Source organism: Puma concolor, chromosome D2 (genome assembly GCF_028749965.1).
Source record: "Puma concolor isolate L17-30 chromosome D2, mPumCon1.1.hap2, whole genome shotgun sequence".
Classification (NCBI taxonomy): domain Eukaryota; kingdom Metazoa; phylum Chordata; class Mammalia; order Carnivora; family Felidae; genus Puma; species Puma concolor.
Genome location: NC_141677.1, coordinates 58,142,879 through 58,280,789, shown reverse-complemented (window position 1 = coordinate 58,280,789; position 137,911 = coordinate 58,142,879). Strand labels below are relative to the sequence as shown.

The 137,911-nt window shown below is 42.2% G+C and overlaps 2 protein-coding genes across 14 annotated transcripts; one reads left to right on the top strand and one right to left on the bottom strand.

The window, feature by feature from the left end:
• The first annotated feature begins 18,850 nt into the window (after positions 1-18,850).
• Positions 18,851-39,205, top strand: LOXL4 (lysyl oxidase like 4). 3 transcript variants are annotated; one of them, XM_086680586.1, is made up of 15 exons: positions 18,851-19,007; positions 23,497-23,811; positions 24,354-24,532; positions 25,411-25,616; positions 26,993-27,031; positions 27,176-27,395; positions 28,236-28,422; positions 28,592-28,746; positions 29,459-29,626; positions 30,681-30,843; positions 33,093-33,336; positions 34,423-34,538; positions 35,227-35,363; positions 35,731-35,842; positions 38,139-39,205. In XM_086680586.1, exons 2-15 carry the CDS (start codon positions 23,532-23,534, stop codon positions 38,207-38,209), a joined length of 2,277 nt encoding a protein of 758 aa, XP_086536712.1. In that variant the 5' UTR covers positions 18,851-19,007; positions 23,497-23,531; the 3' UTR covers positions 38,210-39,205. The 3 variants fall into 3 exon arrangements, with proteins under 3 accessions (XP_086536712.1, XP_086536714.1, XP_086536713.1); XM_086680588.1 differs by having other exon boundaries at positions 18,852-19,007; positions 28,239-28,422; XM_086680587.1 differs by lacking the exon at positions 18,851-19,007 and adding an exon at positions 22,610-22,739.
• Positions 39,206-42,413: 3,208 nt separating this feature from the next.
• Positions 42,414-137,669, bottom strand: R3HCC1L (R3H domain and coiled-coil containing 1 like). Of its 11 annotated transcripts, XM_086680581.1 has the most exons (10): positions 137,572-137,591; positions 136,229-136,287; positions 133,822-133,981; positions 112,880-112,988; positions 74,321-76,143; positions 58,438-58,613; positions 53,192-53,262; positions 52,177-52,272; positions 51,543-51,683; positions 42,414-43,195 (listed from the first exon to the last, which is right to left on the bottom strand). In XM_086680581.1, the coding sequence occupies exons 5-10, from the start codon at positions 76,127-76,129 to the stop codon at positions 43,128-43,130; spliced, it is 2,361 nt and encodes a 786-aa protein (XP_086536707.1). In that variant the 5' UTR covers positions 76,130-76,143; positions 112,880-112,988; positions 133,822-133,981; positions 136,229-136,287; positions 137,572-137,591; the 3' UTR covers positions 42,414-43,127. The 11 variants fall into 11 exon arrangements, with proteins under 11 accessions (XP_086536707.1, XP_086536708.1, XP_086536703.1 ...); XM_086680582.1 differs by lacking the exon at positions 136,229-136,287 and having other exon boundaries at positions 137,572-137,666; XM_086680577.1 differs by lacking the exon at positions 136,229-136,287 and having other exon boundaries at positions 136,721-137,622.
• Positions 137,670-137,911: the final 242 nt, after the last annotated feature.

The window sequence follows — 137,911 nt, the reverse complement described above, 5'->3', positions numbered from 1 at the left end:
AGGTCAAGAGCACCTCAGGCGGGGGCTTCAGGTGGACGCAGAGGAACAAGAGCATCAGCAAGGAAAGACTGGCCTTCATCACAGGAGAACTGAGTCTTAGCCTGGACTTAGCTGTGTGTCTGTCGGCAGGCTTCTTAACTTCTCTGAACCTCAATTTACTGGGATTGATGCTTGCAGGTTTGACAAGGGTGTTTCAATTGTGAGGTGGTCAGGTCTAAATCAAGGCTTAGGCCCCGAGTGTGCCCACCCCCCAGCCATGCTGGAAGAGAGAACCTCTCTTGAAATATGGTAGAAAAGTTACTTTGTAGCCGTGCAAAATCTGTGCTGCCCAGCTAAGCAGGGTCTGGTGGCGGGTGATGGCGGGAGAACAGTTCTTGGACATAAGGGCCAGGGAACAGATCTGATCCACAGGAGAGAACTCCCCTCTGGCGAAAGTGGTGAGTAAATTTGAACTTTCTCTCTGGACCGCCCCTGTACCTCTGTTCTTCCTCACTTCCCTAAATTTGGACCTCCAGAATCTAACCCTCTACCCCCCAGCTCAATGGCAGGGAGATCTCCAGAGCAGATGGTCGGGAGATTAGGCTTTGAACCAGGAGGCCAACTTCAAGGCTGAGCCACTTTTTGGCTGGCTGGCCACGGACAAGCCCCTCGACTTTGCTGGCCTCACTTTCCTCATCTGTAAGTGGGGGTGATAACAGCGCCTCCGTTGTGGGACTGTCCTGAGTGTCCAATGAGGCGACACCTGTACAACCCTTAGTGAGGGCCTGGCATGTTTTCGGGAAAGTCAGTTTGTTTGTTGCTCGGTTGTTGTTATCGTTTTTTTAAACTTCAAGGAAGGATGCTGGACCCCAGTTCCCTAAACTCTCTCCCAGCTCTGGTGTTGATTAAAACAGAGTGAGCCCTGCTTCATCTTTCTGGAAATCTGAAGTTATGCAGAACTGATTTCTGGGATATGAGGGCTACCCTGGAAGAAGGGCCAGGTCTAGCCTAGTTTTCACCACTGAATCCAGACTGATTTCAACATCCGTATTATTGATTGTGGACTGGAAATTCTCGAACTCCTCATCGCTGGTGGAAGGAGTCATGTCAAGGGCTCTTGGAGGCTGACCAACGAGCCAGAGGAAGCCTGGGGTCCCGATCTCACCTGCAGACATCTGTCACTCACGCCCCCTTGGGCTCACAATCTCCAAACTCGTGTTTTAAGTCATGGAGGTTTTTTTCTGGACTTGGCCACACGCAGGGAGGGGACATTCAACCCTCCCTCAACTCGTAAATGTACAAACAGACTCCATTTTGCCTCACAGGTACCTGAAAACTGCATAATAAAATGTATCGTTGTAAAGCAGCCCACATTTTCCCAGAGGCCCAGGGTTGTAATTGGTGGCTACTGGTCTGATCAGTGGTGACTTAACAGCAAATTTATACCCCCAACAATGTCATAAAAGCAAATACTGTATGTCTCCATAATCACTTACGATATTCCAGCTATGCTCCAAGTCCTATAAAATGGGCATAAATGTACTGAACACTTTATTACATGAAGGGAACCAATGGCCTATATGCAATATATGTGCAGCTATAAAAAATACAACCATGTCATAAATTTGAACTAAAACCAATATTCCAGACTTAATGGACATCAATTACATATTTAATTAATGCCAGTTTTCCCCACTTGCTTTGAATTCCAAATGAATTTGAGAAGGATGATTTGGGCAGCTCAGATCACTTTTGAAAACTGCCCAGGGAAGTCTGAGTCCCTCGACATGTGAAGGTCCTAGAGGAAGAAGCGGCATTAAGTGTGAGTGAGTGCGTGAGACAGAGAGGTGGTTGTTAAGAAGGGCGTTGGGGGGCGCCTGGGTGGCGCAGTTGGTTAAGCGTCCGACTTCAGCCAGGTCACGATCTCGCGGTCCGGGAGTTCGAGCCCCGCGTCGGGCTCTGGGCTGATGGCTCAGAGCCTGGAGCCTGTTTCCGATTCTGTGTCTCCCTCTCTCTCTGCCCCTCCCCCGTTCATGCTCTGTCTCTCTCTGTCCCAAAAAAAATAAATAAAAACGTTGAAAAAAAGAAGGGCGTTGGGGCACCTGGGTGGCTCAGTTGGTTAAGTGTCCCACTCTTGATTTCGGCTCAGGTCATGATCTCATGGTTCACGAGATCAAGCCCTGCATAGGGCTCTGTGCTGATAGCTCTGAGCCTGCTTGGGATTCTCTCTCCCTCTCTCTCTGTCCCTCCCTGCCCCCCTGCAACATAAATAAATAAGTTAATTAATTAATTAAAATAAATAAGTAAATAAATAAATAAATAAAGTAAAAGAATGGTGTTAATCCCACAGAAGAGCCAAAGGGCTACCCCACACTACATGCCTGCAGCCTCACCCTGCCCCCCGAAAGAGAAGCTGCCCTGCCCGGTCACCCTGCAAGGCTGGTGGCCAAGCTGCTTGAACCAGCTGGGAGTCTCCGCTAAGTGCCACGCAGGAGGCTGTTGGAGACGCCTTCCCGCCCAGTTTGTATCCCTCTGGATAACTACCTGCTCCTCAAACCCCACCACAGCTTGCTCCTCCGTGAGACCCCCTCAGATGACACCTGCTGCAAGTCTCCCCTCTGGCCTTCATGATCCCCAAACACTCGTACATCCCCCTCCTGTCGGGTCCCTTGCTCCAGGTAGTGCTACAGCCAGCAGCCTGCACATGTCCTAATCCGGGGCCACTTCGGTACCGCTACTGTGACCAGCAAGAGGATTCTGAAGGACTCGGGTGCCTTCTCCCCTCTTTTCTTCACAAGCTCCCTGCGTGATGTAAAGCTTGCTGCGTCTTCTCCATAAGTCAAGAGGACACCTCGTAGCTGATGGCTAGAACTAGCTGTGCAGAGGCCTCCGAATGTCTGAAACAGGACATAAAACCTGTCCCGGTCCCAGCCTCCATGTTCTCTAATTCAGCAAATGACAGCCTAGCCCTTCCTCTGACCCAGCTACAGGCCCCTGAAGCCTTCCACCTTTCAGCAGCTGCTGAGGGTGCTCAGCTGTGGGTTCTGACGGCTTTCACCCTGCTGGGTCAGCTTCACCCAGGCACTGGGCTAACCCACAACACAACCATCATCAAATGACGAGGCGTTCACTCCCTGATGGCAGTATTCTCGCCTTCAGGTGCATGGGAGTCATTCAGCAGGGCGTTTGTTGAGACTGAATGGTGGGCCAGCCGGAATTCCTGATTCAGAAGGTCTGGGGTGGAGCCTGATAACTGACACTTCTAGTAAGTTCCCAGGTGATGTTGAAGCTGCTGGTCTGGGGAACACACTTTGAGAACCGCTGCCTCACAGGGTTTGGAACTGGTTCCTGCTGCCCTAGTTTTGGGTGAGATGAGCCTGAGGGAAGTCCCTAGTTACTTCACGTCCACTGCCAAGTCTTACTCCTTTCTTTTTGCAGCTGGTTTTATGCAGCTGACAGGGAAGGTTCCCAGCAGGGCTGGTGGCTGGTCACCTGGCTGCTGAGCTAAGGGTGGGAGGGAAGCTTTGCAGAGTTGTGACTGGATTTGCTTCAAGGGGCCACCGGCATCGGAGTCACCATAGCTTGAATCCCCTCTCGTCCCTGGCACAGGCTACCTATCCCCTTTATTTCAGTGCTTTGTGTCCTTTGGAGGGTCACCGTCCACTTTGCAAATCTGATGAAAGCAATGGGTTCCTGTCCCTAGAAAAACATATATACAGACAATTTTGCATGCAAGTTGGGGGAACATCACAGATGCCCCCAAAGCCCACCAAGGATCTCAGATTGAGGGCCCTGCTCTAACTCAGTGATCCTCAACCTTCACCGTGCAAGGTCACCTGGGAATCTAAAAATACAGATGCCCAGAAATACCCATAACCACCACCACCTCAGAGATTTTGATGCAATAGGTCTGGGGTAGTATGGAGGCTTGAGTCTTTTTTAACATGCGGCCAAATTGAAACCACTGCAACCTGCCTCCTTCCTTTTGACCAGCCCCTCTTCCCTTTTACACACTGCCTAGACCCTTCTCAAGGCCCTTCTGCTTAGTGAGGTCCCAGGCCAGTCCTTAGCCCCTATTGCTTGCCTTGATGAATATGGGTGGATGGGATGGCTTGGTGTCTGTCCAGGGTCATCTCTCTTCAATTATCATCCTCACAAGGGTTCATGGTCAATCTCTAGGCTGTAGCTGTGTCTTCTCTGAGAGGGCATCTGGCGCAGTCAACCTCATCCTTCCCACCTGGGAATAGCTGTATGCCCCATTAACTGGGCATCTCCTTCCCACTTAGATTCAGATCAGCGATAGAAGGAGCTGCTATTCTGTCCTGTCTTCAGAAACAATTAAGATGAAAAAGTGTCTCAAGCAACCACATGGAAAGGTCGACTTGAGCACAGGGTGTTCACACGCCTATGAGAATCACAATGTCAGGGGTAACATCCCAGGAGGGTACTTTAAGACTTCCAAGACGCAGCACTCCATAATCAATACCTGGAGACAGCATAGGCGATTGTAAATTGATTAAATGAAGTGCTTAAAAAGAACAATCACAGTCTAATTATCACTCATGGCTGACTCGAGGTATACTCTAAAGTTGTAAAGCACCATCTGTGGTTTCTCCCTACTCCTTCTGAGGAACTAAGCAGGAAGAGGTAGAGGTTGGGGGTGGGGAATCGGGGGAGAGGAGGAACAGTGAACCAGCTCTTGTCCCTTGCCTAGGCAGCTGGGGTTTCTGTTTACCCAGCGTCATTTCCCCTTTGTGGTACCAGCACCTCATGTTCCCTTAGAGGACCTAGGCCCCCACATTCCTTGATATCTTGGTTGCACTGCCAAACTTCCCCCTTTCCACCTCCACCCTTTTGCCCCTTAGCATTATCTGCTCCAGTCAGACCTTCTCTGTTGGAATTTCTACTGGAGCGACATGAGCTGAGACCATTTCACTGGCAGCAATTGTAATCAACTGCCCTTTAGTTCTGGCTAATAACCAGGTCCCCTGCACTGTTAGCCTGTTACCAGCCTGGATTGTTCAGCTTTTCCTGTATCCTTGCAATAAATTCCGTTATTTTTTTTAAATTAGCCAAAGTTTGTGTCTATTGTTTCTAAGCGACACAAGCTAACCATGTGACCCAAAAGGGTCCTACTAGGAAAGGTCCAAGGGGTGAGAGATAAGAGGCTGTATCCTGTGTCTTCTACCAGAGCAGGGTGGGGGCAAGCAAGCCACCCCAGAGCTAGCCTGAGTGTAGGCACCATGCAGGTCAAGGCCACAGTGAGTGGGTACAAATCCTGTAGGTATGGCCAAGTTCAGCCATTGACTCAGCAATGGGGCAGCTGCTCCATCTTTGCAGTGTTTGGTCCTCTTACAGCAAAAGTTTCCACCTGTGGCTGGTGTTATGGTTTCCTGAAGTTGCCATAACAAATTGCTACAAACTATGTGACTTAAAACAACAGAAATACATTCTCTCAAAAGAGGTCTGACATCAAGGTGTTGGTAAGGCCATGATCCCTCTGAAGGCTCCAGGGGAGAGTCTTTCCTTGCTTCTTCCAGATTCTGTTAGTTCCAGAAGTTTCCTGACTTGTAGCCATATAATTTCAGTCTCCAATTTCATTTTTACCTGGACTTCTTTCCTGTATTCATGTGTCTCAAATCTCCCTCTCCTTTCTCTTATAAAGATATTAGTCATTGGATTCAGGGCTACCCTAAATCTAAGATGCTCTCATTTCTATGTCCTTAATTGCATCTGCAAAGACCCTTTTTCCAAATAAGTTCACCCTCATAGATTCTGGGAGTTAGGACTTGGACATATTGCATTTGGGGCCACTATTCAACCTGCCACAGCTGGTATCTGGGAATGGAATCCAGTCCATGCCTACCCCCACCTTGCATCAAAAAGCAGGTTGTATACCATGGGAGAGTCAACACTAGAAGAAGTCTGGTTGACTAAGAGGCCAGTAAAGTTAGAATCAGGTTAGGAGCAACTTTGGCACAATAGTCAGGGGTATGTCACAGAGTAAAATATACTATAGATCAAAGATTCCATACTCACTGCAAGAGAATATAGCAGATGCGTTTTCTGCACCATTCCACAACCCCATAGGCAACCTCCACGATATAGAAATCAGAGAAAGAGGTGGTAAATAAATGCCCTACACATAAAAAGACTGTGAAAGGTGGAGAGAAGAAGGCAAACTAGCTAAGGACCTTGGGACCCAAGGAACAACATGATGGTGAGTTCCCTGAGGCTTGTTGTTGTTGTTGTTGTTGTTGTTATTGTTTTGTTTTATTTTGTTTTTTGCCTCAAACATCCCAGACTTGTTACTGAAGAAGCCAGCAACCTGGCAGCACCAACAGACACAGACCACAAAGGCCCCAGCAAAAGCCTACTCTCTCTAGCCAAAGGATCAGGAAGCCTATCTAGACAGAAAACTTTTAGACAATGACTGCTCTACTGCAGCAAGTACCATAGGAAAAAAAAGAACTGTGGCATCATTCCCCCACAACCTGAGAAACACACACACACTAGCAAAAGCCAAGTAGAGAGTCTAGATTTCCACCCTTACCTGGTTGTAACAAGACATCTAATCCCCACCCGCATGTAGGGTGGAATAATAGAAGGTTGAAAAAGGACCTGGGACTTGCATCTATACTGAGTATGTGTATGTTTAAAAAGTTTCAGAAAAAAGAAAAGAAGAAAGAAAGAAAATATAAAGAAAGCCAAAAGAAAATTTTAGAACATAAAAATACAATAAACAAAATTTAAAATCTCAATGGGTTAACTCAAGAACAAAATGGAGAGGACAGAGGAAAGAATCAGTGTATTCAAGGATAGAAAAATAGAAATGACCTAATCTGAAAAACAATAAAGAAAATAGAATTAAAGAAAGAAGAGGAGTGAACAAAGCCTCAGGGAACTGCAGGACTATAACATAAGATCTAATATACATCATTCATGTCACTGGAATCTTAGAAGAGGAGGAAAATGAGGGCAGGACTGAAAAAGTACTTGAAGAAGTAATGTTCCAAACTTAGCAGAATGTGTAAACCTATAAATTCAAGAAAATGAACAAACTCCAAATGGGATAAACCCAAACAAACTCATGCTGAGGCACATCATAGTCAAACTTCTGAAAACTAAAACAGAAAAATCTTGAAAGCAGTGAAAGAAAAATGACTTTACTTATAAGGGAAAAATAGTTTGAATGACAGTAGATTTATCATCAGAAACTAAGGAGGCCAGAAATAAATGGCGTATTTTCAAGAAAGAAAAGAAATGAAAGAAAAGAACTGTCAAGATAGAATTTTATATCCAGCAAGAAAAATTCTTCATGAATGAAGGGGTTAGTCAAGGCCTTCTCAGATGAAGAAAAACTAAGAATCTGTTGTCAGGAGGTCTATCCTAAAAGAACAGCTAACAATTTTCTAAACAGGGAAATGATAAAAAAGAAAGCATTTGAAACATCAGGAGGGAAGAAGGAAAAACAAAAATAAAAAGATGGGTAAATACCTATTTTCTTCTGTTCGTGAGTTTCCTAAATTATGTTTGACAGTTGAAGCAAAAGTTATAACACTGTCTGCTATGGTTGTAAATTTACATAAAGGAAATATTTAAGACAACTGTATTGTAAGTGGAAAAGGGGAAAGAGACGTAAAGGGAGATAAGGTTTCTACAGTTCACTCTAACTGGGAAAATGGCAATACCAGTAGACTTAAAAATTAGATATGTTTAATGTAATATCTCAAGCAACACTAAAAAATGCTACACAAAGAGATACTTTCAAAAACACTACAGATTAATCAAAATGGAGTTCTAAAAAAATGTTCAGGTAGCAACAGGAAAGCAGGGAACAGAAAAGGGAAAAACAAAGAAAAAACCCCAGACCAAACATAAAACAAAACAAAAACAAAAACAAAAACAAAACCCCCAAAAAACAGAACAGAACAACAGACTTATGCACTGATATATCAATAATTGCATTAAATGTAAATGGTATAAATACACCAATTAAAAGGCAGAGATTGACAGAATGGCTTTAAAAATATGACTCAACTTATTTTGTCTACAAGAAACTCATTTCAAATATAATGATATAGGTAGTTGGAAGGAAAGGGTAGGAAAAAAGATATCACTCAAGAATTAATCAAAAGAAAGCAGGGGTAGCTATATTAATAACAGATAAGGTACAGTGTAGAGCAAAGATAATGACCAGAAACAGAGAGGGACATTATATAATAATAAAAGGGCCAATTCACCAAAAAGACCAATCCTAAGTATGTATGTACAAACAACAGAGCTGCATATATGTTAAGGAAAACCTAAAAGAAAAAAAAACAGATAAATCTACAATTATAGTTGGTGACTTCCACATTCCTTTTTTGACAATTGATAGAACAACCAGACAGAAAATCAGTAGGATATAGAATCAACACCACCATCAGCCAACAGAATCTAATTGACATTTATAGAACACTCTACCTAATAACAGCAGGATACACATTCTTTTCAAGTGTCCTTGGAACACATACCAAGATATACCATATCCTGGGCCACAAAACAGACCTCAACAAATTTTTAAAAAATTAAATCATACAGAGTGTTATCTGACCATAATAGAAACAAATAGAAATCAATAACAGAAATATAACTGGAAAATCACCAAATACTTGGAAATTAAACAACACACTTCTAAAAAACTCATGGATTCATGGGTCACTTTCTCAAGTGAAAAAAATACCTTGAACTAAATAAAAATGAAAATATAACAAAATTCATGAGACAGAAATCAAGCAGTGCTAAGAGGAAAATTTATAGCACTAATGCTTACATTAGAAAAGAGGAAAAGTCTCAAATCAATAATATACCTCAAGAACCTAGGAAAAGAACAAAATAAACACAAATCAGAGGAAGGAAATAATATGGATAAGAGCAGAAAATGAAAACCGAAAAACTATAAAGAAAATCAATGAAACAAAAAGTTGATTCTTTCAAAAGATCAATAAAATTGACAATCTTCTGGCAAGAAAAAGACAAAGAAAAAGAGAGAGAATACACAAATTACCAATAGCAGGAATAAGGCAGGATTATAACACCCTGCACACATCAAAAGGATAAGAGAATACTGTGAACAACACTACACACGTAACTCTGACAACACAGATGAATTGGACCTACAGGTAACATCATATTTAATGGTTAAAGGGTAAAAAACTGAATGCTTTTCCCGTAAGATTGGAAATAAGACAAAAATATTCATACTTACCCTTCTCTTCATCTTTATACTGGAGTTCCAACAAAATGCAATGGGACCAGAAAAAGAAAGAAAAGGCATACAGATTGTAAAGGATGAAATAAAACTGTCTCTATTCACAGATGACGTATTTTTCTGTGTAGAAAATGCCAAGGAATATATAAGGTATTAGAATTGAGTTTAGCAATTTCACAGGATACAAGGTCAATGTGTTAAAAATGGTCTCATTTAGGGGCGCCTGGGTGGCGCAGTCGGTTAAGCGTCCGACTTCAGCCAGGTCACGATCTCGCGGTCCGTGAGTTCGAGCCCCGCGTCAGGCTCTTGGCTGATGGCTCAGAGCCTGGAGCCTGTTTCCGATTCTGTGTCTCCCTCTCTCTCTGCCCCTCCCCCGTTCATGCTCTGTCTCTGTCCCAAAAATAAATAAACGTTGGAAAAAAAAAATGGTCTCATTTAAAAATGATATTAATTTTTAGGGGCGCCTGGGTGGCGCAGTCGGTTAAGCGTCCGACTTCAGCCAGGTCACGATCTCGCGGTCCGTGAGTTCGAGCCCCGCGTCGGGCTCTGGGCTGATGGCTCAGAGCCTGGAGCCTGTTTCCGATTCTGTGTCTCCCTCTCTCTCTGCCCCTCCCCTGTTCATGCTCTGTCTCTCTCTGTCCCAAAAATAAATAAATGTTGAAAAAAATTAAAAAAAAATAAATAAAATAAAATAAAAATGATATTAATTTTTATATAGTAGTGATGATCAGTTGAAAATTTAAAATGTTTATGTGCCATTTGTAATATCATCAAAATGTGAAATACTTAGGCATAAATCCAACAACCATATGTCATATGCGAGATCTGTAGGCCAAAAACTACAAATTATTAATTAAAGAAATCAAAGAAAAGTAGAGAACTATATTGTGGTCATGTATTAGAAGGCAATCTTAAAATATCACTTCTCAAACTGATGTATAAATTCAGTGCAATTCCAATTAAAATTCTGGCAGGCTTTTTTGCAGAAATTGGCAAGCTGATTCTAAAATGTACATAGAAAGGCAAAGGAACTAGAATAAACCAAAGCGATTTTGAAAAAGAACAAAGTTGGAGGACTCATACTCTCTGATATAAGACTTACTATAAAGCTGTAATAATCAGCATAGTGTGTTACTGGTGAAAAGGTAGGCCATAGGCCAGTGAAACATACCAGAGTTCAGGTGACACAGCACAGAAACATGGGAGAGGGGTGGCGGGGAGTGGGGGGGGGGTGCGGGGGGTGGGAGGCATTCTCCTCACTCTTGAGGGAAGGTAGCACCATTCTGGGCCTTGAAAGGTGTCAACTTTAGAAGCATCAAGGGCTAGCCCCTCTGGCTTGGAGCTCAGCATTTTTCCCAGTGAGAACTAGCCACAAATACCTGAAAAGTTTTCAAAGAAGTTCTCAGGTAATGGACATCAATGGCGGGGTGGGGAGAGTGCAAAGCTGGAGTGGAAGATTAAGGAAGATGCTGCAGTCTAACCCTAGTTTATAGCCTGGTTTATTATGAGCACATGTTGACCACCTGCTGGAAATTTCTAGTTGCAGACTGGGTGAGAATTTGGTTGGGGGCAGGGACAAGAACTGCCTGTAAATAAGAACAAATGCTGGAAGTGCTACCTAAATAATAGAGACAAGAATCTAGAAAATGTGACTTTTACCGTTGGTATGACCCCAGTAGCATGCAGATTGGGAAATTTGGGTTATGTTTACTTTTCTAGGTTTCCCAAAGTGGCTACATAAATAATAGGCGCTTAATAAACACTTGTGGAACAAACAAATAAATGAATGATCTTGTCTATACAAACAGATTCCACTGGCTGATGTAATTCATATAATGATATAAATATAATTCATAACTTATGTGACTTACATTGAGGGTAGGAACTGGGTTTTTAACTCTCTGCGTCCTCAACAAGCCTAGCAAAGTGTTCTCTGTACAAATATGATGGACCCGTGCCCGATATTTAGTACAAGATAACACCCCAACTTGAATGAGACGCATTCACGTATTAGCTCTGGTTCACTAATCCCTGCCAAAGGCACGAGGCGTTACACCAAGTTCCCATCACACCACCTCACCACAGCGACAGTAATTCAGAGTGCTGGTGGGCAGAAGCTTATGCTCATTAATTGGTAATTAGGAGAGGAAATTATTTCCCCTAAGAAGTTAAGTTTCTGCTGATATCTTGGTGGAATATTCCTTCTCTCCCACTTTGTTTACTGGCACTCGATGCTAAAAGGAGACATAGGTTATCTACATTTTTTCCTGGGTAGTTCAGTCACACTTTAGAGGTCCAGCTGTCCTAAGAAAAGTGATTTTCAGTTAATGGTTAGGAAATGAAGCTTTTCTTGTCCTTTCTGGGCAGTTTCCCTTGTGAACAAATTAACAACCTTGCAGCTTCTTAACTTTTTTTTAGCCACTGGCGTGTCCAGACTGGTCTAGGAGGCAGAATTATTCCTAACTCAAGATATACTATGAATTATGAAAGCCAGGACCAGCTCCAGGAGGAAGGAGGGGGCCTCTGGCACAAGCTCTAGGTCCCTTCCGCCTGCCCGGAGCTGATGGGCATCAATGACACCTGTTGGCCAACTGGTCTCCCGGAAGATCTCAGATTTCAGGCTGATGGTCACAATGGCGTAGATGTTTGTGGTATGGAAATGACAGTGAAATTCCTGTCATCCAGGAAGATCCTACCAGAATCCAGAGGTTGGCCTGACCACCTCTTCCTGGCCCACATGGGTAGGGCCCCTGAGGACAATAATGAGGAATCCCTCCACCACCACCCCAGTGATGTTCTCCTTGGGGACGCAGAGGTCCTTGTAGAACTCTGCGTAGGACAGAAGATATGGCCCTCCCACCCTACCGTGAAAGGATGTAGAAGACTGTGACCCCCCAGGGCTCAGCCCATCATATGTGGAGGAGTGTCCTCATAATACGAGAGGACCCCAAGAGGGCTGAGCCCACCAGGCACATCAGGGACTCTAAGGAAAAAGGCATCCACCACAGGGCTCTAGACTCTGTCAGTGCAAACATTTTCCAAGCATATAGTCTAGAGAGGCGGTTCTTGAATATTAACAGGCATTAGAATTATCTGGAAGACATGTTGAAACACAGATGCTGGGGCCTCATCCCCAGAGTTTCCGGTCTGAGGTGGAGCCTGAAAACTGGCATTTCTAACAGGTTCCCAGGAGATGCTGGTGCTGCTGGTCTAGGACCACAAAGAACTGCTGGGCTAAAGTGTGAGATTGCCAGACCAGCCTCTTGCTCTGTCTACTGTTGTCTGAATAGGCCCATCAATAAGCCCTGTCTTCCGGTGGGGCTTGTCCTTCTCCCCTGCAGCCCCAATCCTCACTTCTGGTGTGGTCTTTGATGCCAATGTCTCCCCATCTCACCTCCAGGCCTCTGGCCCTGGTCTCGGCTCAGCTCCTGCTTCATCCAGGGATTTCCCTTGACCTCTATCCTGGCAGGTTCCCACCGTCACCTCCCCTGGCAGGCCAGGTCAAGGGAATTCTCCACCCAGACAGCTCCTTGCTGCCTCCCCTCATTCCTGGAAGATGAACATCGGTTACATGAAAATTAACCCTTTGGAGCCTGTCAGTCCCAGCCTTGAAGGATCTTACATTCTAGCCAGAGGGAGAGGACCATTCCTCACAAAGAACCTTGAAAATATTTGTAAAGTTCTAAATCAACAAACCGGACGCAAGAGAATACAAAACTGTTCAGGTCACGTGTACCTCTCTTTAATCAATAGCTCTGTTCCTGAACTCATATTTCCCACTGACTGCCTCAGTTAATTCCGAAGTAATTCACGAATGGTTGATCCGGGGCTAGAAGTGGCTCCTAGCCTTCGTTTTGGCTCTGCCCCCAAATGGTCAATGATCTTCCTAAAGAAGCTAAGGAGAGGCGAGACCCTGGGCTAGCAGAGATGCTGTGCAGGCCTCGAGGTTTCCAGGCCACCCCACTGAGGCCCTGTTGCCCTCATCTGCCACAAGACACTGGGGGAAGTAATGCAGTGACTGTATTCATTGTTTCTAAAGATCCAGGAAAACAGCGTGGAATAAGAAATGTTTTTTAATTTAACTCGTCTGGTGTTGCCTGAGGAAAAAAAGGGGTTCAATTACAGGCGGGTGAGAAGGGCAGCCCAGCTTCTGTGAGATTCTGAAGGGGCCTGGGAGGCTTCAGGGCCGCAGCTCTGAGTCTTCATTCCGTCTCATTTCCCCCAGAACTTATGACTTTAATTTACCTGAACAGAAACACGTCCAGGCGCTGTGCCCGTGTTAGCTGCTGGAACAGGCCAAGTGAGGGTATGCAGGGAAGAGGGGCAATGAGAGGGGACCGGAGAAGGGCTGGCGGGGGGTGGGGGGCGGTGGGGTTAGTTTGGACAGGCACACGTGGCTGAGAGAGGGAGGTGGGGAGAGAAAGGGAGAAGGGTGAACAGGGTGCGGGAGGTCCTGGAGGGGGGAGGGACCTGATGATGGGGAGAACACTGGTGGTGACCCTTCTCAGGTGAGGGCTTTGCTATACGAAGAGGGCTAATATAGTGAGAAACAGAGGCAGGAGTCGAAACAGGCTAGGGGGCAGAGGGGAGTGGTAAACTCTTGGTAGCAAATTTGAGCTGGGGAATCCCAGAGACAAAGGCAGAAAGTGGAGAGTCTAAGTCGGGTTCTCTTTCTTTCCACAGCTTACAGATTATTTAAGATCCTCCCTGTCCGCCCCCAGAATACCCCTTCCCAGACCCTCCACCACCACCCCTGCCCCCAGCAAAGGTATGAATCTGTGAAGTGTTAAATACCAGCTCGAGAGGTCACCAGCAAAGATCAAGATTCCTACAGCCTGGCTCTAATCAGTGCCCCCCACCCCTGCCCCTGCTCAGAAGGCCTCAGTGCCCCCCACCTGCCGAGGTGAGGCCCCACCTGGCTCTGGGGCTGCATGACCCACAGCTCTCTAAACACCACAAGAGTGACTAGACATCCCACGTCCAACCTGAGGCCCACCTCTAAGCCACATTCCCATTTCCATGTGGCACCTCCTGGTCCCCACCCATACACACAGCTGTCCTCAGACCTGGGCAAGCACTCCCTGCTCTGGTCTTCCACGTATCAGAGGGCATCCGTGTGGCTCTTGTCGAATCACACACCTCCAGACAGGACACAGAGTTTCCAGGGCCAAGGGGATGTGCCCACTGGAGCCTCCACCCCATTTCCTAACCCATGCTCCAGAAATTCCCTGTCCAAGAGTCCAAGGCTGCTTCCAGCCCTTCCTCCAGAGTGCAGACCAAACTTCTAGGCTGTGCACCGCGGCTCAGGGCGGCCAAAGGGCAACGGCTGTGGAGGTCTGGACAGAGCCTGGTGTGTGCGTGTTCCCGTCACAGCAGAGGGTCCCTTGCTGTGTGGGATGGAGCAGAGGTGGGAGAGGAAGGGGGTGGGCCACATCGGGGCTCAGGGACAGGGGTAGATGCTCCCCATAATAATATGTTCCACACCAAACTCTAGGGGGTAGAAAGATCTGGATTCAAGATCTTTCCAAAAGTGTTATTTGTCAAAGCAGGAAGATAGACCATTTTTTATTTAATAAGGAGTTAGTTTGATTTTTAACTCCGAGACATGTGATAGGAGGCCCCCTTTTACTCATGCCCAGGCCCTGCAAATGCTGAGGTGGGCCTGCCCAACTCCAAATGTTATCAAGTAGTAACAGTTTTTCTGAAGCTTTCAGAGGAACAGTGTGGGGGAAGGTGACATTGCATATCACAAAGCAAAACTTCATAAAATATCTCTTTAATCAGCTCTGTCTTCCTCCAAATTTCCTCTCCCCATAGCAGCCAGCTCATCACTCTCTCTCCCCAGGAACCATCTCCCAGGCCAGCCTCTCCCTTTGCAGCCCACCCTTGCTAGATCCACCTCCTCACTTCCCCACCCCCAAGCTTCTCAAAATCTCAGCTCTCACCTCTTCCCTTGGAACAAAAGCCCTGCACCTGGTTAAACAGCCCTCAGCAAAGGAAAAGTCTGTCCTGTGTCGAAATGGTCAGTGCCCTTCCATGTGCCCTGCCTTCTGCATCCCAGTCTACTGTCCATCATCACCATGTCTGTGAGTCAGCTCCCACCAGGTTAGTGCACAACCGAGGGCACAGACTGTATCTGCTTCAGCTCTAAGACTCCCCCAGCACCTGATACTTGGAGAGCATTCATGTAAACTTTCATAGGCAAATTAGTAGAGGAGCTGGGATACAGCGAGGCCTAAAGACAGGTAGAATATAAAAAATGAAGTCAAAAGGGGAAAGGAGGAAAGGGAAAAGGAGGAAGAAAAGTGGATTCTCCATATCCTGTGGGCAACAGTGAGCCACTGAGGATTCTTGAGCTAAGGCACGACAAGATCAGTCTGCTCAGGAGTCACTGAAGTCAGGGACAGCCAAGATGCAGGAAGAGAGGAGAGCAGTTTGGCCCTTGGATGTCAGAGGGCCAGGGTACAAAGGCAGCACAAATGGATGCAGAAGGCTGTACCCTGGACTGGGCGAAAGGACTTGCCTGAGGCCGTACAGTTCAGACAGTCAGAACAAGAATTCAGGTCCCGCCATTCCCAAACTGTACAGTTTCTGCCATACTGAGTGTCAAAGGAGGTGGGGCCAGACCGAGTCTCGAGGGCCACCGAGGAGGAAAGCTTGTCCAGCAGCCATGGCCCTGGGTACACTTGTCAGGTTCCCCCCGGGCTGCTGGGAACATCCCAGGTCACAGCTCTCTGCAAGAGATTTTGGCCTTCCCATTTGGCAGGAAAGCACAGGCCCTTATCTGGGTGGGTTTGAGGAATATCCCGTGGGGAAGAGACTCCTCTTAGCTACTGTTCAGCCTCTCAGCTCCTCACCCTGGGAGGGGCGGGCAGATGGTGATGCTTATGCCCTGGGCCCTGGGGGCCTGGGGGAGGGCAGATGGGGTAACTTCTGACATCCCGTGCTCCATGGCTTCCAAAGCTTTACTCATGACTATCCCACTTTCCTACCTCTCTACTTAGTGAATTTGCAGAGTGATAGAGACAGACCCACAATCAGCCAAGGCACTTCTTCCATGAAGCCTTCAATCCTCAAACTTCCCCACTTGGTACCCAGGGCACAGAGCTAAATGTATGTCTGCTACAATTTACCACTTGCTACCCTCTGCAGATAAGGACTGTGTGGTTCTGGCCAAATCACTTAACCTCTCTGTGCCCAGTTTCATCATCTGTAAAGGAGGGCGATGAAAGTGTTGTCCATAGGGATTTTAAGAGGATTCAGTGAGATGATAGAGTAACTGCTCTGCACCTGTTAGTTGTTCTGATGATGACAATGCCTCATCTGTTGGTTGATTGTCTCCAACCCCCCCCCCCCACACCTGCAAATTCCCTGAGGACAGGGATCATATCTGCTTGTTTGTGCCCACACACACACTGCCCGGTCTAGCTCAAGGACCAGCACGAGGCAGGCCCACTTACTCAATCTGCCAGAATATAGTGAGTGCTTGCTATGCACTGAGCCATGTGACAGAATCTAGGTTTAGAGATATATAAGAAATTCCAGGGCCCCCAGAGTTGAGGCAGACACAGACCTGTATATCAAGAGGTTCTTGGCTCTGGCTGAGGCTGTGAGTACAGTCAGGCACGAAGGAGGAAGCAGGCAGTCTCCATCAAGTCAAAGTTTATTGAGATGAACTGAATTGTCCCATTTGACCCCCACAGCAATCGAATTTAAGGGAGAGGAGATAGCCACTCAGCTGTGAAAATCCCACCACCAGCAAGCCATAGGGTTGGGCCTGGGACCAAGCCTGTTACTTGTCAATAAGAGAGCCTCACAGTGACCCCCCCCCCCCCCCCCCCGGGAGATTCCTCCTTTTTCTGCTCCCTAGCCTCAGCTTCTGCCCAGAATCTTGTAGGTCAACGGACTTCCGGGCAACACATCCATTCACTCCCTGGGCTCTAGCCCAGGCCAGCCGCGGGGCCTCCAGGGTATTTTTAGTTCTGGGCAGCCAGGCCTGGGCGGGTGATTGACAGCAGGTGGAGCCCACGTTTTCCGATCCCTCTATGTTGTTCCTGGCTCAGCATGAGAGGTGGCTGGGCATGAGGAGGGGGCTGAGGCATACCTGGCACCCCAGCCCACAGCTGCCTCATTGTCCCCAGGGGTGGGGCTGGGCTGCTGCTGCCACTGACCCAAAGCTGGGAGCATTCTTTCCTGTTGATTCATGCAGGGAATGCTTTGGGCCCTGTTGGGGCGGGGCAGGGGCACTGGGGGGACATCTGGGACGTGGGCGGCCAGGGGTGGACAGTAGTCCTCTAGCAGCCAGGTCATTGTGACCTGGCTGTCACCCAGGGATGAGAAAGGTCCACCTTGCTATCCTAGCCCCTATCACATTCTGCCTTGTGGTCGTGTTTGTTTACAGGTCTGCCTCCCCTACCAGACGGGGAAGCCCCCTCCCACCCCAGCAGTGTCTAGCACCCCAGCACCCTAACAAGGAGGAGAAAATCGATAAAGATCTGCTGAATGAGGCTTTGGAAGGACACTCAGACAAGGTTGGGGGGAAGGGCGGGTACCAGGCTGTACTGATCTGGACCTAGGGAGGAAGCTAGGAGGCTGGAACTCTCTGCCCATTTTATAGATGGTGGCACTGAGGCACTGGGAGGGACCAGGACTAAGGGAAAGAATTTGGAGGAAAGAGGCTGGGATTCAGGTGCCTGGGAGCTCAATTAAGGTGATGGAACTCCCCTCTTTCAGCCTTTTTTACTTTTGTCTTATTCTATAGTTTCCTGCTCCCCATGGGGCGCGCGCGCGCGCGCGCGCGCGCACACACACACACACACACACACACACACACACACACCACTTACCCTCCAGCTATGGGCCTGTCAAGGGCCAGGACTTGCCTCATTCAACTCTGTAAGTAGTTGTAGAGGAGGATTTAAGTTCTCCCAATTACTGTTTATAACTGGGGGGAGCAGGTCTTGTCTCTTGGGGCTCAGCGTTCACAACTGTACAATGGGCAGAACGGAGACCTAGTGTCCACGAAATACTCAATAAATCTAAAGGGACCAGGGCAAAGGAGTGGACCTGTTACTCCAGACACCACACCATCCGGAGCTCCCTTGAACTGAGCGCCCCTGTCCCTCGCTGGCCGCCCCCCACCAAGGGAGTCTAGTGGTCCCTATGACAGTGAGGCACTCCCTTGTGAAGGATACTGTGCTCTGGGCACTGACACCTCCCGCGACTCACTAAATGGGGGGATTCTGGGGGGCAGGCATGTCACTCGGCTTTGCAGCGGAGGAAACTGCGCCTGGGACAGGGGCTCCCGAGGCCACAGGCACCCCCAGGCAAACGCAGCGCGCTGGTGCCGCGCCGCCGGTCTCTCGCGGGGACTCTGATCCTCCCACAGTCTCTCCTGCTGCAGCGCGCCAGCTTCCTCCAGGGGAAACAGTTGAGCCCTCCCGCCCCCCCCCCACCCCCGCCCCGCTGCCCCCTGCAATTTCATGACCCCAGGACTTCCCGGGCCAGAGGCGTGTGAACGCCCGCTGCGCGCTGGCCCGCGGCCCGGCGGGGGGCGGGGGGCGCAGAGCCAAGGGGCCGACAGGGCCGGGCTCCCGCGTCGACAGGGCCGCCCGGGGGCGGGGCCTGTGGGGCCTCCTCCGCGGGCGGCCGGGTGGGGGGCGCCCGCGGGCAGCAGCCGGATAAAAAGGCCCCAGGGCGCCCAGGGAGGCCCGTAAGCGCTGCTCGGCCGCGGAGTCCGGCCCCAGCCCCAGCCCGACCGTCCGTGCTCCAGCTGGTGAGCCCCCCCCCCACCCGTCCCCCCACCCTGCGCCTGGCCCCTGGCCCCGGGTCTGTCTCTTGCCGTCCTGTCTGTCCCACTTCTGTCTCTCTGTGGGGCTTCAAGCTTCTGAGGGTTCCTGAAGGCTGGGGTATGGGAGGGATAGGGGTCCCATGGACAGTTGGCCTAGTCCCCTAGTAGCTCACCAACCTGCTTCCAGTGGAAGTGACCAAATTAGGGAGCTTGGCCCAAGGCCCGCCCGGGGTGGTGCGCCCTGGCCTGGGGTGCTTGCGTGTCTTGTTTGTGAACACGCTGAGTGTAACCATTTCTCTGCCCTCTCACCCAGGAAGGAGGCAGGGGAAGGGGCAAGGTGGGTTCCCATGTCATTCCTGTGACTTGGGGGACAAAGAGGCAGGGTGGAGCGAGTCTCTTCAACTAAATAAACCAGAGCTGGCTATGCTAGAGGGTGGGGAGGCAGAGGATGAGGGTGGGCAGAGGGCTTTGACTGCCACACGGCCTGGGCCTGGATGGTAGAGCTCAGAGCCATTTGCTGGCACTGCTTCAGGTCACCGTAATCAGTGATCCCAGGGAGGGACCCCATCCCCAAAAGCCAGAGAGAAGGGCTTCAAGTGACCCTGAGGCTGGTGCCCATGAGGGCAGCACCCACCCCATGCTCTCTCCAGAACACCCTTGAGCATTTCCAGCCCATCCTAGAGGGGCCAGGTCAGGCCAGGTGCCAGAGTCCCCTGGTAGCACCTGGAGCAGGTGCCTTTCCGCTTCAAGCTTCAAGCTGGCAAGGTCCTGGATCTGTCACTTGGTTGCACTCAGTGCTGGCACCAACCCCAGTGCCCTCACACCACGGCTGGGCCATCAATCAGCCAGCACCAGGGTGGAATTTCATTCATCTCCCTGCCTCCGTTTCTCCTTCCCCTCCTCCTCCGGCATCCATCTCTCTTGTGGCTGAGAGCCTGGCTTCTGGAGCCTGGCTTCCTGGGTTTGAATCCCAGCTGAGCAAGTTATTTAGCTTCTCTGGGCCTCAGCTTCGCATCTATAAAGTAGAGACAAGTATTCCATGGATAGGTTTAAATGTACTCTAATAATTAATTATTATTATTAACCGCCCGCCACCACTACCACCACCTTCCTACCCTGTGCCCTTCTCCTTCACTGGCGAAAAGAACTGCCACTTTTGAGGCTGTTTCCTTCTCTGAGGGAGGCTTCCCAGCCTGGTCGTGTTCCCTATGCTGGGCACTGGAGGAAGAGTTCCGGGGAGACACTGTGGAGGCTGGCTGTGGAGATAGGGAGCAAACACCTAGAGTGCTAGGAAGGTGAGGGCCCGGGAGGGCTCCATGGAGGGGCGGCATTTGAGCTGGGTGTTGGAACTGAACAATCAGGGACAGAGGGAAGCGTATTCCAAATAGAAGGGGCAGTGAGAGCAGAGGCTTGGGATGTGGAAGCAGAGAATGGAAGCGTATGTTTGGAGAATGGTGAGAAGGCAAGTTTGGGGTGAGCAGAAACTACAGGGGGCCCTGCAGTGGCGGGAAGGCTGGGAGGAGGGACTCTCAGTTCCTGCTTCGGCCCCATCTACCCCCCTGGGAGCTCTCCTGGCAGCAAGCCTCACCCCACCCCCATCCCTGGGTCCTGCAGCAGAAGCCTGTCCCCGCCTCCAGGCAGGCCCCTTGGTGAGGAGGGAGCCTACCGGCCCTGGACTATGCTCAGCCTCCAGTAAGCTCTCCATGGTGCTGTGGGACATCAGCCACAAGCCACACAGCAGACCTGCCTGGCCCACCCATTGGCCCATCACTAGCAGGACCCCTGGTGCTACACCCTCATTTTATAGGTGTTGCATCTGAGTCCCAGAGAGAGGGAAGCCCCTAACTCAAGTCACATAGCCATTTGGTGGCAGAGTGAGGGCTCCCAGGGGATGGGGGCAAGGGCAGGGGGCGGGGTCATCTCTCAGGTCCGCCCCAGTGGGTCCTATCAGCTGGAGGGCCCTGAACCCAGTCCTTCTCACCCTCTCACCATCTGTGGAAGGTCCCTACCCACAGTGACTTGGTTTTGGCTCAGTCCCTAGCTGTCCACCTCCTCCTTAGGGGTTCTCAGAGGAGGCAATGGCACACCCCAAGCAGCAGAGAGCAGGCTGCTCATGGTGACAGTGGGTTGGGAGCCCCACAGGCCCCAGAGTGAGGAGTCACATGAAGAAAACAGTGTTTGTGTCTGGAAAGGAAGTGCAGGAGGGATCCCGGTGGGAAGAGACTTAGTGGTGAAGATGGAGAGGAGATAATACCCCGCCCCAGGGAGGGGAGCAAGGAGAACCTGGGCTCCGAGGGAAAAGGGGCACATCTGGAGAATGTCACAAAGAAGGGTACTGGGAACTTGCTGATGACTTAGGGTGTAGCCTCCATTCCTTTATCCAAGAGGGGCTGCGACCAAGCCAGACCAATGGTTCTATAGTGGCTGTGACAGTTACTGTTGATAATAGTTACCTGTCAATGGAGAGCTTCTCTTCTGAGGGTTTAACATGTATTCATCATTCATTTAATCTGTACAAGAATCCCACGAGGTAGGTGCTATTTACGATCCCCATTTTACAGAAGCAAAACTGTGGCACTGAGAAATTAAATCACTTGCCCGAGACGACCCAGAAACTAATTGTTGGAAGTGGAATGTGAACCCAGGTGGTCTGACTCCTGGTCTGTACGTGTACACGCTGTGCAGTGTCATCCATGCGGCCGTGATATTTCCTGGTGTCACCTACATACATAGCTGGCACTTATCTGGGCACTGGGGGCACCATCCCCACGGAGCATCCTTCCTGAGCCCATCTAGTACACTCCTAGGAGCCCCCTCCACCCAGCTATGGGCTCACCAAAGCAGGAGGATCAGTGGCTGAAGGGGGAGGGGTTGTGTGCAGGAAGGAGCAAGGACTGACTCCCAGCCAGACTACCAGTCTGTGGGGACAGGAGTGGCGCGGGCCCTGTGAGGCCCTCCCTGCTGAGACTGACCGGCTATGCAGTCTCCTAGTGGCAGCGGTGGCCGTGGAAGAGGGGGTCTCCCCAGAACGAGCTCTCTCAAGACTCAAGCACTGAACAGGGAGTCAAGGACCCAACGTTCTCCACCCTGTTCCAGGCCAGCCTTAACCCCTCACCAGCTGCAGAGCCTGGCGGTGGAGGAGCCTCAGCACTGGTGGCTGTGGACACTCTGGCAGCCCTAACCAGCTTTCCCCTTTGCTCCTCCCCTACCCTGTTCCCGGGACCCAGGCTGCTAATGTATGAGGGGGAGAAGGCCAGCCCTTAACCTCAGCCCCCTCTAGGGACCCAAAGAGCACCTGATGTGACTACAGGAACCCTGTCTCTGGTGTGTGCTCACTGCCTCAAACCCTCCCGTGGCCCTTCACTTCCTACAGAATGAAGAGCGACCCTCTCGTGGTGCCCAAGGCCCTTGCTTATCTGGCCCCAGCCTGTGCCTCCACTCTTGCCCCCTCCAGGCCTCCAATACTACAGTACCGGGGAAAGAGAGGACGCTTTCTGCTCTTGCCCTCTTTCCTCTTTTACCCCCTCTTCTGTCTACCTGCAATACCCCTTTCCCCACAGAGGGAGAACTCTTATTCAGCCAACAAGGCCCTGATTAAGTATCCCCTCTCTGAGAGCCTTCCCTGCTTCCCCTTCTCTGAGCTTCATGAGAGCAGGGGGTAAGTGTTTGATGTCTTCTCTTCTGTGTCCTGGCATCTGGCCTAATAATTGGCCTGAGGCAAGTATTCCAAAAATGTTTGTTGAATCAGTGAATCACGTGTCTAGATGCACCCAGAGCTTGAGGATATCATAGACTATCTTAGCTAGAGGAAGTATTAGACAATTTTTGGCTTAGTTTTGTCACTTTAGTAATAAGGAATTAGGACCTGGAGAATTTGAGACACCTGCTCAAGCCATACAGCAAATGAGTGGTAGAGGCCTGGATCCCCCTCACATGACTGTTTCCCCTCTAGCATTCCATGTGCCTTCCATGGTGAGGGTGGCCAGGGTGCAAGAGTCATGCCCCTGGGGTAGCTATTCTGGACCTGAGGGCACCCTGGGGACTCCCCTATGACTCAAAGGGTAGGCCACCCCTTCTACCAACATATAGGACTGTATCGAGAACAGCTAGTTACTGAGTGCTGTGTGGTAGGTTTGTGCTAAGCACTTTACCTACAGTGTTTAACACTTTCAACACTGAGACAAGGATTATTATCCCCACTTTACAGATGAGGAAATTGAGACTCAGTAAGGTTAAACTTCCTCAAGGTCACATGGACAGCGAACAGTGGGTTTAGACCAAGTTGCCTAATCTCAGAGCCCAGACTCCACCGATGCCACAACACACACATGTACATATGCGCACACACACTTGGAGGGGCCCTGCCGTCTTTTGTCCCTGACAGCCAGCAGAAGAGGCCTAGGTCAGGGGTAGAGGTGGTGATCACTGTCAGGGGTAGAGGTGGTGATCACTGTCACGTTTACTCATTCCTCAGGTGCCTTGGCCCCAGCTGCCCTTGAAGTCACCACGATGTGGTCCCTACCAGCTGCCCTCTCCCTGCTCATGCTGCTCCTGCTCCTGCTCCAGGCCCCTCCTTGCAGGCTACAGTCACTGGGCACCACGAAGCTACGGCTGGTGGGCCCAGGGAGCAGGCCAGAGGAGGGCCGCCTGGAGGTGCTGTACCAGGGCCAGTGGGGCACTGTGTGTGACGATGACTTCGCTCTCCAGGAGGCCACGGTGGCCTGCCGCCAACTGGGCTTTGAAACAGCCTTGACCTGGGCCCACAGTGCCAAGTATGGCCAAGGGGAGGGTGAGTGCCTGGTGCTGCCCAGCAGGAAGACAAGGAGATGATAGTGGGTTTCTCTCAAAGGCTGAGCATCCTGAGGCTTCAACAGACTCCTGCCCATCCTTTAATACCCAGCTCAAATGACCTCGTCCATGAGGTATTTCCTGAGTGCCCTGGCTGCACGAGACCCTTGCTCCGACCCTCCCACTCTCACCTACAGTGAGGTCACCACCACCACCACCCTACTCCATTCTTACAGAGTGATTGGCACACAGTAGGTGCTCAGCAAATGTTGTTGAGTGAACAAATGGATGGATGAATGGGTGGACAGATCTAATCACTAAACCTACCTGGCATTTTCCAAAAACAGATTCTACAGGACCTGCTGCCAAAAGGAGGCAGCAAGTAGGGTTGTAGATACCAAGATCCCAGGAGAACCAACTCCCCTCCCCCACTTCTACTCAGGCTCTGGAAGAAGACAGTTGATAACTGTGGGGTCCTATGAAGGAGGCACAACCCGTGACTTGCTTCTCTGTCCCTAAGCATCACCCGTCTCCTGCCCACAGGACCCATCTGGCTGGACAATGTGCGCTGTATGGGCACAGAGAGCTCCCTGGACCAGTGCATGTCCAATGGCTGGGGTGTCAGTGACTGCAGTCACTCGGAGGACATTGGGGTGGTGTGTCACCCCCAGCGCCAGCGTGGCTATCTTTCTGAGAGGGTCTCCAATGCCCTTGGACCCCAGGTGAGGAGGCTGTTCAGGCCCTGGCCAGAGCCAAGTGTTGGGTCACGGGACGGGTGATGAACCTGGAGGAAGAGGGAAGGGAAAAGCAGCAGAGTGGGCTGACAAGCGTCCCTGGAGCCCCACGTCATGTTGGCGGCCCAGAACAGGTGCACAGACAGAGGGCCTAGCTTACATCAGGGCAGGCTGGGGGTTCAGGCTGGGCCTGTTGGGGATCGCTGAAGCTACTCCCCACAAGGGAGGCAGCAGGGGTGAGGGGCTGCCTCACACACAAGGCCCGGCCACAATTGCTGCCTCTTCCCGGCACAAACAACCTCGAGCTAAAAACAGCTCAAGCCAAACAACAGGAGCAGGCAGGGCAGGTCCTGGCTCCTACCCTCCAACTGCCAGGCAGCCCCAGTCTAAGGACAGCTGGCCCTGGCCCACAAATGCAGCAGGCCAGGGTGGGGTGGTCCCCATGGTCTGAGTCACCCCAGGGCCAGGGCGGGGGTCCCATGGGCCAAAGATCCTGCTGGGAGTCTCAAACAGCTGGTCCATGCCCATCCTCAGCTCTCCCCAGGGTAACACAGAGAAGGCCCCTCTGTGCCCAGCAGAAGCCTCCCAAACTCCAAGGGGCCTGACCCTGATCCCAGGGGGAGCACAGACCTGCCTGGTTCTCTCTAGAGTTGAGAGAGGACCGTAGATAAACCAAGGTTCTCTTGTGCTATGTGGCTTCGACAGATGACCTCATCTCTGGGCCTCTGTTTCCTGGTCTGTCCATTGAGAGCCTGGATGGAGTGATCTCTAAGTGCTCTGAGCCCCGGCTCTCCCATGTGAAGACCTTGTAGCAGGCTCAGTGGGCGCAGAAATCCTGGGGCCCACAGTGACTCTGTACCCTGCAGGGCCGGCGGCTGGAGGAGGTGCGGCTCAAGCCCATTCTCGCCAGCACCAAGCGGCATAGCCTGGTGACCGAGGGAGCAGTGGAGGTGAGGTACGAGGGACATTGGCGGCAGGTGTGTGACCAGGGCTGGACCAGGAACAACAGCAAGGTGGTGTGTGGGATGCTGGGCTTCCCCAGCGAGGCACCTGTCAACAGTCACTACTACAGGTAGGAGGACAGTTGGACGGAGAGCTGCGGGGGTCAGGGGGCTGTGGGGCAGTGGCCGAGTGCGTGCACCCACGTGTGAGCATATGTGTGTGCGTCTGTGCGTGAGAGAGACACGTATGAGTACGTGTGCGTGGCTGTGACATGTGGGACCTTGCAGAGTTCAGGGAGTTGGGCAGGGTGGCGTCTGTGGCAGGACATGGCCGTGGGTGTGGGGCTGGGAGGGAAACAGTCCCAGCTGGACTTCCGGGCCTCTCAGAATAATGAGAGGGAGTGTGAGGATGAACTTGGAGACCCTGGGAAGAACCTCGAAACAGAAAAACACTCTACTTGCTAATCGTATGAAAAGAATTGACCGTAGTACAGAAAGCTTCCCAGATGAAAACAACTGAACGCAAACCTGTGTCCCTGCTTAAAAACTGGGCTTGACTGAAGATACTTACGGTGGTGCCCACAAGTATACACAGCCTGAGCTCTGGTCTCCGCTCTGCCAACTCCACGCTGTGGGCCCTCTGTAGGGCCCCCGGGGCCTCGATGAGCCAATCCGCAGGGAATTTCCTCCACTCTGATCTGAGCCAGGCTTTGACTGCTTTGCGTGTGAGCAGGACATGGGGTGGGGCAGCATTTGGGAGAGGAAACATAAAAATACTGTCAAAAACGTGACAGAACTGTCACAAGATTGCATCAGCCTCTAAATGGTACAGCTCTGTGCTAGTGAAAACTAGATGTGTTTCTCGTCAAGGGCAAAAGCCCCCACCCTGCATCCGAGTGGTCGCCCCCTTGCACACCTCCAGTTGGTTTGGTGGCTCTGTCCTGTGTCTCTGTCTTACCTGGGCCCGCTCCCAAAGACCAGGCGCGCGTGGCTCCGTCCCTGGGGATGACTGGGATGAGGGCCCCTGACTCCCTACTGCCTGGTAATTGCACCTCTGGGCCTGGCTGACTGGCCCAGCACCCATGAGGAGGAGGGCAGCCCTGATTATAGCCTCTGAGTGGGCAGCCCCCACCACCAAGGTCTCCAGCTTGCACCCGCCCCCCAGGACCTCTCCCCTTTTCTCAGGGCGCTCCCTCAAGGCTCCCCTTCATCTGCATGTGGGGAGAGGGCGAGCTGGGGGCTGCCCACTCAGGGGCGGTCCAGTGCCGAAGAAACCCCCGTTGGGGACTAGTCAAGGTACCTTGCTGGGCCCCGCTTTTCTCCCTGGGAAATGGAGATCATCGGTGTCTGTGCAGAGACCCCGTGTCAGGGCTGAAGCTCAGCATTGACATAATGCGGCCAAGTTTACAGACAGAGTTCCAGTGCAAACTCAAGAACAGTTCTGAGGAGCCAGGGCCCAGGGGGTCTCCTGCACCCACTCCATCCCCACCTGTTTTCTCCCACCTAGGAAAGTCTGGAATTTGAAGATGAAGGACCCCAAGTCTAGGTGAGGAGCAGCATCCTTAGGGGAGGGTGCAGAGGGGTGTGGCATGAAGGGGAGGGCATGTCCCTTTCCTCCGCAGTGCCTTGGCCTCCCTGACTCCTGAGCTCCCTCAACCCCTCCCCACCCTCAGTCTCCCTTGTCTTCCAGGCTGAAGAGCCTGACACAGAAGAATTCCTTCTGGATCCACCAGGTCAACTGCCTGGGGACAGAGCCCCACATGGCCAACTGCCAGGTGCAGGTGGCTCCAGCACGGGGCAAGCTGCGGCCAGCCTGCCCGGGTGGCATGCACGCTGTGGTCAGCTGTGTGGCAGGGCCCCGCTTCCGCCCTGCGAAGGCAAAGCCTGGGCGCAAGGAATCCTGGGCAGAGGTGGGTTGGGCTGGGTCTGAGCAGGAACCGGTGGGGAGGGGCTCTCCTGGACAGGCTGGAGGGGAGGGGAGGGAAGGGGAGGGGAGGCCCGCCCCCACCGAGGAGGCATTGGTGCAGACTGGGAGGAGGACACAGCATGGTAGAAACTTGGGATTTATTTAAAAGGAAACATTTATATCCCGACCATAAATGGAAAGCTGACATCACTTGTCATGAATAGAAGGCAACCATAAAAACAGTAATTACATCGTAGCTAACACCCATTTGAGGCCCGAAGGTATTGAACCTGAGCCTGGCCCTTTGTTATAAAAAGCAACGCCTAAGTGCCGGTGAGGTGTTACAGACATGGCGGCCCCACAGTGGGATGGCCTCCTCCATGAAACAGGAGGGACCGGAGGAGTAACTTCCCCAATGTGTGAGTCAGCTTAATTAATGCCATGCCCCTGCGCAGCTCTCAAATCATCTCATACACCCCTTTGGGAAGCATCGATCTAGTTCAGCCCCAAAGAACAGGGAAGAAGCCAGGGCTGGACAAAAGGAAGGAACACCCCCCGCCCCCCCCCCCCAGAGATCAGGAAGGCTTGAGAAGCCCAAGAACCCCAACTCCTAAGGTTCCCTTGTTACTACTACTGTCAGTGTGGTGGTTCTTTGTCATGAAGAAAGAGCACTTGAGAAAAATGGCTTATGGGAGGTAATATCTCTGAGCTGTCAGAGGTGGGACTGGAGCTCCCTGTCATGGGCTCGCCCAGCTTGAAGGGGCCCGGCCCAGGCCCCCTGCCATGGCTCAGCCCCTGCCTGCTGCCCCCTCCTCAGCCTGCCCTGAAGCTAGTTTTCTCGCAGCAGGAGCCGAAGGTGCGCCTCCGCTCTGGGGCCCAGGTGGGTGAAGGCCGGGTGGAGGTGCTCAGGAACCACCAGTGGGGTACCGTCTGTGACCATGGATGGAACCTCATCTCCGCCAGCATTGTGTGTCGTCAGCTTGGCTTTGGCTCTGCTCGGGAGGCCCTCTTTGGGGCGCAGCTGGGCCAAGGTAGGTGAGGAGGCCTGGGGTGGGGCGGGAGGATTTGGATGTGCCGTGGCTCCATCCCTTGGTGTCCAGGGCCCAGGACAGGAAGGTCTCCCTGTCTATGGAGGGGAAACCACAGGTGTGGGGTTACAGAGATGGGGCCTTGCACAGCACCTCTCCCTCTCCCCCGTAGGACTGGGGCCCATCCACCTGAGTGAGGTGCGCTGCAGGGGGTATGAGCGGACCCTCACTGACTGCCCCTCCCTGGAAGGGTCCCAGAATGGTTGTCAACATGAGAATGATGCCGCCGTCAGGTGCAACGTCCCTAACATGGGCTTCCAGAATCAGGTGAGCTCAGACTTGGGCATGACCTCAGGCTGGGGGGCTAGGAAGCCCTGAGAGAGAGCCCCAGGATACATCAAACCAGTGGGCACTTTCTCAGAGCCAGTCTGTAAAGCCCTCTCCTCGAAGTCCCCTGGCCTGGCCCACATCCCCTCAGAGATGTCCAATGGTGGCGGGCACCCTTGAGGCAGATACGCTGTCCCACCACAGCCTCTCAGGCCCCCGGTGAGGCTGCGAACGAAGGTGGCTAGGACAGAGGGCCGCAGGACTGTCAGTGCTGGGAGAGGCACTGGCAAGGCTGCGTGGGAAGGTCAGAGTTCAAGGGCCCTGCAGACGTGGATGGTGGACAAGTCGATCGCTCATGTCTCTGATCATGGCTTTCTTCTGTAAATTGGGGTTAATTATCTCACAGGGTTATTGTGAATGGGACAATAGATATGAAAGCCCTCTGCCATTGGCAAAGCCATCACTAATGGTAGAATTTCAGGTAAGAGGAGCACAAAAACCAGAGCAGGTGAGGCACCTGGAGTCAGGTGTCCCTTTTGGGCAGGGACATCAGACACTAGCAAAACGTCCCCAAGGAACAGAGGAGATGAACCCAGAGGAGTGTCGTGCCCAGGGCTGCACAGCGAGCTAGGCCGGGCAGATCCAGGCTGGCTGTCCTGAGCCCTCTCCTCCCGAGGCCACTGTACTCCTCACACACCTGTGACCCTTGCAGGTGCGCCTGGCCGGTGGGCGCAGCCCTGAGGAGGGTGTGGTGGAGGTGCAGGTAGAGGTGAATGGAGTCCAGCGCTGGGGGGCCGTGTGCAGCGATCACTGGGGGCTCAGCGAAGCCATGGTGGCCTGCCGACAGCTCGGCCTGGGTTTTGCCAGCCACGCGATCAAGGTAGGTTCCTGTTGTGCTTCCCAACGTCCTGTGCTACAAGTGCTAACCCTTCTTGCATTCATTCAGTGATGAATTTTTGAGTGAAACTGGGGGGCCGATAGAATGCTGGGCACCAGGGACAGTGTGGAGAACAAGACGTGGCCCCTGCTTCATGGGACAGTCAGTAAAGTGAGGAAGGCGGTCACCGGAAAACATTCACATAACAGACACATACTTTTGTATGTTGTCTGTAGGAAAGATGACTGGAAGTTACCGGGAGAAGGTGGGGTGGGGATAAACAGCCCACGCAGAGACCCTGTGGCCCATGGAGGCTTGCCCCCATTGGGGAAATCAGGGACCAGGGCCGGAGTGGGGCTATCAAGGGCCAGTGGTGTGATATGTGAGGGAGGTGGCAGGCAAACCGTGAAGTCTGCAGTGCACGTTTCTCGAAAATCTCTTCTGTGCTGTGTGGCACACTGTTGGGGTGGAGATCAGCATGGATACAGGAAACCTAACATGGCAATAGCCCAGCCGAGAAGTCACGCTGGTGTGGCCCAGGCTAGTGGCCGTCCTGGGGGAAATTCAGAGAGATTCGAGAGGCGCCAAGGAAAGAAAATCACGAGGCCGGGGCGCAGCTGCGATGCTACCTCGTCCTCCATTGGGCCCGCCTGGCCGGTGGGGCTGCCGGGTATTCCTCACTTAGAGAACTGGGGCCAACCCTACCCACAGCCGTCCGCCCAGGGCGACCCGAGGCACAGTTGGAGAAACAGGGCAGGCCACCTGAGTGGGACAGGGGACAGGGCCCCCTCTCCAATAGCTAAGGGCAGCCGTGTGGAACAGGGTGGGGGCAAGGCCAGTGGCGGAAGAACCTTCCTGCCTCAGTGCAACGGAAGAAACTTCTGCTCTCGGAGGGGCGCACAGTAGCAGGGAGCGTCCCATCCCTGAAGACTTCTGAGCCGAGGCCGGACACAGCTGGGCAGAGGTGGTCCGACAGGGCTCTAGAGCACGAGCATCAGAGGAGAGGCTTCCAAAGCACCCCTCGGCCTGAACCAGGGGCTGCTGGCTGTTTTCTCAGGACACCTGGTACTGGCAGGGGACGCCGGGGGCCGGAGAGGTGGTGATGAGCGGCGTGCGCTGCTCAGGCACAGAGCTTGCCCTGCAGCAGTGCTCGCGGCACGGGCCGGTGCACTGCTCCCACGGCGCGGGGCGCTTCTCGGCCGGAGTTTCCTGCACAGACAGTGAGTAAAGTCCACGGCACCGGTGGGACAGTTTGGTGAGCCTGCACCTCCCATTCTCCAAGAGGGCCCGAGAGCTGGTCCCAGCCCCAACCCTGGAAGGGTGGGGGGTAGGAGGGCGGGACTTGGAGCACCGGCTCTGCCATTACCAGCTGTGTGTGGCCAAGTCCTCTGTCACGTGAGGATCCAGCCCTGCCCTGCCCAGCTCGTGGAGTTATTGTGAGGATTAAAACAGAGAATATGAGAAAACCCCAGGATACCCAACAGTGATTTTCAATTTTCCTGTCGTGACCGTTAAAAAAAAAATGAAACAGGATAGAAAACGAGAGAATGTGTCACACTTAGTAAGGGCAGTCATCCTGGGATTATGTACGTGTGTGCTGGGCCACGGCGTAAAATGTATTTCATAGTGCAGCTTGTAGTAAGAAGAGTCTGAAAGCTGTTGTACGGGGAATGCAACTGTGAGGAGCGTGCACGGCCTAAGGCTCTGCTGTGTGTCCTCCCCCGGAGCAGTGGGGTTGGCCCAACAGGCCCAAGCCTGTTCTGAGGCATCGGTCCACCCCCCACACCCAGATTCTCGGGGCGGCAGCGTCTGTTTGACATCTGCCAACCAGGCCGATGCCAAGATAACTGTGGCCAGTCCAAAGGCTCAAGCTGGCACCAACGCGTGCAACTACTTGACTTTCTTCCCGGCCAAACTTGCATGCCAAGACAGCCTTGACCTTTGTCAGTGAGCTCTGGGGCTTCCTCTCTGTCCAGTGCACCCTCGCCTGCAATCATGTGGCACCAGAGTGGGCCATCCCGGCACTAAGGCTCACAGCACGTTGGGGGCCTGCTCCCCAGTGTCTCCCCATCCTGGGAACCCTGCACCCCCTCCCTGGTCTACTGCCTGGTGAATGCTTTGGACACTCCACAACAGCTGAGCACAGACAGGCGACCTGCTGCCTGTGGGACCATCCCTATCTCTCCTCCGTGGTTTTTCTCACTTTTTCCCTTTACCCTCTCTCCTTCTCGGTCTCTCTGAAAGCTCTCCTTCTTTCCCTCAGGAGCACAAGGGTCTGTCAGTGGGCATAGCCTGGCTTTCTCCAAAACACACCACAGGAATTTCAGGAGCATTTAGTGACAGTACAGGCATCATCTGGCAACCCAGCCAGTTCCTGCTATCACCCTCCGTCCCCAACACCCCCACCCCCCGCACTGAAATAAACCAGCAGCCCCGTCTCACCAGCCTCAGCACCTAGGCTCCGCCAGGGGATGCCTCTACCAAAAATCTAAACTGTAACCCAGCTTTTCCAAGAGCAAGCATTGAGAATGGGCAACTCTTCTCTCTTGATGTTACATGGTAAAAGCTGCAGCTCTCCACATTTCTGTACAGGGAACATGTGTTTTCCAAGGGCGGGGGGTGGGGTGGGTAAGAGCCCCTGTGACAGGAAGGGAACAGGAGAGGCACTGAGCAGCCTTTCGAGCAACGGGGACTTTTATGCACAGAGAAGCACCAGAAATGTCCACGATGCCTCCGAGGAGAGAGCACGGGATGGCCTGGTATGAATACCCAGGATAGCAATCCTGTTAGAACAGGAGCTCTGGAGGAGGCACAGGCCTAGAACTTCAGCGGAATGGACCAGAATGGCAGAGCTCAGGAGCAGGCCCAGAGATGAACCTTTCTGACCCTTCCTGCCAGTTCCTTGAAGGAACTGAGACCCAGAGGGAGTGACTGAGCTGAGGACGCCAAGCTGGAGGCAGCGGGGCTGAGGAGGGACTGTGAGCCAGGCTACACAAAGGCCCCCGGGAGCTGAGAAGCACCTGACAAAAGAAAGACTAGCTTACATCCACTGCGTGCTTACCCGACAATGACCTAAGCACGTTCCAGGTACTGGCACGATTGGCGTTATTATTATCCCTCTCTCATGGATGAGGAAGATGAGAGACAAAAGGTGAAGCAAGTCACAGAGCTACTTAATGGTGCAGTCAGAAATTAAGCAGGATTTGAACCCAGGCAGCCTGGCTCCAAAGCCATCATGCTTAACAGTGACACTGTACCTGCTTCCCAGGCCAAGGCAATAGATCGTTCCTCTATTGCTAGAACTCCCCAGTCTTAACTCCTAAACCTCCCTACTCTTCTGGGTAGAGCTCCACTTTTCTGGTAGTTCCTCCAAGAGCTTGGTTTGGGGGCATGCCTGTCTCCCTATGCCCAAGAGCAAATTGGCCGCCTTCCTACCTTTTGCACGGCGTTGTGCCTCCTGTGGCCCCAGGTGCTCCGGACCTTGTGATGAATGCCCAGCTGGTGCAGGAGACGGCTTACTTGGAGGACCGCCCGCTCAGCCAGCTGTACTGTGCCCACGAAGAGAACTGCCTGTCCCAGTCTGCCGACCTCATGGACTGGCCCTACGGGCACCGGCGCCTCTTGCGCTTCTCCTCACAGATCTACAACCTGGGCCGGGCTGACTTCCGTCCCAAGACAGGCCGCCACAGCTGGATTTGGCACCAGTGCCACAGGTTAGCGCCTGCTCCTGCCTTGGCTCTGGAGGGACAAAAAGCAGAGTCCAGGAACCAAACCAGTCTGGTCTTTCCCTGACCCCACTCACTTTCCCGGAGGGGTGTGCACTCTGGGTTAAGAGCCTTCCTTCCTAGACACCTTACTGGCTTTGCCTCCAGGAGCCACTAGGGAGCCCCAGGAGCATCGACCGGCCCTGCCAGCCGGTCACTCCCTTGCCTGTCCTGGATGTACCCCAGTTGATGGCGCTCAAAGGGTGCGTTTCCCCAGGAACGGCCAGGGGAGCAGTCATTGCCGGCTGAGCTGGTCTCTGTTGGAATATTGGATAATTTCTCTACATTGGACTTTGGGCCTTGTCTTTGAAAACCACATTAAGGTGGGGACTCCTAGAAACCTGGAGACCCAAAATAGACATCCCATCCAGGATGCTAGCTCTGCAGAAAAAGTTTGCTGGTTTCTGCCACAGCAGAGCAAGGCCCCCAAAGAAAAGTATGAACCCTGTACTAAAAGGAGACAATGGGCATTCTTTCCTGTCAGGAGTCTCCAGCCCACACAGGACAGACGATGCCTGTAACAAAGGCAGAATGGAAAAATGGTATTTTCTTGTTCAGGACACAGCAGGGTGGGGAAAGCTGAGTGGAAGGGGCAGCGACTTTGGGACTTGGCCTTGCTGAGATAATGAGCACCTTTCCCTGCAGCATGAACACAGTTGTCATTAGAACTGGATTGGAAACAATGGTAGCAATTTGGTCCCAGGCTCACAGGGAGGAGAGTGAGCCCCGCTCCTCAGCGGCTGGACTCCTAGGCTGGTCCCTCGAAGTGTCCCTTCCTGCCACCTCTGATCAGGCCTGGTAGCCAGGCACCAGCCTCCCGGAGGCTACCAGGACAGCACTTACCCCCCTCACCTGGGTTAACGCCCTAGAGGGTGGGGGCAGCAGTGCCTTGCTGCCTGGTGGGGATGACGGGAAAGTAGACCCGGGGTCCCACTAATCTTGGGTTGGAAAGGGAGAAGGGCACTGACCTGCCAGCTCCTCCAGAGAGGACCCTCTCCTCTTGTTCTCAAGCTCACAGCTCTTTCCCTTCCGCAGGCACTACCACAGCATTGAGGTCTTCACCCACTATGACCTACTCACTCTCAATGGCTCCAAGGTGGCTGAGGGGCACAAGGCCAGCTTCTGCCTGGAGGACACAAATTGCCCCACAGGTATATGGTTTCCTGTCAGCATCTCCTCCTTGTGTTCTACTCCTCAGCCCCTTCAGGGTGAGGCTCCCTTCTGCCCTCAGATGAAGTCACCTCAGACACCTGGAGACTCTGGCCTGGCAACAGTCAGCACTCCAGGCAATTCAGAAAGATCGGTTTCTTACCTTCTGACATCTTAGGTGGAAGGTCCACTGCCTCTGCATTCCCAACGCACTTCGTACCGCTTCTAAATACTTAACACTATTTTGGATAGTAGTTGCAGGGCTATTTCACTTGGGCTAAGTTCTTTGAGGGCACAGATCGTCAGATTCCTACTTGCCTACCCACAGTTCCCAGCCCTTAAGGACAACATGGCAAACACTGGCTCTTCAAAGGGTTGGACGATGTATCCTTAGCATGTAGGGCTGGAACCTTCCAACCGTATATCCTAGGCCACCAGCCAACAGGAATTTCCACTAGAGCATCCAAAGAAATAATCTGCCATAGATGGAGGTTTGCTAGAGCTGGGTTCATGGTTAGTAGGAAATCTGGCTCTGATAGTCATGCAAGTTATGTAACGGAATCGCAGGTCCCTAATCTGATTGCACTTGAATGGTACGAATGGCGTGAGGATTAAACAGCAACTTGAGCAGAATGCTTGGTCCTGAGCACCTATCACTGCCTCACTAACCGTCAGCGCCATTCCTCACAGGACTACAGAAGCGCTATGCGTGTGCCAACTTTGGGGAGCAGGGAGTGACTGTCGGCTGCTGGGACACCTACCGGCATGACATTGATTGCCAGTGGGTGGACATCACAGATGTGGGCCCTGGGAATTATATCTTCCAGGTAAGGGGGTTTGGGGATTCCCCACAGGAACTCCATTTCCTGCACATATTCCAGAAGTTTCCTGAGGTCAAATGAAGGAAGAGAGTCTCACAAATAGGGCCTCCGACAGGCCTGGCACTTGAAGGAGCTCTGCTATGGGGAAAGAACACTCAATGAGGATCCAGAGGATCCTAGGTTTGAGTCCTGATTTAATGGACAATGTCAAATAGGAACAAGAGTGCCGGCCTTCTGGGTGACTGTAAGGACGAATGAAGTGAAGAACAGAAATACCCTTTGTGAGATGACAGGAAATATAAAGGATTATTCCAGCCACTGCCAACTTCAGAAGCCACATCACCTGCTTTCAACTGTCCCCCTCTCACTCCAGGTGGTTGTGAACCCCAAATACGAGGTGGCAGAGTCTGATTTCTCTAACAACGTGATGCGGTGCCGCTGCAAGTATGACGGGCACCGGGTCTGGCTGCACAACTGCCACACAGGTAAGTGCGAGCCTGTGTGGGGCCGGTATCTGTGGGCTCAGGGAGCCAGGGGAGGCTGTGTGCATGTCTGTGTGTGACTGGACTGGGCGTGCAGAAGGTCAGGGATGGAACAGAGAGGAGTTTCCTTTGACGTCTTCCCAGGTAAATTTCTAGATCCAGCTGGTCCCACCAGCAGCCTCACCCAGTAACTACTTGTGTCCCTCTTTGTCCTGAAGGTGGCGTGGATTATAAACTCCGTCCCCCATCTATCCGGGGGTCTTTTCTCTTACTTCAAGTCAAGATTTCTCTTTGCCAGGCCCGTTATTGTTCACTCCCCCATTCACATGGTCTTTCTTAGCTGTCCCCACCTTAAGCTGAATGCCTCACGGGCAAAAGTGGAAGTCCGCCAGCTGGGTTGCTGTCCCCAGCTGTGAGCACAGCACAGGCCACAGGGAACAGGGCTCAGCACACTTGCAGGTTTGGTAGAACTGGACAGAGGAAGATGCAATGATTCAGTGGGGTACAGAGTGAGGAGGTGGTTGCTCCCCTGGTCTGTAAAGGAAAGTAGCAATCCATCTTCAAGTTATGAAATGCCTATATTTGCTATGGGGTGTTTGCATTCACACATATGGGGTAAGGTGGGGCAAGACTGGTTTATTCAGTCAGCAAACATTTAAGACCCACTTCTGTGTTGAACACTATGCCAGGCACTAGTTAAATAAATAGAAGTAAAACGTGGAGCTCAGTGGTGAACAGGGTAAGCAGGCATGCAAATGGATAACCCTAATACGGAGTACTCCAAATCAATATGAACCAATGCTGAGCAAGCATGGAGAGAAAGCAACGACCTGGGGGTGAACAAGTTTTCCCAGAGAAAGTGACATTTGAGCTGGGTTTCAAAAGGAGGGGCAGAAGTCAGGGAAGAAAGGAAGAACTGGAGAAAGAGCATAGGATTTGGCCTCGTTGGATTTGGGGACAAGGCTTCATTGGGATCTAAATCCAAGTCCAGGGGTGCCTGGGTGGCTCAGTCGGTTGAGCGCCTGACTTTGGCTCAGGTCATGATCTCGCCGTTTGTGAGTTCGAGCTCCGCGTCGGGCTCTGTGCTGACAGCTCAGAGCCTGGAGCCTGCTTCAAATTCTGTGTCCCCCCCGCCCACCCCTGCTTGTGCTCTGTCTCTGTCTTTCAAAACTGAATAAACATTAAAAAAATTAAGTCTAAGTCCACCAGTTTCTGTAGAGCTGTTAAGACTGAAGGAAAATCTCAACCACAAAAACGTTTTCTTTGTTTTAAAATGGAGCTATATACTTCAAACCCGCTAAAGCTCTTTGTGGGCAGGGTTATGGTGGTTCTTGCTAAGAGAACAACTATCCTGTGGGCTTCTGGGAACCACTGACAAATTTCAGTCAAGGGGACCAAAAAGATCAGATTTATGTTTTCAAAAGGTGAGTCTAGCAACAGATGTAAGACAGTAAGAGGAAATAGTCCAAGTATTTGAAATTGTGTGACTGGGTCGATTTTGCTGCCATTAAAGGAGACAGGGACGTGAGAGACATCGGAACTGGAACCTCAGACTGCACAGTGGAGAGCAGGCTGCTGGGGGTCCAGGCGGTGAGGGAGGAAAGAAAAATAGTGCTGTTCTGGCCACTGTGAGGGTCCCTGCAGAAAGCTAGGGCAAACCCAGTAAGAGTACAAAGGTATTTCATGAAAGGACTATTTATATAGTGTGTGAATAGGACGAAAGAATTAGATGTGAATAGGACTAAGGAAATGAGAGGATACCAACAGTGGAAAACTGTTAACACCTTTTGGCTTGAAGGGGCACCGGAAGGAGCCAGGAGAAAGCTCGAGCTTGGGGTCAGGGAGAGCTGATGAGGCCATCACCACAGAACAGAGAAGAAATACCCCAGCCTCCCCCACCTGCCATCTGCTGATCTCCTGCTTTTGCTCCCCACTGACCTAAATCAGAGACCAGAGGCTCAGGGGGCCAGGGTGAGGCAATTTCCAGGGGCCAATTCTGTAGAGCACAAAAAAATACAAAAAGGGTAGAGAAGGAATCTGGGGATGGAGAGAGGGCAAAAAAGAATAACCAGCACAACCCTTTCCACTCAGTAGCCTATTCTTTCTTATGTCCATGAAACTACATGTCAGGGTCTCTTTCTACAAAATGGATTGGTGTTTGTGCCCATGAGTGACCTAATGTAAAGGGTGAGCAGGGCAGAATGTGTGTGTGTGTGTGTGTGTGAGTGAGTGAAGCTGTTAGGGAGGGGATGAGAGCACGGTAGGGTTGGCTACTTACCTGTTCTTCTTTGGTCCACAGGAGATTCTTACCGAGCTAATGCAGAGCTCTCCCTGGAGCAGGAGCAGCGTCTCAGGAACAACCTCATTTGAGGCCATCACCGCACACTTCCGGCTGCTGCCCACACACCAGATACCTCAGCTTATTGGAGCCATGCCCTTCACAGAGCCCTAACTCAGAAGGAAAGGGGCCAGTGCCAAGTGGCACCAAGAACTGCTCAGGAAGCCCTTTGATGGCAAGATATCAAACGAAATGGTACTGCTCCCTCAGGATGACTCTGGGCCTGTCCCGTAAAGGCCTTTGGTCTACAGTCTGTGGCCTCTAGGCTTTGTTCAGATGAGCTGCTCTTCCACAAGGAGACCCCATCTTTCCCAGATCTTGCCCCAGTGTTCTTGGCTCAGGAGTAATCAGTTCCTTAGAGATGGGCTGTGACCCAACCCCCCATTTAAACGGTGCTTTGCAAAAAGTCTTGGAGTAGAGGACGAAGGACAGAAATACACAGGAGGCAGGATTAGCTCTGCTAGAAGCTCAAAGCAACACAACTTGTGTCAAAGTCACAACTGGCAGAGAAGTTGATGAATTGAGTCCCTTGTTTGATCTGCGCTCATTTAGAACTCACCTGTCATTCTAAGAGTCTGCTCTAGTGCCTTTAGCTTTATCCTACTGCACATATGGGTGTTTCTAATATCCTGGAAGCTTAGGCCTCAGGCATCCCCTTATCTCCTGATGGGCCAACACCACCAATTACTGAGTGCTTGAGAAGGGGCAGGACTTGCAGAAGTGGCCAGATAGGGTCTTCCTACAGAGCAGCAAGAGAAGTCCAAGCAGAAAGGCTGCTGCGATAACATGGACCCCGGCCCCTGCCAGGGCCTCTGCCAAGGAGAAAATATGCCATACACCTGGCAGGCAATCCAATCTCCCTCAAGATCACTGTGCATCTCAGGACTTGCCTCAATTTCAGGTCTCAACCAAGTTTCTGGAGTGAACTTTGCATGGAATAAGTTAGACACACGTTAAGAGATGATCCTTACAGGTCTGATGCCCTAGTGCCAATAAAGGTTGCTCAGTATGGACAGCTACAAAGACAAGACTGGCTATATAGCTCTTTGGGGTCCCTAGCCCATGAAATCTAACCTTTTCCACTCTTGCTGAGCTGGTGACTAGTACACGTGGGGCACACATACTACTCACAACAGTCCCACCACACTTCTCTGAAATCAGCCTTTGATGTTAGCAGACTATAGTCTGCTTCCCAATTCTCTCCCCAGGCTCAGGGCTGAAACGTGGGCTGGAAAGGTTAAGGGACAAAAGGGAGGAGGCAAGAAGGAAAAGCCCAAGGACCGTAAACTTTTACAACTGAGGCTGCAAAGCTGAAATGAACAGTAGCAGATGGGGCAGATTTACAACAGTACACCCCTCCCCACAGCATGTGAGCTATCCCCTCCCTCCTTACGGGGTAAAAAGGGACATGATCTTGAGCTATCCTCTCTGAATACAAAGAAGTGCTTTCTTCCCCCTTCTCTTCTACCTTCTCCACTCCTTCATCAGGCAAAGGGAGCATTATATCTTGGCATGGCAGTTTAGGTAAACAAGGGAAGGACTGATTTCCTGTTGGATCCAGAAAACCTCTCCCAAACAGTAAAAACATTATACTCGCACATGCAGCTAATGGTCTGTGAAAGAATGTGCAGCTCGTGGGGGAGCGTGTGGCGGCTGATGACTAGACTCAGGCAGGGAGGTACCCACCGCTTCTTCCTGCATCCAGTTTCCGAGAGGGCCAGAAGAAGCGGGCCAGGCAGCCAGCCACTGGCTCCGGTCTCAGTCTTTTTGGCCACATCACACACTTGATAGGTGCAGCCCGTTCTAATTCTTGGAAAAAGCTATACAAGGGCTGTGCTGTTACACCACCGAGTTGAAAGGGAAGGACGTGGGAAGACTGGTGGCTGGCATGGCTTGTAACTAGATGAGGAATGTTAACAGAATACCAACCACCAAATTCCAGACAGAACCAAAAATGTCAGAAGACTTTCACCCCGGCATTCTGTAGTCTGAGAAGCTGAAGTGCCAGGAACCTCGGCTTACTAATTAGAAGCCTAATTTATTTCTATTCCACCAAGACCTTCACTCTATGGGGAGCATGTTAGGACTCCAAGGGGATGTACATTTCTACTACAGATACCAGGTGACACTGGGATTTAGTCATTTAACATGTATGAAGCAACAAAAACACCTAGCAGAGTACATTCATAGTCTTCTGGAATATCTAACAAAGGAGCCAGGGGCAGCTACAGGGTGCTGTCCAGTTGGCTCAGCTTGTGAAGGCATATGGATGGGGCCAAGGATGTGGTTTCCATCTGCACAAGCTCAGTGTAGTCCATGCTGGGCCGTGGCAGGTCCTCTTACCTCCACCCGTACACATCAATGGAAAATATACCTAAAAAGCACACTCTCAGGGCGCCTGGGTGGCTTGTCCAACTTCGACTCAGGTCACGATCTCACAGTTTGTGAGTTCGAGCCCCACATCAGGCTCTCTGCTGTCAGCACAGAGCCCACTTTGGATCCTTCCTTCCTTAGAAGGAAGTTCTGTCCCCCTATCTCTCTGCCCCTCCCTCCCTTGCGCATGCTTGCTCTCTGTCTCTCTCTCAAGAAAAGAACAGCACGTTCTCTACTAATGGTGGAAGCAGCAACACTTCACAGCTTTAGGTACCGGCTAAACACAAATCCCTTCTGTGGGTCTAATTATAAGGATAAGTCTGAAAGTTAGAGGTGGCTGATCGCAAGCTGGAAAAAAGCATACGCTACTAGCCACTTAGTAGACAGCATTAGAATGACAACAGTACCTTAAAAGCTAGGAGTAATTAAGAAAACTGGGTAATAAACATGCAGCTCTACGTTACCAACGCCCTTAAAAGCCAAAATGCTCGGGGCGCCTGGGTGGCGCAGTCGGTTAAGCGTCCGACTTCAGCCAGGTCACGATCTCGCGGTCTGTGAGTTTGAGCCCCGCGTCGGGCTCTGGGCTGATGGCTCAGAGCCTGGAGCCTGTTTCCAATTCTGTGTCTCCCTCTCTCTCTGCCCCTCCCCCGTTCATGCTCTGTCTCTCTCTGTCCCAAAAATAAATAAAAAAACATTGAAAAAAAAAAAAAAGCCAAAATGCTATTAGAAAAGGGAAGACAAGTAATAGGGACAATCATCTTTTTTACTGCCCAAGGTCACTCTTAGCCTTGAAGAATCAAAACAGAGCAAAGGTGTACCTCAGAAGTGTACCATTCAGTATGAAGCCTGGCTACGATTCCCTGCCTTTCCTTTCCAGTGTAGCCATGCTGTTCGAACAGACCTGTCTATCTTAAAGAAGTCTGTTGTGTGAAGACAGAGAGCACAAGCCCTGTGGCTACAAGTCAGAGAAGTGCACTGGACCCAATACTAGGACAGAGGATCAAGAGGTGTTATTTAATCCTCTCACCTTGAAAGGGAGGCCCTGAATAGGAACAAGGGACACTTTCAGAACTGACCAAGAATGAGAAAAACAATGCTGAGGAGCTGCAAGAAGCCTCCAAGACCAGAATAGCAGCAGGGATAGTTGGGTCAGGGCTAAGACCCAAGGCCAGTGTCATCTGAGGAACATTTGAACAGAGCCCCCACTCTAACATGTTCTAGGCAGTGCTAATAATCCATCACTGTCATGGGCACCACACACAAATATGAGGCTGCCGCCCTCAACGAAAGCATGATGGGACACTACGTCTTGCTAGCTCAACCTATTAAAGTCTAGCACTCCCAGTTCTTCAGTGCAGAACTTCCTTCCAAAAACAATGAGCGCAGGTATGAGATGGATAAAGCCTGAATTGGCGGCTCAGGCTTGTCAGTGTCCTTTAGGAAACTGCTCACTGCCCAGAGGTGTTTGTTTTATTCTGGCAACTCTTCACTGTAATGGATCATCTGGTGTTGCTTGCCAGGTGCCTCTGGCACAGGCTGAGAAGATGATACCGAGAACATGCTGTGTGCCAGAAGCCTTCTGCAGAATGTCAGGTTTGACAGAAATGGGAGAAGGCAAGAGGCTCAGGTGGGCATGTCCAGGGAGGGCAAGAAGGGGAGGGGAGCTACCACATACCCATCCCGAGAGAGGCATTTTTGTAGTATACTCAGGCAGAGAGATAGAGGACCAGCAGTCTACTCAGTGTGGCTCAATAAAGCCAACAGATCCACTGAACCCAGGCACAACTTTATAGGGATGAAGATACGAGGAGAGCTGTTCCCCAGTTTTTTTGTGGGAATGACAAAAGTGACAAATAGCAGTGATGTAGGTCATAGACTGAGCTTTAATGTCTCCCTCTCACAACACGGTAGTACTTTCAGCGGGGACTAGCACACGGCTCCCAAGGCTGGCTTTCTAGAGGGCTGAAGCAGGCATGCCCTTGGCTGCTGTGCAGCTGGAGCAGCCCCAGGCGCCCGGCCCAGTACAAACTGTGGAGCTCAAACACCTACATCTGCTGCAGCTCACCAGCTCCAGAGTTCTGGAATTGACAGTGTGGATTCGGTGAGTACCAAGTACTTCAAACACTGTTCCCTCCGCCACCCCTTGGCTCTGTGAGGCCCGAAAGAACACCCTACCTTTTCAGGGCCGGAATGGCCCATCATGGCAGGTTTGAATCCTCTGTTTTGTATCTGCTTCAGACATCTTAGACACATGAACCATGGTAACAGTGGGGCTTGCCACGCCCAGAGGACTCTTGGAAGTCATATCCAAATTGCCACAAGTCAGCTTCCTAGCTGATGGCTCCTTTCTATGCCCAACACAGTATGGCAATTCCAAATGACTGCAATTAGAAGCAAAGACGGACAGGAGTCCACCTTCTTTCTAGACCCAGTCAGTGCTCGCCTCAATGGCTTTATCTCGTTCTTTCATGAACACGCACTTCTGCATGTACACAGAACTCTAGAAGGATCCTCCTATCCGAAGACTATGGAATTAATTTCTGAATTCATGGAACTATCCATTTCCTTAAGTGATGTTCAAACTGCAGACTGGTCTCTGCCTTCCCAGACATCTTCCCGTTGCTTGGCTTCCAGTCGCTTTCTCTCTGTAAGTAAGGACAGTATGAAAAGTGGAAGTACGCTCCATATAACCAGTGACTTTCCTTTAATCCAAATTATAAGCAAACTTCAGTCATGAGACAGGAGAATTTCCTGGTCTTCTCTTACCTGACTCCAAGAGTTAATATCTTTAACTTTCCAAGTGCGTTATAAGTGGAAGCAATGTTATTAGTACTATATAATAAAAAAGAAAGATCTGGGGCTAACAGAAATAAAAAGTATGTGGAGTAAGTCAGAACCTAGCACGACCAGACTCCAGTCTTGCTGATAATGTATTTATTTTCATTCTATTTCTCAACTGTGTTAGTGCTTCAATATAATTGCCTGTTCTTCCCACTTCACTGATCTTTAAAAATATTTCAATAGGGATGAATAGGTTTGAATATTCTTCTTCTGTCTTCTTGCTCAAATAGAAATGGTGGCCACTGGGCTCTAGCTGGATCTCCCTACTACAGTCTTACAGAAAAAAAATTTTCAGAGGCAAATCAAATTTCAGTATTTTTAGAGCATTTTCAAGAGCCTACCTTCCGCAACACACAATTCCAACATGGGAAAACAACCACATATAAGGAGGGAAATAAAGAATTATTTCTAAAAACAAAACAAAAAAATCAGAAATCTGGGCAATCCATCTTCAATTTTTAACAGAAAAGCTGGGTTTCCATTTAATACTTTGACCAAGACCTGAGATAATACAGACCACACATGATTTGGTGACCCGAGCACTTCATTAGGTGCCACAATACCAGTTCTAATTTCATGGCTAGTCATTTACCATAAAATATAGATGATAAGCCTAAGTGCTTCCTCTCAAGGGCTATTATTTCAAATAAAGTCTGTAAAACATTTTGCAAGTCATGAACCAGGGGAATTACCACAGAAATCAAGGTGAGTTTAGAGTTAACACTTGCTATTTTGACATACCTTTCCAAATCAGCAGAATCCCTTACAAAATTCCTTTACTGAATATATTTGACTGTACTTTAAGGGCAAAGAACTTGGTCAGGAAGCTGACTGGCATTTGGAAATGTGAGATAGAGAAATTCACTGCTATTTGGGCACCACCTTGTGGCATTATCTGAATATAACAGTAAAGTTATAACAAAAAAAAAAAAAAAAAGAGGGTCAGCAAATTCCAAACTGAAGGCTAATTAATTCAGTGCCTTGTGACTTGGCTTTAAGACAGGCTTCAATTGGGATTGGGATTCTCCAGGGAGACCGCGCTAAGGATAATTGGCTTGTCTAAAGGATTCCAGGGTTTCTTAGGAAAGCACTGTGGTTCTGATTCTCATAAACAGGGTAAAGTTATTAGAAGGGGATCTAAAGGCAAAAGCAATGTTGGACGAAAGCAATCAAAAATTGGTTCTGGATTCCTAGAAAACTGAAGAAACCAGAAAAGTGAACTACCAGAACTCAAATTTTTCAATAAGCTCAGAAATTTAAATCAGAGTGACTATCTGGGAAGTTTAACAAAAGAAATCCAGGTGTAGTAGAAAAATAAACCACTCACCACAATTCGCAACTCTAAACTCAAAGCACTTCGGAAAAGTTGGTTTTTTTTAAACTTGTTTTTTTTTTTTTAAAGTTTAGGGCCAAAATTCATTTGGTAGTAAATATAACCTGAAAAGATAAAAGGCTGCTTATGGTCTTACATATGCCATTTAATGGAACAATCATACACTTGGTGGCAGAAATACTGTCAGTGTGTCTGATTTTGGTGTTATGAAATACATATTAAGATAACGATATTATCTTTCTAAAATTGAATACAGTTCAGAATACTGAAACATTTCCCACCCTAATGTTTTATAATAAAAGATTATGGATCTCTACTGCCGAATACATGTAAAATAATATATGAGGAAACTCTGGTGGTTAACCAGTGAAGGCTGGGAGACAGACTGAGAAGCACAAAGAAATAGTAACAATGTGAGGCATACATTTAGTAATTCAGAACCTGAATAGAGAAATACTTTTTAAAGAGGAAATGGAAGCTTGGAGGGGTTAAGTGACTTGGCTAAGGTTACATAATCAGTGAAAAACTAAAGCTGGAACTCAGGCCTTTAATTCTTAAACCAGCATACTTTCTACTGTCCTGACATATGAATATATCTACAAAGAAAAGGGGAAAATGAAAAACAAAAAAGAGAAAGGAGGGGTGCCTGGGTGGCTCCGTTGGTTAAGCATCCAACTCTAGATTTCAGCTCAGATCATGATTTCATGGTCGTGAGATGGAGCCCCACGTCAGGTTTCACACTGGGTGTGGAGCTTGTTTGAGATTCCCTCTCTCCCCGCCTCTCTCCACCCCTCCCGTGCTTGCTCTCAAAAAAGAGAGACAGAGAGAGACAGAGAGAGAGAGAGAGAAAGGAAAGCAGATAATATCTGATAGACTGCCTGCAAGGACCTCCTATATTAACCTGACAGACTGCATGAGAAGAGCTCCTATTACCTTTACCTTTAACAATTAGAAAACAGTAAACTAAGTAAAGAGAAAGCCCAACAGCAGCCATAAGGGCAAGGAACTAAAGGCAGAATAGAAGAATTTGTATGAAATGATTAACTTAAAGTGTGCATGTAAGCTGTCCCTAAAGACTTTCATTTCCCAGTATAATAAATAAATTGCATAAATGATTTTATTAAATTAGTTGACTGAATCACCACTTACCACTCAGGGAATGGAAAGGGATAAAGATTAAAAAAGAGCCAATACAGTGTCATCTCAAAAGAAAACAAAGAAAAGGAATGTAAATTAAAACGTTCAAAATCTACTTCTACGCCTAAGAAAATAATGGAGAAAAATCATCACAAAACTCCCTACAGAGGAATAATCAACACGCAGACTTGAAGCACAAGTCTGGTCAAACTAATCTAATTGCCTTCTTTTATGGATTGACAGACCTGATAGATTAAGGTGAAATAATATAAGTGACCTCTTAATTTTAGCAAGGTTTTAGATTTTAGGCTTACCAACTATTTATATAATCATTAATGTACCAGGAAAGATAGTCTGGACCACATAAGTGTTTAAGGGGAGCATTTAACTCTGGAGAGTAGAATGTTCATCAATGTATTAAGTGTCAACACAAAGAACTATGTGTTCTTTATTTAGCAATAGTTGGTAAACTGGTCAGTTAATCCTAGGGTTAATTAACATTTTCATCTGATACTGGCCTGTGATATAAGAATATTAAACAGCAAGTGACAGCAAAAATACGGGTAAATACTGCATCTCAGAGAAAAAGATCACATTAAGATGAAAAGAGAAATGTGATTGGAAATGAAGGGAATTTCACATTAGGAAAGAAAAGACACCAAGAAAATGCCACACGACCTAGATTATGAGTCAGCAATGCAGCAGAGCCATTGAAGGCAGAATAATGGAGTGCCTAAAAAGAATTTCAAAAGGTAGCAGTTGTAATTAAATTTTTTTATTACAGTTGACTAAGTATTCTATAGGGATGATTTTACTTTTAAGTTCTCAGTGATTTTAATTAAGCAAACTAGGGGATCAAATGATTGTTTACTTACTCTGCCTTTCAGGCCTGTGACCCAAAAGATGCCTTTTAGAACCAGTCAATTAAGCACCTACCCCCAAGAGTAAATGGAAATAAGAAACAGAATTATAGCAAGCTTTGAAAATGAGAGAGTAGCTTATTCTGAGATGTAATGATATCTTCTATCTCCAATTTTAGGTGGGAATCAAGTGTTTTGATAAGTGAAACATGGGAAAATTTTACATATACTCCTGAATCTGGTCTTTAAAATGTAGTTTTATTATTTCATGTGAATCACTGGTTTAAAACATGATTAAGTCAAATACAAAGGATGGAGGATGATCTATCCTTTGATTTCCCACTCTTAGTGCAGCTCTGATCTGTTATGCACTCTGTCAGACTGACAAACCTCTTCTCCATATTCTAAGACTATGAACTTTTAAAAAGCTCTTATCCTCCAGATATACACATGATTTGCTTAAAATGATTTGGGTACTTCTTTTTTCTTGATTCTTCCCAGAGTAGCTTTGTTTTCTGAATCTAATTTTTTTTTTTTTAATTTTTTTTTCAACGTTTATTTATTTTTGGGACAGAGAGAGACAGAGCATGAACAGGGGAGGGGCAGAGAGAGAGGGAGACACAGAATCGGAAACAGGCTCCAGGCTCTGAGCCATCAGCCCAGAGCCTGACGCGGGGCTCGAACTCCCGGACCGCAAGATCGTGACCTGGCTGAAGTCGGACGCTTAACCGACTGCGCCACCCAGGCGCCCCTCTGAATCTAATTTTTAATAAAGGACTAAGACACAGACTTCTCATTAGAAGGGTAAGAAGACCAAAGTAGGGTGAGGAAACTTAGCAGGAAGTATTTAAACCTCAAAATCACAAATCCCAAATTCATTAATTACAAGGTTTTCATAGGAAGTGTTCAACTCTGGGCTTTATAAAGAAAAACATAAAGGATTTGAAACAGTTCAGAGTAGAATCATGAATGAAATAAGATTTATGAAGAAAAAGTGACCAATGTCACTCACGTATTCAATCAATGCACATTGAGTATTTTTTTATGAACCAGACACTATGCCAGACAGGAGAACTCTTCAAGTGGGTGGGTAAAGGAATCCTAGCTATTCTATAGTACTGCTTATGAGAGTACCTATATCAGGATGGTACACAGATTTCAATTTCCATGCTAAATTCTGATCAATTGGCAATGGTCAAGTCAAAAGTCACAAAAAAGAGTGCCGTAACTGATTAGCACTGTTTGTCATGGATAATGGATGGGGAGCAACAGTACAAATTACATAGGTGTCATTACTGTCTCATTATAATGAATATTAATTTGCTAAGAGTCACATAAATAATAGTATCCTGAATTTGTAAAGCACCTTTCTAAACATTTTTACACGTTACCTTAGGTTATGCTCAAAAAATTCTCCAGGGTAAATTAGGCATTAGTTTTGCTTTGTTGGAAACTGGCGCACAGAAAGGTGTAAGAGACATGCCCATGGCAACACAGCTAATGTTAATGGCAAAAACCCTCTTACAGCCCAAATTCCCTTATTCCTAAATAATCTGCCTTTGATATTTAAAAATTAGAAGAGAATGGTGTCCACATATATTCCCTATTTCTAACAAGGAAAAGAGAAGAGGAAACTGGCTTAAACTGTTGTACAGGTATAAGTTAGACCTAAGGAAGAATTTTTTGACAGTGAAAGCTGCTAGCTATTGGAACAAATAACTAAGAAACGAGTGCTGATGAAAATGTGGAGAAACAGGAACCCTCAGGCACTGCTGGTGGGAATGCAAGCTGGTGCAGTCACTAAGCAAAACAGTGTGGAGGTTTCTCAAACCATATGATCCAGTAATCACATAACTGGGTATTTATCCAAAGAATACAAAAATACTAATTTGAAAGGACACATGTGCCCCTATGTTTATTGTAGCATTATTTACAATAGCCAAATTATGGAAGCAGCCCAAATGCCCACTGATAGATGAACAGATAAAGAAGAGATGATACACACACACACACACACACACACACACACACACACACACACACACACTGGAGTATTATACAGACATTAAAAAAGAATGAAATCTTGCCATTTGCCATTTGCAACAACATGGATAGAGCTAGGGAGTGTAATGCTAAGCAATATGATTATGAAATGCTAAGCATAAAAAATATGATTTTTCACTCATGTGGAATTTAAGAAACAAATGAACAAAGGAAAAAACCAAGACAAACCAAAAAACTCCTAACTATAGAGAACAAACTGATGGTTACCGGAGGGGAGGTGGGTGGGAGGGATGTGAAATAGGTGATGCAGGTTAAGAGTACACATATCTTGATGAGCACTGAGTAATGTATAGAATTATTGAATGACTATATTGTACACCTGAAACTAATTTAACACTGTATATTAACTATACTGGAATTTTTAAAAAGTTTTCCAAATTGAAGTGAGAAGAGAAACAACTGCTGAAAAAATTATTTTCTTCTTTACTCAAGGTAGATATCCTCACTAGACTAAGTCTTAAGTAAAGGAACAAAATTTTGCGGTCTTTCTAATTCTCCCAAGTAGGAGCATAATGCATAATTTATACAGGGCAGGTGCTTAGTGAATGTCAAATGTTGTTTTTGGAGTGTTATAGAAAATTTAAAATAAAAAAAGTAATGACAAAAAATGTGCACTGAGATCCGTGCTAGACTCATAATATTGCTACTATTACTAAAAACAGCAGCAGCTAACATATATCACATACTTATTACAGACCTATAGAAACAGGACAGAGTGCATTTCTATAGGTTCTGAAGATGACTAAGCATCTTCTGTGGATTATCTCACTTCATGTCCATTTTATGGATGAGGAAACAGAGGCCTCCAGAGAATAAGTAATCTGCTCAAGGTCACACAGCCAGTAAATTGTAGAGCTTATGGGTAGACGCAGGCAGTCTGATTCCAGAATCTATTATGTTATCCACCAAGCTGTACTGATCCCTACCCCCTCCAGTGGAAAAAGGTCTGGAGCAAAAATATCTGTTCTGTTGAATACCTAAACAGTACTTTTCATTTCCAGAGAGAAAAAGTCTTTAAGTGAGAAGTCTTGGGCTCCATGCAGGCAGGTACAAGAATATCTGCTTAATGCATAAAGAAGTCAGAAAGAGATATATCAGGAATTTTCCATATGCGTTTTCTCAGATATGAAGAATGGGAGAGCTCTGAAGCATAATAAAGGAAGAATCTTCTATAATCTGTACAGCCTCAGCACCAATGGATGAGAGGAACTTATCACAGTGAGTCTCTATTCACAAATCAAGGCCTTCTTTCAAAAAGTTAAGTAACAGGGTACTCAGCCAATAGTCTCATTTTTAACTGCATCACTGAAATGTCCTCTGTATAAGGGGACATTTAAAACAAACACTTCAAATGAAGCTACATGCTAATGTGCTTACAGAAAAACAGAGGGGAATACTCAAGATGACATCTGTGCAAGACTATTGCTGCAGTACCTGTAGAAATACAGGTAATATTACATGCGTAGGGTAGGGAAACATAATACACTGCAAAAAGAGCCACATCTTCCCTTATAGATACCACAGTTATTACCCTCTTGCGATTTTCTGAGATAATTGTGGTTATCACAGAGAAAACACTTTCCTCAGAGATAACCATTAATAAAGGGTTAAGGACATTGCACATTCTGCTTTACTCTAGTTCTGTTATTGCCGTGTATAAAAACTACCTATAGTCCGTAAAAGGCCCTTGAATGAACGTGCACTGGAAAAATCAAAACTGCCTCATTATAATCATTAAGGTTTCAAAAAATTAGTTGGGTTCAACTCTGAAACTCTAGCACCTGCCATGACACACTCTGTCACTGGTTATCTGGCCAGTGCAGCTGAGAGTCCGCAAGCCGCCTGCTATCACCAAAGCAAGAGTGGACAGGAAGTATTAATGGCCTTGTTAGACTGGCAATAAACAAGGAGTTTAAAACTTCAATTCGTTTAATGGAAAAATGAAGTTACTTTTTGGTAAGTGGAATTTTCAGAATAAATTGCCTTCACAGATCCCACAGATCGTGGGCTAAGGCAATGAGACTGTTTAAAGCCTGGAAGGTTGATAAAAAGTACTTAAGTGTAAAGCCAGAATCCCAGGCCTTTACATTTAAGTCAACAGCCTGTAAGGAGGGAAGAGAGAAATTTTAACCTCAACTCCAAACTACAGGGAAAGAAAAACCCTGCTGTGGATCAGTGGAAATATTTTCTAAGAACTCGTAGGTACTGCAAAATAATCAGAAGATAGGTTAATCCATATGTACTCTAAGGGAGCCACTCAGAGCTGCCTTTAAAGGAAAAAATACCTCCTACAGTTATCATCATCCGTGTCAGTCGATGGCTTTTCCTTAATTTGTCTTCTACCTACAATCTAAACCATTAGATAATATCATGGCAATCAAGGTCCAATAAAACCACAGCAAATGTTTTCTGTCTGAAAGACTACTATGTCTTTACAGGAAAAGTTTGCTCAGAGTTTGGAGCAACAACTAGAGCGAAAGCCATGGATGATGAGCTGAGAAGACCGAACCTATCTCTTAGAAAACCACAGTAGAAACATGGATTAGGATGCCTGGTGTATGGAACAGGAAGAGAAATCCTGAAATATCTCCACCCTAAATATAAGGCATGAAAACAATTTTAATACACTTGGGAGGCTTCCAGGAAATGGAAATGACAAAAGGGAAAGGGCTCCGTTCCTTTTTTTTTTTTTTTTTAACCACATGTCTTATAGTGAGCTCTAGAGAACTAGAGAAGAACACCATCACTTCAACTCACCTCGGGCCTCCTGCAGTTTCTTGAGCTCTGCTTCCCTTTCTGTTTTGCTCTGTTTACTTCGAACCCCAAGGGCACTGATGACTAACCTTCTGGCTAGGGCTGCTGAAGTCTCAGGACGCTCCTTTGCTGGCTGGAGGAACTCTGAATGGGAGAAACAGAGGGGGCAGGAGGAAGTAAGGAAGAGAAGGCACTCTAGTGCCAAGTGATTTAACTCCATAATTAACATATAAAATAGACTAACAAGGGCTGCATCAGCAGTAATTAATATGGGCCAATAGATGATCATCAGAGGAAACTAAAATGGCAAAGCACAAACAATCCTGGCTTCGTTATCTGTATTAATACAATTTCTACAGTGACTCAAACAGCTCAACAGTGAGGTAAACCAGATAAGGATGTCAACAACAACAAAAAAACGGTTGCTGCGTTGCTTGGCCAGATCTCCCACTCTCTCCAACTGGCTACTCAAATGCCATATTTCCAACATAACCTTTTCTATTTTCTCTTTAAGAACATACTACCTTAAACACTAAAAAATAAAAGTGATAGGTCTTTAGAATTCTAGATGAGGAGTAAGTGCTGGAGAAAATAATAATACACTACCAACAAGAAAAGCCCGAGATTATAGGCTCACCGGCATAAGCTCTAGCTTTGGCCTTGGCTGCTCTTGTGGCCTGTGACAATGGCCTGATTTTCACCATGGTATGTTTACTACCCAGAGCATCACGAGCTGCAAAGAAGAATACATGTAAGGAAGTAGACGACATGAAGAAGAGTGACACAGGGGAAAATTTAAGGCTAGTTCTCAGAAAGTTATTTCCTAGATGTCTAGATGTTATGCTTTTTTTTTTTTTTTCCCCACGGCAAGCTTTACAAAATCCATTAACAAGTCGGCAAGTGATTATTTTAGATCAGGGATCAGCAAACTATGGTTTTGCGACCAAATCCAGCCAACCACCTATTTTTGTAACATTTTACTGAAACAGAGCCATTCCTATTCATTTGAATACTGTTTAGGGATGCTTTCTTATTACAACAGAATTAAGTAGTGACAGAGACCTTACACCCTAAATATTTACTATGTGGTCCTTTAGAGAGTAAGTCTGCAGATCCCTATTCTAAGTGGTTCGGACAGGATCCAACATCTCTCATTTCTCTGAATGCTTCTGCATCACATCAATCATGAAGCTAACGATGTAATTCAAAAGGCCCCCTCATATATTCAGAAAGTAGGTATTATGTAGTGAGAGTTATTACTTCCAGGGAGAGATTTCTCACTGGAAAGGTTAAAGGGCTATTTCGAATTCATTTGTCTGAGGGAAAAACATCACAAAAATTTTAAGATTCAGTCACACTGGTTTCTTAAATTTCTACTTACAGTCTGCTTATGTACTATCCGAACTGACCATTATACAGCATGTAACCTTGGAAGGAGTTGGCTCTCATTCCAAACACCACTGGATTAAGGTGAAAAGGAAGAGAGGGAGCACATGGGTACCAAAGCACTATGCCTCAAAAACCTGTTTCTGCCATTCACCTATAACTGGCTGAATAAAATGCCAGTTGGCTACAATACAAGGGAAATAAGAACAAGTAGCAGGAGAAAAGGGACAATGAGAAAAGACTACCACAATCCACTGGGCGAATACCTGTAATTGGACTGGAGAATACTCCTAGGGCGTGTGTATCATCCACCCATTTAATATCAAATCCTTTCTTTCTGCAACAAAAGAACACAATTTTATTTCTTAAAATAAAATTTACTTTTATGAAACAGCTTTCAAATAGAGTCTCATAAAGCATTTCATGATGAGATAAACACTCAACGAGCACAGGTGGAATGGGGATAATGACACAAAAAAACAGCTTGGAGGACAGAAGAAGCCACTGAATTTTAAAAGCAATAATACCATCATAAAGAACTACCTGGGAGTATTTTATGTTCCCAGCCATTTTATAGACATCAACTAATTAATCCTCACATGTCCCTTGGGGAGGTAAAGTATTTATCGCACTATTTACAAGAGATGTTCTTGTGGGCACAGAACAAGAAGAGGTGAAAAGAGAAAGTAGAGGAGGGGTAGAAGAATACTGGAAGAGGAGGGAGGCAGGGAAGGTCACCTGGATTTAATGCAAATGTAGACTCACGGAGAGACAGAGAGGGAGAGGGAAACAGGTCATTCAAAGCAAGAAACAAACAAAAAACCCCAAAGACAAAAAAAAAGTAAGTAATAGAGAAAAAAAGACAACTCTAATCAGAGAGGCTGACTAATCTTTCTAGTTGTAAAAGAAAGTACGAAGGGGAAAAAAGGAAAGAATTGTGGCAAAGTCAGAAAAATTCAGGATAAAAGAAATCAAGCTCAGAGAAACGTCAGACAGGATTAGACAGAATCAAAAGAAAGACCACGAAGTACTAAAAAACACCTTTATTTTGGAGCAGAGCTATTAGTGCGCATAATGACTATCAAAATGATGACATTATTTTTCTCAGCTAGGAACTTAAAACGGCTCATAGGTTCAACGGTTCTACAGAAAGGGTACCGGGTTAAGGGTCAGATGCATAAGGACTCAGGGTTCTGCCATGTTGAGATCTTGGGCAGATTTAACTTCTCTTGAAGCTAGGTCTGCTCATCTGTAGAATGGGCATAGTACCTTCCAGTTATTGTAAAAATGGAAATGAGATCATCTATGACAAGACAAAGAGCACGGTGTTGAGCACTTATGGGCATTTAATAAATGAATGTTGCTCATTATTTTTTATGACTAATAGCAATATTCATCAGGAATATTATTAATATTGATAAAGATAGTGACTAAAATACAAAGTTGATTCAGGTATTTGACTCTCAAGATGTTATTACAGGCTTTTGTACCATGACCTTGACTTTATTCTTATAAAGCACTATAAAGAAAGGAAAAAGACAACAGCTAAAATATCTTCCTTCAGATGAGAAAAAAAAAATTCCTTTGAGGAAAAAAGGAATGAAGGAGGCTTCAAGGTTAGTTAGAGAATTTCCCGAATGTAAGGGTAAGTTTGACCATGGCATAAAATGACCACAGGGGTTGGAGACTAAAAAAGTTCAATAGCACAAGAGTCTATATAATAATAGTTTACAAAAAGGTTAGCAAAAGACCTTAGATGGGTTCTGGAGAGCCTTTTAGACTGGAATTTTATAATCCTTTAAAATGCTTCTCCTCTTTTGGGACTGTTTTTAGGTTTGAGAGAAAAATGGACTTGCAGGTAAGATTAGGAAGAAATATAGCAAAGGGAAATTAATAATTCATAAGAATTAACTAGCCTTCAGGAAATTCTAGACATCAACAAAACTAATCCTTGGTTTTAAAAATCATCATTACTGGGGCGCCTGGGTGGCGCAGTCGGTTAAGCGTCCGACTTCAGCCAGGTCACGATCTCGCGGTCCGTGAGTTCGAGCCCCGCGTCAGGCTCTGGGCTGATGGCTCAGAGCCTGGAGCCTGTTTCCGATTCTGTGTCTCCCTCTCTCTGCCCCTCCCCCGTTCATGCTCTCTCTCTGTCCCAAAAATAAATAAATGTTGAAAAAAAAAAAAATCATCATTACTAATAACAATCTAAGGTAGTTCTAATTTGGGATTTAATCTCACTGACTGCTTTTTAAAATCTATTAGGCACTTTATGTGCAACAGGCCCTGATACAGGGTCTTAATATAATGCTAATGAATTAGACTGAGCAAACCTATAAATTTAGCGTACGGTGTATAGGAAGATTAAATGTCCTCCATGATCCAGTCACCCCCTTATTTCTTTTAGTTATAGAACTGATACTCGCCCCCCATTCAAATTTAGGTGAGGTACATGGCTGCTAGCTAGTTCTATCTGTTCTAGAACTTTGTAAAAAAAAATAGGGTTCTTGTTTTTGTACATAGAATTTCACTGAATACAATCATGCTCATTTGTATTGTCTGTGGCTGCTTTTGTGCAATGATGGCAGAGTTGCCTAAAATATTTCCTATCTGACCCTTTAAGAAAAAGTGGGGAGCTAAACCCTAACTGATACAGAATCTTAAAAATTCAAGATACATATGAATTGAGTATTTTTTCAGAGAGAAAGAGAGAGAGAGCATGAGCACGCATGAGTAGGAGAGGGGCAGAGGGAGGAGAGAGAATCTTAAGCAGGCTCCATACCCAGTGTGGTACCGGACATGGGACTCTATCTCACAACTATAAGATTATGACCTGAGCCGAGATCAAGAGTCGGACACTTAATGGACTGAGCCACCCAGGCGCCCCAAATTTTAAATTTAAATTAATTTTAAATTAAATTAAAAATGAACTAAGTCCGTTGTCCGATGCCACAAATTTAAAAATTGTAGCATCGGACAACGGACTTAGTTCATTTTTAATTCTCAGGATTAGAATGTTAAAGTATAATCCTTGTTGGTATTGACTTCTTCAAGATCCTAAAGATCTTTTTCTCAATAACTTTCTTTCTGGATTGTTTCTTTACCCCTGAAACTTATTTTCTTCTTATAAGCTAAAAATACAGAAGTACACTTCTGATTCTTTTACCTTGTCCTATATATGTATAAACTATATACATAACTAGAGTTAGTGCAACTGTTTTCAAACCCACTTATATCAGTTTTTATTTATATTTTCACTACATAATTTAATAAAATTTAAAAAACGAAATATGAGTGTCAAAAAGAAGAATTGTTGTGTCTATAAAAACTTAACTGAATGCTTTGGAAGACTAGAGAATGGTGAAGTCACTAAAAAAATCCAAGAACAATGACCAATTATGCTTGGGCAAACAGCTATAAAAGACAAACATTTTAACCTATAAGGAATATGCACCCAGATGACTCTAAAGGTACATTAAAGTTCTTGTTCTACTTCAGTTGATATGTTATGAGATAACATTTAGGAACTCTTTTATCAATAGACCAATAACTTAAAAGAAATAAAAGGCTTTGGCACCACATCAAAGACTGGCAAGTGTGTATATGTGTTGTTAAAATAAACTAGTTGAGACATATGACAATCATTTCTTACCATTCTCCACTTGACTATTTCTATCTCAATGGTCAGAATAACCTCAAATCAATAATTTAATTTGTAGTGCTGCTGAATTGTTAGGGCCCTTGGTGCTTAGAAGAAGAAAATGCATATCCTTTCAGGAGAAATCCTCTTCTTCTACTGTAGACTCCAATTCCCATAAATAAAATTCCAAGGAAAAGAGTTGGCTCACAGTAAGAAAAGTAACTAAGCCTCCAAAAAAGCCAAGGCACTACAAGTAAGAATTTGCAGAAGCAGAACTAAAAAGATGTCAGGTAAAGGAATTACCAGACACAGACCACAGAAGGTTTATGTTTAATATACTTGAAGAAATTTTTTAAATCTTGAAAATATTTTAGAATAAAAGAAACTAAAAAATGACCATGCAGATTTTAAAGAGAAATGGATAATTTTGAAAAAAAGAAAAACATAAAATGAAATTTAAACATTCAATGGGCAGAATTAACAGAAAATTAAACACAGCTAAAGAAAAAATTAGTGAACTGGAAATAAGAGCTAAAGAAACTACTTAGAATATAACAGAGACAAACATGGAAAACATAAAGGAGGTAACATGAGGATTAAATGAGAAGGTCGAATATATATTTTCTTGGCATCTTAGAGAAAGTAAAAGAGAGACTGGCACAGAGGCCATTATCTCTATCTGAAGAGATAATGTGGGTGTTCTCCAAAACCAATGAAAAATACTTACTGATTTAAGAAGCTCAAATAATCTCAAGAATTAAAAACAAAAGAAACAAAAGAACAAAAAAACCAACCCAACCAAACAAAAAAGCAAAGCCCCATCACACTACAACGCACAATACCAAAGACAAAGAGAAATCACTAAGAGCATCCAAAGAGAAAAGACAGATTACATTCAGAAGCAACAGTTGTGAACTTTTAGCTGGCTTCTTATTCTCCACAGAGAAAGACGGGAAACAGTAGAATAAATCTACATGTTTCTGAGAGAAAAATGACTGTCAACCTAGAATTCTACACCTAGCAAAAATGTCTGAAAAATGAAGTTGACACAATGCCATTAAAAGACAACAAAAAATCCAACTGAGTTTGTTAACAGCAATTTGTTACTAAATTAAATACTAAGGAAATACGTTCCATGCAGGAAGAAAAATATTTCAGATGGAAGATATACGAGATGCAAGACGTATAGATAAAGAACACAGAACGTGGATAAAATCTGAATGCTAAATATATAAAATAGTAACATCAAATGGAGTTTAAAAATAAAATTAAGAGAATAGTCACAATAGCATATTAGTTGGGGGTGGCGAAAAGGGAGGAAATAGAATTGGGAAATGGAGTTAAAAGCTCTTATCATGTTTGGAAAGAGTGTAAAAATATTAACTTTAGCCACTGGTAAGTTAAGCATGCATTTTGTAATTTCTAAAGTAACCACCAAAGAATAGAAACAAAGTATCATTTCCAAACAAAACAGAATGAGAAAAAAATACCTCATCAATCCAAAAGAAGGCAAGAAAGAAGAAAAAAAGATGAAACAAGTAAACACAAAAAAAGATGGCAGGCATACATCCAAATATATCAATAGTTATAATACATATAAATGGACTAAATGCACCATGAAGACATTCAGAAGTCATCACTGAGGACATTCTTAAATGCTAACATGGGGTCTAGAACGACTTTGGCATTTTTAAAGAACTCAGAAGACTGGCTTGATACAGAAGATTTCTAACCAACTTGGTAAAGACAATAAACAAAACTGATGCTAAAGTAAACAACAAGTAATGCAAACTAAAGAGATGATTTTTCAGAAGACATTTTAAGAAAACTTCATTTCACCTTCCCAAACATGCCCAACCATTTGCATGTACTTACTGATAACTGCAGAAAACCCGCAGGAGGTCTTCAGTACGAAATTCTTGGGGGAAGTCATAAATTTCTATGACATGTGGAAATTCACAATCACTGAGGTCAATATCAGAAACTTCATGGTTGTAATAATCAAATCTAGGTTCCTGGATGCTTTCTCTATTCTTCATATTCCCTGATAACTAGGGAAGAAGCAGCATATAAGTAGCTGTTACATCAAGCTAGAACATTATAAAATATACTATCATATATAAATACTCCTCCTTGTCTCCATATTCCAATTCTTTAACCTTTAGCACTGTCTCTGCACTAATGCTGTTCACGAATACAATAATGGCCAGGGGTCTATCATCCAGTTTATATTAACGTGTGGAATATTTTAAAAGATGCTGAAATTCCAACAAAGATAGGCAATACATGAAGCTTCGCTTGCATCTATCAACCAGAGTGTGAGAAAATGTAGAATGATTAATGTGGTGAGTTACAAATGGTACATCTTGGAAAACGAATTTCAGAAAATAGCTGAAGAGATGAATTAATAACATTTGTTTTATCTGGGCTTATTGATCAGGCTCATCTCATAGTTTCTTTTATGAAAGTGAACAAAACAGAAATTTTAAAAAAATGAAAACATTTTGTTAGTCCACCTTTTGCTGAATGTAGCCTACAAAGGAAATTTGTTAAGACAAATGTTAACTGGTAGAATTATAGGGTCTCTAGCACGATGGCTACCTACAGGAATTCCCACATAGCAGATTAGTACAAGAATTTAACAGTAATGGAAAATACTTAAAATTCTACTATCCCATAAGAAAACCGAAGGCTATTATCTACTGCACACCAGAGGCAGAAGGGAAGGGGGGAAAATGTAAAGTGGCAGCAAAGCTGTAACAGTCATTTTGTCATTCACCTGTTACAAAACCTAGTTGCTAGTACTGACCACCCAAAGCCTTCAGACCTGAGGGTGTCTTCTCTCTGTTAATCAAAAGTCCAACTAGATCCCTTCAAAGCCTTTCCTTCATTTATACTGTGCCTCACTGCCCATCAAATGAGGAAATGAGAACTTGCAATGCCAAAGACACCTCTCCTTTCCTTGCAGAAATGAAAAAAGACTCAAGAATTTTATTTGGGAGGGAGGAGAGACGGAAGGTGACTTAGGTAAAATCAACAAAAATATTTATTGTTGTGCCTCTAGTTCCTTTTCTCCATGAAGCTTTAGTTTCATCTAAAAAAAACAAAACAAAACAAAAAACAAAAAAACCAAAAAACTAGGAATAACAGCAGCACCTATACCTCACAGATAGGTGTGTGGATCAAATGAGATGATTTGTAAGTGCTCAGCACACTAAGCATAATACTTATATGATACCTAAGTATTCAATGAATTCAACCTACTTATGCAAATTTTAACTAAGTGCTGAATCTATTACACGATAAGCACCATGTTATTTCCACTCTGTTTAGGATACAGGAAGCAAGAAGAGAATATTCCTTCCACCATAACAATGAGAAAAGACTAAGTGATCTATAAAATCATAACTATTCTTGAATTCACCAGACAGCTGAGTATGCAAGACAACCAAAAATACCCAGAAAGCCACAGAGTAACAAGTTCCTCCAAAGAAAAACAGGACACAGAAACCGTTTTGCCTCTGGCACGGCATGGAAAGAAGTGGGCACCAAGAAATCAGCTGAACTTAAAAATCTTAAAAGCCTAAAGTGGGCTGGTCTATCATTTTAAAATAACTCAGAGCCCCAGACACCAGGAAGGTCTGCAAACATTTCCAAGTGCATCCTTATGCCAGTGCCACACTGTCTTGATTACTGTAGTTTTATAATAGGTCTTTGAAATCAGAAAGTTTGAGTGTTCCTATTTTGTCCTTCCTTTTCAAAATCATTTTGGCTATTCTGGGTCCCTTGGATTTCCATATAAATTTGAAGATCAGCTTGTCAATTTCTGCCAAAAGAAAGAAAAAAAAAAAAAAAGGACAGCTGGGATTTGTTGAATATGTAGGTCAATTGGAGAAGTACCTCAACAATATTAAGAAAAGATGAATATGGGATACTTTCCATTTATTCAGACCTTCCAACAGTGTTTTGTAGTTTTTGGAATACATGTTTTATATACTTCTTTTGTTAAATTTATTCTTAAATAGTATTTAAATGCAATTAAAAATGGAATTTTCTTAGTTTCATTTTTGGATTTCTGGCATTGACTTTTTGAGTTACTTAGCAAAAAACAAAACCACTGCATGGCTGTGCATTTATAAACTGGGGCTATATAATGCGTTGTGAGAGGTAAATAATGCATGACTACAAAACACCTAGGAATTATAAATTCTAAGAAATGATTACAAAGAGGAAGGAAAAGAGGCAAGATGGTCTAGCAGGAACGTCTGATTATGGTCCTTTGCTCTAACCTAGTCAGCAAAATTGAACTATATACTTATATCCCATTTCTGAGGTAACTATTAACTGTTTTGGCTTCTGGGACTGGTTAAATGCAAAGTGTTAGTAATAGCAAAACATACGATTCTTATTCTGTATTTTGTAATAATAGATCTAAAGCCTACAAGTTATATACTCCTGACTAGTTTTTCCTATCAGACACCACTGTTATCAGGGATTCCTGACTTTGCCAAAGAGGAGGAAGAACTTAATTTCATTCCCCCATGGTACTGACACTGGTGAGATCTACTGGTAACACATATTTTGAGGGGGTATGGTGGTCGGTAGGAGGTCATAATGTTAACAGCACTTTCTTTCCTGAGTATCTCAGCAAAACAGGATAGGGAGACTTGACAGAGTACGAGAGAGAGGAATATGTTTCAACGAAGGGAAGGAAACGTCTAAGGGAGAACAATATGGAATGAAATGAGGATCAGAGCAAGACTGTGAAGGGAAGTGAGGGGATTAGACAAGGCGATATAGACAGCTTTAAGGAAAGGCTCTAAAATTTCATGCATGAATTATGTAGATACATCCGCAGAAGACCCACACTGTCCAACACAATAGCTGCCAGCCACACGTAGCCACTGAGTGCTTGAAAACTGTGGCTACTCCAAATTGGATGGGTTTTATGTATAAAATATACACCAAATTTCAAAGACTTAATACAAAAAAAGTAAAATATCCCATTAATAATTTCTTATATTGATGACGTGTTGACATGATATTCCTGATTAAAAATACATTATTAATTTCAACTCTTTCTTTTTACTTTTCTGCATGTGACTACTAGAAAATTTTTAATTATAGTAAGGTTCATATTTATAGCTTACGTCATATTTCTATTATAGACAAGTGAAACATTTACTCTAAGAGTCACGTGTACTGAAGCAATACCAACTATACTGTCAATGTGAAGCCTTCATATTGTAAAACCTGCATATATTTTTTTTTCTTTTTGATGGCTATGTAAACTTTGACAGAGCAACAATAGAGAGAAGAGGTTTTGAATTTGATTCATTCTGATCTATTAGACCAACGGAAAGTTTGCAAACAGCTCAGAGCAAACAATTTTGAGTTATGAATCACAAACATTTTAGGATTTTTACCAGTGGCCTGTCTTGTTTATTTATAAAGCATAACATAAATCTGAGTTATTCCTTCATATGCATAACCAGCTTCCACAAAACCATTCAGCTAAATTAAAATTATCTTCCTCAAAGTGAGGGTTTTAAGACTCTTATTGCCTAGCAGTCCGGTCTTGAAAACAGGTCTATAAAACAGTACCTGACCGGCTATGACTTAGTTGCCCTGGTATCTATCTGTAGAGAAAAAGGGTGAGGAGAGTAGGTCAATTAGGCATGGATCATTGAGCTTTTTATTTTTTGTTGTTTTTTGTTTGATCCTTGGTTCTTCAATATACAAAAAGAAAAACAAAAAGTTCTAAAGTCACAAGCCAACTACTTGTGACAAAAAATAAAAATACGCTACGTTATTTTGGAATAAATTCATATTTATATCTCTGTCAGATGAGCATGTCAGACAGGCTATTATCATCCTGATTACAAAGAGGGAGGACTGCATCACAGAGAGACTAAAGGATATCCCTAAGATTACAAATCAAATTACTGACAGAGTTTGAGTCATAACTCACGTCTCCTGACTGGTAGCATAGTATTCCTTCCATAACATGGTGAAAAGGTCTTACAGTGAACACAATCAGAAACAGTGCTGTATTCGTGTTGAGGACAATGAATTCTGTCTGATTAAGCATCTGTGGATATAAGCTATTCTAAGAAGAAGGAAGGGAAGGGTGAAAGGGAAAAGGAAGGAGTGAGGAAGGGAGGATCAATGACAAAGCTGAAAATTCAGGGTTGATTTTTCTTTTCTTTCTCTTTAAAAAGTAGATTTATTTATTTTGAGAGAGACAGAGACAGCACAAGTGGGGGAGGGTCAGAGAGAGAGGAGAAAGAGAATCCCAAGCAGGCTCCACACTCCCAGCACAGAGACTGACATGGGGCTTGAACCCAGGAAACTGTGAGATCGTGACCTGAGCTGAAACCCAGGCGCCCCCAGGGTTGATTTTTCTAGTGGTATATTCTAGATAGCATACAGAGCATAGATTAAACTTTCCAAAACACTGCTTTCATCATGCCATTCCTTTGATCAAAACTCTTCAGTGGCTGTACTTAAAGCTCCCACAATTTGGCCCCAACCTACCTGTGGTAGGCTGGATAATGTCCTCTCAAGGACATCCTTGTCCTAATTCCCTTAACCTGTGATTATGATACATGCCAAAGGAGAATTAAGGCAGCAGAGAGAATTAAGGTTGTTAATCAGATGACTTTAAATTAGGGAGATTATCTTGGATTATCTGGGTGGACCCAATTATAATCACAGGGGTCCTTAAAAGCATGAAGAGCCCAGAGAAGAGACAGTGAGTCAGAGAGATGAGATATTAGAAAGACTCAGCTGACCTTTGCTGGCTTTAAGTGGGCCAAAGAATGTGGGCAGCTTTCAGAAGTTAAAAAAGGCAAGAGAACAGGTACTCCCCTATGGCCTCTGGAAAGGAATACAACCCTGCCAACACCTTAATTAATTAGCCCAGGGAGACCCACTTTGGACTTCCAACCTCCAGAACTGTAAGATAATAGATTTGTGTTGTTTTAAGATACTAGTTTGTGCTGGGGCACCTGAGTGGCTCAGTTGGTTAAGCGACCAACTCTTGATTTTGGCTCAGGTCATGATCTCAAGGTTTGGAATTTAGTTCGTGAGTTCAAGCCCAGTGAGGAGGAGCCTTATAAGATCCTCTGTCTCCCTCTCTCTGACCCTCCTGTACGCACACATGCACGTGCAAACTCTCTCTCAAAAATACATAAATGTTAAAAAAAAGACACTAGTTTGTGGTAATTTATTACAGCAATAGTAAACTAATACACAATCTAATATGCTACATTCCAACCAAAGAGTAATACTCACTATGCCTAAACAGATCTTACTTCCTCCTGTCTATTGCTTTGGTCATATTATTTTGCAAGTGCTGGCTGACATCTGTTGGTCTGCATGTCTCAAAATATGACACCATTCTCCAAGGACATACTCAAATACCACCTCTTCTATGATTCCTCCCCTACACATCCAAAAGCATGTATAATCTGACCCTTCCTCTACATTTCTACAGCATTTATCTCCGCTGCACTACTTCTGTAATACTTGTTACATGACACTTTATGTTACAGCTGGACCTACCTCTTCCTCCAAACTTACCCTGACCACCTAACTGCCCCTCCAACAAACATTTAATGAATGCTTAAACATACATTAGAAAAAGAACTTCAAATTCAATATGTAATAAAATTTTAAGATGAATAAAGTGTTATCAGAAGGTAGAAGAGAACTTTGCTAACTCTTCTTCACTGCCCAAGTAATTAAAACACAGACAAGGCAGACAAAGTTGCCATCAGTATAAGTGTGCAAAGGCACACAAGGAGTGTAGTATTCACCAAATAGTCCTGTGTGGGTACACTGAATAATGTCAGGACTTGGGGGGAGTGTTATGGGCTTAACTGTCTTGCCCAAATTCATATGTTAAAGTGCTAACAACTAGATCCTTAGAATAGGACTGTATTTGGAGATAAGGCTTTTAGAGGTTAATGAAGTAAAAGTAACATCATTAGGGTGGGCTCTAATATAAGTGGTGTCTTTGTAAGAGGGACAGTGGTCACAGACACAGAAAGAAGACCGTGTGAAGACACAGGGACAAGTAGGCCAGCTACAAACCAAGGAGAGGCCTCAGAAGAAACTAACCCTGCTGACACCTTCATCTGTACCATTAACCCCTAGCATTGCAAGGGTTATTACTGTGCTACAGTTGGTTTAGGGCACTGGAGTATGGCAGCCTTGGCCAACTACTACACAGTATAAGGCTGGAGAGAAAGGCTGGAGTTCCAGTTGCCTCATCAACATCTGGATTCTATAGTCCAACTATAAGGGACATATCATATTTATCCTGATAGTCCCCTATTGCACATATTATCATGCACAAACTTGGCATTCAATAAATATTTGTGGAACGAATAAAATGCACATGCCTCAAGTTAATTACTTTGTCCAAATGCATGATTAACAGGACTAACTCTATACAGAACCCTCACCAATAAGGATTTGATTTACGCAACATATATTTTTTAAAGGATTCTGGATGGCATTCTGAAATTTGAAAAAAAAAATTGACACTCTTTTCTTTCCCTTTACCAATAAATTTTAATTTCTCTGCTTACATAAATTATGCAGAAAATCCAAATAAATAAATTATAGGGGCGCCTGGGTGGCGCAGTCGGTTAAGTGACCAACTTCAGCTCAAGTCATGATCTCACAGTTTGTGGGTTTGAGGGAACCCCTCATCAGGCTCTGTGCTGACAGCTGGGAGCATGAAGCCTGCTTCAGACCCTGTGTCTCCTCTCTCTGCTCCTCTCTTGGCTCGTGCTCTGTCTCTCAAAAATGAAGAAATATTAAAAAAAAAAAAAAAAAAAAAAGAAAGAAAAATAAATAAATGAAAATAAATTATAAAAGAAAAATTTCAAAACAGATCATCTCAACTTCTGATAGTGACAAATTCAGCACCGAAGTATGGGAACATTCTGTATTTTTTACAGGCTATTTTCACATCCTAGAATGCCTGGTCTGTTTTGGGTCCTTCCTCTCCTTTAAGACCTAGCTTCAATCTTTATCTCCTCTTAAAGCTTTCCTTATTGACTCCAGTTTAGTGGTCTCTCCCTTCCCTATACTACTACGTCGTAACACTTGGCAGTTGGATACACAGTAAAACCTTGGTTTGCGAGCATAATTTGTTCCGGAAACATGCTTATAATCCAAAGCACTTATATATCAAAGCAAATTTCAAGAACAAATGGCTTGATTGTGATCATGTGATGTTCGGCATCACATACTACTCGTACTGCAAGACATCGCTCGTTTTATCAAGTTAAAATTTATTAGAAATGTTTGCTCATCTTGTGGAACACTCACAGAACAAGTTACAATCCAAGGTTTTACTATATACCACGTTTCATCAATTCTAAGACACCTATTTTTTTCACACTTTAACACTTCTGACATCAGGATGCATCTTATAATCATGCATATTGTAGAAAATGCTTGCCTGCATATGCAAAAGCATCAAAGTACCAGTACCAAAACCAGCAGAAAGGGTGGTCAGCAGTGTGGAAGAAAATCTGGATATAGGAAGTGCTCTAAATAAATGCAAACAAGGCTTAGGCTTAAGAATCCAGCAACAAGGGGCACCTGGGTGGCTCAGTCGGTTAAGCGTCCGACTTCAGCTCAGGTCATGATCTCGAGGTCTGTGAGTTCGAGCCCCGCGTCGGGCTCTGGGCTGATGGCTCAGAGCCTGGAGCCTGCTTCGGATTCTGTGTCTCCCTCTCTCTCTGCCCCTCCCCCGTTCATGCTCTGTCTCTCTCTGTCTCAAAAATAAACGTTAAAAAAAATTAAAAAAGAAAAAAGAATCCAGCAACAATGATTTTTGCTTCTTTTATGTATTCTTTTAAGAAATGTTGCACCATCAAAGTTCTTGATAGCACAGAACATGATACAGGATGGAAAGGCGTCCTATCAATGACTGAATCAAGGAATTATTACAAAGAGTTGCACTATAAACATGAGTTTTAGGAAAACTTTAGCCAACTTCTTTCACCTACATTCTCTTTATGTAAGAAATGATACAGGATAAAAATTTGCATCTAATTAAGTCTAACAGAGTTCTTTGTAAAATAAAAATTCTAAAGGGTAAGGGTTGTGTGAAAGTTTAGTGACACATAAAATGATGACGTATTTCACAATCGATGGCTTTTTCAAATCAATGAAGAGAGACAGTGCAAGTGGGGGAGAGGGAGAGAAAGAATCCCAAGCAGTGCTGTCAGCGCAGAGCGTGACAAGGGGCTCAAATCCACCAACTGTGAGATCATGACCTGAGCTGAAGTGCAGAGTTAGATGCCTAACCGACTGAGCCACCCAGGTACCTTTAGAATTGACTGCATGGATTAATTCTGTAGATAATGTAATCACGTTATACAACCAACTTATGGTAAAGTCTTTGTTGTCCTTGTCCCTGTAACTTGATACCCCATATTTAAATTTGTTATAGATATAACTATAGTTTAAGGTGGTTTATTATGTTTAATTAAAAGTATCCACAGCTCTGTGCTGAGAGTGTGGAGCTGCTTGGGATTCTCTCTCTCCCCCTCTCTGCCCCTCCCCCACTCACTCTCTTAAAATAAATAAAAAAACTTAAAAAAAAAAAAAGAATTAATCCACATAGTCAATTCTCAATTACACAGGTTAGGTTATTCAAGTTCTTTGTTTTTGTTTTTCTCTTCCACTTATATCTTGTGGCTACTTAACTGCTTCTAATTCACTTTCTGTTGAACAAAATCAATTTAAAATGTCATTATTTACTATAAACCTTGATAAATTAAAAGATTTGGCTGGAGACTAGGCTTAAGCTATAAACAAAAAGTAAGATTTTGAATTATCTGGATCTAATTCTATTTAAGGTATTCTAGGATCACAGAAAACAGAGTAATAGCCAAGAAATTTTTCATGGTGCTCTATAGTACTACGAATAAACCAAAAGCTAGAATTAAAATGTTTTACTCATCTGACTTATCTTTGGCAAACAGGGAAATAACATTATTTAAAAAAATAAAAAGTATTCCAAGTTTTTTCAAATTTCTCATGACCTAAGTTCAAAAACATCCATAAGGGGTTTCCTAAAAAGATACTACCATTATAGTATTATAGCATAAATATTTATATGCTATGCTGTATAAATTACAGCTTCTAGCCCTCTTTTATACTACTTTGGGCTTGAGTTCTTTTCAATAGAAGGATAAATTTAGACTTTTAAACTCTAACATTTTACACAGTAAGTATAAGAATAGATAATGTCTCCGATGAAATTCCATACCCGCAAATAAGACTTCTAATGTATCTAGGCTGTGCCCCTACTGACTTACCAAGAAACCAAAGCCATAAAGGCAAACTTTGGCTTCATTAAATTTCTAACAAGAATGGCTCAAATGTCCTCCCCATCTAAGGTGCCATCTAAAGACTTCTCTAGAATAGGTGTTAAGTAATATCTCAATACCTCTGATTATCATCGGTAGGAGAAAGCCATGTCCATAGCTTTGGATTAAGGCATAATTAAAGAGAAGAAAGGGAGGAAGTGAACAAGGAAGCAGAAAAGGAAAAGGGCAAAAGGAAATAAAAAAGCTACCGTAATGAGACATGTATAGTGCCCCAGCAATTGGTTCAGATGATCATTTACTGACCTCAGGGCCAGAGGGTAAATCTGAGAACTCTAGTTCCCTCCCACAGATGGTGATGTAGGACATAGGAATATATGGGCAGAGACCAAGTGAACATCCTGAACCAATATGGGCCTGGTTCCTGTTCTGATAGTACAGAGGTTAACATGGCAGACTGATGATGGAGCTCTTGAGAAGACGCTATACAGTCCCCTGAAAACATTAAATTTATAGTCAAGAGAAACACTGAGAAGGCAGGGAGACATCTGTATCTCCTCCTTTTCCCAGCATCACTGAAATGACTAGATTGAGAGATGTCACTGATGAACTAGAATGATCTAAGACCAGACTACCCAGGAATAGGAAACTGCTAGAGGTTTGAACCTTCCCAAACTACTGGTGACAGCTAACCTCAGTGACAATGGCTGTCCACAAGACCCAGGAAAAATTGTAAAATAGATAAAGTTAGCATTTATTGCCATTCCACTTGTTTGATTTCTCTAGTCCCTGATCTACTTTTCCTTATGTTCCCTTTAGCTACCTAAGATCCTACATCATACCCATACCAATTCTCCCAAATAAAATGTTTTCTTTGCTTATTACTTTAGAGAGTATTAGTCCTGGCTTATCTGTCCCTACCAGGTAATACATATGTACTTCTGACCTTCAAACTTCAGACTCAGAACCACTGCTTTAAGAAATGAGTCAGTCTTGTTCTGGGCAGGCAATATAATAGTACGACCCATCATCTGAAAGATCAGAAGCACAGTGTTTGTGCATTAAGCCTAGTATCCAGTATTCCTGGGCATCCTCTTGGCTTTTCCTCAACAATCTCAGTTTTTGGTCAATTCATACAAAAGATCTTCTGCACAGGTTGCTGACTAGCACTTAAATTCCCTCTGTCCCAAATCTAGGCATTATTGCAAATTTATACCTCCCTACACCCCAACCCCAAATTCATAACAAAACAGTCTGAATTTAAATATATTTTGACTGCTGGCTACTCACTTCAGCAGCCAGGCCTATAGAAGGGTCCCCTTTTTCCTCTAGCACTCCTTCCCAAAGCCCAGCAACAGAGTATCTAGCATGCCTTACAAGCAATTTTTGATACAAATGATTATATTAAATCAAAGCATAGATGAGTTTAATTCTCCTAAAAATATGTTTCTATCCTTAACCAAACTTTTAACACAAATAAATTTTCAATTTGGGGATACAGTTATTAAGTGTTTCTTTTCACTCTAGTTCTCTTTGCCAACCCTACCATTTCCCCTCCCTGCTATCGTGGCTCAACAGGGAATGAACTAAATGGAACAAACATTAGGAGGAGTCGTATCACTATTCCTACCCCATCTGCCCCAACTATACCCCACATATGGCATCTCATGGAGCTCACTAACATGAAAGCACTGCCAAGGACAGAGTAGGGCACACCAGAATCTCTGAAGCTTCAGACAAGAATCCCTCCTTGTACTGACAACAGAGGCCTAGAACTGTTTACCTCTCATTAGTTTTGAAAAAGCATCGGGAATTAAACTGCTGTTGATGCGAATGCAGATTCAGAGGAAAAAAATACTATGCAACAAACCCAATGGAGCTCAGAAGGGAGATTTTTCATTTTAGGAGTTGTTTGGTTTAGAAATAAACAAACTGTTAGCAATGGTATCATCTTAATGTCCCCTCTTTCTGTATGAACCAGAAATCTAGTCATCATCCACTAGTGGACTGAACAATAAACGGAATATATAATTCAACCAGATTATTCAGTGGATGTCCCAAGTGACTGTGTTCGAAAATACAGCATCTGGAATCCTCACTCAGGCAGTCAAGAACATGTTAATTCAGATGTTTTATTTTTTTTAATGTTCATTTATTTACTTTGAGAGAGAAAGAGAGTATGAGCACAAGCCAGGGAGAGGCAGAGAGAGAATCCCAAGGAGGCTCTGCGCTGTTAGCACAGAGCTTGATGCAGGGCTCGATCTCACAGACCATGAGATCATGACCTGAGCTGGATTCAAGAGTCGGATGCTTAACCAACTGAGCCACCCAAGTGCCCCTAATTCAGACGTTTTAATAAAAATATTAAACATAAGTCTGTCAAAATGATTTGCAACTAATAATAAAAGATACTGTGAAAATAAAAACTAAAATAGTGAGGAAGTATAAAGTATATGGGAACCTTGTACTTTTTTCACTCCATTTTTTTCTGAAAACCTAAAACTGCTCAAAAAAAGAGAGTCTATCAATTTAAAAAAAAATAGAAAAATATAAATTAGGAACATAAGAACAATCTCTGAAGTGGGGCTTCAAATCTTGTTTAATTCTATGGCTTCAGCAACATGAACCAGTGTCAACCAGGTTAGCCCTCAAGGGTCTAATCCTTTGTTGAAGCCACTGTCTAGATCACCCATCAGACAATCAATTTAGGACATCGCTTATATGGGTGTTTTATATTAATTATTCTTTAGATTATTATGTGATAATCACATGGTTACATGCTCTCTCTCCAAATATAAGAAACTTCAGATAAAGCTGAGAAAAAAGCTGGCATGTAACCCAGTGCCTTTAAAATGGTAGTGATAACTATATCTAGCTATTTACAACCTATAGTTTATCAAACTCTAGGTACTTAAACTTTACATTTAACTGCAAAGTGATGAACTACCAACTATTAATGAAGTCCCTAGGGGGTGGAATATGAAGGACTTTCCTCCCTTTGTACTTCATATAATTTGCTTTTAGTGGTTGGATTATGAATTTTTCCTTTCACTTTTAGGTTCCCTACTTAAACACAGACCGCATCTGTGCAAAAGTCTATAGGGAGAAGGAGTGTATAAACGTGAGTCTACACACAAAAGGAGATAGTCTGGGAATGGGTGGTGTCCCTTTACTCTTCTTTTTTCCATGGTTATATATTGTTAGTAGCCTTCTGTAACAAAAGGAGACTCCTATCTAAACCAAGGCCAGAAATGACCAGTGTCAAATTAAGGCCAGAAATGGCCAGTGAAGGGACCAGATGCCACACTCTATCAATATCTATATTATGTTGCTGGGTTAACCCTCCTACCAAACAACAGATCTGCAGATCAGTACGGGAGGCAGCAGGAGCTATGAAAGTTTTATCCAGACAACAGTAATTCTTGTGTTCTTATACCAAGATCTCAAAGGGTTAAAAGAAGTCATGCCAACATTTTTTTAAAAATCAATTGCCAATGTAAATTTCTGAGCATTCCAAACCATGATCTTTAGAGACTCATCAAGAATTGTAGTTCCAGGAGTTCAGTAATGACCCATCCATGCTTTCTACCCACTCAGGCAGTTTTAGAAGTTCAAATGTCACAGGAAACTGCTTCACATGCCAATGGCTGTCACACCCTGCTCTACAGCATACCTCCCTGACTATTAGAAGTATTAGACATACCTCCATGTGTAGCCACTGTCAACAAAGAAACAGGCCCACTGGGAAAAGAGCCAAAAATTATTGGTTGGAAAGTTTTCAAGAGACAGACACTCTGATTTGACCTTTAATAAAGTATGTTTAGAGCAATATAAATAATAAATTAAGAGTAATAGTCACTAAAAGGCTATTAACATTATTGAATTTGTGACATCTTTTAATAACATTATTATTACATCTCCTAAAACTCAAAGCACAGGAGATCATAGTTTGGAGTTGGATCTGCTACCAGCATTCTCAATCTACCTCCTTCCTTCTTGCTCTCTTCAACCCTTATCCCTCAATGCAGACCTCACTCCCTACCAAGCACCAACCCAGTGTGTGATATCCAAACACAACACCCAGGCACTGGCTGTCCAGCTTAAAACACTACATACTCCTTTCTCTAGCCATTCCAAGCTTCAGGTCGTACAAGTATCATCTTTGGCTATATTACGATGCTCCTCAAAACACTGAGTGGTTGCCTACTTTCTTCTGCACCTATTCCAAACAGTGTTAAGATCTGAAAAACAGACTTGCACACCTGAACCCTCTTGCCCCGTTATAAAAGCTGTATCCCTAAGCTACCATACAGAATCCAAGTTCCAGCAGCAATCAAGTTTTGAAAGCCCCTGGTGTCCACCCTAAAAAAGCACAGAGCTCCAACTCTGCCCTATCATCTACATCCATTCAATAAATATTTATTTACTAAGCCTCATTATGTGTAAAGGGCTCTTGCCATACCTTTCTTTTGTAGGAAGCTATTCCTTCTCTCCTGTGCACATGTGTGCTCTCTGCTCCCTCAGATAATCTCTTTGAACATGGAGACCTTCCAATGCTTGAATCCTTTTTGTTTTTATTTTTATTTATTTATTTTGAGAAAGAGAGAGAGAGAGAGCACGAGAAGTGGAGGGGCAGAGAGAGAGAGAGAAAGAGAGAGAGAGACAGACAGAGAATCCCAAGGAGGCTCCACACTGTCAGTGAGGAGCCCGATGCGGGGCTCAAACACACAAACTGTGAGATCATGACTTGAGCTGAAATCAAGAGTCAGATGCTTAACCAACTGAGCCCCACAGGAGCCCCCAATGCTTGGATCCTTAATAACTTCTCTATGTTCCACCTCACTTCCCACATTACTAGTATTTATTAACCTAATTTGTGTCTAAAACTTCTGTTTTTCTTCTAGTTATGTGTGGACAGCCATCTCTAGTTATCACACTCACATTCTGATAAACATTCAAGTGTATGTTACTACCTTTTCAGCAATGGTTCTCACTTTGTATGCATCAGAGTCACCTGAAAAACACAAATATACACACTACTGGGCTAAATAAAGAGTTTGCATTTCTAACAAGTTCCAGGTGATACTCGTACTTTGGGAAGCCCTGCCTTTGAGAATCTGATGAAAAACTGCACATACATATAAAATTCTGTATGCAATTTCAAGGGGTTCATGGATGCCATCTGTAGTTATTTTCTGTTCTGTATTTCTTTCTAAGGAATATTTAGGACATAGTGCTTCCTGACTTGACCATAGGAAGTGCTACCTGTGGTACATGTGCACATGCAAACACCTAAGAATGAAGAGGAACTGCTTGGTATTGGAAAGTCAGCTCTGTCCAATGGGCTACACCCTCTTCATTCTCACATGTGTCTTCACATGCATGTGACCATTTTTCTGTACTTAGGGTTTAATTCTGAGAAACAAAAGAACCAATCACTTCATATTTAAAAGGTTCTCTGGAATCACTCAAACAAAACTATGTTATAGGTAACAACACGGTCTGGTAGAAAGAACATGAACATTGGATTAAGAGAGAACTAAATGGAAACCCTGATTCTGCCTTTCCTAAAGGTCTGACCACTAAGCTTCAATTTCCTCATTTATAAAATTGGTGATTTCATTGGGAAATTATTTTTTCTCCTTCCAGACACTCCTATAAGGAATGAAAGGGGAAGTGGTTTTACTATTTAACACCAATGATTCTTATTTATGGCAAGGAATTTAAATACTGGATAGAGTGAATGTCTAAATTAGGAAAATAAAAAGATGAAACTAAATAATTTCTAAAATGACTTCTAACCCAACATGTTGTATTTATGAACTCTTGACTAGCCAGCATGTCATTATTTACTCATACTTTACATGTACTCAACAATCATTTATTCTGCAACGCAGCATAAACTACTTAAGAAACGATCATACCTTTCCTTATTTTACCCTTCCCTTCTCTACTTCCTTCCCTCCAGTGTCTGACAACATCCCAACATTTCCTAGAAAAATACGATAAATGTGAATAATAAATTACTCTCCTCCCCTCAGATAGGCCTGGGTAAAATACATCTTGTCAATGCAGAAAATCCCTTTTGAAGAAGTTTCCCTCTTTATTTCCTCAACAGACAGTCAGAATCTGTTAAACTCATCTTTAATCTATTCAGTAAGATCTCTCACAACTTGGTTATAATAGATACTCAATTTGGTATGTTTTACTTTGTAAAGACCTATCAGACATTCTTTTCTCAATCTACAGTCCTATTTGTTTATTGCAGGAACCCTTACATTGAATGTAACATGAGTGAATGTACGAATGTGCACAAATGTCCATCAAAATTACCCCCCCAAACACCAGGCTCTATGAATCTATAAATTATGTAAGCATCGAGTAACTTCCACTGAACAGACCTCTTGTAGAAGACGTGGATCCAAGCAGTCACCATCATCATTAAACAGAGACTCCCAGCTGTCCTCAGTAGCAGTACTTCCCTCCACATGAGATGTTTCCGTTGCTTTCGGTTCCATAGATGTTTCCATAGATACAGATTCTGTATCAGGAAAGGATACACCAAACTCTATATTCTCTGAGTGATCTTCCTCTTTTGTTTCGAACTCTTCGGCAGTTTTTAGTTCATGCAATGCCTTTGTTATATCACCCGTACAATCTAGATCAATGCCCAAGGCACTGTCTGAAAGTACTTTTGTCCCATTTAACACACTGAGTTCACAGTCCAAAAAAGTGCTACAATTACTACCAGCAATCTTCTTTATAGGTAAGGAGGAAGCACAATCTGACAAGCTCTCTATCAACTTTCCTGTTGACTCTGTGAAACTAGATGAAATACTCTCAGCATAAATATCTGAGCAAGCAGTCAGGCTGCTGAAATTTTCTATGTCATTCCCACTCCCAGCTACATGAAGAGGGGCTGTATCTGCACTCATTTCTAAATATTTTGAGAAACTATTTGTGTTGCTACAGGCCTTACCAGCTGTTCTAACTGCAGCTACACAAGGGCTGCCCACAGTTATCTGATCAGACAGGACATCTGTAATGTCCATCTTACATGCCTTATGGGTAATGTCACCTACACTCTTCAGCCCATTATCTAGATCTGTTTCATGAGCAAGGAGAGCTGTATCAGAAGGTTCATACCTTATACACAAGTCATCAGCAGTACTGTCATTCTTCTCATACTCTCTAATCAGTGTTGGATCAAAAATGCCATTTATACTCTCTAATTTGCTGACTATGGTCATTTTATGAGAGATGTGACCCAAAGTCTCAGGAATGGAATCTATACCTCTCTGAGCCAAGATGATATCTGTACTGTTGGCTGTATCACCAACATTCTCAGCTTCAAAGTCTACACAAGTTTGATCAGTGACACCATCCGCACTTCCAGGAACAGAAATGGCAGTGATGCCTCCATTGCCGAGAGTCAACATTCCACACGATGTTTGCATACTTTCTGGTACAGTTTCAGAATCAGAACTTAGTTTTACTGCCACAGTCTTACTCTCAGGTTTCAATACAGAATTAAAAACTCCAGGAAACTGGGATAGTATCTCCACCACCTTGACATCAGTTTCAATTCTGTTTTCCAAATCTCTGCCTTTGAACGTTTTGCCACTTACTTTGTGCCTACTGAAATCACAGAATTCCATATTTTGGAATGGTTTGTTTAGAGCCTGGGCCTCACCCACTTCTGAACAAGACTGAGATAGAAGCAACTTCCCAGGTCCTATCACATTTGTGGTTTCGACCTCCAAACACTCCACCTTCTTTGGTTTAACGTGTCTTTGTAAAGGTGCACTAGGTAGCATCCCAGGATTTGGGACACTTTGCTGATGTCCTTGGGATAATGCTTCTTTAGATTCTGTGGTTCCCCTCCTAACACAAACCCTATCTTTCTTTCTTTCTTGAAGGCATGTGTCTTTTCTTAATTTTGTTGAAAACTTCTTTCCTTCCCTATGGTTGTGTTCCTTATCATCAGGATTAATGCTTAGTGTCTGAGTCTCAGATTTGCCTCTAAAGATCTCCTTTTGGAAGAGACCATCTTCTTTTTGTTCTTCTTTCACCACAGAGTTAGGTGGACCACAGCTTTTTTCTTCATCACCTGACTTAAGCAGCACTATACCCCTTCGAGCTTTCGGTATATAAAGTGCCATGTCAGGCCTTCTGGCTCGAACTCTGCATCTCTCTGCTGCTTGCTGCATGACACCACCTCAATCTGCAAGAAGACAGAATAAATCAATTACCAAAAATGAAGTACAACATGCTGAACCAAGAGATTCTTTTTTTTTTTTTTTTAATTTTTTTTTAACGTTTTTTTATTTATTTTTGGGACAGAGAGAGACAGAGCATGAACAGGGGAGGGGCAGAGAGAGAGGGAGACACAGAATCGGAAACAGGCTCCAGGCTCCGAGCCATCAGCCCAGAGCCTGACGCGGGGCTCGAACTCACGGACACGCGAGATCGTGACCTGGCTGAAGTCGGACGCTTAACCGACTGCGCCACCCAGGCGCCCCCCAAGAGATTCTTTAAAGACTAGGTAGAGGGCCTACTAACCCATCCTATAGAAACCCTCAAGTTAAAACAAAGTAAAACCTGCCATAAAATAATTAATGTAATAAGTTATGCCACTAAGGAAAGTAAATTCCAAAATAACTCATGAGCTCATGAATTTTATTCATGTAACTCTCTTTCTTCATATGCCCCAAACCCTTTACTTCTACATCTGAAGTCCTCTCTACTTTTTTAACAAGTAGCCCTGACTTGGCTAAATTAAAAGATTATCAGAAAAGTGACTGCCAGCTATTAAGTACTCATGAAACACTACTATCTCCCTATGCCTGGGGCCCAGAATTTACACTGAAGAGTATATTCAAGGAGGACCTCTAAAAACACATTTGTTTAACATAAATGTATCCACATAAATATGATTTTTAAAAGTAACTTGAATGGAGGCTAGAAAATGAGACAACTAATCCAGGACTAACTTCTAGAACCTGTTGCTCTTGAACTATGATTTTTGGGAGAATAGGTAGTGGGAAAAAGAACATCATTATTCTAATACTATTTAATCAAATGACCTGTCATAAATTTTTCTTCCAGCAGCAATAAAATGGGTCTGGACAGGATGAAGAAGACTGGAGACCAAGAAATGTGATGCAACAACTCACATTTAGTAACTTCTTGAGAAACTCACCACAACTGGCCAATGGAAATTAAAAAAAGGAAAAAACTTAACAAATGGTTAAATAAGGCTTTATCTACCATCAACAAAATACAAGAAAATGAGCTAGATGACTTCATATTGAGTTTTTAATCTTCAAAATTATACCATGAAGTATTACTGTATCCATAGCAAAAATAAGGAGGTACATCACAAAGAAACACCCATATACACTCAGAAGCATTCACTGTTAAGATTTCACCACACACATTACAAAGAAAATAGATAATACTAGGGAAACTATTTCCAGATCCCGCAATTCTCACCTGCTCCAGAATACCTTCTCAGTGAAGAAGCTCTGCTCTCATGGCACAGGCTGTTTTCTTTGCAGCCCAGGTATTTACCGTGGCCCTGAGCATCAAATGTTCCCATAAATCCTCTCATTCCTTTTCTCTTTTGAGGTCTTAATTATCATCTAACCTACAACTCATGGTAGATTTTCTTTCTAGCTTTCCAATTGTGGACGAATAGGACTTTAACATTTAGACATGCCAGAATTTTTTAAAAATGCCTGCTTTACAAAGACAGAAGTACTAACATGTATTCACTGGGAGCCCATAGACAGTGTATCTTGATCTCAGTTAACAAAGCATCTGACAATATATGTCATGATGAACTCTTGCATTATAAGATGGAAAATGTGGGCTACTTAATAGAACTAGAAGGTGGACTTGCAGCAAAAGGTAGTAATAGGCAGAAATGAATTTAGAGAGGATTATTTAAAGATAATCTGTGTCCCCACAGGCCTTTGAAATTCAACATTTTAAACAATAATTTGAATATAAACAATAAACAATGAGTGCTTATCAAATCTGCAACTGATACAAAATCAGTATGGTTAATAAATGCCCAAAATGATAAAATTACAGTTTAGTATCATTTCTCCAATCTGGAATGCTGTGCTGAAGTAATACGAATAAATACAAAGATCTGCTTTGATTAAAAAATCAAACACCACAGACCAACTGATTTGTGTGTGATTGCACAAAAAAAAGAATTAAATTTCATCTGTAAAGTCAATAAACCTCAAAAGGTAGTGATGTGGATGTTTACAAAAGCAACACAATCTTAGATTGTACAGCTCAGAAAATATACCACACAAAATATGGTTAAAGGAATTAAAGGTTACTTCTTGCCTAAAGAGGTCTAACTGGAAACATCCAAACTACCTTTAAACCTGAAGAGCTAGTTGCTCTACAGAAGAGATAAATGTTCTCTTCTATGATGCTATGCTTCTCCAGAAGTCAGTACCAGAACCAATTGGTAGAAATTAAAGAAAAACAAACTTTAGCTCCATATATAGAACTTTCCAACACTATTAATCAGGTAATGAGCTCTGTCTCTACAGTCTGGATGACTGACTGATACACTAGAGAAAGAATTTCTATCTGTAGGTAAGTCAGGATTTAAGTATTCTTCAGACTTGAAATTCTATGATTCTATTTTTCTCTTCCACAATAGATATGTATCAAAGGCTTCAAATTTAAAATTATTTTGTGCTACTGCTAATGACTTTTAAAACATAATTTTCCTTTTTTAAGTTAATGCCCACATGTCATGATACGATTTCCTAAAGCTGAAAACAGTATAAGAAATTTATACCACCCACTTCTTACCAGAACACCAAACTCAATTAGGCCATGACCAGCAACGCACTGGTAAATGTTTAGCAACCAGCTTTCCACTGTAATTCAGAGGACTGGTTGATATTTTCACTCGCATCAATGATGTCAACAATGTGAGTAACTTCTTTGCTGAAGTGAGTAATCATTTCTGAAATGCAAAATATATTCTCAATTTTTGAGCTATGTACAATGTAATAGATAAAGACCTGACACTTTAAGTTTGCATTATTAGCATTTTCTCCATCACTTTACATATAGACAAGCAATAAACAATAAATCAAGCCCCGATTTATGGCATTTGCTTAACTCTGTGATGTAAATATTCCTACCGTAGCTAATTCCAAGCTATCGATGTAACTTCACTGAAAATGGAATTGGGGAAAGACACGCAGTAACACGCCATGATACAGTAGCTCAACCTAAAGGTTCGATATTCATAAATAACTTCAAGAACATAAATCATAGTAAAATAATTAGGAAGTGAATTTTAAATATTGATTACCTTTTTTAATGCCATTTATTTAATAATAAGCTATGTAATTTAATTCTTAATGATGGCTGTGTTACCAGTTTGCAAAATTCCTAAAACTTTAACAATCAGCTCTCAGACCAGTAGGAGATTCTCCAATACACCACTGGCTAGAACAATTCTTTCATAATTTCTCACAGACATAGAAAAAAAAAGGAGCATCCCCATCTTGTGGACCTTTAAGATAATATCAAATCAGTTTAAAACCCTGTTATGTTTTTTGTGAACTTTTTTTGCAACTGTAGGCATGAAAGGCCTTTAACAAGGGCAGAAGGGATGCCTGGCATACACAAGTTTTTAAATCTGTCTTAGATTAAAAAATTCCCACCCAGATATTTACTAATAGCACTTGATGTTTTCTTTCGCTCTTTAATATGGTTTTAACTTTTTTACAATATTCTAAATGCTTTTTATTGGTCCAGTTTTCTTCTTAAGAGGCAGGTTATTTGGGGTGTACTTTGCAATTTATTCTGGAATGGCCATCAGCATGCAATTACATTGCAGAGAATTATATTTTCTGAAGGAGATAAAAACTTAAGATTCCTTTGTGATGGTGGGCAGTTAACTGCTAATATACACCTTTCAAATATTTTAGGCCAAATCATTTTTTTTCTATCCTATACTTCTGAAGACTAGGTTCATTTGTGAGAACCTGTCCAACTGCTTCTAAAGTTTCAAATATTTCTTGAGAGAAAATAATCAGTAACTTCCTCTAAGTACCTCTCTGTCCCATCTTCATGATAGGTAAACTAGCATAGAACAAATCAGGCTTTTACAATTTTTATAACAGAATTTTAATGCTGTTGGCCCACATTCGGTATATAAAACATATGGCTCCTTCTTCAATCAACAATAGAGAATACTGGCACTTAAGGCACTCACTGGATAATTCAACCATGAACTGATTTGATCCAGTACTTACCAATGGCTCACTAGAGGCAGAGGATATTTGAGAGAAACTGCCTAATGGGCATGTTAACTGTTCATTCTTCAAGAACAAATTAAGCACTACCACTTTGTTCATTAGAATGCATCATAACAACAGCATATATCTGGTCTTTTTACTTGGAAATAATTTCAAATTTACAGATAAGTTACAAAAGCAAAAATACTACAAACAGCACCCTGCAATCCTTTACCCAGATTTATGTTATTTTTACTCCATTTGCTTTATCATTTGCAATCGTACACGTTTCCACTCTTTACACACACACACAAATATTTGTTCTAAACCTTTTGAGGGCAAATTACAGACATCATGGCCCTTTATCCCTAAATACTTCAGAGTATATTTCCTATACATTGGCATATTTTCTTTGATAATTTTAATACAGTTATCATGTCAGCAAATTTAACATGGATACTTTTATCAAATCAAACATACATATTCCAATTTTGTCAGCTGACCCACTAAAGACCTCTTAGTATATTTCCCTCTCCAATACTGGATCCGGTTTACAATCAGGTACTGCATTCAGTTACGTCTCTTTAGCCTCCTACTTTCTAGAACGTTTTCACAGACTTTCATTGTCTTTTAGGACATTGACAATTTGGAACACTGTTCCTTCTCCCACCCTTTTTTTTAATAGAACATCCCCCAGTTAGGGTTTATCTGGTGTTTCCTCATGATTGGATTGAGGTTATACATTCTCAGCCTGAATAGTACATAGATGGTCATGTGTCCTTCTCAGAGCCTCACATCTGGAGGCACATGATTCCCATCTGTCCTTCAATGGTGACTTTAGCTTTGAGTACCTGGTCACGGTACTGTCCAATTTCTCTACTGTATAATTACTGTGTATTGTCTCCCTTGCAACTAAAAGCAGTCTGTGGAGTAACACTTCAAGAGCATACAAATATCCTACTCCTCATCAAAATTTCCCCTAGATTTAGCATCCACTAACAAGTCTAATCTGACCCAATCTTTAGTATGATGGTTGCAAAATGATCTTCCAACTCTGCAAGTTCCTTCACGTTTACCGGTAAATCCTTAGCATTTTTCTGAAAGCAAAAGTAAACTATTTATCTTCACTCACTACAAAAGCTAAGATTAGATTTTCTAAGTTAAAAATCTTGATTTTTACAGCTGGTGGATACAGGAAATGTCCACTTGCAAAACATTTTCTAACTTTTGCAAACCAAAGTTGAAAGTAATTACCATCTTATCCCATCTCCCATGTATAAAATAGAAGGGAAAACAGCATGTCTCTCAAAGTTACACAGTCCCTTTATCAGGTATAGCAAATATGTCCCTTTCTGCTCTTTCCCAGAAAACACAGAATCAAGTCTGGTGTACAAATACAATGAATGATTAATCCATCCCAGACGTCTGGTAACATTTATTTCTCTATCCCTTTGGGGATCTCAAAATCCTTTGGGAAGAAGGCAAGGCACAATTAATGTACGTTAATAAACAGGAAGAGGATCTTCTCTGTATCATTTCCATATCATTAATTTCTGCCTTCATCTCTCATCTCAATCTCTTCCTTCAATTTTCTTTAGGATAATGCGATTTTTCTTTGATTAACTTCCTGAGCTAGTGACTTAATTAGCTATATTCTAAAGTTTTTGTTGTTGCTGTTATTACTTTTGCATGACAAAAATTTTCAAGCACGTATTAGAAAATATTTATAATGACTCTCAAATACCCATTACTCAGCTTCAAATCAGAGCCACTGTTTCTTCATGTTATCTGTGCATATATTCCCACCCTCACTGGATTATTTTAAAGTCCCAAATATTATTTCATTCTATCCTTAAGTACCTCGGTATCTGTCTTTAGAAGACTGACTTCTTTTTTTTTAACAAACCATACACACCTTAAAAAAAGAGAGAAATAATTCCTTAAATCATTATATATCCAGTGCTCAACTTCTGAGGCCAACTTTTTTTTTTTTTTTTGAACACTTGATTTGTTAAAATCAGGATCCCAAAAGATCTACACACTGGTCTTTTAATTTATAGGTGCTAATCAAACTGTTTATGTTTTCCTATCTTGCCATTCGTTTGTTAAAGAAACTTGGTTATTTGTCCTATAGAATTTCTCACATTCTGTGGAGTTTGCTGACTGCATTCTTGTAGTATTGTCCAATAAACTCTTATAGTCTCTGTACTTCCTAAAAAGTGGTGATCTAGAGGCTTGATAGGATTTGGGTTTAATTTTTTTTAAAGCAAGAATATGTCTAAATCCAACTATGCACTTCCTATTACATCACATCAGAGAGCTCTAATGTCTGATTGTCTCCTCTTTGTAACGTTAACAGTGATTACACACATACTCAAATGATAACCTTACTTATTGTTTGTCTGCTTAATTAATCATGGGTGTTACGTGTGTGTGTTCATTAAATCATGTTTATTAAAGTATTGTTCAAATCGTATCTTATTGTCTGTTTGCTTAATTAATCATTGGAGTGTATTTGTGAAATACCTATATTTGTGGAATTATTGGTTTGAGTCTGTATATTAATTTTTATGCTTTTATATAATTTTCTGATGTTACCTGATACTTACATTGAAAATTATTCTATTTTCCTGATAAACTGTTACTCTTAACCATTATGCAGCAATCTCTTCTCTTGCTGAATTTGGGGGCAGGGGTGCTAGAGTCTATGTTGTCTAAAAGTAATTTAACTATGGCAGCTTTCATTTCTTGTCCTTTTACTTTCAACTTGTGTTACCATGCTTTAGATGTATCTCTTGCAAACAGCATACAACTGAACTGTGTATTCTTTACCTATTCTGTCAATGTCAGTCTTTTAATTGTCAAATTTAGTGCATTTATATTTATTACAATTATAGATATATCTGGAAATACTTCTACCTTTTTATTTTGTGCTTCCTTTCCATTTATCCTACTTTTGTAGTTTTCTTATTTCCCTACTTTAAGATTGACCAAGTTGTTTGTTTGTTTGTTTTCCTACTGTTCAAAAGGCTCCATACTCTTATTTCTAGTCTGTTAGCATTTTAAAATGAGTGCTTCTCTCAATACCTAAAGTTAACTATTATTTGTATCTGTCTCCTAAACAACTGTACAGGTGTTTTTATTTCACAATATCTTCCATATGTACTTGTAGTTTTTGTCTGAAAATATCTTTCCACTGCTCCCATCCTTTAACAGATTTGACTTCTGTTGTTACTATTAGGAAATCTGTTGTCAGTCTGTCACTGCTTTGTAGGTAATCTCTTTCTTCTCTGGTGATTCTCTTGATATTCTCTTAGGTACCTGGTGTTCAAGTGTCTACTATGTGTTTTAAGTGTGTGTTTAGTATTATTTTTCTACTAGAACACCACTGTGCTTCTTGAATTTGAGTATTTTATCTCTGAGTCTTTTACCAATTCTATTCATTCAGGGCAATACCTTCAGATTCACCTTCCACATAACTAGTTTTTTCTTCAAATTTGCATATTCTGCATTTTATCCTATCAGTTTTTAAATTTTAATGAATAAGGTTTTATTATATAAGTCCTATTTACCCCCACCCTCCCCTGATCTCCCTGGTCTTAGGCTTTTTTAATAGTTGTGTTGATATTGTTCTGATACTTGTTTTCTTTTTACCTTTAATCATTTTTAACACTTCCATTTTTTAATGTTTATTATTACAATTGTGGCATTTACTTTTGTATTAGTTTTATACTTCAATTTTTATTATAATATTAAATATTTATTATGTAATAGTTCTACTTTCTGAAATTCTTGAGGATTTAATTCTGATGTGTCTTGGCATGATTCTTCTTCTTCTTCTTCTTCTTCTTCTTCTTCTTCTTCTTTTTTGGTAATTTTGGGTGGGTGGTGAGCTCAACCTCAGTGGGGCTTTATCTGTGGGAATTTCATTCAGCCAGACCGTAAGTGTTCTTTTATGAACTGGTTCTACATTAATGTCTATTTTTAAGAGTTAGATTTTTCTGGACTGTTCAGTAAAATTATATGTATGAAACACAAACCACATGGAGGTAAAACAGTAGCTACAAAATCTCAAGAACACTTTTTCCCTTCACTCTGAACCCAGGTGAAAATAGACAAGCTTCCTTATTTTTCTTTCTGTAACACTGAGTAATTTTTTTCCTAGTACATCCTCTGAGTGGGATACAACTCTTTGTGAAGTTAAGGCTTTAGGAAGTGAACCCAGTTTCTAACTCATCTCTCCCAGGCCCAATGCCTCCTCTCCTCTATTTCCCACACGGTTATTATAATCTAAGCTTCTTAGTTATCAAGAACAGCAACATTAGCAAAATAAAAAATAAACAAAAACTGCAAACAATCTAAACAGGGGTAATTCCTTAAAATTATGGCCCATCCATACAATGAATCTATATCCAAAACATAATACTAAGTTAAAAAAAAGAAAATTATAATTCAATCCTCTTTTTTTTTTTTGCGTGTGTGTGTGTGTGTGTGTGTGTGTGTGTGTGTGCATGTACATGAGTGAGTAGCCAATATGGGCTGGTTTCCTGGGTTAGAATCCCAGCTCCACACTTGATTAGCCCTTACCTTAGACAAATAACTTTACTGGGGCAAAAGTTACCATTGTAAGCCTCAGTTTACTCAAAGCATAAAATGAGGTATTATAATAACAGGCTTATTTCATAGGCACACTGAACAGGTTAAATAAAATGATACATGAATACAAATTTCCAGTCATGGTAAAGTCTCAATAAAAGCTATTATTTAAACAGGCAGTTCAGTTCCTTAAGTTACAAGTTTGCAGAGAGAATCAAAAGCCCTTATAATAAAATAATATTCAAATGTGCCTTGACCACCTATAAGATCCATTTCTACTTAACACTAACAGCGACTGCAACTATGTATCCTGGTTTTGCCTATCTACCTCTTACTAACAGTCTAATGTTTTAAACATTCAAAAATACAAACTAAACACAATGCAACTCAATTGTAAAGTGAAAATACAAATCTTGAAAAGAGTGTAGGATTTCATGAAGTCTATGAAAATAGTGCTGAAGGAAGTACTCATTCCACAGCAAAACCCTTGGGGAATGTAGATCTGGCTGAATCAAACCAGTAACAACTGAAAAAAGGGAATGCATCAAGGATGATGACAGAATAAAAAACAAGAAAGGAAACGTCAAAGGATTACGAAAAATCCCTTGAGAAACTGCTAAAGCTCTCAATAGTTTTCCTAAAACTGATGCACTGGTCTAGTCTGTATGATAAATACTAAGAAAGTCAAACAAAGTGAAGGATGCTATCAGACTATCACACAATTTTAGTGGAAAAATTATACCAATGTATCATTCCTTCTTAATTGAGAATTAGCACAGCCATAATTAAAACCCAAATTTTATTAAATATGTGGTAAAATAAATGTTTTTATTTCAGAAAATTGTCCCAAACAAATCTTTTATTTATTACTAAGAAGCTTTAGTCTTCATTTTAAATAGGTCCACTTTAAGAGGTATTTCCCAAGTATCAGTTTCCTCACTTTAAGAATTTCTCATAAATGTATATTCCTAAGAACAGATAGGATATCGTCCTTTGAAAACAGTGGTTTACACCTCAGAGAATAGAAAATGAAAGATGAAAAAGAATTAAGGATTACTTAACTATCTTTTTATACATACTCTCTGTATTGTTTGAAGTTTGTTACAATAAATGTAGTATTTTTTGTAATTAAAAACAAAATCCCTAAAATTTAAAGATATGCTATCATTTTTGTATAAGAGGTCAGTACCATAAATTGCTGTAGGAGAAAGAAAAGGCAATGAAAATTGATAAACAGACCTTTATTGGACAAAAGTACTGTAAGTAGGAAAATGATGAATGGAGAAAAGAGCGGCCTCTTTAATATACCTGACAGTATAATAAAACACATAGTACATCGGGGCGCCTGGGTGGCGCAGTCGGTTAAGCGTCCGACTTCAGCCAGGTCACGATCTCGCGGTCCGTGAGTTCGAGCCCCGCGTCGGGCTCTGGGCTGATGGCTCAGAGCCTGGAGCCTGTTTCCGATTCTGTGTCTCCCTCTCTCTCTGCCCCTCCCCCGTTCATGCTCTGTCTCTCTCTGTCCCAAAAATAAATAAACGTTGAAAAAAAAAATTAAAAAAAAAAAAAAAAAAAAAACACATAGTACATAAATTACTTGATGTTGGAAAGATACCCTCAAATGTTGCAAAATGCTGAGCAACTTCTACCTTTTGGTCTAGGAATGATCTAGAACAACACTGTTCAATACATAGCCACCAGCGACATGTAGCTATTGAGCATTTGAAAAGTGACCAGACTAAACTGAGATGTGCTGTGCATGTAAAATAAACCCTGGATTTCAAAGACCCGGTACACCAAAAATATAAATAAATAGACAAACAAAAATAAAATGTCTCATTAATATTTTTAAATTTATATATGTTGAAGTGATACTATTTTGAATACAATGGGTTAAATAAAAAACGTTAATTTCATCTGTTTTTGTAGTCTTAAATGCCACTATGAGAGAATTTAAAAAAATTTTTTTTCAACGTTTTCTATTTATTTTTGGGACAGAGAGAGACAGAGCATGAACGGGGGAGGGGCAGAGAGAGAGGGAGACACAGAATCGGAAACAGGCTCCAGGCTCCGAGCCATCAGCCCAGAGCCCGACGCGGGGCTTGAACTCACGGACCGCGAGATCGTGACCTGGCTGATGTCGGACGCTTAACCGACTGCGCCACCCAGGCGCCCCAACAGAGAATTTAAAATTACATATGTGGCTCCCATTTGTGGTCTACGATACATATGTAATGTGATAGTGCTGGTCTAAGATTTTGCCATATCCTTAACACCACAAGAACAAACACAGTGTGCTTTTCCTCTTATATATTGCCTGTTCCAGAATTTTCCACTTTCAACAAGGAAATATACTAAACCAAGAAATCAACTAAAATATAAATGTGTAGATAAGCTTATCTCTGACACAGACAGAAACACTTTAATGTTTCGTAAGTTCATGATGATAAAAAAAAAAGCATCAAAATAAGTAAAGTCTACTTAGATTTCATAAATTAGAAAATAAAACTGATTAAAAAACATAACTGTAGTAGAAGTTATCCTCAACTCAAATTTAAGAGCATTTTTTCATGTATGTTTAAAACTGTCAAGGGCCTACATTTTGAATCATTTCTTTGCATATTAATAAAACAACTTCCTTTGTTTTACTATTCTGTCAAGAGCATTCTTATTCTCATTGGTCTACCTGCAAACTGGCAAAACTAAGAGATGCCAACATCCTTCAGTTCAGCATCATATATGTCCATTTGTAAGAAATAAAAAATATCTTAGAAGTTTAATAACGTTTATAATTAAATGTAATATACAAAATATATTAAGTGACACAAGTAAACTAACAGACTTCTGAGCACTAAAATTATTATATACTGTACTTTTAAATTCTAGCCATCCTCTCAGATTCACTGCTCTTCCCTCCCCAGTTTCACAGCTGGGGGAATGGTATCACTGTCAACCCAGTTGTCACACCAGCAACCTGGAAGTCATTATTCCTGACATTTCAATCAATTACCAAGCCCTGTTCATTCTACTTCTATGCTGCTTCCAGTAATTTTCTAAAACACAAATTAGATTTGGTCATTTCCTTGTTCAAAATTCCTCAGTGGTTCTTTATCACAAACTTTAAAGTATCTTGCATAGCGTATTTGGCCCTAGGTGATCTAACTCCCCTGCCACCCCTAAAACTACTATGTGCCGAATTTCATCTCCAGCCACTCCTAATTTCGGACTTTGTATTTCATCAGTTCCAACTCCTAGCAGTACCAGAATCATGCCCAGCTGCCTTCCCACACCTCTGTGACTTACGACTTACTACCTTCTCTGTTAGATGCTTGCCTGATGGCCTCCTACCTGTCCTTCAACTCTCACCTTAAAGGTTACCTCCTCTGTAACTTTGTCACTGACTCTCCCTGATATGCTCTGGTACTATCCGTAAGTTCCCACTATATACCTTTACATATACCTTCATTAAAACAATTATCATATTGCTTTACAGTTTTGTGTTTGCATATCTGGCTCTCTTCTGAACAGTAAGTTCCTTCAGTGTAGGGTTAGTATCTTTTTATCTTTGTATCTACAATGCTACAGCACTACATCTGACTCTAAATAAATACCTGGTTCAATCATGACAAGTGAGACTTCTCAACAGATGATACACCCCTAACCTCCCCAAATGAATTGGGGCTACATTCATTTATTCATTCCACAAACATTTACTGAATACCTGTTATGTACCGAGTCCCATCGTAGGCACTGAGAACACAACAATGAAACAAAGCAAAGTCTTTGGCCTCATGGACCTTACACCGTAATGATGGAGACAAAAAATAAACATTTAAACACATAATGTCTGATAGCGATAAATGTGATGAAGTAATATGAAGCAGGGACAGAGACACAGAGTGATGGGGTGTGTTGCTATTTTAGAAGAGAAAACTGTACGGTAAAGCAGGGGGTACCACTCTGGGGAGTCAATACCTGAGGTGAACTGAGTCACACAAATTATCCGGGGAAAAGAGAATGTTAGGAAAAAGAAGAGCAAGTGCAAAAAGCTCTACGGCAAGACAAGCCTGAAACATTCAAGGAATAACAGGAAAACAGGTTTGGTAACAACAGGGTAAGAAGGGGCACTATGAGACAGCTAAGGGCCAGAACAAGTATGGGCCTGCAGGCCAAGGGAATGTGGGATTTATTTTGAATGTTTTGAGAAATCACTAGGTTTCAGCAAGAGGACATGACCTGACTTACCTTTGCTAAAGATCACTCTGGCAAAAATGTGAGGAACTGCCTACAAATAGTAAGAGCAGAAGAAGGAAAATCTGTAAAAAAGTCTAAGAACCTGGGCAACTGGGTGGCTCAGTCGGTTGAGCGTCTGGCTTTGGCTCAGGTCATGATCTCACGGTTTGTGAGTTTGAGCCCTGCATTGGGCTGTGTACTGACAGCTCAGAGCCTGGAGACTGTTTCAGATTCTGTGTCTCCCTCTCTCTCTGCTCCTCCCCTGCTCACTCTTGTTCTCTCTCGCTCGCTCTCAAAAATAAACATTGAAAAAAAATTTTTTAAAAAGAAGTCTAAGAACTATGAGGTATGCAGCATGTCTACTTCAAGAGGAGGTCACAAGAGTAGCCAGATTAATGATATACACTGAAGGCAAAGCTAACAAAAACTTGGTGGGATGACTATATGGGACGTGAAGGGAAGAGGAGTCACTTGGAAGAGTTTTGGTCTCATCGACCTGGGTGAAGACAGTTACATTTACTAAGATAGGGAAGACTGGGGGAAGGAAACAGGAAAAGAGGAATCAAGAGTTGTGATTTGGGCATTTTAAATTTGAACGCTTGTTGGACATCTTGTGCAGTTGCTAAGGAAGCAATCAGAAATACAAGTCTAAAGCTCAGGGAGGTGCAAGAATTGGGAGATAAAATTTTAGGAGTCATCATCATAAAGATTCAAGCCAAGGAACAGAGTAAGACCACCTAGGCGGTAACAGAGAAAGAGGCCAGAGGGATTGAGCCATCTACAACCTTTAGATGTCAGGAAGAGGAGATGTGGCCAGCAAAGGAGAATGAAGAAGAAAACAGGAAGAACAGAAGCATGTTGTATCCCAGAAACCAAGTGAAGATAATATTTTAAAAGGCAAGAGCAGTCATCTGTATTAAACGCTGAAAGGTCAAGTAGGAAGAACTGAGAATCTTCAACTGGACTTGGCAGGAAAGAGGTTGTTGGTGACACTGCAAAGGTTTCAGTTGAGTTGAAGAGATAAATACCTTCTGGAATGGGTTAGGGAACAAATACAAGGTAAGAAACAATGATCCAACAACAGGAAAGGAGAAACCAATTATGGTGAGCAGGATGGGTAGTCAATTGTAGTAAAGCCACATTTACAATAATTTTCAAATTCTGGAGCAAAAAATTAGCAACTGTAAGATTAGAAAATCTATCAATACTTCCTCTGTCATTGTTAGAAACGCAAGGGTAGTGTTAAGTAGAATGTGATATTCTGAAGTGCTCAATTATTCACCTCAGGATAGTTAAGATACCTTGAGCCTTGGTATTTCTACAAAGATCAAGTTCACATATTCAACATCTTTCCTAAAAGTTACTTGTACCAAATCTATAAAGAAATAATCAAATTCAACACCCAAAAAACAAATAATCCAGGGAAGAAATAGGCAAAAGACATAAGCAGTTTTTGAAAGAAGACATCCAGATGGCCAACCGACACATGAAAAAATGCTCAACATCACTCATCATCAGGGAAATACAAATCAAAACCACAGTGAGATACCACCTCACACCTGTCAGAATGGCTAAAATTAACAACTCAGGAAACAACAGATGTTGGTGAGGATGTGGAGAAAGGGGAACACTTTTGCACCATTGATGGTAATGCAAACTGGTGCAGCCACTCTGGAAAACAGTATGGAGGTTCCTCCAAAAATTGAAAATAGAACTACCCCACGACCCAGCAACTGCACTACTAGAATTTATCCAAGAGATACAAAAATGCTGATTCAAAGGGGCACATGCACCCCAATGTTTACAGCAGCACTATCAACAATAGCCAAATTATGGAAAGAGCCCAAATGTCCATCAACTGACAAATGGATAAAGAAGTGGTATAAAAATATAATACATATATATTATACTTATATACACATATTATGTATATATATACTATACATATACGTTATACACACACACACACAAACACACACACACACAATGGAATATGAACTGGTGATGAAAAAGAATGAAATCTTATTATTTGCAACAACATGGATGGAACCAGAGTGTATTATGCTAAGCGAAAATAAGCCAGAGAAAGATAAATACTTCACTCATATGTGGCATTTAAGAACAAAACAGATGAACATAGGGGAAGGGAAGGAAAAATAAGATAAAAAGACAGAGGGACGCAAACCATAAGAGACTCTTAAATATAGGGAACAAACTGAGGGTTGCTGGAAGGGTGCTGGGTGGGGGATGGACAAGAAAGGCGATGGGCATTAAGAAGAAACACTTGTTGGGATGAGCACTGGGTGTTATAGCTAAGTGATGAATTACTTAATTCTACTCCTGAAATAATTATTACACTGTATGTTAACTAACTTGGATTTAAATAAAATTTAAAAATAAATAAAAGTTCAGCAATGAAGTAAAAACAAAAAAAGTTACCTGTACCTTAGCAAAGTTCAGGATTCATTAAAGTCTGTACAAAATCAGTTCTTCAGTCATTTGAATTCAGTCACAAACATATAAATTCTACTTCTTCAGCAATGGGCATATATAACTTTGCAGTACTGGATGATGATCTTGGGAATGTAGCAGTTAGTATTCATTTATAAACTTTTATAGAGTGTTCAGTGTTCTGATAACAAAACTAGATTACAAAGTTCTTTATCTAGGTCACTCTGGGCTACTACCTGCAGAATGAAGTCTTTAAGTAAAAGAAAAAAAAAAGGGGATTTCTTTAAACAGGTTACTTTTTTGAAGATAATAGATGGCTCAAAGGTCTGTGATAGAAGAAAATCTCATTTTAAGAAAAAATTTAATAAAGTATAAAGCTAACTAAAAAAGTAAGGTGTTTTTTTGTATTTTCCTTAATGCAAAAGCATTATAAAATAAACCTACAAATAAAAAAGCTGTATCCTCACCTTAGTCACTATTAACATACTGCTGCATATTTTTCTAGACCTAAAAGTTTTTAAAAAGCGTTGTGATTGAGACTTATCTGCTATGAGCACAGATTCCTGTTAGACTTGCTAAGCCAGTTCTCTTCCAATTTTTTCCTGTACTCCAGTTCAAGACCTTTCACATCATGACACAGTACAGATTCACATACATAGATGAGACTGACAAAAAGTCCCATATTAATGTCTTTACTATTTGCACTGATCTTATTTTTTTGAATCTATTTTATTTTACTTTAATGAAAACAATTTAGATTCTTATAACTTAAAATCAATTTATTCACTAAGTTGTTTTACTGACTGAATTTGTAGAGTATTATTCTAAACAGCATAATCATGTCAGAAATTTCCACAGCAGGCATAGAAAACATTCTCTATGTCAAATGATGGGGATTTTTTGTTGTAGAGCAAGCTAAAACGGAAAGTAAAACGAGTAAAACATCAGAAGGTTATACCACCTTACAGGTGCTTAGCAAAATAATAAAATTGGGACTATACCTAATCTTTCCACACTTTTAAGGTCCTCTATTTCCATGGTTGAGCACATTTCCACAAATGAAAAACCAAGAAATGTCCTTCTGCAAAAGAGATTCACTTTAAAATATGCTTGACCTAAACACAACACAGAGGCACTTGTGTGTGATATAATAACATAAAAAATTATACTTGGACAGCAGAGAAATGGTTTCATATTTAAAAACTATAAAATCTGCTAATGAACCACAACTGATGCTGCTGTAGTTTTCTTAACGCATCCTTCCGTAAATGCACTTGCACTAGTTAATACAATGACATATTTTATACTTGAAAACACAAAATAATTCCTACATCCACTTGAAGGTTTATTCTCACTTCTGGTTTGAATACCGGGCTTACAAAATATAGGTTGCATTTCAAATTAACAGAATAAAGACAGTAATTTGTGACATTAGTACCTATAGTTGAAGCGATTACTCTACACCTTCTTTTAACATACCTGGACTGAAAAAGTGAGTTTCCAATCAGGTAGACACTCATTCAGGGCACCTTACATAGACCTTACTCAAAGGTATGCAGGAAACAGATTCATTAATGGAAAGCATTATCTAAACTGCTAAACTGGCCGTGTATATATAAAGTAACACAGAAAGGCCTTATTCATTGTGAAAGGCTGTTCTCAGCCCACACACAACACAACTATATTGTGACCTCCAGATAACTGTTTTTTAGTACAGTACACCTGTTTTTATTGTTTCTGTCTCTTCTCCACCTGTCACTTCTTGCCACTCTAATCATTTTTCTTTCTTTCAATATCATGAGTGCTATAAATTCCATTGTTCAAAGTATATACAAAATAAGAATAAAAGTTCTAAGTAAGGATCGGAGATGCCTCTTATTTGAGCAAAGTGTACGAACTTTAATATGTGAACTTTATGATGCCTATTTTGGCCCCTGATCAGATATTATTTGCTTATTTGACGATATGCATAATAGTAACATCCTCACTCAACCCTCCCAAAAACCTTACAAAGCAGTATTATTACAAATCCAAATTTACAGATGAGAAAACCTAGCCAAGGGGATGTTAATTAATATATCGAAAGCCAAAGAACTAGAATGTGGCTGATTCTAATCTAGATTATCTGACTCCAGTGCGTGTGCTCCTAACTCTCTTGGCAATATGCTTTGCTGCCTTATGACAATATAAAAAACCCAGTGTGTTTAGTACCCTCCACTTTAATATCTTTGACAAGTCCCTGGGGAAAAAAAATCATTAGGGATAACTGCATCGATTAGCTGATGTCTAGGAGATCAGAAGCCTTAACTACCTCCTTTCACTATTTCAAAAGCTGCTCCAAAAAACAAAATTGAGTCATGGAAGTGAAAAGTCAGAGGAGCACCAGTGGATCGACAAAGCTGACCAGGAAGTTGTCAGGGGTCTAGCCTTGTCTGAAATTACACTGTGCCTGTTCTACAGGGAGTCCAAATCCAAGACTCTCCATTACCCTTTGAAGATCTACTTGCCAAGGATGACTGTTCTTTTTAAGATGCAGCCCTAAATGATCTCTCTGAATGCCTGCTGCACGTTGCAAATTCCAATAAACATTCCCTGAGTAAATGTGGGGTAGGTATTTTCTGCTCCCTGCTGCCATACCAAACTATTATTAGCTCACCTGACTCTCAATGATACTTTGAGCTCCTTGAAAGCAAGAAATGCCTTATCAATGTTAGATCCTCAGTGCCCAGCACCATTCCTGGCAATGGATGGCATTCAATAAATGATAGGTAAATAAATGCGTAGAACAATAAACGTTCCTAACACAAAGTAGTATTAATCCGGATGTTTCTCCTTAATTTGAGACTCTGAATACGTGAAAGTATGTGCACTCTCAATGAGAGTTAAGAATTCTTTATCATTGTGCTATTTTTTTTTTCAACGTTTATTTATTTTTGGGACAGAGAGAGACAGAGCATGAAGGGGGGAGGGGCAGAGAGAGAGGGAGTCACAGAATCAGAAGCAGGCTCCAGGCTCTGAGCCATCAGCCCAGAGCCTGACGCGGGGCTCGAACTCACGGACCGCGAGATCGTGACCTGGCTGAAGTCGGACGCTCAACCGACTGCGCCACCCAGGCGCCCCTATCATTGTGCTATTTTTAAATTCAATTCATTAGCTAATTTCCTACTAAACAGACCTTTCACCTATCTTAACTTGCATATGACACACGCACATTTCTATTTACAGAAAGAGATCTTATATGCAAACTAACAGTGAGAGCAAAATTAAACCAGAGCCAGGTTAAAGGCCTATCCTCCAAACCCAGTTCATTCCTGCATACCACAATGTACTACTACCACCATCAAAGAAATGATGCCCTCTATTTTGTAAGTATTACTCATTTTTACAGTTAACATACAGATTATTCCAATTATGAGAAACACTGAAAAGCACTAAGACTATGAATGTTTCTGAGATTACAAAAACCTTCTAATATGTTGGGTTTAAAGAACTATACATGGCAACATAATTTAAATTTGTGCTGCACAAAAGAAGTCAATGAATGAAGTACTATGCTAAGTGTTCATATATATTATCTCATTTAACAATCATAAACAAGTTCTTGAGGTATGTACAACTATTACCATTTCACAAATAAAGCCACTAAGACTTAAGGTTGCACATCTAGCTAGTAAGTATTGGAGCTAGAATTGAAACCTTGCTTTGACTGATATTCAAGCACTTAAATAACTGCTCAAAACTCTGCACCCCATAGCACATCCTCATCAAAACAGCTCTGAATTTTCTGAATCCCACTGCCTATTAACATTGTGATAACACACCATATTATTTTTAACTTCATCATTCTGAGAAGTAAAATAAGGAAAATTGTTTACCTTCATGAGCTCTACACATACCTTCCTATCTTAACCAGTGAAATCTTGAATCATATAGGGGCTGTTTATCACTAACTTCCCCTTTTCTAAAACTTAAGACTTTGCTGCTCCAATACCATGAAAACACTGTTGGCATCCACCGTGTTCTGTATAAAATTTGCCACAACTGTTGGTAGTAAAGGTCACTACCTTGGTGACACTGGAGTCTTAGAAGACTTGACCTCTCTAATGCTAGTTCTAAAGGTTTTTGTAGTATTTACCACACTAAATGTTGAGTAAAAACATCTGGGAAAAACAAGGAAATTACGTGATTAAATATAGTAAATTTCTCTCTGCATGGAACAGCTCTTTCAGAAGATCGATTATACACTATTTTTGTTCCAAAAAAGCAAGGAAGCCAGTTTGCAGATTTGTTTAGGTGCCAACAGGCTAAACATTAACATTGAAGAAATCAAACTGTCTTCTGGTTTTCTCAATTCTCAAAAACAATCAGGGAAAAGAACTAACTTTATTCACCATCGCTTACACAGTTTCCTTTTCTCCTTTTCTTCTTGTCTAACTGACTTCCACCCACAGCCTCAATGAATTTTGAATCATGGGCCATGAATGGTGGTATTTATTAAAGTAAACCAAGTATCTTTTCTTCCTGCTTTCTCTCTTAGGGAAAAAGAAAATCTGAAGGTTCTGCAGAAACATACCAAGACTTCTACTGGATATACCTCAAAAGTCTTCTCTATCTATATTCAATCACTTGACAAGTTTCACTGATCTTTACACCTGAGTATCTCTTTAATCTGTCTGGTTTTCCCCATCCCTGAAGATACTCTAGGTTAAACTCACTCACACAAATGCCTAGACTATTATAAAAACCCACTTAACCAGTCTCTCTGTGTTGCTTCCTTTCCATTCATTCTTCACCTTGCATCAAGAATGACCCTTACAATTAGCTGCTCAGGCATCCCCCTCCCTAAAACCTTTCAATGACTTCCCATCATTTTTTTTTTTAATTAAAAAAAAAACTTTAATGTTTATTTTTGAGAGAGACACAGAACGTGAGCAGGGAAGGGGTCCAGAGAGCGATGGAGACACAGAATCCGAAGCAGGTTCCAGGCTCTGAGCTGTGAGCACAGAGCCCAATGCAGGACTTGAACCCACAAGCTGTGAGATGATGATCTGAGCTGAAGTCGGATGCTTAACCAACTGAGCCACTCAGGTGCGCCCCCCCCATCATTCTTATGATAAAATCAATTTTTAAACATGGCTTAGAAGACTTTTATTTTAATATCTGAGAGGGAGAGAGCGCGCACATATGCGTATGAACATGGGAGAGGGGCAGAGAGAGAATCCCAAGCAGGCTCCACACTGTAGCACAGAGCAGTAAGTGGGGCTTGATCCCAAGAACCAAGAGATCATGAGCTGCACTGAAACAAGAGTTGGACGCTTAACAGGCTAAGCCACCAAAATGCCCCTTTACAAGACACTTTAACCTGGCTCCCAATGAAGTTTCTCTTAACTTTTGTCACTTCTGTCCTTATATGCCATACAGCCACATCAAACTTCTTTCAAGATTCTTGAACTCTCCACACTATTCATTTGGGGGGTGGGGGCAGGGTTCATCTTAGTCTCTACACAATCTCTTCCCTCTACCTAGTCTACTTCCCTGCAGCCTAACCAACTTTGCCTAATTTCTACGTAATCTTTAGGCCTCTATTCATTGTTGTTTCCTTGAGAGCTTTACTTAATCATTTTAGATTAGACCTTTGCCATACACCACTCCTGTTACAGCTCTTATATTTGATTACAATTACTTCTTTAGTTGTCTGGTCTTTACCACTGCACTGTATGTTCATTATAGAAGGAATTACGTCTCCTTGTCCATCACTGTATCCCCCCACACTTAGTACAGTGCCTGAACATATAGCACAGAATCAAAAAAGATTTTTTTGTTTGGGTAAAATGAATGAATGAAAGAACAAACAAAAATAACAATTTGGGGGGTACAAATTGAAAAGGACAGATTTAAATGGTATTCTGATCAACAAAAGAATCCCATGTCAAAATCACATCCTTAAATAAACAGAACTCCTGAACACTGATTATGATGTAGAAAGATGGAGAATGTCATTTCCATCTTAACACAAACAAACAAAGGTGGAAAATGTGCACAATCACAAATTTTCTTGAGCTGATCAGAGAAGCAAGTTGGGACAAGCAACTAACCCAAAATCTAAGGAGAGAAGACAGGGTCCTCAAGAAGAGATGGAACATGAATGCTTCCTTAGCTGTAGTAAACAATGGACACCATAAAAGCCAGTATGAAGAACTCAGTTAAAATGTTTTAAAAATTGCTAAAGGCCAAATGTGGACTGAGAGAAGACAGAACCCTTAGCAAACACAGAAACGAGGTGAACTCTCACCCCCTCACAGAATCTTTCCCACAGACTTCAGAGGCTCAAAAGAAAGACTAAGGACTAAGCAAGAGACAGAGAAGTCTAAATCCAGCCTTGTGGTGCAGACTTGGGAGAAAGAAATAAGAGTTCATGGGGGAAAAGTACCTAGATCCTTCTTGCCTATCTCCCCTACATGAAAGAAATTAAGTAAGGCTGGGGAAAGGAAGCAAATCCTGTTGCCCTGAGGCAGCAGGTGAAGGCCCACTGCAGGTAGGTAAAATAAACAAAACAAGAAGTGAACAAAACAAAAACACCTCTACCCCTCAAATCGAGGCAAGGTTACTGAAAAAGCCCACTCGTGAGATCAGGGGAAAGTATCTACTCAAAACTGAGACTGAACCAAACCACCAAAAATGCCGTAACGTTTTTGTTATAACAAGACATAACAACAACAGGCTAATAAAACTCCTCTTCCCATAACAACAGACTAATAAAACCGTCAGCAAGCTAGGAACAAAAGTGAATTTCCTCACCTTGATAAAGGATATCCACAAAAAACAAAAATGAATAGCTGATTAAAACATATACCCTGCATCACACTTGATGGTGAAAAATCAACTGCTTTCCTCTTAAAATCAAAAAATAGGTAAAGGGGGCACCTGGGTGGCTCAGTCGGCTAAGCGTCTGACTTCGGCTCAGGTCATGATCTCGCGGTTCGTGAGTTTGAGCCCCGCGTCGGGCTCTGTGCTGACAGCTCAGAGCCTGGAGCCTGTTTCAGATTCTGTGTCTCCCTCTCTCTCTCTGACCCTCCCCCATTCATGCTCTGTCTCTCTCTGTCTCAAAAGTAAATAAACGTTAAAAAAAAAAATTTAAAAAAAAAATAGGTAGGGATGATCATTCTCACCACTTCTACTCAACAGCGAAATTGAAGGTTCTAGCCAATGCAGTAAGGCAAGGAAAAAAAAGAAGTCTTTCCAGACTGGAAAGAAAGAAAATTGTCTTTGCAGATATAACCTTCTACAATTAAAATCCTACAGAATTTACAACAATGTTACTAGAACTAATAAGTGAGTTTAGCAAAGTAACAGGATACAAGTAGTAGTTCTATATGCTATCAATGAACAAATAAAAATTTAAAATGTAAAGAGTACCATTTACAACAGCACTCAAAAACATGAGATACTTAAGTATAAATCTAACAAAATATATGTAGAATCTATGCTGAAAACTGTAAGACATTGATAAAAGAAAGCAAAGAATATCTAAATAAAGTTCATGAATAGGAAAACTCAATATTAAGATGTCAATTCTCTCCAAACTATCTTTACATTTCAATCAGAATCTCAGAAGGAATTTTATAGAAATTAACAAGCTCATTCTAAAACAAATAACAGAGTGGCAAAGACACTAGAATAGCCCAAATAATTGTGAAAAAGAACAAAGTTAAGGCAACTTACACCACCCTTATTTCAAACTTACTATAAAGTACAGTAATTAAACCAGTGTGGTATTGGAGAAAGGGTAAATATACAGACCAACAGAATGGGAGAGGGGGATCCAGAAACAGACCCACACGTATATGATCAATTGATTTTCAACAAAGGTACAAAGGAAATTCAATGGTAAAAGGAGAGTCTGTCCAATAAATGGTGCTAAAACAATTAAAATTTCCTGTTGATAACAAGAAGATAATTTCTATCCATACCTCACACCACATACAAAACTAACTCAAAATGAATCACAGACCTAAATATAAAACCTAAAATTGTAACACTACTAGAAGAAAACATAGGAGATAATCTTTTTGACTTTGGGTTAAGCAAAGATTTATTAGATACAACACCAAAAATACGATCCATAAATAAGAAAAAAATGTTTAAATCAATAAACTGGACTTCAGCAAATTTAACTTCTGTTCTTCAAAGACACTGTGAAGAGAATGAAAAGACAAATCACTGACTGGGAGAAAATATTTGCAAAATGACTATCTGATAAAGACCTTTATCCAGAATACACAACAGACACACAAAACTCAATATCCTATAACAATGTGAACAATACTTCACCAAAGAAGATATAAAAATGGCAAATAGGCACACCACAAAATGCTCAACATCATTTATTACTAGGGAAATACAATTCTGTTTATAAGACATTCTGAAAAAGGCAAAACTTGAGGGACAGAAAATATACCAATAGGTGCCAAAAGCTCAAGTTCAGATGAGGGGCTGATTACAAAAGGGCATGATGGAACTCTTCCATCATATATTTGGAATGATGGAACTCTTCTGTATCTTAATTGTGTGGGAGTTACAGGACTACATGCTTTTGTCAAAATTCATACAATATACTCTAAGAAAAGTAAATTTTCTTATGGCATGTAAAATTATATCTTAATTTTATTAAAGAAAAAAAAAATCACATCCCCTAGAAATTCATACCAAAATATAGATGACAGCACTGGCTCTTTAATTTCGATTCTTGGCTTTAAGAAGTCAGTGAGTAATTAGCACAACCTTAATGAAGTTATATTAGTAAGACTAAAGATCAATTTGTTTCTTAAAACTTGAGGCTACAGTCTTTCCTAATTTAATTCTGCAGTCATTACTTAAAACTTCCACTGACTCACTCAACTTAGCATGAGTAAAGATTGTAAAAATTAGTCTCCTTTGTCAACTCTATTATCGACTCTCTATATATAACCAAACCAGACAATCTATGCATTGCATTCAGGGAGATATACTGAACTATATATATTTTTAAAATTTTTTTAATGTTTATGTATTTTTTGAAGGAGAGACAGAACATGAGCAGGGGAGGGGCAGAGAGAGAGGGAAACACAGAATATGAATCAGGCTCTAGGATCTGAGCTGTCAGCAGAGAGCTTGATGTGGGGCTCAAACTCATGGGAGCTGTGAGATCATGACCTGAGCCGAAGTCAGATGCTTAACTGACTGAGACACCCAGGTGCCCCATTGAACTATATTTTTCATCTGGATAGTTTTGTTCCGAACAACTTTAGAAACGAGGACAAAGAGAATATTCTAAGATACTCTGATAATTCCAAACAATGTTATGCACATCAATATATAATACTTTTTTACTAAAACACACCTTTTTTTTTTTTTTTTTTTTTTTTTCAAAATCCCTTGCTCAAAACCTTAGTGACTCACTAGAGTTTACAAGATATAAATTCATCTTAACTGGCATTCAAGGTTCTACACAATATGGTGTCACTCTACCGTTCTAATCATATTTCTATTACCTCAGACACACACCCTCCATTCTACACTGGATAGCCTCACGATCTGTTCACACCGATTTCTGAAATGCTCTCTTTGAACTGCCTCAGTTTAAAAGTACCTCCTAGGGGCGCCTGGGTGGCGCAGTCGGTTAAGCGTCCGACTTCAGCCAGGTCACGATCTCGCGGTCCGTGAGTTCGAGCCCCGCGTCGGGCTCTGGGCTGATGGCTCAGAGCCTGGAGCCTGTTTCTGATTCTGTGTCTCCCTCTCTCTCTGCCCCTCCCCCGTTCATGCTCTGTCTCTCTCTGTCCCAAAAAAATAAATAAACGTTAAAAAAAAAAATTAAAAAAAAAAAAAAAAAAAAAAAAGTACCTCCTAGTCACTATTCCTTCAAAAGGCTTATCTCAAGTCCAGTGTTTCCCTTTAACTATTTGAAGACACATGGATTTCACCTATCTGTGAATTCATGCATTCATACCTATGGTATTCATGACATTATATACTACCTTATATTCTTCTTTACATGTTTCACTTACGACTGTCACCTCTGTTAACAGAGGTTCCTGAGGGCAAATGCTGTTTTTCACATGCTTCTTCTATCTCCAGGAACACAAGTACTCAATAAATATTCCAAGAAAAAAATTAATGTGGAAGTTAAAGTAATTTTAAATCATTTTAAATTTAAATTAATTAATTGTAAATTAATTTAAAATACTTAACTTCCCAGAAAAGCTTATTTTAAAGCTTGAGAAACTGAAGCCCAGGGCACTAGACTTTGCTCCCCAAGCTCTATGCTGCATCACACTCACCTCCGTAGTTCCAGGGTTGAATGAAGTGCCCAACACATGGAAAATACTCAATATTCAAGTATTTTACTAAATTTCATTTTCTAAGGCCAAAGTAAGAACTGAAACCCTGGAGTTCTATCCCAATTCTCCAAAGATTATATTATATTAGTGCCTTGAAATGTTCTCTAATTTCTCATATGTGTTCACAGATTCTCCCTAAATAGACTATGAAAATCACGAAAATCAAAACTCTACTTTCTCCTCCCTTTAAAGCTCACAGAGCAACTACCACAGTGTTGAGCACATGCAGAGTAGGTGGGCAATATTTCTACTAGATTTCTTTAAACATATATGAGCTGCAACATAAAGGCAGCTCATATATACTTTTCTGCCCCATGTAAAAACATATTAGTTACTCTTCCTACTGGGAAGATTTATTTTTCATCATCTTTGGCAAAAATTCTAGAATGCTATCTGCCAGGTCCATTGCCCCAATAAATATGCATCCACAAGCAATTATGGAGATAGATAGCTTATGGGGAGGGGGCACTCTTTGGTCAGGTCCCAGTGCTGGCCTGTGGTTAGGGGGAAGGGAAAGTGGGGGGAGGGGTGTGGCCCCATGATTAATCACTGCCCACTCTGCTTAGAGGTATTTATCACAGCCCGCTGTCAGGTAAATCACTGGAAAAACACCTCTTCAGTAATTAATGTGAAGTGACGGATGGACAGCCCCTGGGCCCATTAATCAGGAACATCAGCAGCCTACTGAGATTATGAATGTCAGGATGCATAAACTGCCGGTGGATCAATAGGCCCAGGAATTCATCCAAGGCTCTCATTTCCGAGGCATCTCCGGTACATTAGACTCCCCTGACCCCTCCCCCAATCTGAAATGAAAAGCAAGGCTTCAGAACAAAGAGCAGGAACTGAGGTCTGAAGTGACCACTGCAAGAAAACAGGCAAGGAAGCTGGCCATGGTAGGAAAGGTACCAGAACAGGCAACATGAGCACACAGCTATACCCACAGTCCTGCCTTACAATGGTTTGATGGACTTAACAATTTTTCAACTTTACAACAGTGCAAACACATACGCACCGAGTAGAAACCATACTTTGCATTTTGATCTTTTCTGGGCTAGCACAATGCGGTACAATACTTTCTAGTGATGCCGGGCAGGAGCAGTGAGCCACAGCTCCCAACCAACCACGCCATCACACGGATAAACAACTGGTACACTTGCAACCACCCTGCACCCAAACAACTACTCTGTTTTCCCTTTCGGTACAGTATTCAATAAATTACATGAGATATTCAACACCTTATTATGTTCAACACTTCATTATAAAATAGGCTTTGTGTTAAACGATTTGCCCAACTACAGGCTAATACAAATAGGGACATTTAAATCAGGCCATACTAAGCTATGATGTTCAGTAAGTAACGTATATTAAACATATTTTCAACTTTCGATATTTTCAACTCAGGATGGGTTTATTGGGACATAACCCCATCATAAGTCAAGGAAGATCTGTACCGACCAAGAGGCTCTTAGAAGGCTCAGTGCCCTGGAAAAGCAGGGGAATCAGGAAGACAACAGTTAATATTCAATTACTCAGAACCTGACTAACCATTTTATGGGCAATCCAGCTCCTTGCTTCTAGTCTTTTACCCATTTTCCTGTCCATATTTTCTTTTCTTTTCTTCATATCAACACCAGTAATGCAGAGAGAAGTAAAAGAAAGAAAATTCAATTTCTGCTACCTAATAACCTAGGTACTAATTTCAGCTTAATAGGAAAAAGAATTTGTATGAAATAAAATCATTGAATTAGCCTTCAATTTAATTTAGACTTATCCCTCATTACCATGACAAATTGGGAATTGCCAGAAGCACCCAGTGTTTTCCAAAGGTGGTCGTCCTGATTCATTAGCAGTTACAGAGCATTCCACCAATATAAGATACAGGTTAAAGGTTACACTGTGGTGGGATTCCAGCAAAATGAAATCAGGTCGTAACTCTGTTTCTTCTCCAAGTCAAACAAAAAACTCTCCATCAAAAGGACTGTTCAACTTATAAAACAGTATGGAGATGAAAATTACTATTTGCTGGTCATCCCAAGTTTATCAAATTTTGTATGTGAAGTATGGCTGGGCTCTGGCCTCATACTGAACACATTCTAGGCTTTGCACTGACGGGAATGAGACTGCACTTGCTGCCACATCCCGCCAAACCCCAGTGCTGTGCTTTGTGGTCAGACTCAGGCCAGGGCTGCAATTGTTGGTCAGAAAGTGTCTCAGAGTTACGGCTGCCTGTTCCGCTAAATCTCATTTCATCCTACTGATGGATGGATGGACAGATGGCTGCTTGGTGAAAGCAGCATTATCAGGCAGCTTCTATGGAGCCTCCAAATGATGGATAGCCCTCTTTCTACTTTCTCCAAACCACCATCGATCCAAGCCATATTTCAGCGGTCAGAAGCCCAGTAATATTAAGACACACAATCAGGTTAAGTTACTTGCAGTGTAAACCTCTAGAACAGAAATTCTAACACCTCTGCTTTGCTGTCATGAACTGGGCTAAAAATGTTACAGTTTCATCCTTTCTAGCTGCTAACCCAATGAATTCCAACAGCTCAAAGCCCAAAGGGAACAGCTGGGCTCCATTCCTAAGAGCACTCTGAAAGCTAGTTTGCCTGCCAAATTTTTTACTAGCCAGTTCTGTGTAATGAATTCCACAGTATTAGTGAGCAGATCTGTGAATATGTGTATCCAGCTGAATGTAAAGCCATCAGAACCATACAAACCATGTAGAGTTTGTCAGTGACATAATCACTAGCCTCAAATGTGTGGAGCTGTGGATATACCAAGCAGACCCTGTCTACCAACACCAAGGATGGTGCTTAAACCCTGGACAGGTTAAAATTTTGGCTTTTGCTCATAATCTTAAAATTCTCTTTCTATCCCGTCTGCCTTGCTGGCTTCACTCTCTCGTGTAAGTACTAATCCTTGCCTGTTTTCAAGCACACTCCTGTATCCATTTGCTCTGTCTCCTTCTAGACACTCATCTGAATTAGTCTATTTGGGCCCCATGCCCCCTTTGTTCCTTCCACATTATCCAGTGCTCTCAGACAGCAACTCAGACTCATATAACTGGACATATAAGTATCAAAGTTATTTCCACTTGTGTGACTGGAAGAAATGGACTCTGACTCCAGCTTTTTGATATAGTTTCCCTCTGTGATATAGATGTCCTCTTTTTTCAAGCTCACTTATCCCCAAATGACTTCTCCTATGAATGCTTCGTTATCAACTATACCCCAAATCAGGTTGGCCTGGCGCCTAGTATGGCCCCTTTCGACTGATTTGTTGCACCCTGAGTCTGCAGTCTAGAGAATTTGTTTTTATTTGTTTGTGGGGTTATAAAAATGTCTCAGTAGAGTGTTGTTCTTCTTGCTCTTATGGTAGCTAACTTTAATACTTTAATATTTATGCCTTAACAGCACCTATACTTCTGTTCCTTGCCAAAAAAAAAAAAAATGATAGACTATTTTTACAAGATACTACTTAATTATAATGCTGTATCAAAAATATCACTGCCCTTCACATAAACATTAAAGAATCTTTACAGAATCTCAGAATTACATTACCGAAAAGGATCGTGTAAGTCAGAATTCAAGATCTTAATTTTCCAAATAAGGAAACTAAGGATCCGAGGTTGTGATGGCCATGGCTAAATAGATATTAAGTGACAAAGAACAGCTGGAATCTAGGTTTTAATTAAAAGTGCTGTGCTCATTCTATTTTTCAGACATTTCATTTTCATTTTTATGATTTCAGAGAGAGTGGGGATAAATAGGGTTGAGTGTCAGTCATTTGTGTGTGTGCCCGGTGTATTTTGGGGGAAGGTGGCCACAAATTAAAATTTGGTCACCCACACTCTTGCGCCTCCCATGAAAACTGCCCACAGGTCATCCGAGAGCCACTCGCTATCTTGGAGAACAAAATTAAATGAATCCCTGACAACTATAAACCTCTACTCTTTTCCCTCCTTTATGTACTTGTCACAGTCCTATCTAGAAGGTTGAAAATAACAAAAGCAGAAAGATATTCAATCCAACTAGAATCAGAAAAGCAAGAAGCTCCATAACTTATTTAAACTAAATGGACAGAAGAGTAATGTGACCTCGTTTGCAAGGATGCTACATTCTTGTCAAATACATAGCACAAGTTGACTGACTGGACTTTACCGTCTGTCTGGTGGCCAAAATGTGTCATTGCTCTATTTCCTGATTGCCAAACCACCTCCATACATAGCCCAAAAGCTTAGAGCTGAAAAAGACCTTTGAAAATCAGGTGGTATCACCTCATTTTAAAGATGAGAATACTGGTGTGCCTGAGTGGCTCAGTCGGTTAAGCATCCAACTCTTGATCTGCTCAGTTCATGATCTCACGGTTCATGTGATCCAGCCCAGTGACAGGCGCTGTGCCAACAGTTCAGAGCTTGCTTGGGATTCTCTCTTTCCCTGTCTCTCTCTGTCACTCCCCTATTTGCTCTTTGTCTCTCTCAAAATAAATATACATGAAAAGAAATTTTTTGAAGGAAAAGGAAGAAAGGAAGAGGAAGGAAGGAAGGAAGGAAGGAAGGAAGGAAGGAAGGGAGGGAGGAAGAAAGAGAGATAAGGAACTGGTTGAGGAATTTATCTGAGACTTACAGTTATTTGAGTAGGAACTGAGACAAGAAACCAGGTCTCCTATCAACTAAAACTAGTAGTTTTATCACCATAGTTGCCTTACCCAGTTTTTCAGTCAGTGTAAGTTCTGGATATACCAGCTGGACAAACTTTAATCAGTAAGTTAATTGTGCTGCAAAAATAATCACATAATGCAGACCAAAACCAAATACATTATCCATACCAATGCTCATTTCTATTAGTATAAGATGATGAGAAAGACTTTCCATCCCATTCCCACAAAAATGTGCCTCTTACACTGGGCAAGATCTCTATTACAACTATTCTTAACACCAGACACACATTTCTCTTACCAATTTTGAAAAAGGCACTTCCTCAGAAAAGATGGCTTAAGTGAATAATAAGAAATGACAATACTTTGAACTCTTATTTTATTCCTATAAACTCCCTAAGTTCATAGGTTGTTTTATTTGCATTAACCAAATACATTTTCAAATAATTTTTTATATTCATTTGCAAAGCTATCTTAAGTCAACATAATAACGATCCTTTCCTTTCATGAAAAAAGTCTTTTTACAGAGCTTCTATTTGGTTAAGATCTATTAAGCCATGTCTAAGAGAACAATGACATATTCTTCACAATCTGCTGCTATGAACCGTATCTAATTATGTTTTCTGTTGCATGAAAGTTTAGGCCCTACAAGCAAAACCGAAGAAGTGATAGAGTAGTACCAAAAGTAGTAGCAGAGGAAGAAAAACCCAGCTACCACTTAATGAGTGTTTGCCATGTGACAAGGACTATGCTAAATGTTTCATTTATATATATGTGTGTGTGTATGAAAGATCTCACTTGATTCCAACTATAATACTATGAAGTAGTTATTATTACCCCAATTTTACAGATGAGAAATCTGAAGCTTAAGTAACTTAAGATCACACAGTTTTGAGTGTCAGTTAAGACTTCAAAGTCCCTGCATTTAACTGCTACAATTCACTGCTTGACATTCAGCAGGATGGTGTCTCACAATAATGTATTAATTTCATAAATATTCACAATTTGCTTAGAATGTATAAATACAAAGCAACCAGAGTTCAAAGACCGCTGCAGTAAAACAGTAAAACCAACAAGGGTAAGAATGAAAGAACTTTAATGCTTTCGTGGCATGCCTATTTCCAATAACCTTCCAGACTTAAAAGTGCTGACAATAATAATTCACTATAGTCTCTGAAACTTCCTCATTCACCTTGCCTCACCCTCAAAACCATATGGTGAAGAACCTCACCAGGTGTCAGGAGAGAAACTCCCTCTCTTCTATTCCCCATAAGAATAATCGCTATACGTCTTCCTACCAACTCCCCCAACCATTTGAAAACATTATCCTTCTCTACATACTTCCCTTTCTCCAGAGACACATGTGAACATGGGAATAGCAACCAGTGAAACTGGTAACACAATTCTTAGACTGGAGGAAGCTTCAAAGCAGAATGTAGAGTGCACTTCAAATTTGAGTTTCCAAACAGAAGAAACTGGTACATCAAATCCCTGTAGAAGATGGTATTTTCAGATGTCATCTTAAACAGAATATAATAGTTACAGTATTTTAGTATTAGTCTTTAGTATAAATCTGGAGATTTACAGCCTCTGCGTCTCTGCATGCAATTGGACAAGAATATGGTTTGCATAAATGAAGAAACATTCCATGAGAAATCTGAGTATTAAGACAATGAAAGATATAGGATGCATGATTCCAGTAGGATCCTGGGGGTGCCAAAATACATAAACAAATGATGGCATGAAAAGGTTTTTCTCACAACTAAACACAATTCATGTCCTCAAGTTATTTTACACTCCAGTGACTATAGTCACCATGCATCGGCACCAACTGATTTCACGCTTTATAGGCTGGGAAACAGTCCGTAGCTTAGCCTCTTTCACACTCCACTAACATGGTATCCCAGTAGTTCACCTACTTAACTATTCCCAGTTTAATGTTAGTGCACCTATTACTGACCAACTCAAAAGGCAGTAATATAGACCAAAGTTGTAATATAACTGAACACAACAGCAATATAACATGTAATTGAAAGGTGGAGAGAAAGCTCTGCTTCTTATTCCACATATATACCTGGTGGCAGGGGGGAGAGAGAAGGAAAAACTCCCTCCTAAAACGTATGTCCCTTACCAGACATCTGGAGGTTGGTCTGTTATTTCTAGACTTATTAGAAATTAGTTCCTCTACTGATCTATCTGGATTTCATCCCTAACATCCTACAGTTGACAACAGAGTTGAAATTGACAACGCTTTGAGGGCTGTACCTCAAACATGACATGCATTAACCTTGATCTTTCTTTCCCTTTAGGATTTACAGACTAAAGCTAATAAACCACACAGTAAATTTTCAAAGTAGAAGCAACCAGACTTAATCTGTGCTGAGTGTTATATATGTTATCTCATTTTTTAAATTATTTATTTATTTTAAGAGAGCAAGAGAGAAGAAGAGCAGGGGAAGGGCAGAGAGAGAGAGGGAAAGACAAAGAATCCCAAGCAGGCTCCACACTGTCAATGCAAAGCCCGATGTGGGGCTCAATCTGAGCCGAAATCAAGAGTCAGACGCTTAACCAACTGAGCTACCCAGGTGCCTCTATATTATCTCATTTGATCCCAACTACAAACTAAGAGGTAGCTAGGTATCTTAATTTTGCAGATGAGAAATCTGAAACTTAAATTACTTAAAATCACACAGCTTCCAAGCGTTGGTTAGGATTCCAAAGTCCCTGAACTAGTGTACTAGACTAGAATATAGGCCTCCTAAAAAATGGGGTAAAACAGACAGCAGAGAAAAGCTTAAAAAAACAAAAAAAGTGCAATAGCAATAGGAGAACAATTGTAAAGGAGGTGGAATCCCTATGTTAGAGATATAGTTACAAATCTGTGTCTCTCTCCCCCTCCTTGAAGCTATGCTAGCAAGCGTGAAGGCCAAATGTGGCTGGTGAGAAACTGAGAAACTAAAGCAAGTTACACTTCAAAGTAGGCAAAGAAAACATTAGATAATTAACAAATAAGAGTTTCTCTTATATGCAGATTGAAAGCTTACTAATTAGAGATTCAAGAATAAATACTGTAATTAACTTAGAATATAATCTCTTCAGAGCAATGTTCCTTTAAAAATCAGGAAGCCCCGGGGCGCCTGGGTGGCGCAGTCGGTTAAGCGTCCAACTTCAGCCAGGTCACGATCTCGCGGTCCGTGAGTTCGAGCCCCGCGTCAGGCTCTGGGCTGATGGCTCAGAGCCTGGAGCCTGTTTCCGATTCTGTGTCTCCCTCTCTCTCTGCCCCTTCCCCGTTCATGCTCTGTCTCTCTCTGTCCCCAAAATAAATAAACGTTGAAAAAAAAAAAAAATCAGGAAGCCTGTAGAGAGCACTACAGAAGGCTTTTCCAAGAAGTACGATGTACTGAACAAACATGACTCAGGTACTAAAACTGCAATTCTAATCTATTTTTCTTATGATACAAAAAGAAAGATAAATGTTAAAGACTGGTAAAAGCTAACAATAGGTAATGGCATTTTCTTGGAGTCAAATATTTTTTAAGTGCAGATACTGTACTGATACAGATACTATGTTGGGACAGTACAGATTATAAAGACTACAATAATATAACATGGTTTGAACCACATGAATAGTGTAGCCTCCCCTTTAAGTTGTCCCCATCTAATTGGGAAGATAAAATATTTTTTTTCAAATTATCATTTTAGGGGCACCTGGGTGACTCAGTCAGTTAAGCATCTGACTCTTGGTTTCAGCTCGGGCCATGCATGATCTCACAGTAGTGAGACTGAGCCCCCATCAGACTCTGTGCTGGGCATGGAGCCTGCCTAAGATTCTCTCTCTCCCTCTTCCTTTTCCCCTTCCCTGCTCACACACGAGCACACACTCTCAAAAAAAAAAAAAAAAAATGTTTTAAAATAATATTTGATAGCTAAGTAAAGAGAAAAGCAGTAAATGATAAAAACCCAGAGAGATATCAGTAAGGGCCTAGAATGGTTGAAGATGTAATAAAATAGGTGGAACTGGAGTTAGGCCTTTATAAGCTGGTATAGAGAAAGAGAATTGAAGGGAGACACTGCAAGAAGATTGAACAATATGAAGACGCAGTAAGTCAGAAAGTGGTATTTTGGAGACACTTACAGAAACTGGTCTAGCTAGAGCCAAAGGCTGAACCATAGTGAACCATAACTCGCCCCACATTAAAGTCTATTCCACAACCCAGAAATATTCAGAAACCCACGTACTGATGTCTGATGAAGACTGCCATGGCTGGCCAAGTGGTTCTAAACAACACTAGTTGATGGTATGTGTACGTAAGATCTAATATATAAATAAATAACAGGATATATATTTGTCTGAGATAAAGGCCCAGTCATTTGGGGATCTCGATATGGTAACTGGCCTTCCTACCATTACAATAATTCCTGGAAAAGATAAGCCCCATCCCTATCACCCTGACTTTTATAGTCTCATTTCCTGGTAGGAAGTGATATTTCTAGTCTCTTCAAAATTTTTAAATCTATCCAATCCACACTCTCATCAACAGAACATGCAGCCTTACAGTTTTTTTTTTAATTTTTTTTAACATTTATTTATTATTGAGAGACAGAGAGACACAGAGCGTGAGCAGGGGAGGGGTAGAGAGAGAGGGAGACACACAATCCGAAGCAGGTTCCAGGCTCTGAGCTGCCAGCACAGAGCCCGACGCTGGGCTCGAACTCACAGGCTGTGAGATCATGACCTGAGCCAAAGTCAGTCACCCAACTGAGCCACCCAGACGCCCCATAGCCTTACAGTTTTGATGACAGAATGAAACACTGACACCTTGAAAGGAAAAGTGAAATACACAATTTTCTACTCCACCAAACCCCTCCGCCTCACACACAACCTCTGGCTGTTCACTTCACAATCGTTTCAGTAGTACCAACAAGAATAGCTTCCATTCCAACTGCCCACAGAACCAGAGTTGCCCTGCTCTTCTCTCATTTCTTCCCCTCCCACCTCCTCTGTAACTTACACACAACCACCTCACTCTGCTGGCCGTCTTCCCCAACTGCTGCCCAACGATTCACAGGCCCTCACAGATTGTCAGCACTGCGTTCAGGGACTTGAGAAGTACTCTTGTGGGACAGCGCAGTGTGTTAGTACACCATTTTCCCGGACACAATGTCACTCTTTATAGCCAGTTGCAAATTAGTTTCTTCTTAAAAAAAATAATACTCCTAATAAGACAGGTACAAGGAGATTTTAAATAACCAAGATTAAAACTCATTTTGGTTTGCTCTAAGATTGGGGCCATTTCAGACTCATGCACAATGAAATCTCATGCCTCTACTCATAGCAGCCATATACCCCCTCTAGGAATATCAGAAGTACGCTTTCTGATGCTAACAAAAGCAAAGACACCACCAAAAAAGATATCATAGGAGAATCTTCTTTCCCCTTTTTTCTGTAGCTATAGTCCTCATCCTTAGATTCCATTTGAGAATACTTTAAGCTCTGAACGTCAATATTTACTTCTCATTATTTTTGTGTAAAACCATTTAAAAGAAAATTCTTCAAGTCACCAGTATCATTTCATTACAGTTTCCAATTTTTTGCCACATGCTTCAGCAGCACCCAAGTACAATTATCTTCTAACATTTGCTATGACTGACCCTCTTATTGCCACTAAAGACTTCACCCTACGTATCAGCTACCCAGTTAACACTGGCAAAACATTAGAAACAAGCTGGAACAGACTGAAAAGACCGTAAGAGGATGTGACTAAGAAAGTCTTACATAACAGTGGTTATATCAACTTACTAAGTCTTCTTGGAAAAAAATTTAATTGAAAAAGAACACCTATAGAGTAATATGAAATAATTAAAATCAGTTTCACTAGCTATCTCATTATTTTTCATTTCTAATTTCTTTCATAGCATTATTCACTCTGCTTCTTTATGCTTTACTGAAGATATAATCTTCCTGAGTCAGTTCTTCACACCTCTATATAATAACATAGCTTCTTCACTGCTCCATACATGAACGAGAGGGAAGTTCTAGAGCTTGAAAGGATGTCAATTCTCTGTTCCTACAGTGGAAGAGACTAAACAAAGCAAAACCAGTATCCCAGCTTTGAGAACTAATTCTAATCTAACCAGCCCCTGTTCTCTCTACAGCAAACACCAAAATTAAGAACAGTGAATAGAAGAAAATCTTTAAGAGACCCTCAGTCCTTCAGGAAACTGCCACTCTCAGACTTGTTTTAAATGAGTTACAATTAAAATGACACTAAAAGAAACAAAATATAAGCAAATAAATATTTAGAGTAAATAAACGACAGTTCTATAAAATACGCACAAGTATAGTCAACTGACTTACCAAATAAATGACATTTATTTTTTGAATAATAAAACTCTAGAACATGCAGACAGATTTTATCTGAAGGCAAATGGTACAAAAGTTTCCTTCTGATAAACAGCTGTCTCACCTGGAAAATAATAAAAGTTATTTTTATAAAAATATATAATTACTTCTTTGACACTAGTCTATGCTCTTAACTTTCATTATCTCATTTCGCAAATGCTAAGAGTTTAACACATTTACCTACCATAGAATGTGCAATGAAAATAAACAAACAGATGAAAATACTTTTTAGTAGCTCATCAACCAAACAGAATAAGAAAATGTCATCTTTTCTCATTCTCAGTCCTGTGAGAACTAGTCTGAGGGGGCAGAAATGCCTATCAATTGCCTTCAAAAAAAAGAGAAAGTGGGGCACCTGGGTGGCTTAGTCGGTTAAGTGTCCAACTGCAGCTCAGGTCATGACCTCACGGTCCATGAGCTCAAGCCCCACATCGGGCTCTGTGCTGACAGCTCAGAGGCTGGAGCCTGCTGCAGATTCTGTGTCTCCCTCTCTCTCTGCCCCTCTCCTGCTCAGGCTATGTCTCTCTCTCAAAAATGAATAAATGTTAAAAAAAAAAATTTTTTTTTTAAAGAAAAAAACCAAAATAATACAAATGATGAAAACCACAAAAAGATGCTCAACTTCTAGTCATAACTACAATTCTACCTTACAGGATGGCATATGGTGGATGCTCAATAAGAATATGCCAGATGGTTGGATGGATGGATAAAAAATAAACCTCATCAGCTAGCAAAGAAAAAATAAATCATATCAGTTACCAAAGAAATGCAAAATAAATATATACAAATACACAGTACTTTTGTTTGCCCATCAAACTGACAGACTTAAAGAGCAATAAGGTCCTATTTTGGTAAATGTAGACAGAAGAATTCACACATTGTTGATGGAGGTATACCTTTTAATAACGTATAAAGCATTTTAACAATATTTCAGAATCTTTTACATATCAAAGAGGCTTAGGACCAGGCAATTCTTCAAATACTTTATCATAAGGTAATAACTGACCTCTACCATAATACTTCTCCCAAAACTATTTATAATAGTGAAAAATTATAAACAACTTTAACGTCCACCTATATGGGTAAGGTTAAATAAATTATGGTATATCTAAGCTATACAAAAATAGTCATTAGAAAGAATAATGTAGCTCTATAAAAACTGATACAAAGATCTACAAATATATTGAGTTTTTTAAAAATGGAAAATTTAACAAGTGTACGAAACCAATATAAAAACTTTGAAACATTCCTGAGTAGATGTGAACAAATGGAAAGCTTGTTTCCTTGTTCTCAGATAAAAAAAAAAACTCAAGGGGCGCCTGGGTGGCGCAGTCGGTTAAGCGGCCGACTTCAGCCAGGTCACGATCTCGCGGTCCGTGAGTTCGAGCCCCGCGTCAGGCTCTGGGCTGATGGCTCGGAGCCTGGAGCCTGTTTCCGATTCTGTGTCTCCCTCTCTCTCTGCCCCTCCTCCGTTCATGCTCTGTCTCTCTCTGTCCCAAAAATAAATAAAAAAAAAACATTGAAAAAAAAAATTTAAAAAAAAAAAAAAAAACTCAACATTACTCAACATCATAAAGACGTCAGTTCTCCCTCAAGTAATTTATGAATTTAACGTAATCCCAATAAAAATCCCATTTTGAACATACTTTCTTCTAGAGGTAGACAGCTGACACTAAAGTTCAACAGAAAAATAAAGATGTAACATGACACATTAAAAATGTTAAAAGCTATCCCTTGATATACTACAAAGCCTCTATAATTAAAACAGCGTGACAATGGTACAGGAATAGACAGATCAGTGCAAAAGAGTAGAAAGTCCAGAAATAAACTCAATGGAAACTTAATGTATGCTAAACATGACATCTCAAAACACTGGGGCAAAACTGTACTTTTTAAAGAAAAAATATACTGGGATGACTAATTAGCATTTGGAAGATTATTAAATTTTTATAATATTCACTAAAAAAAAAAACTCTAAACGAAGCAGGGATCCAAATGTAACAACTAAAACGTGTAAATTCTTCTCTACCTTGGGGAAAGAGAAAGGTATTCCAATTACAACCCAAAATTCAGATGCAACAAAAGACTGAAACATTGAACTAGATAAATGCCTAAAAACAGACACACACATGCATGCACACACACACACACATAACCAAAAAACAACTGACAAACTGTGAGAAAATACCTGTAACATATAGAACTTAAAATAGCTAGCATCCCTAAAAAAAAAGAACTCAGAAAAATTGAGGGAGAAAAAAATCTAATAGAGAAATAAATAAAAAGATACAAAACAATTAACAAACACCAAAAAGATATTTAAATGACCTTTATACATATGAACAGATGTTCAACCTCACTACTAACAAAAGAAATAAACATTAAAACTATATGGAGATACCACTTCTTACCTTTAAGGTTAGCAAAAATTAAGAAGTATAACAACACTCTGATGGTTATGGGAAAACAAACACTCTCACATACTGCTGGTGAGAATTCAAATTTATACAACCCCCACAGAAGGGGATACAGCAATATTTAAGAAATTTACACGTGCTTCTAAACTTTTGACCCAAACATACCATTTTAGGAATTCACCCAAAGATATATTTCCAACATACAAAAATATATATGACCAGGTTAGCCACCATAGCACTGTTTGTAAATGCAAAATATTGGAAACATCATAAAAGAATGGTTAACATCCTCACAACACAGTAGTGATACACAACTGTCAGAGGGAGGAAAAGACAGACGGAGAGAGGGTGAGTCTATAAATTGATATGGAATGGGTTCCAAAATATGTTGTGTTAAATGAAAAAACCAAGCACAAAAGTTTTCTATAGTATATATCTTCTGTGTAAAAAAGAAGAAATCAGAAAATATACATGTATCTCATCATTCCCGGAGGGAAAACACACAGTAAGAATAATTCAGAAAATGATGAAACTGGTTATCTACAGAGTGGGGTAGAAACCGGTGGAAAGGGGGGAAAAAAAAGGGGGAACACTGCTCTGAGTATACATTTTTTTGTACAATTCTTACTTTTGGAACCATGTTAACGTTTCACATATTCCAAAATAAGGAAGATCAGTTAGGATGGGGAGAAAAACTCAGAATGAAAATAAACTCAGAACTGTATTTCAGGGGCGCCTGGGTGGCTCAGTCGGTTAAGCGTCTGACTTCGGCTCAGGTCATGATCTCATGTTTCGTGAGTTCAAGCCCCACATTGGGCTCTGTGCTAACAGCTCAGAGCCTGGAGCCTGCTTCAGATTCTGTGTCTCCCTCGCTCTCTGCCCCTCCCCCACTCATGCTCTGTCTCTCTCTGTCTCTCAAAAATAAATAAAGATTAAAAAATTAAAAAAAAACTGAACTGTATTTCAAATGACTAACATAACCATGTGAGGATGGGAAGAATGCTAGGGAGAGAAAACAAATCCAAGTAACTTTTAAACATGGTTTTTAGATCAGCACTGTCCAACAGAAACATGATGAGAATCACATATGTAATTTAGTATTTCTGATAGCCACATTTCAATAAAATAGGTGGAATTAACTTTATTAATATATCTTATCCAATATATCTAAAATATTTCAGTATATAATCAACATAAAAATATTACTAAAATACTAATAAGATCTTTTACCTTCCTTAGTTTATACTAAATTTACAAAATCCAGTGTATACTTTACATTTACAAAACAATTCATGTGTAGTGGCTACCTTATTGGACACTGGAGATTTAGAGTACATACCTTTAGGCTAAAGAAAAACCTATCAACAAATACTGAACTCTGCTCAGGTGTCTTTTAAATAGTGGTATGAGTTAGCAATTCTTAAGTTTATTCTAAGATTGAGCCAATAAGTAAAAATATGAATAACAGGGCTAGATTTTTCCCTGTTGGAAGAGGGAGTTCTAAATACAGAATAAAGGAAGGACAGAATAAACCCTGTAGTACTGGGTTGGAATCAGAGGTTATCAGTATAAACTCACTGCTTTCAGTAGACAGATGAAGATGTACTGAGTGTGTGTGGACAGACACACACTTAAACCACAACACAACTGCTTCCACGTGCCTGCTGAGAGGGCCTAGAGCAATGAGGGCATCTAGGGTCCAGATCACGGCTTTTAAAACTATTCTCTACCAAAAGCAACCAGAGCTCCTTAAAGAAATAACTCATTCCAGGGCTAAGGCTGGGAAAGTGCAAGATGAGCCTACATTTTGTTGCAGTAAAAAGTGAGGCAGTGCTCAAAGAATGAGTAGGGTAAGCCAAAGGGAGATAGGAATCGGCTTGAAGGGACAGCAAGGCCAAAAGGGGAACAGCATCAAAATAAATAATTATGAAATAAAGTATTATTATAAATAAGTGTAGAAGAAATGGTAGATTTACATATTCTATATGTTGAATTTCTAAATCTACTATTTTGGAACCATCATGAAAATGATTCAGGCAGAAATCACCAATCAATACTAAAATTGGTGAGTAAAAGTTCAAGAAGTGGGGTGCCTGGGTGGCTCAGTCGGTTGAGCGTCCGACTTTGGCTCAGGTCATGATCTCGCAGTCCGTGAGTTCGAGCCCCGTATCAGGCTCTGGGCCAACAGCTCAGAACCTGGAGCCTGCTTCTGATTCTGTGTCTCCCTCTCTCTCTGCCCCTCCCCCACTAATGCTCTCACTCACTCTCAAAAATAAATAAATGTTAAAAAAAAAATTTAAAAAAAAGTTCAAGAAGTAACATCTATAAAGTCTCAAAGTGTTTTCTCAAAGGTATTTGAAAATTAGAAACAAAATGTGAATACTTAACCCCACTGAACTATATACCTAAAAATGGCTAACCTGGTAAATTTTATATTATGTATATTTTACCAACAAAACTACAAAAGGAAAAATAGTAACTACACGGGAAAACCTGGCAGACAGTACCATTTAAAACACTAAAAAAAAAAATCTTTTTTTTTTAAAGGTATAAATCAGCAAGGATGGATTTTTAATGAAGTGATCTGAGATCACATTACCAGTAATTCAACATCCTACACCACCTGACATGATGTCCTGAGAAGCATAACATTATTTCTACAGTATTCCTGCCAAAAATGGATAGTCTGAATCCAATCATGAGAAAACATCAGATAAACCCAAATTAGGGGCATTCTACAAAATAACTGGCCTGCACTCTTCAAAAATGTCAATGTCATGAAAAAAAATAGAGACTGAGGAAATGCTCCAGATTAAAGGAAACTAAAGAGATACGACAACTGAATGCACTCCATGATCCAGAATTTTCTTTTGCCATGAAAGCACATTGTTGGGACAAGGGCTGAAATTTGAACAAGCCTGCAGATTACACAATAATATTAAATCAATGTTAATTTCCTGATCTTCACAACTATACTTTGGTTACATAAAAGAATAACCTTATTTTTAGAAAATGCACTCTCAAGTATTTAGGTATACAGGGAAATAGGTCAGCACCTTACTGTCAAACAGTTCAAGAAATATTTAGATAGTATGTATATGGAAAGAGAGAAAGAGAGAGAGAGGGAGGGAGGGAGAAGGAGGATAAATAAGAGGAGGGGAGGAAAAGTAGGAAAAAAAGAGGAGAAAGGGAGGAAGGGAGAGGGAGAGAAAAAGGAAAAGCAGTAAAGTGTTAATGTTTGAGGTATCTGAGTAAATTTTTTGTAGATTCTTGTAAGTTTTCTGCAGTCTGAAATAATGTCAACATAAATTAAACGCCCCTCAAAAAAGAAAAAGATGTTAGCACAGTACCTGGCACATAATCTGCAGTCAAATGAATAGCAGCTGTTAGATGTTAGTATGGACTCTAGATTCTACACAAAAAATTCTCTTGACGTAACAGATATACACATTTATGGTGGGAAAAAATGGGGAGAGAAGCAAAATAATACATATAATATGTTCCATTTAAACATCCTCACACAAATACACGTAAATGCACGGGAAAGACTAGAAAATATACACTAAATGGTTAATAGTGGTTAGCACTGGGTTGAGGAATCAAAGTGATTCTTATTTTCTTCCTCATACTTACCAGTATTTGCTAGCTTTCTTATAATGAAGATGAATCATTTTTATGTTTTTTTCTAAAAATTACTTATAGAAATTAAAAGGATAGCCTGCAATCAAGGAAGGCATAGCATTCTTCATTTTCTATAACAATACCCTCTTTGCAGACCCATATTTAATTATTGTTTTTGAGCAGCATATTGTTACTTGCCTTTCATTTATTAAAATTATAATGATCATGTAGTATCATTCTGATAGGGAAAAATTATGTTATAAGATGGCCGGACAGGACTGATAGGGGAATTCCAGTCCCCGCCCGAAGACTCCCCTTCCGAGTTCTTCCTCCTACCCCACTTGCAGCGTGCACCAAATTATTACTAATGTGGAAGTAACAGACTATAAATTGTCCCCCATTCTTGCGCTCGGGTCTCAGACCTCTGGAGAATGATCTCCTCTGAGCCTGCCTGTGTGAAATAAACCTCTTGCCTTCCAAGATCTCTGAGCGCCGCTTGGTTCTTCCATTGGGTGATCCAGACCAGGTTCTCTAACATTTGGTTCCCTGACGGGGAAACCCAACTGCACTGGCCCATTGTTGCCACCGGTTGGGGAAAATGAAGAGGCGGTGAGTAATCTCAATGGAGAAGGCGCGCCCTGCCTGATATTCGGCACTCTCCTGCTTGGTCACCTCAGGCCAGCCCCGCTCCGCTGTTCCCACCAGATTCGAGGAGACTTGGTAGGTGAGGATCTGGACCCAACGTCAGACACCTGTAAGGCCTGGGGCCCCTGACCCAGTCAGACCCACCCATCAGGTTGGAAGGGGAGCCTGATCACCTCCCAGAGACCTTTCAGAGGTTTCACAGGTAGGGATTCCCAGGGAGGGAATGTATTAACCTCTGGTCTGAGTGTGTGAGTGAATGTGCAGCCCAATCTGGTCCTTCAGTTAGGACTTAATCTGTGGCTCCACAGGCAGGCACCCTTAAGGTCCCCAAAAGCCCACGGAGTCTGAGTGGGTCCGTCAGATTCCGTAGTGAACACCATACAGTCTATGGCGGCATCAGAATAGTTTCCGAGTGTAAGTCACAAAGCTGAGACCACTACGGCTAAGTGTCACCTAAGTTCCTTTGGGACATGGACAGACAGGCATCTGACTGGTCTCCTCATTTCAGGGGGCACCCCTATCCCTCTGTCTTTGTGACTCCGTCTCATGGGAACATTATGAGGTCGGGACAGAGCACACCCACAGTTCTTGAGACTATGATCAAGAACTTCAAGAAGGAGCTTTTGGGAGACAATGGAATTAAGACGACCCCCGGCAAGTTAAGGCCCCTATGTGAGTTGGAACAGCCCACTTTTGGTGTAGGATGGCCCTCATAGGGAACCTTAGATGTCCCAACAGTCTGCTGTGTCTGGCGTGTTGTCACCAGAGACCCAGGTCACCCAGATCAGTTCCCATATATCGACTCCTAGTTAGAGACTGCCCAAACCCTTCCCCCTTGGGTGTGATTTACCTGCAACGAACAGGGACAGGCTAGGGTACAGAAGTCCCCACTTCCACAAATTCTCGCCAGTGATCTGGCAGAAGAACTAGTCTTGCCCCTTCCATATGCTCCCCTGAGACCATCAGCACCTAACCCCCTGGTTCCTGATACTCTGCCACCTTTGGTCTCCCACCACCTCCAGACCTGGCAGATCCTCTCTCCCCCAGAACCAGCGGCCAGATTGTGCCCTTGGCCAGGCGCAGGTGCTCTCCAGATGCCAGTACGAGAGACGCGGGAACCTGAGAGACACGATGAAAACAAAACCCTCCAGCCTGGCAGCTCCATGATGCATTACCAGCCTTTCCCACTACTGATCTCCTCAATTGGAACCTTAACACACCATCATATTCCAAAAAACCACAAACCTAATGCAGTCCCTCTTTCAGACCCACTGACCAACTTGGTAAGATTGCCAACAGCTGCTCCACACTTTAACACTGAAGAGAGACAGAGAATTATGAGAGGAGCTCAGCAATACCTTGAAGAACATACACCAGGCAGGGTTGTCGATCCTGGCACCTGAGCTAGGACAGCCACATCTGAAGAACGTCCTACATGGGACTTCACTACAGAAGAAGGACAAGTCCACAACCGCAGGTACCAAGAGACTCCCCTCTGGGGTATCTGAGCAGGGGCTAAGAAGACCATGAATATGACCAAGATACCGTCAATCACCCAGCAGTAAGGGGAATCCCCAGGGATTATTATGAGAGGCTATGCAAGGCTTACCGCATTTACACCCCGTTTGATCCCGAGGCACAAGAAAGCCAACAGATGGTAAACACCTCTTTTTGTGGCCCAAGCTGCCCCAGATATCAGAAGGAAGCTCCAAAAACTTGAGGGCTTCACTGGAATGAACATCACCCAGTTGATCGAGGTTGCTAACAAGGTCTACATGAACAGGAAGGTCACTGCTGAGAGAGAAGCCGAAAAAAAGATGAGAAAAAAGGTCAGCCTCCTTGCTGCTGCTCTGAAGGAAAAGGACAACAAAAGGACAAGGAAGGTCCAGCTGCCAAAAGGGGGGAGGCCCAGAGCCTCCTCAGCAAGGGATCAGTGTGTCTACTGCAAGGAGAAAGGACATTGGAAAATAAGGAGGTAGACACAGCTCCCTCCCTTACTATGGCCATGACATATGGCCCTTACTATGGCCCTATGGTGTCTGACAACTCCAGCCCTCCACCCAGATACACTAAAAATGAAAATAAATGGGTTGAGGTCAAAGGGGCCACCCAGACCAAGAAAGGATGGTGGAAACTGCCAGATGGACGCATCTTCGTCCCAGCAACAATGGGAGGGCATCTAGTCAGCAAATACCATCAACTCACCCATCTAGGAAAAACTGCATTAGAGGCCCTCCTCAAAAAACAATATTACATCAGTCTGCTGCCCGTGTTGTGTCAGACAATAAGCAAACAATGTGTGACTTGTGCCAAGAATAATGCCTGATCCATGCCGCGACTCCCACCAGGAGTCCAAATAGGAGCTACCCCCTTTGAGGACCTTGAAATAGACTTCACAGATGTCCAACTAAGCCGAGGACTTAGATACCTCCTAGTGATAGTCTGTACATACTCTGGATGGGTCAAAGCCTTCCCAACCAGGACGGAATGGAGCCAGGAAGTAGCTAGAGTCCTCCTGAAAGAAACTGTCCCCCGGTTTGACTTACCAGCCACAATCCACAGTGATAACAGCCCTGCGTTCATGGTGGACATTATACAAACTTTAACCAACTACCTCAACATCACCTGGACTGCTTACTGGCCTCAAAGCTCAGGGAAAGTAGAGCGGATGAATCGCACCCTCAATGGAACCTTAGCCAAGTTCTGTCAGGAAACAGACCTCTCATGGCCGGACCTATTGCCCCTGGACCTCCTGCGTGTCCGTTGCACACCAGAAACTCAAGGTTTCTCCCCTTTTGAATTAATATATGGAAGGCCCCTTCCATGTCCAAAGAGCCTCCCAGGGGACCTACACCAAATAGGGGATAAGGGAATAAGAGAACAACTTCAAGCTTTAGAGGCTACCCTTGATGAGTTACAACGATATACCACAGATAGGGCCCCAATCTCTTTAGGATCCCCTGTACACCCCTTCTCACCAGGGGACTTGGTCTGGGTCAAAGACTGGAAAAAAGACCCTCTCAAACCACAGTGGACTGGGCCTCATACCGTTACTGTGACCTCCCTACTGCCCTCAAGGTCACGGACATCACTCCATGGGACCACCACTCCAGAGTCAAGAGGGCCAAACCTGAGGAGCCCCAGACTTGGAAGACTGACCCAAGTCTGACAAAACAGCTCAAAGTGACCTTCTGGAGAGTCCTACATTCTTAGGATCTTCAGCCCTACTCAAACCACACCCAGGAAGCTGGCTGGTCTACAAACGGCAGAAGCTTGCGGAATCGCCAGTCCAATAAAATAAATAGACCGTCCTTACTCCTTGCCATCAGATTGGCAGAGGTTGCCCCAGAAAGCTGGGAAAACATCGAGAGGTTCCTGTTCGCACTCACCTTCCTCTTACTGACTGCCTCTAATCTGGACCCCATTCATAAACCTTCAGTCTTAAGGCCCAGTATAAATGAGCGGTGTTACTACCCTAGGGACAAGAATAGCCACGGGGATAGGGACTGGCCACGAGGATAGGAGGCACAGGCTCTTCTGTGGAACGATATCATAAACTGTCCCGAGAACTCAATGAAGACATGGAACGAGTGGCTGACTCCCTAGTGTCCTTGCAGGGCCAAATAAGTTCCCTGGCAGGAGCTGCCCTCCAGAACAGATAGGCACTTGACCTCCTCACTGCCAAGAAAGGGGGCACCTGCATCTTCCTCAGAGAAGAATGCTGTTACTTTATAAACCAGTCAGGAATAGTCACAACCAAAGTCAGGGAATTAAGGGAAAGGACCACCCCATAATAAATGAAGATGATGCCCTCTAACACAGCCTAGATAGTAAAGTGTTTTTTGTTGTTTTTTTTAAAGATATAAAACAACAAGGGTGGAAAAAGGAGAAAAAAGTAACAAAACTTTGGAAGCTGGAACACATGCAAATATTTACAGCAGATCCTGCGGAGTCAAATCCCAATCCAGCAGTATAGAATGCTGAGACCCAACCCAATTTATAGCCAGAAACCTACACAAGGATCAGGAACGGACAGCACCGCCTCTGGAATTGGAAGTGAAATGGAGAAAGGGCACGGAGTGAAAGCTGTCTGAGGAGCAGTTAGATCCTTAGATCTCTTCTGCTCCCTGAAAAAAGACTTGAGGTTATCTCTGCAGAATGTAAAAAGGGATGATCTCTGGTTTAGGGGCTAACTGGAAGTGCAGAGGTCTTTAAAACAGTGATGAAGTGCACATGGTTGAAAGCTAAGATCTACCCTTCCCCACTCCCATTCCCACACACTAGCTGCAAAAAAAAAAAAAAGAAAAGAAAAGGCAAATTGTTGTAAATTAGAAGGACATCCAAATACCTACAAATACCTAGTACTACATAAAAACAGGCAAAGACCTACACCAAGGCACATCACTATTAAATTTCGGAATACTGGGGACAAAGCAGAGATTGAACAAGTTTCCAATGAGTAGATCCAAACAAATGAAGAGGACTCAAATTTGCTGAGGACTTCTCAATAGCAACAGAGGACAAGGAGAAATAATTATGCCTTCAAAATTCCAAAGAAAAATATTCCCAATCTAGAATTTTACACTCACACAAACTAGATTTACCAAATGTGAGGACAGAAAGAAAAGACACTCTGACATGGAAAGGCTTAAAAATTACCTCCCATATAATAAATACACCTTCTTAGAAAATCACCAGAGGACTAAGAATTTAAAGTTCTAACAAATTTAGGAAAAGACGGATTGTTCCCAGCCAGGGTAAACTGCCAAGAGAATGAGTTTCAAATCCATTCAATTGATAAGGACAACTTAACCCAAAAGGAACTCTTTTAAGCCAAACAATCAGGGACAGATTCACTCCAATACACACCCGCCTGAGGGCCAACAAATGAACTACAATGTCACCCAAATAACCATGCATCTACAGATGATGTTAACCTACTTCCACCTCTTAAAATCTTCCAATCCCTGAACTCCACACTCCCAAAAACCACTATGTATGATTAACACTCTGCTTTGTTCAAGATTTGCCTGATCAGATATTCTAGATAGTGGGATCATCACCCTGACACCAAATGAAGAAATAAATCCCAACAAAGAAAGGCATGGATATGGAAAACAGGATATTCAATACAAAAAAGAAGTGAAGGAATATTGGTGAATGGGATTCCAGGATGCTAACTGCACCAGAAGTAGAAGGCAATCAATCCAGACTGAAGCTCTAGGACAGAGCCAGGCATGTTGAAGGCTGTCGTCCCCATGTTCTCTGCCACAGTAGCATCTTTCAAATCCAACACAACTACCAGAGGATGTGCTCTACCTAAGCAAGAGGGTAAATGAGGAATAAGCAAGGTTAAGAGTTACAATACTGGGAATCTAAATTGAAAAGGAAAGAAAAGTCTAAGAATAACAAAGGGAAATCTTCCCCAGAAATGAGCTGTGAAGCAGGCCCAGATAGTAGGTGTAGATAGGAGGACAATGAAGGTCTCTAGAAGAGAAGTTGCCAAAAAAGGAAGAAAATTAGAACTAACACATTACTGTGACTGACCTTATGGAAAACTGCACTGAGAGGCTACTATTTCAAGACACTATCAGCAAATAAAATTTGCACAGGCACAGTAACGTAAACATAAGATTAACTATTTCATTTAACCAGATATTGTAATATAACTAAATTGGGAAGGTAGAGAAGGAATAGCAGTGGTGATGGTGGTTGAAAAACAATACAGAGGCATGTGGGTGTCTCAGTCACTTAAACAGCGACTTTAGCTTAGGTCATGATCTCATGGTTCATGAGTTCGAGCCCCACATTGGGCTCTGTGCTGACAGCTCAGAGCCTGGAGCCTGCTTCGGATTCTGTGTCTCCCTCTTTCTCTGCCCCTCCCCACTCACACTCTGCCTCTCTCTCTCTCTCTCTCTCTCAAAAATAAACATTAAAATATTTTTTTAAAAAAGAACAGTAAAACTTTCTCCATCCTAATAGAAACTTAACATATAATGAAAAAATTGGTGAATCAAAAGACAGCACTACACATATATTATTTGGAAATATGGATACATAAATGCCAGAAGAAGAGCTGAAAGTGGTTACCTTTAGGGAAGAAACTAGAAAGCATGGGGATTCACTATGTTTTGTTATAAATTCAGTTTTTACTATTTGACTTTTAAAGCTTGTCTATTTTAAACTATATGTCTGTTGATAGAATACAAAAAACAGCAACTGACGAATTTCTTATCTTAAATGTATTGTTCATCATTTAAAAAAATATATAAATAAAATATTTTCAATTGAAAGGAGTAAAAAAAAAAAAAAAAAATCCTAAGGAAAAAGGTCTCCCTTTTTGTTGGGAGACCTTCACATTTTTTCCTAGTACTGAAAGAACACAAACATACAAAATACAGAAGCTTTAAAAATAAAAAAAATTTAAGGCAAATAATTACCACTTGAGTGGACAAAATTCAGTAATTGTAATACCAGGAAGATTGTAGGTCTGATCTTACTTACAAATTCATTAATGATCAGGAGAGTGCAAATAACACATTTAATTAAATTTGCTCATTTATCTATTTGGGGAAGTACGATTAACAGCAGTGAGAGAGAGAGTAGTAACATAAAAGGACAGAGACGAATTAAAACATTGCCCAAAACAACCAAATTGGAGAGTGGATGGAAAGCTAAGTAAAATTAGGGGCTAAAGACAACAAAAGAGAGGTATCAGAGGCTTATTTGCCATCATTTTACGGCACACTGTGGCAACGTGGAGTAATTTCGGCCAATGCCAATGTTGAGGAGATACATAAAACACACACATTATGTATACGTATGTTTGTACACACACAAGCATACATATACGTACATACACATAATTTTTTCCTTATGAGAGACTGATAATCCTAATTAAACAAGGATCTGTGGGGCACCCGGGTGGCTCAGTCAGTTAAGTGTCCAACCCTTGATTTTGGCTCAGGCTGTGTTCTCACAGTGGTGAGATCAAGTTCCGCAGTGAACCTGGAGCCTGCTTTTGATTCTCTCTCTCTCTCTCTCTCTCCCCCCCCCCCCGCCCCCATCCCCCACTCTGGCATGAGTGCATGCTCTCTCTCAAAATAAATAAACTTAAAAAAAAACAAACAAGGATTTGTAAAGGATTATACCCTAAAAACAAAGTACTGTTAACGCAATCTGACAAGAGTGGTTTTATATTCATAATTTTTATAAGTACAGAAACTCTATCAAGGATTACCAATAATGACAAACTGTCCTAAAGACAATTAATTCTGTTGTCTACCTTGTATTCTTCATCTAGCCACACTTGGATTATCCTGATTGTTCCTGTTCTTTATTCCCAGGCACTGACCACTCAGAATAGTCTACATTTACCCATCTCTCCAGCAGAAAGGTGTCACTACGTGACTAATTTTCACCAATAGAATATGAGCAAAAGTGGTACGTGTAACTTTCAGTAAGTATCCTTAAAGGGAAGGAGATGTGTTCTTTTCTTCCTCCTTTCTGATGGATGGAATGTGAATGAAACAGCTGGAGCTCCAGTAACTATCTTAGACTATAAAGTGACTTCAGAAAAGAACAGAATCCATGCAGAGAAGTGCAACAACATGACACCATGACAGACAGACCATACCAGTCCTAGACTACTTTGGGAATTCCTGACGTTGAGCGAAATACACTTCTATGATGTTTAAATCTCTGCTATTTGGTTGCAACCAAATCTAATCCTAATTAGTATAACCGCTATGCTAAGGCACACTCTTTGTTTTGTTTCTCTAAACATTCTCCTGCCGCTCCTTTATTGTGAGTATTCCTCAATACTCTATTGTTGGTCTTTTCCACTCTTCTCCCACTGGGTTCTAGGCCAACATTCTAAAATAACATCTCTATGTGTCAGATCTTTGACCTCTAATTTTATCTCCAGCTGCCTATCATTCCACTTGTATGTGACATAATTAAACAGGAATACAAGTGATTTTTAAAACGCACACATTAAATAAAGTAGTGGTGGTAGCAACAGCAGTAGTTATTGTGAGGGTAATAAATAGCTAATATTTACTGAGCTCTTAATATTTATTAGGCACAGTTCTAAGTCTAAGAGCTAATCCTCACAACAATCCTATGAAGCAGGAAGTATTGTGCCATATCCATTTTAAAAATGAGGAAACTGAGACCCAGACATGTTAAGTAACTTGCTCAAAACATATAACTAGTGTATCAAAGAGATCATTCAAACCTAGGCTGTCTAGAACCCACCCTCCTAACCAATGTACACTAGTACTTTATTCTAAGGATGCTATCACAGCTTAAGACTTTTTAAGTTGTCTTCAGCAACCACATGACAGTCATTTAAATATCCACCATGATAATAAGTTTTATGCCTCTGCAGAATCATTTTTAGAAACTGTCAAATATCACTTAGAAATAAGTAATTAAGATGAGTGATCAAGCTAGAAAATACTCTCTTGAAAACAAAGGATATGATCATCAAGCAACGAGACTGGTTTTCTTGTATTGACTCTACTGTTTCTGAAAGCAGTTTCAAAAGACAAATTCCAAAGAATACTTATTTGCTAAAATAAATGTATGGCCTCAAAAACAAATACTTTAAAAGTGAGACCTTTCATTTTTACGTTCTTTAGTTTTAAAGCACCAGATTTTTTTTTAACTAGCACTCAAATAATCTAAAACCTAAAATTTATATTAGCACTTGAACTCATTATCTTTCTCCCTAGGCCTATCTGAGCTCTTTTCCCAATGTCACTATCAATGACACTACAATATACCTGCTAGGTCAGGCTCAAAACTTTGAGATATTCTGATTCTTTCAGCTTTTCCAACCCCATATTTACTGTTCTTCCTCCACGAGAGCTATCATGTTTTCTGTTTCCACATTACCCCACTACTGCTGTATTGAAATACTCCCCAGCCACTCTCAACTAGAGGTCAGCCCACAAAGCTGCCAGGACAACCCTTCTCACTGTTTTTATCATACGACTTTCCCTGGTATTCAGGGAAATACTTGCCCTGGTATTCAGATTGGCAATGGGAAAGCCAGAATTTGAACCCATTTCCTAGGTTCCCACTCAAAGTGAATACAAATTTAAAGATCACTGCCCAGAATATAATTCATGCTGGTTCCAGAAACTGCCAGACACTACTCATAAACATGTTACCTTTCTTTAAAAAAATCAGGATACAAAATTTATATACAATAGCAAGAGATCCCAATTTAAGTGCATCTGTATTACATTAATAGGCATACATAGGAAGGAAATAATCTTAAATGTTAATAGTTACTTCCAGATGGTGAAAATATGGATATATTTTCCAAATCCTCTATAATGAGCACATATTGAATTTATAATAAGAAATACTTAAAAATTAAAACTATATGACATTATGAAGTCAAGGATAAATTCCTTGACATTGAACTCAAGTGTCAGAAGCAAAGAAAAGTTTCAGGCTACCCAAGGAAATAAACAAGAAGCACAGTACAAAAAAGAAACACTACAGCAGTAAGTGAAAGAAAAGCAACGTCACATTAAAAACAATGGTCGCAGAAACCAAGAGCTACATGGCTCCTGGGGCTTGTTGACTCCAGCACTTAATAAATCATTGGTTGTTACACTAGAAGAGTCAAGAGGCCTAAAAGGTCACTAGAAATTCTGAATGTATTGAAAGATGGTCACACTGAGACTGCAACTGTTATTTGGGATAGTTGTAGAGAATTACACACCACATAAACAAATCAAGACTACTAATTTTCCTTCTGGGTAGTCTCCTAAAATGAAAATGTGAAATGAAAGCACAAAAGTTCTGAATAGATTCATAGGATAAAAAAACTTAGGACCACTAAATAGGCTATAAATTCATCTTTTCCTGGCACTAGTCTTTTTAATTCCAGTCCAACATCCCTTACCCAAAACACCTGGGGCCAGAGAGGCTTCACAATTCACGAACTTTTTTTATATTTTACAAAGGTTAATATGGTACATATTCCATATGTTACAAAATATTCCAACTAGGGCTTCGGGCAAAACTCTAATTAAACACATTAATACTTCTATGGGAAAAGTATAAATCACTATACTATGTAAAATAAAGACTACCAGTAGCCTGACATCAGTGCAGACTGAATTTTGCTGCCAACACAGTTTGCCACAAACTTCTTAAAGACTTCCCATTCTCGTAACAGTTTGAATTTAGGAAACATGGATAAGAAATTATGGACCTGAAACTGGTTACATCTAAGAGGTGGAATTATGCATGGATTTTATTTGTTTCTTTCCTGATATTCCACATATTCAACAGTGAACATGTACCATATTATTTACAAAACAATACTTGAAATTTAAAAAGGGATGTGAAAAAGCCCAAATACAGATACTGACCAACTTGCAAACTGGGTTAAAAAAAGAAGTAAGATCCTGTTCAGATTTCAAAAGCCAAAAAAGTAACTTAAAATAGCTCTGAGTTTAAAAGTTTTTACAAGTTTAGTATAAGTATTTAAAATAAATGAATAAAAATGCTATCAACAGTGGGGGAAATCCTTACTAAGATTCAACAGGAAATTTATGAACTGAAATTCAAAATGTGATAATTGTATTAACTCATTTGTAACTTACTATTTTTCAGTTCAATTAAGTGCTTGTGACAGACTGTCTTTCCCAAAGATGGCACCTATCTCCTGTCCCCAGCCTTTCTCACAATGTGACTTTGACACTTCTCCCGTGAGAAGTGGGTTCAGTGTAACTGCTATTTTTGACTCTGGCAAGCTTATGTCACTATGTAACTTTCACGAGTAGGTCCCAAAAGGCAGTACAGTTTCCGCGTGGTTCTTTTAGGATGCTCATTCTTAGGAAACAGTCACCACCTTGCTCTCAAGAAGCTCCACTGGTCTATGTGGAGAAACTGTAGGCAGGTGTTCTGTGGGACAGCCACATTAGCCCCCAGACATGAATGCTGACACCTCCAGGAGCCGGCAGGTCACCACCAGCTTTTAATTATAAGTCTTTCCACCTAAAGGTCAGGTAAGCCATCTCCTCACTACCTTGTCTGAATTCAGACAAAATCCACAGCATAATAAAATGGGTATTTTACACCGCTAAGTTTTGGAGTAGCTTGCTACACAAAAAGCTAACCAGAAAAAGCGCCCTTTCCTAGTTCAGTAGCTCCATTCATATGAAATCTATACACGTACGTGCACACATACACTCTAATATCAAGCTTTTCTCAACACTGAAGGTCTAATCTGCCAATGAGAAATTGGACAGACCTGTTTAAATAAGACAGTTTCCACTTGGGAACTCAACAATTCATGTCAAATATATTCTGAATACCTGATACATGTAGAACACTTTGCTAGATGTTTAAAACACAAAGGTAAATAACATATAGTTATTAATCTAATCTAGAATGGGAGGAAATAAAAACAAGTATACAAATAGTTTATAGAAGTATTTAAGTGCCAAAACTGGTACATAAAGTTAATTCCACCATAGTTAATTTATAAAATCATTTGGACTCATAAAAAGCTTTTTGATTTCTTTAGGAAAGTAGAAGAGCTTTGCAGATGCCTAGAAAAAAAAGACTAAAAAAACATATGAAAAATGTGGCCTTCGATCTCACGGTCCGTGAGTTCGAGCCCCGCGTCAGGCTCAGGGCTGATGGCTCGGAGCCTGGAGCCTGTTTCCGATTCTGTGTCTCCCTCTCTCTCTGCCCCTCCCCCGTTCATGCTCTGTCTCTGTCTGTCCCATAAATAAATAAAAACGTTGAAAAATAAATAAATAAATAAATAAATAAATAAATAAATAAAAGAATGCGAAAAAAAAAAATGTGGCCTTCGTTATGTGCTTATATTATGAGGCTGTTTTTTGTTGTTTTAATTCTTTATTTCCCAAGTTTTCTACAGCAACCATGTACCAGATTTATTAAGAAAAAAAATTTGGGGTGGGGGGGGCACCTGGGTGGCTCAGTCAGTTAAGCATCCGACTTGGGCTCTGGTCATGATCTCTGGGTTCGCAAGTTCCAGTCCCCAGACCAGCTCTGTGCTGACAGTTCAGAGCCTAGAGGCTGCTTCGGATTCTAAGTCTCCCTCTCTCTCTCTGCCCCTCACCTGCTTTGCACTCGGTCTCTTTCTCTCTCTCTCAAAAATAAACATTAAAAAAAATTTTTTTAATTAAAAAAAACATTTAAAAAATTTTTAATTTTTTTTAATGTTTATTTTTCTGGGAGACACAGCCTGAGCAGGGGAGGAGCAGGGAGAGAGGGTGACACAGAATCTGAAGCAGGCTCCAGGCTCTGAGCTGTCAGCACAGAGCCCGACGTGGGGTTTGAACTCAGGAACCCTGAGATCATAACCTCAGCCCAAGTCAGACGCTTAACAGACTGAGCCACCCAGGTGCCTCGGAAAAAAATGTTTTTTATTTATTTTGAGAGAGAGAGAGAGAAAGAGCAGCATGAGCAGGGGAGGGATGGAGAGAGAGAATCCCAAGCAGGCTCTGTGCTGACAGCACACGGAGCCCAATGTGGGGCTTGATATCACAAACCATGAGATTATGACCTGGGCCAAAATCAAGAGTTGGATGCTTTTTTTTTTTTTTTAATTTTTTTTAACATTTATTTATTTTTGAGACAGGGAGAGACAGAGCATGAACGGGGGAGGGTCAGAGAGAGAGGGAGACACAGAATTTGAAACAAGCTCCAGGCTCTGAGCTGTCAGCACAGAGCCCGACGCGGGGCTCAAACTCACGGACCGCGAGATCATGACCTGAGCCGAAGTCGGCCGCTTAACCGACTGAGCCACCCAGGTGCCCTAAGAGTTGGATGCTTAACTGACTGAGCCACCCAGGCACTCCAAAAGAAAACAACAGTTTTATTTAATTTTTTAAAAATGTGTTTAAAATACACTATGAAGAGAGTCAAGCAAGAGGTTAATAGATCTGTAACAGAAGCTATTCTGGTGTCAGCATGCCAAATATACAAAATAAATTTAGAATTTAAGGAGAATTTTCAGTAGAATAAAAACTGCATAAACATGTTACTTGTTTGCTATTAATATCTACTTTTCTTCCCTTTCCTTGCTAATTACAAATATTTAGAAGGTCTCCTCAGGTAACAGAAAACAACTACCTCAATAAGCTCTCCATCTCCTGGTCATGCCCTCCCAGATCCCTCCGGCATTCTGTCTCCCTCTCTGCATCTATCATTTCTAAGGTGGCCCTTCTCTCTACATCTCTGATTACTGTTCTTTCTAACTCTGCCTCAGACTGTCTCTCTCAGTGTTTCTGACTTCCCGTCTCTAGATGACCCTCATTCTCTGCCTATTGTGTGTGTTCTTCTTTCTGTTTCCCTCCAGTGCGCATGTCTGTGTGTGTGTGCGTGGTTAGGTGTTTGGGTTACTCTCATGGACTCTGCCTTTTGGTCAGTTTCTTCCCCACAGCTACCTACCCCATTTCCAAGACATTTCTGTTACCTTTTCCCTCTAATCTTGATAAACTAGCAGGAATGGTATTATTATCCCTATTTTATAGATGATAAGAAAACACATACTGGAATACTGATATAAATTTGAGAGTTTAGGATCTATATCCAAGTGCTTTTCTTCTTTAATACTCTTCTGGTATTCCATGGCAAAAAAAAAAAAAAAAAAAAAAACTTGAAACAGCCCAACTGCAAGCCAGTATTAACACTACATGTATTCTTTCCTAAGAAGCAAATCTCCTATTAAGGAGTGCCACATACCTTTTGCCTCTGTTTTTGCCTCTGTACCAAGTAAAATGGTCAGGAGCTGTCAGAAATCTATACCATTATATTAACAGGTTAACAGTGTTATTTGGGAATCTCACAATACTAGACACCAGACCTGCTGTTTCCAACAGTGCTTCTCTATTTTTATCCCTAGTCTGGAAACAACCATGTTTGACATTAAAAAAAAAAAAAAAAAAAAGATATAAGAGGGACAACAAATGTTAATAAAACTGAAGAGTGAATCTGAAGAATGGAAAGCTATATAGAAAGCTAGCATGAGACAAGTGAAAAATGCACACCACAGACTGGAAGCAACTGGTCTATGTTTTATTGAGAGAGTAGAAAACCCTCTTCAAATGCAGGCTTACAGCTTGCTGAGCAACACCCTATAACTTCTCTTCTATCTAAAGCTCTGTCAACTGGAATCTTTCCGTAATTCAATAAACTCTTATGACTTACCCAGACTTCATCCATCCTGCTGGGCTCATCAACAAGGAACTCTAAATGTTTTCTCCACTAGCTAAGAGCACATTTTCTGATGGGTGGCATAGAAGTAGGGTTCTCTTTCAAGCTACCAATAGCCTAGTTCCATTTCTTTCCACTTCTATAAGTGGGAAGTCTGCAACAAATACAGTTCAACAAAGAAGAAATGTCTAAATTATAACTCAGGTTAATGATTGTCAAAGATCACCCTGTAGGTCCCCAATTTTATACAGAGTGTGAGGGCTCGTCTTATATTTATACAGGTTTATCATTAAAAATCTATACTTTTATTCTAGCACTAGTTCACTTAATTCTATTATGTCTAATGAGTCCATAAGTACTGAATCGACAATATACCAGTTTTATCATTCATTCTGGTGAGCTATTTTGTGAATGGTTAGTCTACGGAGCTAATGAGGACAGGGTCACAGATTGGAAAATCTTGGCCAATTAGCTTTGCTATGTTTCATGGGTTGATGGTTACAGTCAACAACCTTAACCTTGGCTAACAGAAACAAAACAAAACAAAACACACTGATCATGTGAAGTATTAGAGGAATGAATTATAAATGTTTGACCAAAATCAATGATTATCATAAAAATATAATAATAAAATTTTTTAAAGTAATGCTAACATAATCTACCTTTTGCTAAGCCTGGTTAGTACGTGCCTAGTTCAAAAAATCTCTAATCTTTTCAGTCATGCAAGATTGGTTATTATTATCCCTGTTTTACAGATGATAAGAAAATGAACTCAGAATGATAATATGAACCAAAGTCGTAACCTATTAAGTGGTGGAGCCTGAATTCAAACTTTGATTTGACTCCAAAGCTTAGGTTATTTCCACAATACTATATAGTTTCTCAACAGCATGCCTTAGGGACATACGACAATCAACAAAATGTTCTTACTCAGAACTATTCAGCACAGACATTACTGAGCATATCCACTAAGTACACTTAGATGCTAAAGCTGAGAATGAGTTTACTTTCCAAAACTTCTTTAAGCAAAACAGCAAAGATTCTTGTTCTTTAAGAACACAAGCATTTAAGACAAAGGAAAAAATAATACATTATAGCAAAGTAATTTTTAATGGAAATGACTATTGTCATAGCTTTGTATAAAAGTCTATAGTGAAAAAATAGTTACCTTGCAGATTCATAACTGGAAGAATGAAATTACCAGGGCAGAGCCAGAGGATACCACATTAAAACAGAGTAAAGGAAACATTTCCTAAAAATCTGAGTCTGCAGGTATCTTGTAGTCAAAACTCATTTGTAGGAAATAAAAATGAATATTTTCAATTCTTAACCCTAAGATTTTGCTTTGACCAACAGATCAATTTTCTCTATTAGACTATCCTTCTTGGTTTCTCTCAACTCTCACTCCTTGCAAATGTGTACACCAATGTCACTAAGAGTTTTACCTTAATAAAAAATGAGGTCACCAAGCTCTCTGGAACCTACCCACTAAGCTAACTAACTTTTGGAGTCAAACAGTCTGACTTAAAAAAAAAAAAAAAAGGCAGGAATGAGGGGAAGGACCAAAAAATGGCTCTATAAAACTATGTCCTAGTCAATAGTCAATAACTAAGTCATAAACACAGATAATTGTTCTACTACAAGCTACAATGTGCAGACAGAAAACAGCATCCTTACTGCAGGTTACAAATGAAGCACCAAAGCACATCCCAAACAACAATCTTTTCACAATAGCATTTTAGAAACCTCTAAAAGTGAAAAATAGCCTAATATAATCTTTATATAAAATACAATTGCTAAGAAACACACTGCAGAATGAGAATTTCTATTTACAGTATTTTGGGGAAAAAAAGAATCTCAAGAAAATACATTATCTAAATTATCATTTTTTGATCATCATAGTCAACAATTACAAAAGTAACAAAGCAATGAGCACTTACTCTATGCACTACTAAGTTTCTTACATTAACATCTCATTTAATCCTTATGAACACCTTGCAAGATAAATGTTATTGTATCTATCCTAGAAACGAGTAATCAGGCTCAGGGGGGTCAACTAATTTGCCAAAAGTCATAAAGTAAGTCACAACACCAGGATTTGAACGCAATGTGTTCAACTTTGTACATTGGACTAATTCACTGTACCGCCATCCTGTTTTTTTGAACCACATTTAAGCATTTTCCAACCGATGATATCAGTATAAATACAAGTTAGGATTACCTTATTACTACACCTCCAAACCCTTGTATTGATTGTAAAATCCCATTCTCTACAAGGGGAAAAATAAGACAAAAAAGCTACCTGCTTAGAGTCTCAGATCTTAACTGCCAGAACACTGGAATATGGGCTATTTATATTCTGAATTCTAACTATGAGGAAACAGACTTCTAGCATACATACCTAGGACAGATGAAGATGACCCCAGTATTTCAGCTACTGTGCACACAAGGTCAGTGGAACTGTGTTAGAATTAGAGCTAGACTTAGCACCAGAAGTATCTTAAAGGGGGTAAAAAAAAATACAAGACCTGCTGGAGACAGGCATCAGTTTAGCACAACTGATGAACAGAAAGTGCTGAGATCCTTGTACTTTTGTGGTGAAGGAAGGTTATAACTGAGCAAAACGGGTTCACAGGCGAGTGTGTTGGGGGTAGGGAAGTGTCCTAACTCTGGGAGACCTTCATTCGCAGATGAAGTTTAAAACGGACTCCACAGGTGACAGGGCCTTCAAGTCACCTCTTCAAGAGGTACATGGCTTAACGTTTGCACGGCTTGTATTCGTTTCCAAAGTCACTTCCCCTTATTTGTTAAATCATTTGCTTTTCACAAAGAGCATGGTCATGTTTATAATCGAGTTTCAAAGACATGAACGTGGTTTTAAAATTCAACTGACCTAGACTGGAGACAGGAGGATAAAGTTATATCTGATACATGCTTTCTCCCACGTATCACATATTATCCGCTGACGCCCACAACACTGGAAGGCAGGCAGGCCAAAGACTAGTAGCCCCATTTTTCAGATCTAGAAACCGAGGCTGCGGAAAACGGGTTACAAAAGATCACAAGTCCAGCAAGTGACAGACCTGAGACTCGTCTCAGGACATCAGTCTCCAAACCCTGTGCTTCTTTCCTTTCTCAACTCTGAGAGGCGGCTTTATTGAGTAAAGAAAACTTTTAATAATCGGACTTGGGGGTTTCCGAGGGCCGCCCAACAAACCAGGAAGTACATCCTCCCGTTCAGACAGCTCACTCCCAGCTCATGCCCATAGCGCGGGGCTCCTGGACAGCCGAGCGGACTCCCTCAAAATGCTCGCAGCCCGGAAATCGCCAGCAGCCCCGGGGTCTTCTCGGGGCGGCCTCTGAGGCCCACAGCCCCGTTGACCCCTGGGGGGATCGCCACGGACCCGCTCAGTACCTGTTGAAACCCGGGAAAGGAATGTCCTCTCCGCAGAGAGTATTTGGGAAGAGGCCCCAAATCGGGCGCTCAGCCTCTAGGACAGCAAAAGGGCCTCGGGAGGATCCCTGCAACCCAGGGCCCGCAGGGGTCGAAGGGCGGCAGCTTCCCAGTAACCTCCGCCCCAGACGGAGACCCGCCCCGTGAGTCACGTGAGGGGAAAAAAATACCGGTAACTAACAAAAAGAGAAAGGAAGTCTTGTCCAAAGTGTGTGGGGAGAAGTGGAGCGACCAGCCCCAGCTAAGGGTGTAGAGGCAGGAAAGGACAGGGACGTGGGGCTACTCGTTACCGGGCGTGCCGTCGCTCTCCGCTTCCGCCACCTCCTCGAAGCTCTTGCTCTTCCGCTCGCGCCGCTGGGGCGCGCGCCAGGCCTCGACTCCTCCCCCCACCCGCGCCGCGGGGCCTTCTGGGGGCTGTAGTCCCTCCAGGCCGGGGCTGCGCAGGCTGCCTCCCGGTCACGTGGGGGGAGGGCTGGCAGAGCTGCCAAGGGGAGAAGGGGTTTGCGCTTCCGTCTGCTCAACCCTCTGGGCTTCGCTTTAGCTATAAACGTGCTCAGACGTCCTCCCGTCCCGCTCTTACACCATCCCGCCTTTTCCGTTAACGGCCAAGTTTTTTTGAAAAAGGCAATA

Excerpts from the sequence above, each read along its gene's own strand:
- LOXL4 (XM_086680586.1), top strand. The coding sequence starts at position 23,532 with ATGTGGTCCCTACCAGCTGCCCTCTCCCTGCTCATGCTGCTCCTGCTC. Across the intron at positions 28,423-28,591 it reads TGGGGCGCAGCTGGGCCAAG|GACTGGGGCCCATCCACCTG; the intron begins GTAGGTGAGGAG and ends TCTCCCCCGTAG. Across the intron at positions 28,747-29,458 it reads ACATGGGCTTCCAGAATCAG|GTGCGCCTGGCCGGTGGGCG; the intron begins GTGAGCTCAGAC and ends TGACCCTTGCAG.
- R3HCC1L (XM_086680585.1), bottom strand. The coding sequence starts at position 76,129 with ATGCAGCAAGCAGCAGAGAGATGCAGAGTTCGAGCCAGAAGGCCTGAC. Across the intron at positions 53,263-58,437 it reads CGGGTTTTCTGCAGTTATCA|AAAGAAAGGATTTGATATTA; the intron begins GTAAGTACATGC and ends CTTTTGTTGCAG. Across the intron at positions 51,684-52,176 it reads CAAAGCTAGAGCTTATGCCG|AGTTCCTCCAGCCAGCAAAG; the intron begins GTGAGCCTATAA and ends TCTCCCATTCAG.